The sequence below is a fragment of the Lynx rufus genome, unplaced genomic scaffold (genome assembly GCF_022079265.1).
Source record: "Lynx rufus isolate CCGP_SWC_20201006 ecotype Redwood Valley unplaced genomic scaffold, mLynRuf1.p SCAF_19, whole genome shotgun sequence".
In the NCBI taxonomy this organism is placed as follows: domain Eukaryota; kingdom Metazoa; phylum Chordata; class Mammalia; order Carnivora; family Felidae; genus Lynx; species Lynx rufus.
In genome coordinates, this window is record NW_025814833.1 from 7555476 (window position 1) to 7699654 (window position 144179).

At 42.5% G+C, this 144179-nt stretch overlaps 1 protein-coding gene across 1 annotated transcript; it reads right to left on the minus strand.

Annotated features, from left to right (window-relative positions):
* Positions 1–5342: 5342 nt before the first annotated feature.
* DCX (doublecortin) lies at positions 5343–111735 on the minus strand. The gene is made up of 8 exons (XM_047082158.1): positions 111543–111735; positions 110827–111212; positions 101864–102204; positions 36134–36236; positions 33795–33932; positions 33522–33668; positions 17424–17518; positions 5343–5399 (listed from the first exon to the last, which is right to left on the minus strand). The coding sequence occupies exons 1-8, from the start codon at positions 111644–111646 to the stop codon at positions 5343–5345; spliced, it is 1371 nt and encodes a 456-aa protein (XP_046938114.1). The 5' UTR covers positions 111647–111735.
* Between the last annotated feature and the right edge of the window lie 32444 nt (positions 111736–144179).

The following is a 144179-nucleotide window of genomic DNA, read 5'->3' on the forward strand; positions in this document are numbered from 1 at the left end:
CCAAGTTTTTGCCTTACTTTACGCGGGGTTTGCTCTCACTTCTGCTGTGCCTTCTGACCTCTCCCACGTAGCCTGTCCTTCTAATCAGGAGCAGGAAGACGCCTTAATTCCCAAAGGGAATTCTACACTCCCCCACCCCCAGCCCCGGGGCATGTAAGGTAAAACAAGATTGCATCTCATTCCAGAAGATGTGGAAGCCTATTAAACTAATGGATCCAAAGGCGGGCCGTCAGAAGTGGCATCAAGAGTCTTGTCATGGGATAGCTAGTGTCACACCACCTAGGCCAAAGTGGGAGGTCTGCATGGACCCTTGATGGGAAACAAGCCGGAAGCAACACCAATACCAAGAGGTTGGATGTAAAGGCCACGCTACATCTCTAGGGAAGGAGATAAGCCCCGGGGACGAGGGTGGGGGAGACAGAGGACAAAGCCTCCTTTCCCTGAAGAGACAGGAGGGGCAAAATTCTTTAACCAGGCATACTGAAAGACAGGCTGATGGAGAGTAAGCTTTCTAATCTCTGAAAAGAAAAAGTGGAAGGGGCTAGGAGGAGCTAGATCACTTCTGGCATATCAATGTCTGAGACTTTATTCTCTGTGGATTCCAGGTCCCCAAACATAGGACTCTTAATGCCCACCCCCTGCCCATCTCAGATGACCTTCAAAATACTGACGGTTTACTGATAAAACCAGCCTAGGCCTAGGAGCCAAATCCTTCAATGCAGTGAGGGCAATACATGACTGAGGTCTGGCCTTGGAGATTCAAGTGGCCCTTTGTACAAGTTCCAATGGCCTTCTTCAAAAAATAGAACTCCAGTGCCTTTTATTCCCCATAACAAATTGGGTAGCTAAGGAGGTTGCTCAAACCCCACTGTCCCAGCACATCCGTCTGAAGACATCTCTTGGCATAGATGTTTTGGAGGTAGGCTGGTCTTTGAAATCACTCTCATCAGTGTGCTAGAGCTCATTTGGGGCACCTGGGCATACTTATTCCCTTGTCCAAGGGAGATGTGTGTGTGTGTTGTTTTTTTTTAAAGAAAACCTATTGGGGCACCTGGGTGGCTCAGTCGGTTGAGCGACCGACTTCAGCTCAGGTCATGATCTCACGGTTCGTGAGTTTGAGCCCCACGTCAGGCTCTGTGCTGACAGCTCAGATCCTGGAGCCTGCTTCGGATTCTGTGTCTCCCTCTCTCTCTGCCCCGCCCATGCTCACGTTCTGTCTGTCTCTCTCTCTCTCTCTCTCCCCCAAAAATAAATAAACATTAAAAAAAAGAAAAAAAAAAAGAAAACCTATTTAGAACCACATCTGAACAGAACTGAGGGCATATCCTTCCAGAGTTTTGAAGGCAGTAGAGAAGAAGACACACTTTTGTCCAAGGCAGGCACTGGATTGCTGCTCTAAGACTTCGACTGGGCAATTCCAAGAAGGATCTAGGGGCTCAGACCCCTTCTATTTTCCTTCTTCTTAGAACTCTACGTCCACTTGAAAGTACCTTGGTTACTTCTGATTGGGCAGGAGAAGCAGGAAGAAGAGAGAATTTCCTGAGAAGTGGGGGTAAACCCAGAAGGAGATCTCTTGGAACTGAACGTATGAATACCCCTTAGTCCCCAGAAAGACCACGGAAGCAAGCAGTGTACCCAAGAAGATGAGTATGGCGTGTCGAGCACATAGCTTGCTATTTTAGTGCAAACACAAGGAGCCGATGTTTAACATCAGCCAGGGTACATTTTAGTTACAATGCCCCTTGCTTTTACCTGGAAATTGTCCCCATCAAGGCGGGATGGCTGTGGGAACATGGTGGGTGACAACCAACCACAGCAAGACCGGATCGTTTCCTCTAGCTTGCCTCTCCCCCATATGTTAAAAGAAGCCACTGCCAATTAATGGCAGCCACACTCATTCAAAAAAGACTGAAAAGCCATCAGGGAGTCAGGATGAACAAAGCTGTTGTTCTGCTCTTCCTTCCTTCCTTCCTTTCCCTGCTCTAGGAATAAGAAACATTTCCCTCAGCCTACAAAGACCAACCGGTATGAGAGGAGAGGAGGTGAGCTGACTGGGAAAATTGGGCTTCCTCCAATTCCGACTGGACCGGGAGGAGCTCAGAAGGCTGTTCTCAGGGCTCCTCAAGGTGGGGAAGTGATCCTCTGTCTTGGGTGGACAAGGTCTGGTACCTCATTGTTCCTGCTGGTCCTCAATGCCTCCTTCTCTTTGGGGACATCTGCCGCCCATGTGGATGGGAACCATGTGAACACAGGGAGAAAGAGCCGTATTAGGTTGCTGGGTGGGTTTCCCACTGAGCTCAGGGCAGCAGCATATGGCTCCAAGATCCAACATGACCCTGGCAAAGAACCCCCAGGGGCCTAGCGGAAGGCAATACGGTTCAGTGGGAAAAGGCTCTGGAACAAGAGCCAGGAGGTGTGGGTTCTAATCCCAGCCCTGCCCCTAGCCAGCTGTGTGACCTTGGGGAAATTACTTTACCTCTGCATCTCCGTTCCTGGCGTGAAAATGAGGAATTTGGAGTAGATGATGTGATCCTAAGATTCCTTCCAGCTAGAAAACTCTATGATTCAATCTAGGCTAATACTAAAGTCCGTAAGGACACAAAGCAGTCATGCTAATGGCTATCCTTTCCAAAACAGTGAAGAGAAAAGGAAGTTTTCTCTCAATTCACCCCTAGTTAACACTACTTATGAAGTTGTTCAGCCCAGCCCCCATATATACATTTTCCCCTTCTTTGTCCCTATTTCTATTTCTGTAAGGGAGAAAAATCAGGAGGTAGGAACAAGCAACAGATGGACTGTGTATGTGTGTGTGCGCGTGTGTGTGTGTGTGCATGTGTGTGTGTGCACGCGTAAAACAGGGAGGGAGGATGGGGCGGGGTGGGGGGGGAGTGGTGGCAGATGCTTGCTGAATGACTTCAGTGGTAAAGCCGGATTGGGCAAAATCGGGAATGAATGACAGGGGTGAAGGCGCTCCGTTCCAATGTTTTGGGTTTTTTTTTTCTTTTCTGCCTTGAAAATGGGCCAATTTAAAATACACTTATTAAAGGCTTGGATTTGGAACTATACCAAGCCCCCTGAAGTGGTGGTACAGAAACATTCTCTTCTAACTGATTACAAGGAAGATGGAAACATCTACTTTTATTACAGAAGACGGTTGGATCAAAGGTCACTCCACAGAAAATATGTCCATTGAGTACATACGCCACGATCAAGGAAACGCTCAGAGAGGTGGCTTCGGGCCTGCACAGGAGGAAATCTGAACTCCTCCTCTGGCTTGCTCTTTTTTCCCAATTAACTACAAATTGTTCTGGGAGGTACTAAGAAAACCTGGAGCTTCCACAAGGAAGTAGGGGGTAGGTAAAATGGGCTTCTTAATGGTTTCTAACAGGCCTACACATAAAGGAGAGGGGCAAAAGGAGTTTCTCATGATTTGGGGTTCTTCAATGACCCATGTAACCAGGAATCAGTACTACCATCATCAGGACTTTTCTCGAACCAAAAGTATTTCTTGTAGCTACGGACACCTGAAGCTCGTCCACGGGTATCTGAGATACCCCATCCACCCCTGGGTTCCCTTCTACATAGCGCACATCAGCAACGCCACCAAGTTGCCACCGATCCATGTACGACCCACGATCCTAATCATGAAGGAACGGCTGGTGCACGCACATGCTTATACATGTGCACACACACACACGCACACGCACACACACACCAAGCTCATTCCAGCACAAGTGGAGGAACAACACTAGCCAAACAGCGGCTCGGCTTTGAATGCTGCCCCTTGCAAACTATCCGTACAATTACAAAGAAATAAGGAAATCTTCATATCTGCTAAAAGCAAACACAGAATTGGCATGCATGGCTTTCCCTTAAATTTAGTTGTCTTTGCCGTTATGGGCTATGATTACAGACAAAAAGCAGTGTTATGAACCGGTACCTCAAAGACCGAGAACTATTTCAAATGATCAGTCCTTAGCAAAGAGAAATCCTTTCTAGCGGTAAAGACAAGCGCAAGGTTTCTGTGTCTTCAGTATGAAATATCAGGATTATCGGTAAAAAAGAGTTGCTTAAAATATGCCGTAACATTTCGTTTAAAATATAATTAGAATGTCTGGTCCACATTGAAATTATTAATGCAAGCATAACTGTTAAAAAGTTATCAAAAGACTGATTCTATTGAATTGGCCTCTGCTATTCATTTTGTTTCCTTCTGGAGGTTTCTGTTTGGCAGTGACAGCATGATTTCTAAACTACGTTATTCTTCTGCATTTTTTTTTTTTGGTAAATTTTCTGCATGTGTTTTTTAGACAAAAGAAAAAATCACCAGTTTATAAAAAGGGAGCTTGAAGAGTTTGCTCCTGAAATACAGACACGAGGTTTTATAAAAAGGATATTGGTTTCTTGCTATAAAAAGCGACCGAAAGGTGTCAGACCTGAAAACAAATTCTCACAGTGTTTTCAGTGTTGGCTGTTTACAAGGCATTCAATAGAACAGAGATAGATGGATACCGTACAGTTTTGTGTAATAACTCGCTATGTTAGCGTCTAGAGGAATCGGGTATATGAAGTCCCTCACCACCAATTCTTAATTGCTTATTGATTCCAAAGTGCCCCACTGGAGAGATCGACAAGAAATTCACTGTGCTTTAGAAACTCTACTGAAATGTCTACAGTGTTTCTCACTCAGTTCTGCCTAGTCTCTTTTTAGCTAGCCCTGCACGGGGATCCTAAACATCTGGTGTCAGAATTACAAGTTGCTGGTGTTTCTCCCCCTTGACAGCCAGAATTGTTGTGGGACAACAAACTGGGGGGCTCAATCAGGAGTGAAGAGCGAGCCTGGGGAGCTGCCTTGCCGTCCTCCCGGGAGTCTCCAGCATTCTTCAGATCGGGAGACAAGGGGCACTTGTGTTTGTCACTCTTGGATTTGCCAATGAGTTTCTTTCCCACATACACATTTGAAGTGCTATGTATGTAAACAACCCTCTACAGAAGGAAGACTGTCGCGTGTATGAGCAAAGTGAGGCAGGGGAGAAATAGCACAGGCGCCTACGTGTTCAATAGAAAGGTCATGGACTAGCACGTTTTGCATCCCCGGAAAGTTACCCCAAAGGATGGTTATCAATCTATCTCTTATGGTTGGTTAACTGTGGATCAGTGGCCCAGAGGAGAAATCACAGGAAAATAAACCCAACATATTACAGTGTGTTTTTAAAAATAACAACAACAAAAAAATAAAAACTTGAAAGCACCAGTAGCCGTGTTGGACCCTTGAGCAGAAGTACCCTATTGTAACGGTAAGCTTGGATTTGTACTCTGGACTCTGAACGTTCTCTTCTCCTTCACATGGAATCACCGAGCGAGTCTGAGTCATCCAAGGACAGAGGCAGGTACAGATCCTGTTAAGAAGATAAGACATCAAGTTAACTCTCCTTTTCTTGTCATCTTAGGCTCTGCAATGAGCTGCTTTTTTAATTAGTATTTTCTCTAATTTTTTAAAATTCTTATTTATTTTGAGAGAGAGAGAGAGCATGAGCAGTGAAGGGACAGAGAGAGAGAGGGAGAGAGAGAATCCCAAGCAGGCTCTGTGCTGTCAGCGTGGAGCCCGATTCAGGACTCGAACTCACAAACCGTGAGATCATGACCTGAGCCGAAATCAAGAGCCGGATGCTTAACCAACTGAGCCCCCTAGGCGCCCCTCTGATTTTTATCTGGAACTAATTATAGGTTCATAGGAAGCTGAAGTATAGGGAGGTATACTTGTGCCAATATATCCTTCATTCAATTTCCCCCAATGGTAATATCTGGCCGTTTTCCACGCAGTCATGTGTGTGTGGAGGGGTGTAGTCTTATGAAATTTTACCACATGTGTATATCAGTGTGACTATCACCACAGCTGAGACACAGACCTGTATCCTTGTCAAAGGGCTCCCTCGTGCTACCCCCCACCCTGCTTAGAGTTACATTTTCCCCTCCCCATCTCCCACCTCTAAACCTCCCTGGCAACCAATAATCTGTTTCCCATTTCTACAGTCTTGTCATTCCAAGAACGTTATATAAATGGAATCATACAATATGTAACCTTTTGGGACCAGCCCTTCCCATTCAGCATAATCCCCCGGAGATTCATACAAGCTGGAGCGACAGTTCACTGCTCTATATTGCTTGAGCAGTATTCCACAGTGCGGTTATAGCACAGTTTGGTTAACTCTTCACCCACTGAAGGGCGTAGGGGTTATTACAAACAAAGCTTGCAACAAACTGGGGCACCTGGGTGGCTCAGTCGGTTAAGTGTCTGACTTCAGCTCAGGTCATGATCTCGAGGTTTGTGAGTTCGAGCCCCGTATCGGGCTCTGTGCTGTCAGCTTGGAGCCTGGAGCCCACTTCAGATTCTGTTTGTCTCTCTCTTTCTCTCTCTGCCCCTTCCCTGCTCATTCTCTGTCTTTCTCTATCTCAAAAGTAAATAAACAACAAAAAAATTAAAAAAAAAAACTTGCAATAAACACTCCCATACACGTTTGGGACGTTCATGCATGTATGAACGTAAGTTTTCATTTCTCGGGAATAAATGCTCAAGAGCATTGCTGCTGAGTCGCATCGTAATTGTGTGTTTCATTTGTAAAGACTGCAGTGTCGTTTTCCAGAGTGCGTGTACTACTTACGTTCTCCCCAGGAAAGTATTAGTGATCCGGTTTATCCACACCCTCACCGGTATTTGGTGTTTGTGCTACTTTTTTATTTTAGCGATTCCCGTGGGTTTGTAGCGCTATCTCGTTGTGATTTTGATTTGCATTTTCCTGATGGTTAACGGTGTTAAACATCTTTTCATGTGCTCAGTTGGCAACTGTAATTCCTCCTCAGTGAAACGTTTCTTTGGATCTTTTGTTCATTTTCTAATTGGATCTCTTCCTGTTGAGTTTTAACAGTCGTTTTTATATTCTACATATGTCTCTGGGTAGATATGTGGCTTGCAAGTTTTGTTTTTTCTCCTACTCTGTAGCTTGTCTCTTCATACCTTTAGCGTGGTCTTTGACAGAGCAAAAGTTTTGAATTTTGATGAGGTCCAATTTATTATTTTTATTATTAGTATGGATGGTGCTTTCATTGTCAACACGATCTTCTACATTTCTTTCTACATGTTTTACACTTACATCTATAGTCTGTTTTTGAGTTGTTTTTTGCAGACCATGTGAGGTTTAGGTTAGGGGTCATTGATTGGGATCACGCCTTTTGTCAAAAATCAGTGGTGAATAAACCCTATATCATATATATATATATATATATATATATATACACACACACATATATATATATACACCCTATATCATATATATACATATATATATATATATATATATATATATATATATGTATATATATGTTCATTTCAGGCTCCCAGAGAACTGCCAGGCCCTGAACAAATGCCTGGCCCAGAAAATGTAACCTGTATTCCCACTTCTAACGTATTTCCTAATGCTCTTCTATTTTGCATCAAGAGTTAGGATCCATGGCTCCAATACTGCCCAGCTTTGTCTGTCTTGAGGAAATGGGGAGATGACATGACATTGGTTTTTCCCATTGTCCCCAGAGCTGTATTTGGAGGTACTTGTGATTCCTCTTGGACTTACTTCACCCATAGTCTAAATCAGTGATTTTCAAAACTCTGTCTCTCCCTCTCTTCGCCTTCTAAATCCTCCATTGAAGTGAAATTTTGTTTGGAAACCCAATACATAAGATAAATAAAAGTGTAGTTGTTGTAGTTGAATCAGACGGGGGTGGGGGGGCAGAATCTCACCCATCTCCAAATGAAACAGTTTGAAAACCACTGTTATCATTCACATTATCAGCAAGATACTAAAGGGAACTGAAAAATTTAAGGTCAACTGCCTGGATATTTAAGACACCCTCCTTGGTATAGTACAAACAGAGAACTTCAATAGAGAGCTGTCCAAAAAATTGGAGCATACGGCTTCTCCGTGACTTAGAGGAAAAAGGACAAGAATAGGGAAGAGAAGCATTAAGAATACTTCTTACTGTGGGGCGCCTGGCTAGCTCAGTCGGTAGAGTGCACAACTCTTGATCTTGGGGTTTTAAGTGCGATCCCCATGTTGAGTGTAGAGATTACTTAACAATAAAATCTTAGGAAAAAAAAAGAATGCTTTTTGCTGAGAAGGAAGTGGCAAGAAAACTTTTAGGCAGATTCAATGGAAAGAGGAGCAAAGTATATTCAGAAACCTGAGCTTTTAGCCCTGGATAACTACTACTGTGGCATTGAACAAGTCTTTGAATCTTGGTGTCTTCCTCAAGAAAATTCAGACTTTGGGATGGACAATATGTAAGGTCTCTTCTACCTCTCAGGCTATTATTTGGGACTCTCCAGGGAACACTTAATTATTTCAAAGCACAAGAAAGGCAACTACAGCAAATAGACTTACTTGTCACCAACTGGCCATCCCTTCACTATAAATCAGGAGCCAGCAAACTTTTTTTGTAAAGGGCTAGATAGGAATTATTTTGGGCTCTCTTGGCTGGTCACATTTGATCTCTGTCATGCAGTCCTGTTTGTTTGGGTTTAGTTTCTTTTATAACTCTTTGAAGATGTAAGAAACATTTTTTTTTTTTACATCGGGGCGTGGTGGGGGGCATCCCCAAACCAGCAGGCCATAGGCAGGATTTGGCACCCTTGTTCTAAACTGCTAAACACAATCTCTTATAAAACTGACAAACAGGTAGGAAGTGCAAGGCCAAGGAAACAGTAGGAGTTCAATAAAAACTTGTAAAATTGAACTGAGGCAAACCGGCATACGATTGAGTCACACCTTTGAAGGGATTTTAGTCCTCTCGTACTTGAGTAAAGTGAAAATTGGACATAGTCTAAAGTATCTTTGAGCTCTAGCTGCCCAGAACAGTGAAGAAAGACTCTGAAAGTGTGCTCCCACATAAAGGCAGTGACACTGGAAAAATTGTCAGCATCGACTTTTTCAAAACTCTGGAAATTAACCAAAAGCTTGCAGCAATCCAAGAGGTGTTTATTCAAGAAAAATGGCTGAATGCTAGTAAGAATACGAAAATGTGTAGTGCTTTAGCTTCTTCTATTTCGCTTCTTTATGTCTGCTCCGGGTAGCTTTGAAAGCCCACAGCCTCGGGGCGCCTGGATGGCTCAGTCAGTAAAGCATCTGACTCCTGATTTCGGCTCAGGTCCTGATCTCATGGTCTGTGAGATAGAGCCCCGCACTGGGCTCTGTGCTAGCAGTGCGGGGCCTGCTTGGGATTCTCTTTCTCTCTGCCCCTCCCCTGCTCGCTTGCTGTCTTTCTCTCTCAAAATAAATAAACATTAAAAAGAAAGGAAGAAAGCCAACAGCCTCACAATTATGGTATCTGAAAAACAGAAATGCAGAATGAGTTGGAAGCTCCCCGAAATGCCCCATTCCTAGAGAATTGTCACTATTCTGCCTGTCCGGTAGCTCCTTAGAAATTCCCACTTGTAGGGCTCTCCTTTGTTTGACCTGACGCAGAGCACACTCACTGCGAACAGCCTTTTCAGGGAGGCTTAATCAGCTGCAATTGTTTAAAATCACAGCTGCCGAAAGTAGAGGAACCCATTGGGGCAAATGAAGCTGCTCAAAACCTTAAAAGGAAAAGCTAGAGAATTAATGTCCATAGGAGACTTTGAAAAGCTCCAACATGTTTCCAGGAATCTCTATGACATGGCACATGTTTAGGACTGGGTGTATTCTGGGAAGAACCCTAAGAGGGCCCTAATCTCTCATCTCTGGTTGGCCTTGAGGCCCTGCACAAGCAGCAAATGAAGGCTAAGGCAAAGTTATAAACTGCCTGACAGGGCACTGAAATCACGCCCCAACACACACACACGCGCGCACACACACACGCACACACAGAGTGTCTTGGCCAAGGCAGGGAGCCTTATTGGATCAATGCGTTGAAGAAAATCTAGCAAAATTATCCTTCAAGAATGAAGGAGAAAATAAGACATCCCCGGATAAACAAAGAGGATCCATTGCCAGCAGACATATCCTCCAAGAAATACCGAAGAGAATCCTTCAGGGAGAAAGGAAAGGACAATAGACAGTAATTCAAATCCACATAAGAAGGAAAGAACACGGGTAAAGGTAAATACATAGGTAAATACAAAAGGCAGAACAAATTGATTTTTGGAACTCTTCTGTTATCCAGTGCGAAAGACAACTGCGTGGAAGTGTAATTATATAAGTGTGTTGACGGACTTATTATGTATAAAGATGTAATTTGTATATCAATAAGAGCACAAAAGGAAGGGGGAAGAACAAAGCTATACTATAGTAAATGGTTTTTATATTCAGTTGAAATTAAGTTGATACTATTCCAAAGTAGATTGCATTAAGATATTAATTTGTACCCCCCAGGGCAGCCACCAAGAAAATAACTCAAAATAAAATTAGTAAAAATACAACAAGGAGATTAAAATGGTATGTGTTAGGGGAGCCTGGGCGGCTCAGTTGGTTAAATGTCGACTTCGGCTCAGGTCATGATCTCGTGGTTCCTGAGTTCGAGCCCTGCGTCAGGCCCTGTGCTGACAGCTCAGAGCCTGAAGCCTGCTTCAGATTCTGCGTCTGTCTCTCTCTCTCTCTGCCCCTCCCCCCACTCACACTCTGTCTCTCTCTCTCTCTCAAAAATAAACAAACATTAAAAAATAAATAAAATGGTATTGTTAGATATTAGAAAAATGTCACACAATAAAGAGCAGAAATTAAGGAATCAAGGAACAAAAAAGACATAAGACATATAGAAAACTACAAAATGGCAGATGTAATTCTTACCTTACCAGTAATTACATTAAACATAAATAAATTAAGCACTCAAATGAAAAGGCAGATTGATGGAATGGATTTAAGAAAAAACAACATGATCCAGCTCTATGATGCTTGAAAGAGACACAATTTAAAGACACAAATCCGTTGAAAGCAAAAGGATGGAAAAAGACTTACCATGCAGTTAGTAAATAAAAGAGAGCTGGAGAGGCTATACTAATAACAGAAAAAACAGACTTCCGGGCAAAAATCGTTACTAGAGACAAATAAGGACATTTTGTAATGATAAAAGAAGTCCAAACATCTGAAAACATAATTATAAACATATATGTGCCTTAACAAAACAGCACCAAACTATGTAAAGCAAAAAGCACTTAAGTGAAGGAATAAACAGCTCAACCATTAAAGACTTCAATACTCCACCTTCAATAATGTACAGAATAACTAGGCAGAAGACCAACAAGGAAAGAGAAGACTTCAACAACACTACAAACAATTACACATCTATAGAATACTCCATCCAACAGCAAAATACACATTCTTCTCAAGGGCCCATGGAACATTCTGCAGAATAGATTATATGTTAGGTCATAGAACAAGTCTCAATAAATGTAAAAGGATTGAAACCATACAAAGTATGTTCTTTGACTACAGCAGAATTAAATTAGAAAGGAATAACAGAAAGATATTTGGAGGGGGCAGGGCGCCTGGGTGGCTCAGTCGGTTAAGTTCCACCTCTTGATCTCAGCTCAGATCTTGATCTCAAGGTTTTGAGTGTGAGCCCCACCCAGCGTGGAGCCTGCTTAAAAAGAAAGAAAGAAAGAAAGAAAGATATTTGGGAAATTTACAAATATGTGGAAATTAACAAACTGCTAAATAGCCAATAGGTCAAAGAAGGAATCACAAGGGAATTTAGAAAGGACTTTTGAGATAAAGGAAAATGAAATAACAATACAGGAAAAGTTATGAGATGCAGCCAAAGCAGTGCTCAGAGGGAAGTTTATATGAAATGTTCAGAATATGCTAACTCATCTAAACAGAAGATTAGTGGTTGCCAGGGGTTGGGTAGAGGGCGAAGGGGCTATGACTACTCTCAAGGGTGATGAATATATTCTTGTTCAACTTTGTGATTACCACTAAAGTGCATACTTTAAAAAGGTGAATTTTACAGTATGTGAATTACATCTCAATAAGCTGTTACTAAAAAAAAAAAAAAATAGTACCTTTGAAAATCCCTTACGCTGACAACTGAATACTGACTATGTGATTCCTGACCATGCCACCCTATACAGCAATATGCACACATCTATGAATAATGTATATAGTAATAGCCAGAATGTAATGATGTGTGCAAACATAAGAAACAGTTTGTGGTAGTTTTGTTCTAGGAATATATTGTGACTGTTGATGAATTCCATTAGATACAAGATCTTTCAGGGTTCTTTATGGTTCTAAAATTCTATAAAATAGAAGTCAAATCATTGCATGTTGTGTTGTATTAGTCAGACCAAAGGAAGAGAAATGAGACAGATGCTGCCGTGTTCATGAGGTCCCTGGGCATTTGGGGGACAATATAGAAGGGTCTTTTTCACCCTGGAGGCCACTTTGAGTCTCACCACACTGACCCACTGGGACTTTAGCTCTTGATTATTCATGCAACAAACCCTTCCGTGTAGTTGGTTGGCTGGGGGAAATAATTATAGGAGAAGATTATTTCAGACCTATATTTCAGAGGAAGAGGGGACAGGCCTAGGGATAGCATTGTGAGGAGATTGCACTCGGGACGGGTAAGGTGAGGTGCAGACTATGGAGAGAATCCATAGGACTAGGCTTGGGAATGAACTTCTGTGCTTCTGTCCTCCATCCACTTATTTAGTATTCAAAATATATTTTCTTGCGTGGGTAGAACAATGTTCAGGAAAAGAAATTATCTCAACACTGTTTTTGTTGATCGATATGTAGAAATACAGAAACACACATATTGCTTAACAATACAAATAATTTGCACCTGAAATTCATTTTCTTGGTCCCTTGGAGCCCCACAGAACAAAATGTTTGTAACAAATACAGCTGTGCTGGCGATACTATTGCGTTAGAGAAAACAAAAACTTGGTCTCTGGTCCAAGGAGCTTATAGTCCAAAGGAAGTCAGAGAGGAGTTTTTGAGAAACCTGGCTTCTAGTTTGGGTTTGCTTTTTCCCAAACGTGCCCGGCACTTTGCTGATGCTGTGGTTTTGTTCTTGAAAATGTTGCAATGCCCATTCTCTTCACCAGCCATCAAAAGCCTACCCAGGCTTCAAGGCCCCACTTAAATGTCACCTAGTCTGCAAAACGTTCCCCATCATCCACCCTCCCCCAGTCAGATGCCTTTCTCACCACCCCTCTTTGTGCTCCTATAGTCCTTTTGTTCGCTCTTGATTACACTACCAAAATCCATTTAGAGTGGTGTCTGTGATTTAAGGGTCAGGACCCTGCTTTATTCATCAAACTACCTCTCCAAACACTTATAGGATGACAGAAAAAAGGTCTGGAAACATAGAGGAGAAGGTACATTTAAATCTGAGCCGAAGTCAGTCACTCCACGAACTGAGCCACCCACACGCCCCAGTTATATTTTCAAATAATATGTCAAATATATTTCCCTTCGATCTCTAGACAACTTTGCAAGCAAAGTGCTTCCAAATTTAAAGGCATGGGTGCAAATCACTAATGTGGAAAAAAAATTTTTTTAAATAAACAAAAGAGTTTCACTCTACGTCTAGGCTTTTTGAACACCTTTAATGTGCTACCTTCTCCAATGTGTTGAATCACACTGGGGTTGTCTTTAACCTCGGCACCTGAGTTTTCTCATTTGTAAAGTGGAAACGCCACTTGCCCCATTTCTCCCACAGTGTTATCATCAGGGCAAATGGGAAAATGACTAGCAAAAGGATGAAGCAGTATAGAAGTGCAAAATGTTGTTCTCATTAACTATCCAAGGATTTACTTTGTGTCCATATTGTAGCACTTGAGTATGCGGACTTTGGCTAACCCCATCACAGCTGCATTAAAGAGGATTCTCCATGAGCTGCTTAAGAGGGGAAGCCAAGAGGCTGATTACAGCTTAGGGCCCTGCCACAGCCATCAAAAGTTACCAAAGGGATGCTGGGACTTCAAGTTTGTTTCCAATTGCGCAGGAGGAAAGTCATGGCCTCAGCCACCTGCTTCCTGTCTCCACCATGACTCACACCTTTCAGGTCCACTTGGATGGATGTTCAGATGAGAACTGCTTAGGCCTACTGCCCAAGGACCTTGACGGTGCTGAGGCTCAGGTAGCTGTGTAAAAGGAGGAGCAAGAAGCTGAGGCCTGAGACCCAGGGGTCTTGAGCCAAGGTCACAAGATACTCTGTAGCTTATTCAGAAACACCAGTTCACCCTCCATCATTGGTGGTGTAAGCATGAGGCTATTGCCTCCTTACAGGATGAACCAATAAGAGACACGCAACATCACTTCCGTGTCAATTCTGCTCCCAATGTGTGGTATGGACTTGCTCACAAGGAAACATTGGGCACACCTAAATCATAGGACATGCTACCAAAGAACTGGCCTGTACTCTCCATTTCTACAACACGCTGTCAAAAAGAAAGACTCGATCACTTTTCAAGATTAAAGAAGACTTAGAAGGGACATACCAACTGAAGGCGATGTGGGATCCCGGATTGGATCTTGGACCAGGAAAAGAATGTCCTTGGGGCAACTGATGAAGTTTGAATATGCGCTGCAGGGATATAATAGTGTTTCACCAGTGCAAAGTTCCTGATTTTGATAAGTGTACTGTTGTTATGAATGAAAATGTCCTCATTGTTAGGAAATACACACTGAAGTGTGTAGGGATAAAAGGGTATGATGTCTGCAACTTAATATCAAGCGGTTAAAAAAATGGTAAAGTGTGTGTGTATATGTATGTGTGTGTGTGTGTGTGTGTGTGGAGAGAGAGAACACAAAAAATAAAGGAAATGGGGCAAAACGTAAACAACAGGTGAGTCTGTGGAGAGTATACAGAAGTTTTTCATGTTACTCTTACGACTCTTCCGTAAATTTGAAATGATATCAAAGAAGTTAAAAAATTAGTACGAGGCTCACCAAAATCCAAATGTTTCTGAAAAGTTCACCAAAATCCAAAAGCTGGCTCTAGAAAATTCTATAATTTATTACTTAATGGTTGTCTGCGTCACTGTCAGAAAAAAAACAAAAAGAGTACTTTTAAATTTTTTTTTAACGTTTATTTATTTTTGGGACAGAGAGAGGCAGAGCATGAACGGGGGAGGGTCAGAGAGAGAGGGAGACACAGAATCGGAAGCAGGCTCCAGGCTCTGAGCCATCATCAGCCCAGAGCCCGACGCGGGGCTCGAACTCACGGACCGTGAGATCGTGACCTGAGCTGAAGTCGGACGCTTAACCGACTGAGCCACCCAGGCGCCCCAAAAGAGTACTTTTAAAAATAAGAGGAGGCACTAAAAAATCCCACAGTGAAGAAAACAGCGAGGCTCTGACCGTGCTGCCCTCCTACAGTTTGTTCTAGTCCCTCAGTGGTTAAATTCATTTGGAGAATTGAGTCAAAACAAAACACCCCCACAACCAGCCTGCAGACCCAACCAGGAGAAATTGTTTAACACGGCCAGCACTCCACCTTAGCACAAATGAACTGAGCACGTCAAATAAATGTGCAAGCGGCCCCTTCCCTTTGGGAAGGTACTGATGAAAGGTGCTGGGACAGGTCACACTTCTTGGAAGGACAGTAAGGGCAGAAACGCATAGGGCAAAGCTACAGTAAGAAGCAGGGTAGCATTGGGGCACCTGGGTGGCTTAGTCGGTTAAGCGTCCGACTTCAGCTCAGGTCATGATCTCACGGTCTGTGGGTTCGAGCCCCGTGTCGGGCGCTGTGCTGACAGCTCAGAGCCTGGAGCCTGCTTCAGATTCTGTGTCACCCTCTGTGACCCTCCCCCGTTCATGCTCTGTCTCTCTCTGTCTCAAAAAATAAACATTAAAAAAATTAAAAAAAAAAAAGCAGGGTAGCATAGGAGCTGCTCACAATTACTGAAAGCTGACGGCAAGAGGAGCTTTTATCCAAGCTACAACCTCCCCATAACATTAGCTACACGGACAGTTCAGCAGACCCTCTTTTGGGGAAACAAAACAGCTAAGCAGGACAATTAGAAGGTTCTGGCCGGGGTCAATACCAGAGAGTTAAAGGGGTCATTAAAGGAACGGAACAGGAACTAGGAATGACAGGACAGGTAATGGTCAGATTAACCAGGAAATTAAAGCCCTAGTGGAGAGAGAAGAAAATGAAAATGAATGTCAGGCAGTGGTGTGCTGTTAAATGTTTAACAACTGATTTTCAGGGTGGTGGCGTGGGGCGGGGGGTGGAAACAATGGCCTTGATTGGCAGTGCTTGCTGATTTCCATAGTGCAAATACTCCCACCACCACTGAGTTCTGGTTACAACAGGATGTCGCTGAGCACAGAGCTGGGGAAGCGATGTTCACCATCGCCTCTCGTGAGCTAGCATGAACTGGCTCCAGCATACTGCTGGTAACCTGGGTGCCAGTCTTACGTGTGACACTACGTAGCTGTGTCACCCTAGTAGCTTAACCCTCCTGGCTCTTAATTTCCTCCCCTGCAAAATGCCAACCTCACAAGCTTATTGAGAGAATCAAAGGAAACTCATGTATCTCCATCTAAAATCTCTTTCAGCTCTGACCATCCATGGTTCCATGATGGAGTTGGCCACATCGGTGGCTTTTCGCCTTTTACCATCTCAACCCAAGTCTTCTGAGCAGGAAGAAGTCAAAAGAATCCTAGAGGAAGCTGCTCCACGGTGGGGTCATCAGAGCAGAAACCACGTTCACATCGCCTCAGAGATGAGGTTCAAGGCAGTGACCTCTTCAGATTTTCTATACAGAAGAGACTTCTGGGTGGGAATCTGCTTGGAAAGTGGGGCTAGAGAGTTTACAAAGTTCTATTCTTTTAGTGGCATATTTACTTTGAGTGACTTAGATGTGTGAATGGTGCCCAGGGTCAATGCGGCATGTATGTGCCCTCTCTTCCTACGCTGTACCAGAATCTGCCTGGGAGTGAAGAATACACAGCGAAACTAGGGTCTGTTCATATTTTGACGTCCAGCAAAGGGAGTAACTCAGTGCTAACTTTCTTTGATGCTGTCTTTCACTTCCACGGACCGGTGCCTGGGGACATATGTTGCCCTCAATGCCCTCTTTGCTATGCCTCTGAATTGGAGCGAAAAGAGCCCAGCTCATCCTCTGAGCCATCATTTGGTGATACCATTAAGTGCTAGTGGATGTTTGGGACCTTTGTTACCTCTTTTGGAGTAGATAAACGTGTTTGGCGGGGGCGGGGGGGGGGGGGAGAGGTGGGTATGTGGGAGGAATAAATAAAAGTGACCAGAAGCTTGGCCCCTGCTGGGATTCCCAGGTCTTCAAGCTCGAGGACCAGATGAAGGGAAATTCTGGCCTTGGTGCACTGTTGAAGTTGGATGGCGGAGCAAACCCTCACCCAGCCATTCAAAGAAGTCCGAGTGCAAAGGGGTTTAGTAAGGTATAAGAGACATAATACCTTGTGCTTCCGGAGGCTGCCAGGACTGGTGGGCGTGGAGATGGGTGACTGTTTAGACTTGGGGGTGGAGAGCTGGCTGCTGGAGGTCCCGTTTGCTAGCCCAAGGCAAGAGAAAAGGAAGGGATAAGAATCAACAGCATACAAAAGAACCAGTTATCCTTCCCCTCCGAAGACACGAAGAACATTCAAGCAAGGTACACAGACAACCAAGTGATTTGATGAGCGGAACAAAGGTGAAAAGAAACACATTCCTCAGAAAGGCCAGAACTGCAATCCTCAGTTAATTAGATCCTGGAGCAGTGCAGGGCCATAATCCTCCCACCCTTTCCCCTGAGCGCTTCCAATTACAGGGCTCTGGTTCTTTTCAAACCTTTCTCATATTCATTCCCAAGTTTGACCCTAACACCATCTCTGGGAGGTAGTCTGGGAACATAGGATTTCATTTCAAGGTTACAAGTGAGAAAAAAAGTGAGGCACAAAGCAGATGATGTGGCAGATAGCCAATCTCTCCCCACTGTCTCTTTTTGTTCTCACCTCCCTGCCACCCCACTCTCTCTTCGGCCGGCCGCATCCTGGCTGAAAAGAACAGAAGGAAACAAAGACAAAGGGAGCTTACTCAGGAAGAAGAACGGGAAAGAAAGTGGAAGAAGAAAACAGCGTGAGACGTAAAGAAACACTTGGACAGCAAATGGGCAGAGGAGGGAATCAAAAAAAGAAGGAGAGAAAGAGATCAGGAGTGGAGGAGAGGGGACACGGGGAAGACAGAGTCAGATATTAGAAGAAAATAATGAAGATGTTTGAAATCGGGAGAAAGGCACAGAGACAGAGGAAAACAGACAGTGATGGCCAGAGTCAGGGTGCACCCCCATTTCTCTCTAGGCCGACACAATGCTGAAAATGAGGTGGTTTAGTATGTAACATCTTGATGCTCCGTCGTGTTGGCAAATGTTGTATATCCCCTTTGCTAATGAGCTTTTTAAATATACCATCATGTAAAAAAAATATGGTGCATGGGATGGAACAATTAAACAGCTTTCGAGTGGACTCATGTTTAGACATCTCATGCTAGAGTTAATTGTTTCTTAAATCTAAGGACCCATATTGTTAATCAGAGATATTCTGAAATGTGCTTTAGAAATAAAGGGATATTTAAAAAATATCCCAAAGGTCTGTGGAGGCAGGGAGAGAGAGAAGGAGGAGGAGAGAAACGAGAAGGAAGAGAAGGCGGGAGGGAGGAAGAGAGAGAATTGAACACGTGAAGCAGGAGAATAGCCTGAGGGCGTTGCTGTTCGTCCCACACACATCGGAAAGCTTAAACTGTTGTATCACGAATATTTCCTGAGGATATACTTTCGCTTCTTCACTTATGGTCACGTTTCCCTAGGTTCTGGAACCTGAGTATCAACTGTAGAGATGTAAGAGACATCAGTGGGGTGGTTGCTGAGTTTATCCAAGAGCAAGTAAGCTGAAGAATGGGCGTGTAGGCATCCGCTTGACCTGCATCCTAGTGAATGCATCTCTCACCCACTCACTGAGAGGCCTCTGTCCCTGTTAGGGCTTCCTGGAAGTCATTCATTCATTTAGCCAGTAGCTACGAGGTGCTTTCTCTAAAGCAGGCCAAGCATTAGACATGGGGGTTTCAGAGATGAGAAGTCACGTCCCGTGGTGAAGCAGGCAAGAATACGGTGGGCTAAGTCCTATGGCAGAGCCATGCAGGGGTAATTCTTAGAGGTGAGGAGAGGCTTTGAAATCAGGGGACTGGGAGGCACACAGGAGGAGGCAACACCTGAGAAAAATCTTGAAGGATGACTCTGGAATAACTGGAGACAAATCTATAGAGACCGAAAGTAGTAGAGCAATGGTTGCCAGAGGCTGACCAAGGTCAAGTGGGTAGCTGGGGGGAAATGAAGAGTGTCCACTAACAGGTGCAGAGTTTATTTTAGAGGGGTAAAGATACTCTGGCAATAAATAGTGGAGACCGTCGCACAATTTTGTGGCTGACCTAAAATGCCTCGAGCTGTACATTCTAAATGAGCAAGTTCGTATGTGAATTGTATCTCAAAGCCCTTACAAAAAGATGAATTGGAGCTAGAGGGCAGAATGAGTACTCTAGACTTTAGGATTGTCCCAGGAGGGGCAAGGACATGGAGGTGTACAAGAATACAGTACCTTTGAAGACGGCAAATAGCTCAAAATGGCTCAAGCACAGGGTGCCAGCGGTGAGCTCCAAGAGATGAGACCAGAGATGGCATAAAGGCCAGACCGTGGGGGCCTTTTGTTTGGGGTTGATTTGTGAAAGAAATCTGAGAGTGATACTATCGAATTTGCATTTTAAAACTATTAGTCTAGCTATTGTAGGAAAGCTGGGCTGGGGGGCGGCGGGGGGGGGGGTTGGGGTGGGCTGGGGTAAGGGTAGAAGCAAAGGAATTGGTTAGAAGACAATGCAATAGTCCAGGTGAGAGGTGACCGTGACTTAAGGGGGGGGGAGGGGAGGGAGAGAAGGGACAACGTGGAAGACAGAGACCTAGAAGACAGTCAAGCCACCTTGTAAGCAACCCCAAGAAGAATGTGACTTGTGCTGGCCAGCACAGACTGTGAGAGCTAGGCTTGGCCAAGGTACTAAGCTTTCTAGTGAATAAGGGAGGCACTGTGGAAAAGGCCAGAGTGTGCGGAGCCACAGTGGGGCCAAGTAATCCATTAGAGGAAAAGGAAGGAGTCACAGCACACTTTCAGTGCCTGAAGGACCTAGCAGGTCCTTCCTAGCAGGCATTTTAAATTGCACCCCGTGGTATTCGAGATAGAGAACAATCTGGGACATCAGTCTGAGCTGATGTAATGCGCGTCTTCCCAAGATCCCTGCCCTCAGCCGCGGAGGCTAACAGATGTAGGCATCCCCAGGTAAGTTCTGGCATTTTGTTCCACATGATTGATGCCTCCCTTTGCGACAACAGATGGTAGTTCCCCGGCATGTGTCAGTCATGGGACACAGCGGTGGTTACTACACTCCCAATGTGCAAACTGTCTCTGTCCACCTACACTCTTCTCTAGCTGAGGATGAGCCTGCCAGTCTTGCCAAAATGTAGAACATCGTGAACCACAAGCATGTCTGCTTGTGAGGCAGTTTCTACCCATTCATTGGCCACAGACCTGCACATACAGGTTCTTGTGCAACTTCTAGTACTTTTCTCAATATCCTCTGAAACTCTCTCACTTAAGAAGTTTAGGGGTAGTGCATAAATACATACTTTATCAATACCTCTCTCTCTATTCCCTGTGTGTGTCTGTGTTTATTCTCTGCCACTCCCCAGCTAGTCAATCTTAACCTTTATTGTGTCATTCACATTCAACAGGAGTTTTGAAAATCAGTTTCTTAATACTTTAACTGCCACTCACTGCATCGTTGAAAAAATGCACTTTCCCAGACTTCCTGATGGAAAAAAAAAAAAAAGAAACCAAAGACGGACACAGAGAAATGAAAGAACATAGACACGCACAAGCAAATGTCAATTCCTCACAAGCTGAAGGAGCTCCTGCATTTACAGACTAGATAAAAATACATTCATATGTGCATTTCTTCTATGGGTTCTGGGGGGGGGGAAATCTGGGAGGGTGCCATTTGATATGGATTCGGGTCAGGTAAAAGAAGGAGCAGGGGAAAATGCAAACAGGGCCTGATGAACTGTGCACTGGCTTACTTTGGCGAATCCACACAGAAGGCCATGACAGTTCATTGTGACAGTGAGTGGCTGGAAATAACTTGGTTGACATCCCTCACTGCCCCTTATTTTTCTTTACTAAATGCCTTTAGCTCTTGTCTCTGAGCTTCTAATTCTCGGCTGCAATTTGGGGATGCACTGGGGGAGACTGTGCCCCCTTTTAGTTGTCTCTCTTTCGCACGTCCCTCCTCGGAACCACCGCGTTGTCTCACTGTTGTCACCTTTTATTTCCCCATAGTCCGAATTCTTTCATTCCTTTCTTGTCATTGTATATATCTGTCTTTTCCCTCTACAACAAGGTACATCACAACTTTGTAGTCTCCTAGGCCATCTTATCAACAAACACCAAGATAATAATTAGTGCGTTTTAAGTATCCGATAGGCCAGGCACTCTGCGTGCACTCCCAACCCACCCCCCCCCAGAAAAAACCCACTTTTAGTTGTATTCTCATTTCCAATGGGGAAAGAGAATCTTGCTCCAGTTAGGGATAGCAAATCAGGATTTGAACACAGGTCTCTCTGATCCCAAAGCCTATGTGTGTTTCGGTTTGCTTTCAGTGTTTGCTACGTCACTCTTCCTTTTATAAATGAATTGCTTCTGGAACTCCTCCCCATGACAACTTTCTGACGCAGGAAGGAAGGGGGGAAGAAAAGTTGCTGTAGAGAACAGAGAGATGAGTAGGACAAGGTAGAAGCAGACACCGGAGCTTAGAAAAAGTCTTCTGGACTTTTATTCCACTTATCTAGTTTAGATTAGAAGGTATTTAGCAAGCACTTCCTTTTATTCGCCAAAGAGACTGGGTGTCATAGACAGTGTCAGGAAACAGTAGCTGATAGAGGAGCCAGCATGGCATGTAACTACCTTCAGGCCACAGAGCTCTCTGGGAAGACGGTATCTGTGTCTATTACTCCCCTCAGCTGGTGTCCCTCAGCTACGCAGCACAATGGCGGAGCTTGGCTCGGCATTCAGTCTTATCTCATTAGCTTCTCTGAATCATCGATGCCTGCCCTGGCCCCAGTGCTCATCTTCAAATCCTTGGCTGGGTCAGAATGGAGCAGGACAAATCCAAACAACAGATGGCTGTTCAGGTAACTAGGTTGACTTACCTATTTATAGGAATTTAAACGTATGGGGGGGAAAGGGGTTCCCAGGAGTGAGGAATAAGGTGGGTTGAGTCAGTTTCGAAAGAACAAGGAGAGGGTCCAATTTCTGGCATGGGCAGCCAAGGACAGAGTATGGTCACCAGCCAAGCAGAGGTGATGCTGAGCTCCTAGACTATGGATTTCCTTGTCTGGAGGCTGGACTAGTCCTTGGAAACTGGGATGCAGCTTCGTGGAAGGTGGGTGTAAGTAGCCCCAGGTGTGGCAATTATAGAACTGTTTGGGCAGCGAGTTAGACATGTCATTATACTTTATGGGTTCAAGTTTGGATGGCCAGAAAGGCACAGAAAGAAAAGAGCCAGCTTGGCATCTGCTTTTTACCCAAACTTTGACAGGAGACCAAACTGATAATGCTCATTCACTTAGCTCTGGCTTTTCCTCCCATTCGAATCACAACGCTTGAGCTCAACTCAAAAGCAGCCTATTGGTTTTGGTTGAATGTCTATTTTGAAATATTGCTCACTAAACAAACAAACAAACAAACCCATCTTAAAAAAGCCATGACAGGGGCGCCTGGGTGGCTCAGTCGGTTAAGCGGCCGACTTCGGCTCAGGTCATGATCTTGCGGTCTGTGAGTTCGAGCCCCGTGTCGGGCTCTGTGCTGACAGCTCAGAGCCTGGAGCCTGTTTCAGATTCTGTGTCTCCCTCTCTCTGACCCTCCCCCGTTCATGCTTTGTCTCTCTCTGTCTCAAAAATAAATAAACGTTAAAAAAAAAATAAAAAAAAAAGCCATGACAATAATTTGAGATCCACCTTAATAGTTGCAGTTGTAGGGGGGCCTGGGTGGTGTCGGTTAAGCATCCAATTCTTGATTTAGGCTCAGGTCATGATCTCACAGTTCGTGTGTTCAAGCCCCACGTCAGGCTCTGCGCAGAGCCTGCTTGGGATTCTGTGTTCCTATCTCTCTGCCCCTCCCCTGCTCGCTCTCTCTCTCTCTCTCTCTCTCTCTCAAAAATAAATAAATAAACATTAAAAAAAACTTTAAAAACGAAAAAATTGCAGTTGTATTTCTACAAATGTTTTCAAAGCATTTTACCATATATGAATTCACATGATTCTCCTGATAACCTCAAGCAATGATGGCCAGGAATTAATGGTCTCCTTTTAATCATAAGAATATAGAGGTTCAGAGAGAGTAGGACTTGCTTCAAGAGTATAAATTACTTCTCCTCAATGGATATGGCCTCAGGGATTTACTTACAGATTCCTTTCAAAATTGCCTTAAGGTGAGCACATCATATGCCTAATTCCCTAATGCCTTGCAGAGGGAGATCTCAATACACAATTCAGCCACTCCCTCATTTTTTCTCGTATTGAGATGCTCTAAGCGTTCTTGCGTTCCAGTTCAAATACACCCCCTGTTTGCTCCCTACATATACAGGGAGTTTTTCTGGTAGGCCATCCAAGTAGAACCAAGGTGGTTTCAGCTTACTTCAGAACAAGGCCAAGACATAGAGCCTGTGGTTTTCACACATTCGTTCCGAAGAGCCCTTGGGATGGGTGTCTGGATGGTTTGGCTAATTGTTTCTCGTCAGTGGAAAAGCTTGTGTCCCTCTCCCCAGACCCATCCATTAGGGAAGCAGGAGCAGTTCTTCACTGATTTGATCACAGCGCTGGTTCCCACGCCAAATTCAATCCTAGGTTGTGAGATACCGGAACTTCAGGAGTTGGAACTTGAATTTTAAATCTATTTCCTACAGAGTCTTGGGCAGCATGCAGTTTGGAATGTTCTAAATAAAAAGAGAAATAAGAGTTTTCCCGGTTGCAAAACAAACATGTGTACCCATGCCTGCAATATTTTGACACAGATCAGTTCCCCTCAAGAAGAAGACATCTGTAAGAAGACGGATGTAAGTGCCAGGATTGTTTTCTCAGACTTGATAATGCTGACAACATTTCCTTGCTGTTGAAAGTGGTTCTGCGGAGAACCTATTTCTAGCGGAGCAAGCCTATTGTCAGAGTTCGCTACTGGTTTCATGGGGTAGAAACTAGAAAAAAAAAAACAACAACAACTACAGGGCTCTTAATTTGTGGAAAGAGCACACACTTTGGAACCAGTCAAGGTTCCAAATCCTGGCTTAGCCTGGATGTGTGACCTGGCATGTAACCTAACCTCTGTAGGTCTTAGTTACCCCATCTGCAACATTTGAACGATAATAATGCACATCTCAATTGTTGTTTTGAGGGTTACATGACAGACTATACATAAAACGCTTAGCTAAGTGCTTAGCATGTAGAAAGGGCTTCATAATAACCTCTTCTTCTCTTAATATTACTATTGCCACTACTAGAAATGGAAGGACATGAGTAACTATGCAATATATAGGCACCGAGTTAGGAAATCCCGCTTCTACGAGGGATGACTTATCAATCTCAACGGGCTGAGGACTTTCTTTGGCTAGCAGGTCAGGCGTTAGAGGATTGAAGCTTTCCCGAGTAAAGCCTATTGCTTTTTCGTTTCTTGCTGTACTTCCAAAAACATAGCCCTTGGCTCTCTGCCCCTCTCTCTTTTACCTTCTCAGCCATTACCATGGGGGTGGTCAATGAATGCAATGTGGAACCACTGAAGGTTCTGCAGTAGGGGGTGACACAATGGAAATGTGTTTTAGGATGAGAAATATGGTGGCACCACCCCAGATGCAAAAGGGGACAGAGATTTGAAAGAGGGATGCTACTTAGGAGTCTGTTGAGTAATTCTGGCATCACATGACGACGAAAAGGAAGGGACTTCTGTGTGAGTAATGTGAAGATGTTTCAAAGGTTCAACAACAGCAGCGTATGGCCGACTTGAAGCATTCAAGAGTAGGAAGAATCAAAGATAAAACCAAGGCATTGGACCCAGGGAACAGAATAGAAGATATTCTATTGCCAGACAGGGAGTTGGGGGTGGGAATGTTTTTGGTCATTAGGCACATCATATTTGGTACATTTAAGTAGGATCGCCTGGTAGGCATTCATGGGATTAACATCCAGAAGGAGAGTTGGGGCCGGAGATGTGGATTTAACATCTGCTTCCCTGGACCCTCATATGCTATATTCATCACCATCCGTACTCGTTTGTTCATGCTTCCCCCTTCTGTCAGAAATATTCCATTTCTGGGACACTTGGGTGGCTTATTCAGTGGAGCATCTGACTCTTGATTTCAGCTGAAGTTCATGATCCCAAGGTCATGGGATTAAGCCCCGTGTCTCTGGAGAGTCTGTCTCTCTCCCCCTGCCCCTCTCCCCCACTTGTGCTCTCTATATCTTTCTCTCTTTACAATAAAAAAGAGAGAAATAATCCATGTCCTTATCAATTGAAATATAACCCTCCTTCAAGCCCCAGTTTTTCCCAGAAGGCTTCCCTTAGCACTTACTGCCTGTATCTCCCATTCACTTGGCATTGAAACAAACCATTACTGTTAACTCATATTTAACACCACGGAGCCATGGTTAAATTGTGGACTGCGAAGCCAGACTTCCTGGATTCAAACCTCAGCTCTAACGCCTAGGAGCTGTGCGGTCTTGGGCAGGTCACTTAGCTTTCATACGCTCTAGCTTTCATCAGGGGCAACAGCGCCTACCTCATGAGGTTATTATAAAGATTAAATTGGTTAATATGTGCAGAGTGGTTAGCACAGTTGCTTGGTACATAAGAACTATGTAAGTATTTGCAAATAAATGTTTTGTTAAACACGTATGTATACTGGGTCCCCCAATAAATCATAAGCTTCTTAATGATTAGGAGTTCATCTTCTTCCTTTTCCGCACAGTACCCAACTCTATTAGGTACCCCATCCAAACTCTGGAGAGTCAATTGCATTTAAACGCAAGTCCCAGACTGCAGCAGGTGTGTGTAAGATTCCTATTACAGGGAGGCGGGTCAACACCACCACATCCCAAGCCCTGCCGAGTGCTCAGTGGTCCCCATTTTATGGCCCGTGCCAACAATTTCTCAGGTGGTTCTCCAACGCCAATGCAAATGTTGCCTTAGATATGGGGCAGTTCCTCCAGTGAAACTCAACACAAGCTGTGGTTTTAGAATCAGAACAGGGGAGGGCCAAGGGGTGTTTTTCTCTTCCCAGAGCACCCCTTCCCCTTGGAGTGACAGCAGGGGAGCTAATGGAATGTCTAGGACCAGGCCCTGGAAACAGAGGTGCCCAATTCCTCATAGCTGTGCTCTAGGTAGCACAAAGAGAACGACACACATGTCACTCCATTCCCCTGCCTCCAGGTGAGGGAAGGTGGAAGGAAGCAGACAAGCCAGGACCATACAACAGAGACCTTTCTATTTACCACTCTGGAGCTCCCACACCTTGCCTCAAAGACAGTGCAGGGATTGTCTGCCTGGAAGTCAGGACAGCTGGGCTCTGGCTCGTGGGTAGTAAATAGTTGCATGACATTGAGAAGACCACAAGATACTGAGCCTCTTTATATCTTAGTTTCCCCCATCTAAAAGAAAAAAACAAATTGGATGATTTTCCTTTCCCAACCTAATTCGCGGTGCTATTGTGAGTGACAACTGAGGTGATGAATTTGGAAGTATTTTGCAAAGTGCAGAGCTTTAATTTATGTAGAAGATCGTTATCTTGAACCTCTCTAAGAGAGGAAAGTTATTGTGCTGTCTAGTACAGTAACCACTAGTCACATTTGCCTTTGAGCATTTGAAGTGTGGCGAGCCACAATTAAGATGTGCTGTAAGACACAGCCCGACTTCGAAGAATGGAAAAGATCTCATTGGAATTTTTTTGCATTGATTACATGTTGAAATGATAATATTTTGGATGCATTGAGTAGATTAAAATATATTATCAAAACAGATTTCTTCTGTTTCTTTGACCTTTTTAACTGTGGCTGTCAGAAAATTTAAAATTATGTACAAGGCTCCCATTATATTTCTATTAGACAGAGCTGGTCTAGACGATCACATTCGGGAAGGGCAGAATAGCTAGGTCCCTCCTCAGGCAACTCAAAGCAGCCTGTTCAGTTAGGAAGAGAAATACTTCTGGATACAATTCTCCCATGAACCCACACACCCACTGCACCGCTGTTTTGTGTCCCTTGACCTCCCCTTACAAAGTCTGTATATTTTGGTGAAGAATCCATTCTTTTTAAGGGGGTTGGGAACAGGGAAGATTTGATTTTCAGGAATAGGTACACATAGGTTGGGAGGAAGGAGGGTGGGGAACATTGGGTTGCTACAACAATGACTTACTACTGAAGAACACCAAACTAATTATCACATTACAATTCTCTCAGCCTACCAGGGTGGGTAATTAGCTTCCTTGGAGGCTCCTTAAGGAAAAAAAAAGAAGAAGAAAGAAAAAGAAAAGACTCCTTCCCAGCAACTAGCTACTTTGTCCTTTTAATTCAATTCAATTCAATTGGGGGTAGTTGCAGAAAAGGAAAAATTAACACATTAATGGCTGAAATGGAAACAGCCAGCGACGCACTAGAAAGGTCTTCCTGCAGTTCTGAGGCCAGGCTTCCCTTTGCCCATCAAAATGGCAAGTCCTGGGTTAATCAAAATGGGGGCACTACACAAGATTTCTTCAAACATCTCAGAGGAGACCTCTGGGCTCAGATTCTTCTCTGCTTTACCACAGTTCCTTGTCCTACTTTAAAGACAGACATGGCTAATGGGACTTGGATTCTACGAGTCCATCAGCTCTGCCCAGTAAGAATGAGAGCTCCTTATAGCATTATTATGTAGACGACCGAATCCTTCCTTAACTTACGTTTAGGGTTTAACAACAGACATTCCATTTGGGGTACACTCAACATTGCCAGGAGTGGGGACTGAACTCAAAGGGAATAAAGTATACAGATTTTGATTTACTCATGGGAAGAACAGAAAAGAGACAATTAAGGACTGAGGAATCAAATTATGACACAAATTACAGACCAAATCGCATCAATTTCCTAAACCTCAAGCCAACTGAACCATGAATTGGACCAAATATATATATATATATATATATATATATATATATATATATATACATATATACACATATATATATATACACACACTATATATATATATATGTATATATATTACACATATATATACTATGTATATATGTAATATATGTTACATATGCAATTACATATAATATGTATATGTATATGTATTATATGTATGTGTATAATATGTATATTACATATGTATTGCATATGTAATATATATTATACATATATGTATATATATTATACATATATTCTATATATGTGAAAGAATAAGAGAAATAGGTCAAATAGATGTCCATATATATATATACACTATACTACTATAGACAGTATATTAGTATATATATTATGTACTAATATACTATGATAGTATATTAGTATATATACTATATATACTATATATACTAATATACTATATACTATACTATTATATATAGTATATATATACTACATATATATATAGTATATATATGAATGTCTATTTGACTTATTTCTTTTATTCTTTCACTATTACCCTCCTCTGAAAGATTTGTTTTATTTTATAACTTTAAATAAATATTTGCTTTCTCCCAACTCCATTGCTCTGTTCTTCTTTAAAAAGTATTTGAAAATCTAGCAAACATGTTCAAACCAGAATCAAACCTATATATTTTCTAATGAACTAGAACATCAAAACATTCCTTTAACTGAACCCGAACTGAGCCAATGTTTCATTTGGTTTGAGTCCCTGCTGCAGAGGAACATTTTTGGCTGTCGTTTGCCTTCAAAGGAAGGTAGTTAAAATTCCCTGGAAATGGCCTATCTTCTACAACCTTGAGTTTCTCAGGTTGAATGAAAAAAAATGTGAATCCCTCCCACAAGTCCCAGATCCAAGACAGACGAACACAGGATGGAAACATGGTGGTACTGCCATGTCCTAGAAAAGAACAAAGAATTTCAGCCCCACTCAACACCACTGTTCTTTGGTGAAATGGGTATTAACCTACCTATGTCCCTTGCTAAGAACTTGGAAAAACCTTGACATGTGCTGATGCAAAACTACGCATGGTCTATAGCTCATCCTTTTGGTTACACGATCCTTATTCTGTGGAAGCTACTGTACAACTCTATAAATTGGAAACAACCGATAATATTGGAAAATGATCTTTATCTCCAGATGTGTAAATTGTAACTTAACCAAAACGGAAACCAGGTCTTAGACAAGGTAAGAAACTTGTCCCACATCACAAAACTGGGAAGTGGTGTCACTGGGCCTTCCTACAGAGATGCTTCCCTCTCCTTTTCCATATCCTATCCCCCTCCACTTGCCAGCCTGGCATGGTCCTGAGTGACGTGGAGGTGGGAAGGGGAAAATGGGTATGTCAAATCCAAACCATACCTAAAGTACTGTTTTGCCTGAGATCAGCTTTGTCCCTGTGAAATGTTCACTGAGTGGATGCCCTGGACATGGCTCTAAACTGCCATGGAATAGACAAGGTCATGTTACATGGATCCTTTTACGCTTTGGGGCTGAAATCATGTGAAAGATCTAGACACGTCATCTGTGATGAGCTCAGACGTTCTGGAAATTGCCATTAAGGCTGGCCAGGCCAGCATTTGGCTTCACTGATGTTCATGAATTACCTGAAATAAAGATTTAAATTCTCTCTCCTGAGAACACCACTTTAGGTGTTTTGGTTTTTTGTTTTTGTTTTTGTTTTTGCTAGTAGGGAGCAAGGGCTGTGTGTAATTCTGATATCTGCCAAGCAAAGTCCACTTTCCCTGCCTCGAATTGGTTTCTCTTTTTTATCCTGTGGGTGTGAATGTATCTTCATTCCTTCTCTCTAGCAAAGGTGTTGTGAAAGAGCAAAGGCAGATCTTGCCTGCCTTTGCCTAGGTTGGGATTTATTATATTCCTTTTAATCAGACAAATATTCATTAAATCCTAACGTATTCCTTCTCTGTTTCTAATATCTTAGAGTCAGTGAGATGCATAGTTTCTAGAAGGGAAATTCTGTAGGTAGCATGTTGGCGATCATGTTTAAGCCATGTTTACTCACAGATGGTTCGGTTCACGTGGGGTGGATGACCCAACTGGATAAGCCCACAGAGAATCCATTTACCTCAAGCTACTGCCGCCTCAGCATTTTTAAGTAAGAGGTTAGTGGTGGCTTAAAAATAGGTTCACCAATTCTTGGCTGTCTAAAACTAGGTCCACCCCCCACTCAAGAGGTGAAGATTGACCCTTCTTTCCTTGAAGGTGGGCTGGAGTTAGTGACTGCTGCTAATGAGTTGACTAAAACAGAAGTGACGGTCTGTGGCTTCGGACACTAGATCACAAAAGGCACTGCATCTTCTTCCTTGTTCACTTTCTTGAATCACTGTCTGGGAGAAGATCCTGCCAACGGCCATCTTGGAAGTGGAGCCTACAGTCCCAGGTGAACCTTCAGATGACTTCACCAACACCACACCAACACTTTGACCTCAACTATATGGGGGATCCTGAGCCAGACAAAACCACACAGGCTAAGCTACTCCAAAATTCCTAACCCACAGAAACTATAAAACAATAAATATTTGTTGTTTTGAGTGGCTACGTTTTGGGGTAATTTGTTTTGCAGTACGAAATGAGTAGTACACATTAGAAATCCAAGAGGGGTGCCTGGGTGGCTCAGTCGGTTAAGCGTCCAACTTTGGCTCACGTCATGATCTTGTGGTTCGTGAGTTCGAGCCCCACATCAGGCTCTGTGTTGACAGCTCGAGCCTGGAGCCTGCTTCAAATTCTGTGTCGCCCTCTCTCTCTGCCCCTCCCCGGCTCATGCTCTCTCTCTCTCTCTCTCTCTCTCTCTCTCTCTCTCAAAAATGAATAAACATTAAAAAAAAAACTACAAAAAAAATAAATCCAAGAAAAGGGGGTGCCAGGGTGGCTCACTGGTTAAGCATTTGACTCTTGATTTCAGCTCAGGCCATGATCTAAGGTTGTGGGATTGAGCCCCACATCAGGCTCCGTGCTCTTTCTCTCCCTATGCCCCTCCCCCCCACTCATACACACGCACACATGCATATTCTCTCTAAAAATAAAAAAAAAAAGAAATCCCAGAAATGATCAGTGATATTTCTGAAAAATGATTGGTAGGCAGTTATTGCCAGACTTTATGAGTCTTGATCAAGCATTTAAAGTCCATTTTTTTTGCAAGACCCTGCCTAGAATTTGTACAATTTCATTCTTTTTTTGAAAATTTAAAATTTTTAAGTTAAAAAAAAATTTAAATCCAAGTTATTTAACATATAGTGTAATAATGATTTCAGGAATAAAATTTAGTGATTCATCACTTACATATAACACCTAGTGCTCATCACAACAAGTGCCCTCCTTAATGCCCCTTGCCCATTTAGCCCATCCCCCCACCCAACACCCCTCCAGCAACCCTCAGTTTGTTCTGTGTATTTAAGACTCTCATCTAGTTTGTCTCCCTCTCTGTTTTTATATTATTTTTGCTTCCCTTCCCTTATGTCCATCTGTTTTATATCTTAAATTCCATATGAGTAAAGTCATATGATATTTGTCTTTCTCTGACTGACTTATCCATTCACTTAGCATAATACACTCTAGTTCCATCCACATTGTTGCAAACAGCAAGATTTCATTCTTTTTGATTGCCAAGTATTATTCCTACAATTTCATTCTTTTCAAAAAAAATTTTAATGTTTTATTTTTGAGAGAGAGAGAGAGAGAGAGAGAGAGACAGACAGACAGAATGTGAGTGGGGGAGGGGCAGACAGAGAGGGAGACACAGAATCCGAAGCAGGCTCCAGGCTCTGAGCTGTCAGCACGGAGCCCGACGCAGGGCTCGAACTCACCAGCTGTGAGATTGTGACCTGAGCCCAAGTTGGACGCTCAACCAACTGAGCCATCCGGGCACCTCTCTATAATTTCATTCTTAATCTGAATGTTAAAACATCAGTCTTTGTAGCGTGAGCAATGTGAATTTGCTTAGATAGGGGCATGTGCTGTTTTGCACGCTTCACCAACACATTAGCAAACACTTGCATTTTTACTCCTTTAGCAGATATTACCTAGATATTAACTACGTCTCTAGCACCGTGCTGGGTGAAATAGGCACTTTTACATATCTGATCATTCACAAACATTAGTTGAGCATCTACTAGGACCCAGCGCTGAGGACACAAGATGAACATGACATCGGACCCCTGAGGGGCCCAATATTTAGTTGGAGAAGTAGACAGGTAAATACAGACTTTACAGCACAGCATGGTGAATATTACCCCCAGATACATGAATGACATGCTATGATAGTGCAGGGAATGAAACTATTTCTATTTGAGGTGTTGAGGGATGAATAGAAGTTTCCAAGCAAAGAAGAGTGGTAGGGTAGAGGGACGGCATTCCAGGGGCAGGGAAGTAGGGTGTGCAGAGTCATGAAAGCGTGAAAAGCTTGTGCTGCTTCTTCCAGTTCAGTTCTTTCTGCCTGAGAATAAAAATACGGCCGGTGATGTGCATGCTCCTGGCAGTGTGAGGCCAGAAGGACAGGCTGTTTTTCTAGGCCACAAGCATTTCCACGCCAAGAGGCTGCTTGAGTTGCCCCAATTGGAAGCAAAGATAGTGTTTGTGCTCTCCGCCCCAAAGTTCCCAGGCTGGAAGAATTCTCGTGGTGAACACTGAGCCTTGGGAGAACAAATAGAAGTCTTCTGGGCCATACAATTGCCTTTACCACAAAGAACTCAAATTGTCTGTGCATGACTCCACTCAGCTTCTCAACTTGAACTTCTGGGGCCCTTTGCCTTTTCAGATCAGTGTCACTCAGGCGGCGGGGGCAAGATCTTGCACCAGAACTTCAAAGGACACACTGCTGCCTTTATCAATAAAATTATGCTATGAAAAAAAAGAGTCAGCTGAAGCAAATGTTTGCTTAGTGGCATAATTTGCATTTGGCACGAGCTTCTAAGCTTGTCACAGACTGATAAATAGTTCATGGCTTGGCAGTGATTCATACACATTTTTTAGATCACTCACTATCCACTAATTAAAATCCTGTGTGACAAATCTCTGTGTTTCCTTTCAGACCCTGGCCTACATATTTTTTCTCTTGTGAGAATGATGTGAATTATCTTGTTTCTCTTTATGTGTTGACTTCTAAAAAGCTCAAAGTCAAATTGGAAGCTCAAGTGCCTCAACTATGTTGACACTTCGGGGTGGCAAGTGTTTGACATTTTTGTTTTCGATTTTGCTTTTCTGTTTCAGATTGGCGTGTGACTGGATTATTTCATTGACTGTGCTTTTGCTGGGTGATGTTGAAGATGGTGACTATGAGGACAAACACGACAATAAGCATTACAGGTTTCTGGTCTGCGTCCATCTGAGTAGAACCGGGGTTTAGCTGTGTCTCCATGAGTCCAAACAAGCCTGACGGTTTAGTCTCTGAGCGGATAGAATTGGTATCATGGAGACTCAGCGGTATTCACGAGGAACGCGTTGCCCTGCATGCAGAGGGTATTGGCCTCTGTAAATGAAGTCAGCATGCACAGTTAGGAGAAGAGCACTCACCGTCTTGGTCGTTACCTGAGTCAGCTGGAGACTTGCTCCGGCGCATGGGGCCAGGGCTCTTAGCTGAACTCTTCTGAGGGGTTGGAGAGGCCTTTGGGCCAGCTGTGGCCGATGGGTTTCCCTTCATGACTCGGCATTCTGGTAAAAAAAAAAAAAAAAAAAAAAAAGACACAGCTCAGTAAAGCCAGGGGAGGAACGGGGCTCAGCATATTACCAACTTCTGGAAACTGGAGTAACCACCCCAGGCCAAAGTACCCAATGGCTCAGGACTACGGGGTGGTCCTCACCGTCTGTGGGAATGACGGCTCTGGGGAGGGGGGCATGGGAGAAACTTTCAAAAGTCATCTGGGCTAAGCCAGGTGTTTAAATCCCTGGATTATGGAAACAAGGGAAGGAGTTGAAGAGCAGGTTGGGCGGGTTATTAAATAGTCAACTCGATCATTTGTGGACAACGCAGAAGAGCACCTGTTGACCTAATTAATTAATTTCCTTGGAGAAGAGATTGACAGCCGAGAGGCTGCAGCCACACAGATGAAACATTCGTGAGTAATCTAAAAGAGAAAGGAGGAGCTACCATTTATTGTTCATTGCATGCCATGTATTATAATAGGCATATTAGGGATGTCATGCCATTTTATAAATAAGCACTCCTAACTACCACCGCCACCACCACCATCTTGCATTTATAGAACTCTTTCTTTTTTAAAAAAAAAATATTTATTCATTTTTGAGAGAAGGAGCATGAGCAGGGGAGGGGCAGAGAGAAAGGGAGACAGAGGATCCAAAGCAGGCTCCGCACTGACAAGCAGCGAGCCCGATGCGGGGACTCGAACTCATGAACCGTGAGATCGTGACCTCAGCCGAAGTCAGACGCTCAACCGACTGAGCCACCCAGGCGCCCCTTTTTTATTTTCAATGCACGTTATCATAAAACCCTATGCCGGCTTAATGAATATAAAGGAGCCAGCAGTGACTGTCACTCAGAGCTTACAGAAAGCTCTTGGGTGTATCGGGGAGTCTGCCAAATGTTTCTGCTACTTGCCTCCACCTCAGTCCGACACGTGTGGGGCACTTTTTCCATGCAGATCACTCAGCAGCCCTACTGTGGTAATTCTGGGCACGGATTGTGCTAATGCGTTAAGAGAATTACCATACTCACGTTGCTGACGAGACCGCAAAGAATATAAGCCTCTTGCTTAGGACCACAAAGCAAGAAACGAGCAGAGCGAGGGCTAGCAACCAAGTCTCCTAAGTCCCAGTCTAGTGCTCTTTCCAACCTTGTGCTGTGATGGTCAAAGTGGAACCACACAGCTAGGTAGAGGGCAGTCTTTTCTTTGGACACTCTCTGGTCACTTCCTACTTAAAGATCTATCAATTACCCAGAAAAAATTAGAGGATCTTTTCTGACAAACTGAGTGGTTTTTTGGAAATTGAGTTAAGCAGAAAGCTCATTTTTGTTTGTTCTATGTCTTGTTTTGGTTGATGGACTTTAGTGATCACTGTCCGGAGCTGGAGATGCAGAAGGTATAGGAAGTTGCATGTGGCCTGGGGTTTGTTCAGCTATTTTATGGTCATTTGTCTCTTCTCAAAGTGAACACAGCAGAAATGCCACCTCTTTCAGGGTCCTTGTCACTTGAGCTGTTTGTAAAGTCTACAATACAACCGGGTTTGTTTTTCTCACCCCTCATAATTGGGAAATATGTTTTGAATGTGTCTTCCCATCAGGATCATTTCCTAACCCTGTTGCTGTATGAGCTAATCCGCCATTAACTTACACATGGAGCTTGGACTCAAGCAAAGGGAGGTGGGCAGATGTTCACCTCCTTCCTGAGATTAACAACCTCTGGAATCTTGAGTCACAGAGCAGGGGGAATGAGGCAGCAAGCCAGAAAGAGGGAAGAGGGGAAAGATTTGACACTAAGAACACAGTGGAAAATCTTTCTAAAATGGAACCATCAACATGAGCCAAGTAGCTGGAGGATGTTGACTACAAAAAAAGTATACATATAATATCCAAGTTCTGACTCCAAATTTTCCTTCCCATAGTCTGAGTCTGATTGCACCCGTCATCCCATGTGACACAATATGTGGTTCGAGAAATCTGGTCACTTTTGGGGCAGGTAGTGAGTTTTATTGAGTTTGGAGGCTGAGAATCTGGGACATCTAATCAACCTTTCGCTTAGTGACTCATGTATCCAAATATACAGGAGAAAGACTGACAGTATTTGCCCTCGAAGGTCCATGCATGGATGTTCTCTGGTCCATATGAACCCATGGAAATCCTAAGGGTTAGAAGGAGGGAAGATAAGAGAGCAATCATATCCAGTGGTTGTGCGTACCATTTTCATCCAGAGAAAAGTCATCCTGAGCATAGCGAAATTTTTCAGGACCACAGGCAATAAACACATCGTCATCACCAAAGAAATCATGGAGACAGGTTACCTACGGAGAAAGCAGAGACATTGGATGGACATGTGATTATCTTGTGACAGTAAACATCATATCATGCTGGCAGGGGAAAAAAGCTGCAGGTCTGGGCCATCATCTTTAGCCCTCAGGGATCTCCATTTTTCAAGCCACCAGGCTCATAGTCTGCATCACAGCCCCTGGTGAGTAAAGATATACCAAATGCCATTGCCTTTCCATGTTTCATGTTTCATGTTTCCATTGCATTAAGAATAACTTCAAGACCATGTGGACATGATCCCTTTTAATAAAAGTTCACAAGCAGGGGCAGCTGGGTGGCCCAGTTGGTTAAGCGTCTGACTCTTGGTTCTGACTCAGGTCATGATCTCACAGTTCGTGTGTTCAAGTCCCATGCTTGGGATTCTTTCTCTCTGCCCCTTCCCTGCTTGGGTGCTCTCTCTCTCAAAATAAATAACGAAACTTAAAAAAAAATAGGTTCACAAGCAGATGGCCCTGCAAATGTTACCTTTTCTCAGAGGCTCAAAGACAGAGTGCTCCTAGCCCGACTCTGGGGCCAAAGGTGTAAGCCAAGGCAGATGAGAAAGGTCGCCTGCAGCCTGAAGTAGATAGACTCTACGGCTGACCAAGATGTGGAAGCTCTTCTCGTCAACATCATGAGTTTTGAAAGAAGGGCACCAGTTCTCAACTGATTTCCACCCGTGAAAATTGGACTTTTGCTAAAAATGGACCAAGAACATGGAAGTGACCCAGAATACCATTCCTCCCTCAAGAACAAGAAGGGGAAAACTGTCCTGACCACTTAAAATTTAATCAAGAGCAATGAGTCCCCATAGGCTTGAGGCTCTGCTGGTAAAGCCATGTTCCCAGGATCCTTCCCACCCTCTAGTGCCCTATGCATTGCTATTTCTCCACAACAGAGAGATAGTCTCCCCAACCCTTTTCTGCGCAAAGAAATGAGGGTCTCTGGGAAAGTATGTTGCTCGCTATAGTCTCCTCACTTCTCAGCTTCCTAATTACATCTGATAATTAGTCCAGCACACGAGGGAAATCCCAGGAGAAACCATAGAGTCAAAACATTCTTGTCCCAATCCTTAGCTTGAAAGTGTTCAAAGCTTCTAATTGTTCTAAGCTACCCATTCAAGCTGCCAGCGATGGCTTTCCAAAAGCACAGTGCTCACAAAGTAATAACAGCTTGCTGGGTGCGGAGAGCAATATTTCACATTTGAAAAAAATGTGCACATTAATACCATCACCCACCCCAACCCAGGTTCTATTCAGTCCTCATCTGCCTAGCCAAGATGATTGCAAGATTTACACAAAGTGAGAGATGCTTCAAGATTATCCCCATTGCGTCAGCCTCCCAATCATCCAGGAGATGCCAAGATAAGGGAAGACTTGGAAGACTGCCAGGTTTGCTCCTATAAGCCTTTTCCCAGCCGTGGGTCCTGACCTCATCAAATAGGCCAACATCCTACAGCCCACTTGTCCCTCACCCATTCATTCCACACTCATGTAATGACAACTAGAGCTACCCCTAAATTGAATGTTTATTCTGTGACAGGCACCCTGCTAAGTACTTCCGAATCTTTCCTCTCATTTTACCCACACAACAGATCCTAGAGGTCAATATTATTGTCATTGCTGTCTCACAGATGAGAAAACTGAGGCCCAGAGACAATAAGTAAATTACTTAGGTGGAAAGTGATGAAGCCAAACGAACACAGATCTATCGGACTCCAAAGCCTGTCCTTTTGGCCACTCACCAATACAAAACTCATGCACAGTTCAGGCACTGGGGAAACAAGGATGTTTAAGACACGGTTCATGACTCCATGGAGCTCACAACCTGACGTCCCGGACCTTGGCTCGATAAAACCTGGAGCCCCTAACTTTGATACATTGTGTGTCTCTGAATTGTTTATCCCCTGGCACCTCCTTGACCCTGAAGATCTCTGCCATGCCCTCATGTTCAATGCTGGCCCTGACCCTGACTTTAGTTTTGCTTATGAGTTAAGGAAGCCTCATCCTTGGGTGCCCCTCCACTAGTGGCCTCTAGGGTGTAGCACTTTGTTTCAAGACCTGCCTGTATTCTCATGAGTGCTCACCTGCTCCTTCCCTTTCAAGCACTAATTTCCCGAATGTAACAGCCAAGTTTATCCCTCTCTCTGCATGTCCCCATGGTTTGTGGTAGAGTGCTTGCCGTAGAGTGAGAATTCAGCAGGGCTCTTTTTGTCTCAACCAAACGCAAAGAAAATAAGAAGGAGGCTTTGTAAGTTTATACAAATGCAGAAAAGTAGGAACAAAAAGGAAATCAATCTTGGCAAACAACAAGAACTAGCATTCAAAGGTTTTGAAAGGTAACACAAATACACAAATTTAGGAACAAGAAAGGAGTGATGATTGTGCATTCAGAAGTTCTTCTTTGCATAAATATGCTAATTAGTTGGAAAACTTAGATGAAATGAATGATTTTAAAGGAAAATGTAAATAATGAGGTTGGCTCAAAAAGAAATCGAAAACCCCAACCAACTACTGGCCATGAAAATAATTTAGTAAACACTTCAAACATCAACCCTTCCCCAAAAGGCAGCAGAGCATTCATTTTGGAGGTGCTGGTGGAAATTGCTTCCCAAGAAGAAAAACCAAAAGCTCGAAAGCAGTCATTGCAGTGACACGCCATGATACCCTATTGTAGGACAACAAAGCCTTCACAGATTGCTCTGGGGGTTGCTGTTACAATGACCCACCCTCCTCCAACCCCAAGCCTTTTTGCCCCCACCCAGGCTTTGGGAAAAGCCTTTGGATAACCCCTCCTTCGGGGAGCTTCTGAGAAAGGCAAAGCCCCCCTATGCTTCTGACAAACTCACAATGGTGTGGCTGGCTTCAAAAACATTCATTTTGCAATCCAGCTGTTCAGCATCAGGTTTCTTGTGTGATCCCTCCCCACATTTTACTGGCTCCCAAATGTAGACAAGTTCACATTGTGCATGTGAATACCCAGCTTTCCCAAATGCCTTGGATACTGAGACACAACAGCCCTCCCTGCCTTTGTTACAGAGTTGGGAAAAGAGAAAGCTCTCCGTCTTAAATATGAGGAACCCAAAGCACAGAGAGTCAAAGTGGCCCAAAGATACACAGATGGCTCATGGCAGAGTTGAGGCCAACACTCAGGTGTCCTGATTCAATTCCGGACAGAGCAATTCAGTTGCCTGAGAGAACATGCTTTCGTAAAGCCCCGACATCAAAGGCTCGTATACAACCTGAACAGGAGAGTCCGCATGTGTCCTAATCAATGCCCGATATCCATTAGAACACTTTACTAGACTGAGAAAAGAAAACATCTATATGGGTCATACTTTGAATCTACAGACAAGAAAATTCCTATTCACTACTGTAACTGGCAATGGAGAATGTCGTGGGAATGGAGGACAAGGAGAAGGAGGGGAGGAGGAGAAAAAGAAGAAAAAGGGAGAAGGAAAAGAAGAAGGAGCAGGAGAAGAATGGAGCTCTCTTCCCAAATGAAGCTCAGCTCACACCTGCTTTTGCAAATTCCATGGAGGTAACGTGACAGAAAGTCCACCTTAGCCTACGTTGCAAATGTACAATTTTGCAACTTGGATTTTTTAGGTAACATTTCAGTCATGAGGTGGCATCAGAAGTGGTAAAAATAATAATCATTATGATACCACTTACAGCATCCCCAGAGATCAAGGGTCCAGCTGACATCAGCTTTTGTGTGAGTCACACTCGGGCCTTTAAGTCAGGGACGAGAGCACAAGATCATAATGCCTGTCTTTGTAATTAATGAACTGCCCGCACAAAATCAATAAAATCAACTCATATTAACATTGAACCATTAACTCAATGTTCTTCCTTTAAAAAAAAAAAAAACCAGCAGATATATTAGCTGCGAATGGCAAATTCACTCCGTGGCTTGATTTAAGCTTAATTAGATTCTCCACATGTTACAGATGCTGGCGGTTAGTTCTTGTAGAGTAGACTCTACATTTCATGATCTAATTGTGCAGAGAGAAATGTTATCTCAGAAGCAAGGTCTTGTATATGTATGAGACTCGCTTTCAACATGCAAAATATTTTCACTGAAAGTTCAACTCCACTAATATTCATTCATGAAGCACTTAACTATGGCAAAGGGACTCTGTGAGAGATATAGTCGGTCACAATGAAAGGCTCCTGCTTTCAGAATTGCCAGCATAATAAGCGAGTCAGAACTACACACATAATTGGAATACGAGGCAGACTGTTGTTAGCACTGTTACAGAGACACAAAGAGCCGGGGGAACACAGAAGACAAAGAGAACAATTCTAATCACGAGAAGTGGGAAGACTTCATAGAGAAGGTGACAAAGGCGAAGCCCACAGAGAATCTGGGTCTTGAGGGATGTGTGGGATAGAGGTTGATGGAGATAGACGTAAAGGGGATTCCAGGTAACTGCACAAATAAAGGCAGGAACGTGTGTTTTCCTCTTTTTTTTATATTTATTTATTTTGAGAGGGAGAGAAAGTAAGCACAAGCAGGGGAGGGGCAGAGAGAGAGGGGGGTGAGAGAATCCCAAGCAGGCTCCATGCTGTCAGCGCGGAGCCTGACACAGGGCTCCATGCCACGAACTGCAAGATCATGACCTGAGCCAAAATCAAGAGTCAGACGCCCAACTGACTGAGCCACCCAGGCGCCCCGGAACACGTCTTTTCTTAATAGTCCTAGAAAGAAAGAACTGCATCTCATCAACTACAGTCACAGAGATTCTAAGCACAATTGCCTGGATCCATCCACCAGCCTTGCAGTTGCCTCCTAGTGAGATGCAGGGTGAAGAGAAGGGCAGAGAGTGTCTATGGGAAGAGGAGTGGCCCCAGTGGTGAAGAAGGGGGAATCTTGTGGCAACGAAGACAACCCACACTGATTTCCCAGTCTTGCCAACACTGTATCCAGCCCATCGAGAGTGGCTGGCAAGCTTTGCAAAATGAGTTAATGAAAGATTCAGTAAGCCTTACGGATGCGGCTTCTTCTAAAAGTTACCGCCATTCTTATTCTGGAACATTTCCTGCCGGCAGCCCTGGTTGGGCTCCAGAGGCTGGCACAGGGTTGGCTTGGTGAGCTGAGACAATGCTTCTGAGACAACCCTGGCTTGCTTGCTTATCAACTTTGTTTTCCCGTACTTATCCTGAAGTCTTACTTGTGGCTTCTCATGACAACACTCTTGCCTGGGCAAACAGCTCCTTGGTTCTACAGTACCTCTCTCGGCACATGCATCACATGTTCAAGGTCTTGAACTTCCCTAAAATCTCTGGTGACAAAATAGCAATGCCACTTGCGTTTGTAAAATATTTTCACTGTTTTCAAAGCACCTCCACATCTATAGGGTCTTATGTTCTCTTCCACACCTCCAGTTCTCCAACCAGGTTTCCATCCCCCTCACTCGACCAAGGCTGCGCTTGTCAAGGTCAACAATGACTTTCATCTTGTCAAATCCCCCTGTCATTTCTCCGGATTCATCTTACTCAACCGCCTAGCCAACACCGGACATAAGCTGAGCAAGTCCTCCTCCTTAAACACTTGTCCCTCTTCACTTCTGGAATCCCATAGCCTGCTGGATTTTCTCCTCCCTCAACCTCCTTTGCTAGATTCTCTTTTTCTTCCAGACCACTCCGTTTTTGAAAGCCCCAGTGCTCAGTTCTCAGATCTCCTCTCTTCTTCATTTCCATTTTATGTACTAGGTGATCATAGGCAGCCCCGAGGCTTTATATACTTTCTATATACTGATAACTCACACAGAAACAAACATCCCTAAGCCCTTCTTATCACTGAACTCTAGACTCATATATTCAACTGCCTGCTTGATAGCTCCATGTGGTTATCTGATGGGCATCCCAAATTTAAATGTCTAAGATTAAACTCTTATTTCTCCCTCCCCTCCAAATGGTTCCACAATTCCCCTAGTTGCCCAAACCAGAAACTTATGACTCATTTGTTACTAGAAGTCACATTTTCCCTTCTCTGTTGTCACTGTTCTACATCAAGAACTAGGAGAGTAGCCTCATAACCAGTCTGTTGGTCGCACACCCCCACCGCCCCCTACACATAACACTCGTACTGCTCTCCATACCGTGGTCACGGCTGTACTTTACCATTTTGTTTTAAATTAACTTGTTTATTTTGAGAGAGAGAGAGAACGTGTGCACACGTTTGAGCAGGGGAGGAGCAGAGAGAGAGGGAGAGAGAGAATCCCAAGCAGGCTCTGCACTGTCAGCGTAGAGCCCGAGGTGGGGCTCAAACTCCCAAACCCTGAGATCATGACCTGAGCCAAAATCAAGAGTCGGGCGTTTAACCGACTGAGCCACCCAGGTGCCCCAGTACTTTGCAATTCTAATAAGGCAGTTCACTCCTCTGCTTAAAACCCTTCAGCCTGCCCACCATAGATAGAATAAACTCCAATTTTTTTTTTATCTTAGCTCCACAGTATCCAATCTTTTATGCTACACATGCTAGCTGGCTCCAGTCAGACTCTGCCTTCTTTCTGCCACTCAAACACATCAAGACCTTTCCTGCTTCAGGGCCTTCAAGCTTGCAGTTCCCTCTACCTAGAGGATAGAATACCTTCCCAGATATTCACGGGGCTAGCTGCCCCTTCACAATCAAATCTAAACCATCACATAAATTTAAGTCTGTGCGGCCCTCAAATTACATGCCATTGTTGCTTAGAATCGTAGTTCTTTTAAGGGGTGCCTGGGTGGCTCAGTCGGTTGAGCATCCGCATCTTGACTTTGGCTCAGGTCATGATCTCATGCTTGGTGAGTTCGAGCACCTCATTGGGCTCTCTGCTGTCGGCATAGAGCCAGCTTCATATCCTCTGTCTCACTCTCTCTCTGCCCCTCTCCCATGGGCTCTCTCTCTCAAAAATAAATGAATAAAACCAGGCACCGTTAGACCTTCCCACTCTCTTTTGTGTCTCAACCTCACCTTTATATTTTATATCTTCTTATCTCTCGGTGCCCCATTCTGGAAAAAAAAATTTTTTTTCTATCTTCTTATCTCTCAGTGCTCCATTCTGGAAAAAAAAAAAATCTCCAGATCTGCTGATCACTCTTTATTCAGATGTGTTTCATTTGCTGTTTAGTCCACTCATTGAATTCTATTTCATTTCCCCCCACATTTGCCTGGTCATAACTGATAATTGCTTTTGCTTATCCCATTTTGATTACATGTTTTGTTTCTTTAGACAAGCCATCTGGAGTTGTTTTATGTCCTGTATCTGATTAATTCTAGTGTCTGAAATCCTTGGAAATCCAAATCTGTTGTTTGTGCTAACTCTCCCTTGTGGCGGCTTATTTTCTTGTATGTTTGATATATATAAATATTGTGAGCTCCTATTCGACTGAGCTAATTCTTGGGGAATCCTGCGTGGTCTAGGTTGGGGATCCTTTCCTCCCCAAAAGGTGTGGATTTGCTTCTGCCTTGTGCCGGGAGGCATTAACAACGTGGGGCTACCTTTACTCAGCTGTGCTTTCCCTTGTGACAGGAGTATAAATTTGAACTCCAGACCTGTGTTAGAACACGCTTTGCCCTGCAAATTCTCAAGGGAATGTTTGCAGTAGCAGCAGCCGGGGCAGCGGTAAGACTATGTTCCTGTTTATTCTGTTTCCCCCCCTGGGAGTCATGACAGAAACAAACAAGTTTCCAGGTAAGTTTTCTGGTGTGTCTGCTTTTTAGGGTCTTGGCCTAATGTGGAGACTGCAGCTTCCGGTGTCTCGCTTTTCCAGGACCTTGTGTGCCCTTGCATTTCTGTTAATATCCCAAGTGCTGGGCTCCAGTTATGGGGCTTTGCCTCCAGGGAAGCCCATGCTTTTCCTTACTGCCTGCTGGTTCTTTGTCTCTTTCCTGCTTTTCCTTTCTGCAAACTTACAAAAGCATTTAAAAATGTTTGTCTGGGGCGCCTGGGTGGCTCATTCAGTAAAGCTTCCGACTTCGGCTCGGGTCATGATCTCGGGGTTCAAGGGTTCAAGCCCTGCGTCGGGCTCTGTGCTGACAGCTGGGAGCCTGCAGCCTGCTTCCGATTCTGTGTGTGTGTGTCTCTCTCTTTGCCTCTCCCCTGCTTGCTCTGTCTCTCTCTCTCTCTCTCTCAAAAATAAACATTAAAAATACATACATACATACATACATAAAATGTCTGCTGCAGTTTCCTCAAAAAGCTAAACATAGATTTGCCATATAATTGGGTTCCTGGACCCACTTTCGATGTGTGGTGGTGGGGGTAAACATGGGGTTCCTCCACCTCCCCAATAAGCAGTGCTCTGACATTTGCAGAATGTCTTACAATTCAACTCAATTCTGAAACTATTAGGAGATAAGGTCAGATTCCACAGTTAAGGGTTCAGTCCTAAAATATCCTCGCTCCTCACACCAGATGCCAGTCACAAACCCAGGGTGCTGTGTTACCTGTGCTTCTTATGCTATAAATCACAGGTTACACTTTTCCAAATTTGGGTAAATAGGGCAGACTTGCTTCAGGTCCTTTAATGCTGGAGGATAAGCCAGGGGACGCTTTGGCCCTCCTAACCTTTGGTAGTGCTGTATTAAAACCTTTGTTTTAACCCTATAAATGTCGTTTTACTCGTCCTACTTTTTAAAAAATGTTTTATTTTTGAGAGAGAGAAAGAGAAAGAGAAAGCATGAACGGGGGAAGGGCAGGGAGAAAGAGAGAGAGACAGAGGATCCAAAGGGAGCTTTGCTCTGCTCTGACAGCAGACAGCCGGATGGGGGGGCTTGAACTCACAAACCACAAGATCATGACCTGAGCTGAGGTTGGACGCTTAATCGACTGAGCCACCCAGGCTCCCCTCATCCCACTTTTAAATAGCCATCTAAAGATTTCCACTCTGCAGGATGAACCCTATGACTCTTTCTTTTCTGTTTTTTCTCCCATTGATATTTGCTTTATTTCCCTTATATCTCAGGACAGCACTCCCCTCCTTATTCACAAGGGATACATTCAAAGACCTTCCCAGTGGATGCCTGAAGCCGTGGGTGGTGTGAAGCCCTATATATATATGTATATATATATATATATATAGGGCTATATATATATATATACATATATATATACTATATTCTTCCTATGCATACCTGTATATAGTTTAATTTATAAATTAGGCACAGTAAGAAATTAACCACCATAGCTAATAATAAAATAAAACAATTATAATAAGATACTGTAATAAAAGCTATATAAATGTGGTCTCCCTCAAAATATCTTATGGTACCCCACTCACCCTTCCTCTGTTTGCAGTGATGTGAGATGATAACATGCCTACAGGACAAGATGAAGTGAGGTCATAGGCATCGTGATGTAGCATTAGGTAACTACTGACCTTCTCATGATTCATCAGAAGGAGATGATCTGCTTCCAGGCTGTGGATAACTGAAACCACGGCTGAGGGGGGACTACTGTAACCGTTTCAGAATTTTCACCTTGTTGAGAAGAGTCCCTTGACTCTCCCCTCGGCCTCTCCCCATTCCCTTGTTAATTGATCTAAAAGTTTCAATTGGCATCTGTTAAGATCCCCAAAGGGGGGCTGAGATAACCTCTCTGTTAAGATCCCCAAAGGGGGGCTGAGATAAGCTATCTGTTGAGACTTCCCAGATTGTTTTTTGGTTTTGCAGCAATATGGGGTGCCCAAGTGAAAGGGGTCCCCTTATCTACAGACTTTGCCGTGACCTGGGTAATGGGCATATTCAGTGGGTGAATATCCTGATCATCATAAACCAGACCTACATGGGCATATACACAAAGCATATCAGCTGTTTCATCTGGGGTATTCTACTTGGCACTCATAGAGGGAGACAGCCCCCATTCTCAGAGTAAACAGGCCTTACAGTGGCTTTTATCCAGTCCACCAGGCTTAGGAATAACCTCTTGTGTGTCTGGATCACACATAGCCACTCTCGTTCTCATAATCCATTTCAGTAAAAGTTCCTCAGGAAGCTGATGGTACTGATCCACAAAGCAAAACATCTCCTTTACACTACACTCCCTGGGTTTCAGTAGTTTCCTGGTTTTGCCCTTCCCCCTGTTGACTACCTTCTTGGTGACCAGAGGTCTTAAAGGGACTTTCTGTTGCCCTTGCACAGTTTTTACCTTGCGTGGGCTGGGGCAGCTTTGAAGCTGGTGGCCTGAGCTCAGACGCACTGAAATGTGTGTTTGGTCTAACATCAAGGTCTGACACACTATTCTCTTTTACTTTTATCTATTACAGATAACAATAACCAAGGGACTGAATATCTTTGCCTCTCTCTTATTAGCTTGCACTTCCTTATGCATGCGGTGAACCAACGCCCAAGAGTTGGAAACACCGCTAAATTCTACTAGCAACTTTTTACCTCCAGGAAAAGCTCTAGTAAAAGCTGTGCTGCAGTCCCATACCATGGATGACCATGTGGCCACCCAGGAATTAAAATTCCATCGTCCCCCACCTTTTCAACCTCTCTCTTCCCAAACCATATGTTTCGATGAGTCACGGCCCCTTCCAGCAAATCCCACTTCGCTGACACCAACTACAAAGTTCCGGTTACCAACTCCAATGTGTGGGTATGTGTAGATGCTGGCGGTTGTGTTGACACTATCTACTCAGAGTAGCATTGATTCTCACGGGTTAAGGGCTCAGTCCCACAAGACTGCCCCACTCTTGCCCTTCAGATGCTACTTCTGACTGACTGGCTACAGATTACAGGTTCTCACGACCCCCTCCTTGGGTTTGATCAATTTCCTTAGCGTGGCTCACGGAACTTAGGAAACCAGTTTGCTCACTATAAACTGTGATTATCAACTACACACTGTGGTTTGTGATAAAGGATATAATCCAGGAACAGCCAGATGGAAGAAATGCATGGGGCAGGGTATGGGGAATGGACACGGAGCTTCCGTGCTTCCTGAATGTGTGGCTTTTCCTGCAGCTCCACGTGTTCGGCAACACGTTTGGGTTCTTATGGAGGCTTCTTTACATAGGCATGATTGATTATATCATTAGCCTTTGGTGATCCATCCGTTCAAAATCCAGCCCCTCTCCCCTCTCCAGAGGTCTGGAGGGCAGGACTGAAAGTTCCAACACTAATCACCTAGTTGATTCTCCTGGCAACCAGCCCGCATCCTGAGGAGCTTTCCAAGAATCTCCTTATTACTATAACAAAAGATACCTTTGTCATTCTCACATTCTCATCACTTAGGATAGTCCAAGGCTCTTGGAGCTCTTGGACAGAAATAAGACAAAGACTATAAATATATATATATATATATATATATATATATGTATATATATATTTCTTATAAATCATTGTATCACACCCTAAGACCCAGCACCTCTACTATATGCAAAAAAAAGAACTGAATGCAGTGACTCAAATAGATACCTGTAGGCAATGTTCATTAGAGCACTATTTACAATAACCCCAAAGTAGAAACGATACAAGTGTCCATCAACAGATGTATGGGTAAACAAAATGTGTTTTACACATACAGAGGGATCATACTGTACTCCCACAGTTCAACCACAAAAGGAATGTGGCTCTAACACATGCAGCCTGGGCCTTGCAAACGTGATGCCAAAAGAAATCAACCAGACACAAAAGGACAAATATTGTATGATTCCACTTATATGAAATATCTAGAATAGACAAAATCACTGAGATACAAAATAGATTAGAGGTTCCCAGAGGCTAAGGGCCAGAGGGATTGGGCAGTTACTGCTTAATAGTTACATAATTTCTGATTAGGGTGGTGAAAAAGTTCTTGAGCTAGATAGTAGTGATTGTTGAACAACACTGTGAGTGAAATTACTGCCACCGAACTGTGCACATAAAATGGTTAAAATGGCACACTTTTGTTATGTATATTTTACCACAATTAAAACCATTAAATAACGTAATATGCCCGAAAAACCATTGAATTATACATTTAAAATTTTTTTAATGTTTTATTTATTTTTGAGAGAGAAAGAGAGACAGACAGACAGAGTGTGAGCGAGGGAGGGGCAGAGAGAGAGGGAGACACAGAGTCTGAAGCAGGCTCCAGGCCCTGAGCTGTCAGCACAGAGCCCAATGCGGGGCTTGAACTCATGAACCACAAGATCATGACCTGTGCTGAAGTCGGACGTTTAACTGCCTGAGCCACCCAGGTGCCCCAAATTATACATTTTAAATGGGCAAGTTGTATGGTATGTGAAATATATACCAACAGAGCTGTTTTTAAAAAAAAGAAGAATATAAAATAGTTTGTTGTAATTTATCCATGATTTGGTTGTATTGTATAGCAGGAAGGCTTTTTAGAATACTTAGACTGTCATATTGCAGAAGCAAAAGTGAACTTTCATCTATTCAGAGAGGTCTTCTTTATCTCTTGATCTCAACTAGAATCACCACCATAGAATCTCCAAAACAACAGAGCCAGCATCCGTCTTGTTCTCCATGGTATCTCCACTAAATTCAAGTGTAAAAAGTCAAACATTTTTAAAATATTACCGTCAGTAATAGCAAGAGTCCAAGGACCATGGTAATTAAAATTTAGCTGGTAAAATTTCGCATGGTAATTAAAGATATTACAGTATGATAAGGTTATTCTAGACCACTAGTCATCACTGTCCTCTATACCAGATGTTGGACAAAGTCATAAGAGATACTGACTTGTTTACTAAGCTCTGGATCTATTTGCTTTCTAGTTATTTGCATAAAACAATGCAGTGCCAAGCTGCTCTCCCACGAAAGATCATTTCTTAAGGGCCTTAGTTGCCCTAAGGGTTTTGCCCCATCTCCCTCTTTCATCCATCAAAGCATCCACTTCTGGAAGGCACTGACCTTGTCTCTGATTTCCTTTGTCTCGCCTCAAGGTGCTTAGCTTTAGTGTGTGAGCCATGCCAAGGGCCTTAGGAAACAGTGTTGACTTGCCACTTGTGGAGGGAGGGATTGATACTCTGTTCCCACTATCTTGTGCCACCCTCTGGGAATTCTATGCCCCTCTGCAAGCCAGTCTACCTATTTCTATGGCAAGTCGTACTGAGGCTGATTCCCTCTGATCCTCCAGCACTAGACCTGATTGGGCTTTTCTTTTGCTTTGCCTGGTAAAAAATAACTGGTCCTTAGAAGCTCTTCTCATAGGTCTCCAGGATGTAAAGTATCATGTGAAACATCAAGAGTAGATTGAGTTTCTATCAACTGATTTCTCACAGCCAACGGTGACTTTCCTTCCACCTCCATTGTGGAATTTTCCCCCACAAAACCCAGTTAGACTGAAACCCAGGATCTCCCATCTCAGCAGGGCTATCATCCCTCCGGGTTATTCTTTTCACCTTTAATACAATTTATCTTTGAATGGCCAAAGGTCACTGATGACCCCTTGTTGTTCTGCATTTGTCAAGTGGTCTCACTTCCATTACCTCATTTGGTTCATTGGCCCCATTTTGTTTATATATAAATGACGCGTGGAAGCCCATCAAGGTTAAGCGACTTGCACAAGATCACATTGCTAATCAGTTACAGAGCCGACACTAGAACTCAAGGCTTCTTTCCCTGTGACGTACTGGATACCTAAGTTATACAGCAAAGGCACTTATCTCCAACATGGGGAGACTTGGGTAAGGAGATACAGTAGGGCACTCTGGGTAGCGTGAAAATACCTGAGACCTGGGAAAGAAGAGCAAAGAAGAGGAGATGGGAGGGAGTAAGACTTTCTACCCTATTTTACCAGAAGCTGGCTGTGATTTAATAACCTGAGCTAGGCACTGCCAGCTCCCCTGGAAGCCTGGCAACCTCTCACTGCTCAAGGGTGTTTTTTCCTTAGCTTTTCTTTGCCATTTTCCAAGAGTCTCTGTGTCAGCTCCCACTGGGGGCCTCGCAGGGATGAGAACAGCTGCAGAGGCGCTGGAGTTGGGCTGCTGAGTCCATGCCCAGGACCGACACCTGCCCTTCCACAGGGCCCTGGGGACAAGTTGGCTCAGAGAAACAGGGACGAGACAGAACTCCATTCATCAGAGAGAACTGGGGTGGAAAAACCCTGCTTGATCCCTTGGCACCACTAAGCTCTAAGGTTGGCCCTGAGCCCCACACAACTCCAGATTCTGTTCAGCAGGGTCAATTAAAATAAGAGAGTGTACTTGTAGGCCCACTGCAGTTATCAGTTTGCATTTAACAAGTTATCCGGTGTCCGCTATGCACAAAGTATAGTAGGAATATGGCCTTGGAATTCAGTAGAGAAAAGAAAGATTTGTTTTAAAAAAAGGAAGTTAATGTCTTCCTAGATTCTGGATTAAACCCTGCCATTGACTCACTGTGGAATCAGATAAGCTGCTTTCTCTCTGGGCCTCAGTTTCCTCTGCTATGAGGTGAGGGTGCTGGTCCAGAGCCTATAAGGTGGGGGGGGGGGGGTGCTGGTCTGTGTCCTTTTTGTGTCACAAGCCCTTTTGAGAAGCTATGGATCTTCTTCCCAGAAAAATGCATATGTGCAGATAGATAGCAAATGTTTCATAGAATTTAGGGGCTTAAAGATTTCTCCGAAGCCCATCTATTGATCCTAAGTTATGAACCTCTGGACTAGTTGATTTCTGAGGTCTCTTCTAGCTCTGACAGTCCATGAAACATTCCAAGTTGGACACAGTTAATGAGCAGAGACACCAGGGCCAGAATGCTGGCAGCTGTGGTGGAATCCCAGAGGCTTAACTGTACCCCCCTTCCCAGGCTTCCTGAGACTCCAGTCCAAGGGAAGCAAAAGGATGTAAGCTCATTCTCTGCAAACTGAGTCCAAGGGAAGCAAAGGGGTGCAAACTGATTTACAGCAAACCAGAGACTAGAGTGTGCATCAGACGGTTGCCTCCCAGGTTGCTGGAATTTAGCAAGGATATGACCTTTGTGGGAGATAGTAGGCACAAGAGTCATGGCTTGTAGATGTTCTTCAATGATTGGTTGGGGATAAGACAAAAAGCATGGACTACCCAATTGGTAAGGAACATACAGCTCAATTACGGATGTTCTGAGCTGGTGACTTAGGAGCTAATTCTCAACATGGCTGCCCAGAATACTAATGGCCATAAACCTACTGCATTCCTTAATGTCCCTTCCTTTCTAAGAATATATTTTAATACTAAAAAAAGGTCAGGGGAGAAGAAAAGAAAGAAACTTGGTGGGTGTACCCATCAGGGTCCCAGTAAGAAACCCATGACACACTCAGAGTGGATAAACTGAGTAGTTTAATAAAGGGAACTGATTACAAAAATAAAGGGGATTGATTTAATGAAGGGGATTGATTATGGGCAGGGTAAAAAGAAGCCACAGGGGATACTGAAGTATCCCAGGACTAGCAATAGTGGGGGCTATTATTACTCTTATTCCTAAAAGAGAGAGGGGAGGCAGTGGTTACTAGAACCCAGAGGAAAGAAAGAACATGAAAATTACATGAAAAGAGCTCACTGATTGGAGCTGTGACCTTCAGTCAAAAGATGCCCAGCAACTTCTCAGGCAGGGAGCCTAACCTTACTTTTCTACTCTCTGCCAGTATTCCCCATTGGCTAAATACAACTGGTATCCAGAAGACAAGGGAGCCTATTAACATGGGTCAGCCTCCCAGGGTGGAATAGGGTAGAAAGTAGTGAGTAAATCTGAAGAGGAAGACCTAGAAAGTAGGTCTGTCACTGCAGGCAAGAGAAAAGAACTGTTATTACAGCCTTGAATGTGACATCGATCGAGCGGGCCCTGTGACATCTAGGCAAGAATAATTGAAGAGGTGTGAAGAGCAATTAAGCAGTAATAATACCATTTTACATTTATAAAAGCCTTTACATGTTTCATGGTCCTTTCACCTCATGGTCTCATCTGAGCCATAGAGTTACCATGTAGGCAAACAAGTAGTTCTATTCTACACATGAGGAAACTGAAGTTCAGCTAAGGTAAGGTGATTTGTAAGCTCAAATGTCTACAGAGAGGAAAAGAAAGACTCGAACATGGGCTTGGACTCCTAGTATAGGGCCATTTGCACTATATCCTGTAGTCTTTTCTATATCATGTTTCTGTCCACAATGCTGTTCTGACAGGCCTTTATAAGATTCCTACTTATGACAGACACGAACATCCACCACAAGGGCAACATTGAAGAACAAAGCTGCATGGACTTCTTCTTCATATTTTGATGAAATTTTCAGTATGATGGGTGGTAAAAAAAAAAGGCTGAGTTGGAAGATAAATAAGTAGGTACAATATTCTTTGCAACTATTTTCCAGAGCAAAGATCCTTAGACTCAGTTCTTCCCCCGACCTCTTTCATTCTTTGTTTCTGGTCTCTGGGTGTCCTACCTCATCAGCTATAGACTTCCATTGTAAAGCATGTAGTAGAATGAAAGTAGGAAAGACATGGAAATAAAGAAATAAAAGCCCAAGGCAAATAATGAGAAAAGAGAAACTTAACATGCCTTTTGGAACTCAACTGCAAAAAAGTAAAAATGCCTTTTCACATTTGTCCCAACTTGCATGTAAACCAAGAATGAAAACCATGAGCAGATCTATCCTTGAGTTCGCAATTAAGTAGGATTTGGGGAAATTCTGAGGGTTCGGCATTCTTAGGAGCTGCATAGTGCCTAATGGAAGGGATGAGGCAGGCACTGGATGTGAAAGAACATTTGGGAAGGATGGGATTACAGTTGCCTATGCCTGCTACCTTAAATTCCTTCTTTGAAAGATAAGTAGTAGCCAGTGAATCCTAGAAGGTCCTAGCCAATAAGCTTTCACAATCCATAGATTCTAGAGCAGTTCTCAACCTCGGGCCATTTTGCCTCCCTGTAACCCCCAAAAGACATTGGACAATATCTGGAGACATTTTGGGTTATCACAACCTGGCAGGGGTGGGGGGTAGGTGCTACTGACATCTAGTGGGTAGAGGCCAAAGATGCTGCTAAATACCCTAACATGCACAAAAAGCCACACAACGAAAGAACCAAAGAACTATCTGGACCAAAACACCAATAGTGCCAGGCTTGAGAAACCATGCTCTAGGGCACTTCTCAATTGTGAAGATGTTACCTTTGCTATGACCACACACTCTCCACTCCCCACCTGTAAAGATGGCCTCCTTGCTTTCACCTGTGGATGTTAGGCCTGTCCGCTCCCTAGAAGCAGCTCAATATCAGCAGGCTCTTGGGCTAAGGCAGAATTTGTCTCATTTTCCAGGGTGGTTTGTTGTTGTTACCATTGTCCATTGCTATTGAGTTTTTGACCCTTGGCCTTGCTTTAACCCCAATAAGAAGCTTATTTCCTAGTTCCTAACTGCTTGTCTGGTTAATGACTCACAGCCTGCCTAGACCTCTGGTTTTTGCAAAGCCCTTGGCTCTTCTAATCCTGGCATCCTTCCCAGGCTCTGAGGTCCAACTTCATCCATGGTTTCAGTACAACACTGCTTTACTCATTCCATTCTGGGACACCAAATAGGGTTTGGGCTGGTAATTACACTAGACCTGTTGCCTCTTGAATCTGTGTGAGAAAGTTGCCAGCCCCAGGAAGGAAAAGACTCAATGAAATATCAACTAGTGCAGGAGGCATTCCTGCTGTGACTGTCAACGAAAGCTGTAAGAGAAAGAAAGAGAAGATGCCTCCTGATGTAGCACATTTCAGAAGACTTCTGTGTCAGCTGGCTTTAGTAGAGACAGGTAGATTCCCTACAAAATATTGCTTTAAATCTAGTTAAGCATGTACTTCATGTTTGAAGAAGAAAAAAAGCTGAGGATAAACTGAGACCCCACAGTTGAGATAATGTCTGATTGGGCAATTTCTCAAGTTGCAGCCTCATATGCCTAGAAAGGAGTACAAAAAAAGGAATTTGAAATAACAAAAAGGATGAGGATTATAACCATGAAGGCAAGTAGGACTGCTGTCTTCCTAACAAACCTTTATTTCTGAATTTTGAGACTCAAGGTGATATTTGTGCAGAGGGACTGGCTTCTACTCCCGGGTCAGTCACACATTGCTATGTGATCATGGGCAAGTCACCTAAACACTTTTTTCCTCATCTAAAAACATGGAACTAATATTACTTTGACTGCTTCATAGGTTTTTTTCAATTTGGAACAAAAAGATGGTACATTCAAAAGTGCCTTGAAAAGCACTAATGCTCTATGAATGCAAATTATTATAATTATATTGCAAAAGTTGTGGCACCTAAAGGGCAATGAAGGTGGATAAGGTGGGACCAAGCCAAGCTGGTAAAGTAAATCAGGTTTCGACAAAGAAGGAGAGACAGAGACAAAAAGATAGAGACACACAGGGGCAGGGGAGAGACAGAGAGAGAGAGAGACAGAGACAGAGACAGAGAATTTTATGTGAACTATCTTCATCCTGTTTCATAGCATCCAAGGACTAGAAGGAAAACCCACTGTCTTTCTCTGCTCCCACAGAGAACTTTACTTCCATATCCTGGGCATAGCTGTACCTATCTTCTTTTACAAACCTTCTACAGTAAAGGACTCCCTAAAATTACTTGGTAATACATTCCAGAATCGATCTTTTAGTCAAAATACTTCTGAATTCATTCACTGACTGAATGGCATTCACTGAGCGCTTATGAGAATTTAGCCACCATGGTAACCGTTAGGTAACAAAGAATAAGACACAGCTCTTGTCCTCGAGGAGTTGTTAGTCTGGTGGAAACTCCTTGGTTGAGTCCCTTCTGTAACAATGTAATTCTCTTCTTGCCTCTGACCTACATTTAATGGTCTGAAAAGTTGACTTTGGGACCTTGTTTATACACTCATCTAAAGTGCCTCACGGTTCCAAGTTTTGACTCATAACAATTGTTTTTTTTTTTTGAGCCTGTTAAGATTGAAAACTTACACAATTAAATTAGTTTCCCTTAAGAATGGGGGAAATAATCCAAGTCCAATATATTGGCAACCAGTCCAACTGGTTGCTGGGAAAGGATGAGCTGATTGCACATTTCTGAAAACTAATTTATGCTAGAGTGCTCACAGCTTAATCTGTATCCCACCCAGGGTTGTGGGATACAGGTAGTGCCTGTATCTAGGTAATGCCTAGAGAGGACCCTAACTGAACCCTAAGGAATAAAGCTCTAATAGTAGACTTCTCATATCCTTTAAAATTTTGTCAAGGATATCTGAGAGCCTTTGATGGGCCCTTCCAATCACTCTCTTCATGTAAACCATCTTTAAAGCTCTATTTCCACTTTCGTTTAGTTCATCTTCCCATTATGCCAATCACCATTTTCAATGAGTCAAATTGGTTCAAACTCAGCTAAAAGTCAAATACACAAAGAAGTAAGGACGATTTCTGTGCTAAAAGAGAGCTTCTGTGACAACCCTCAAGGAGGCCAGGAGACAAAATGCTTCTCTAAAGGCATCCAGGAGGAACAGCTAGTGAAAGTCCTGTATTCTCCCCCTCCTCACAAAAAGGCCTTTCTTTTTTCCCTCTTCAAATCCATTCCGCCTCCCACACAGAGAGGCAGGACTAGTGGCAAGTTTAAGCAGGAATGCAAATTGAGGGATGTGTACAGGAAGACAGAAATAGACTGTATAAAATGGCAGCCAGTGTGATCGCCTGGAAGGAGCTCAACTCAAACCTTTCCACTGAGAGCAAAGCAGCCCCTGTTTACATTTGTCCCTTGCATGGGCTGCTGGGATCAGGAGTCAGCATTTCAATGGTTTATAGCAACAGGACAACCCCTTGGAGGGCTGAAGGCCCACTTCTCACTGTACCTCTTGCCCAAACAAGTGGTAAGATCCACATCGAAGGGACAAGGACCTTAGCTGGACTGAACCTGCACGGTGAGATTTCCAAGTCCCAACGAACACCAGGCTTGCTGCAACTTGTACAAAGCCACCCCCAGCACAGGGTGCAGGAGACAAGCTGCAGACATTTTGATCTCATTTTCTTCACATTTACAGTAGATCAAGGGTCATTTAACCAACACATGCTTGGAACAGAGAGTTTGGATGAATTTCATTTTCCGGTCACTGAAGGTTAGCCTTTTAAAAAATTCACTTACATTTTGGTTCCAAATTTTGTTAAAGAAAGAGTTTGAAAAGTAGGAAACAATTGTTGAATTATTGCAACATCTTTAGGATCATGTCTTTGCACCCTCCCAATCTAGCACAGGACTGGGCATACAGTGGGTTCACAGAAAAGTTATTTCTTTTAGTTTTCCAATGAATCGCCATTTTACTGTATTTTGTTCATGTGTGTGTGTCTACATAGCTGGACTCCTCTTTTTTTTCACATATATACAGCCTGAAGTACATCTGTTATTAACGTAGTATCTTCAATTTCTTTAAATCGTTTCCTGTTTTGCTTATTATCTCTGTCATTAACAGTTACTGACCTAGGCCCTCATCCGGAACTCAAGGGCAGATGTGCATTCTTCTGGTCATTTTTGTGCTGAGGTTATGCTTTAGCCATCCAAATTCAGCTCAAAGTAGACAAACTACAGCAAGAGGAGAACACGGAGCCAAGAGAAAGGGAAGGGAAGAGAGACAGGGAGAGCCATCTGAAATGCTTGCTGGGCCATGGTTCAGAGAAAACTGCCTCCCTAGACTTGGCTGTCTTTCTAGGCCAGGCCTCTGTCAATAACACATTTATTGGCCATCCTGACTTCAGCCTCTGATTTGCCCAATTCAAATATACTTTTTCCAAGAAACAGCTCTCCTAGTCATGGCCCCTGACCATGACAAACAATGCTGTTGAAAGGTCCGAGTGAATGGGGCCATTTTCTCCAAATGAGTCACCACCACCTGGAAAGTTCTTGGAAAATGGAAGAGGCGCCAGAAGGCTAAAGACAAGGAAATGTTGTCCTACTTTTTGAAAAGAGAAAGAAGCATATCTCGGAAAATATAAACCAATAATTAACTTGATGTTGATATCCAGAAAAATACTGCAGAACGGCTATTAGAATATTGTTTGTGAGCACTCAAGAGAAATTATGATTGCTAGACACAAACAAGGGTTGACACAAGCCATTCCCAGCTACCTTTTCTTTTGATAAAATTACTAGGCATCTGTGGGGGGGGTATAAAAATATAGTCTAAAAACCATATTTTGGGTACCGACTATGTGTCGGGCCAGGGTTGGCAAAATACTTCCTTCCTGAGCCCGTGGCAGAAATCTTTAATCCCTCACAACACTCTTTACAGCAGAGTTCCTACCCGATGCACACTGCCTTCTCAGTAGGCAGTCACCATAGTTCACCTGCCATCCCAGACTCGTGGTCTGGAGAGGCAGATAATACATAAGACCCTTAAGGAATTCATAAAATGGTAAAGTATGTTAGTTATTAAAATTATATTATATTATACACATGGCACCTGTCAACTCTGCTTCAAAGAGCATGAATGAGGGCTTAGTTACACTTCACAGAGGAGGTGACTTTAGAAATGGGTCTCAATAAATGAGCAAGAGTTCTCCAAGTAAAGGAGGAGAAATGCCATAATATATAAGCCTAAAGTTTTGGAAGTTAGGTCATGATTATACATTTGTTGGCAAATTGAAGAACGGGGCGGGGTTTAATGTCAGTATAATAAGCTGTAGCTTTACTTGAATAGCCCTCCCAAAAGAAGTGGATTGATGTTAAATGACAGAACCAAGATTGTAGGAAAGTTTTTTGGGGGCACCCGGCTGGCTCAGTCGGTGGAGGCAAGCAACTCTTGATCTCAAGGTTGTGACTTCAAGCCCCACGTTGGTTGTAGAGATTACTTAAAAATAAAATCTTAAAAAAAGATTTTAGAAAATTTTTTAAAAGGCACGACTTATGGGCCTAAAGCAAAGATTTCTAATGTTCTCTTGAGCTCCAGGAGAGATGATAAATAATGCACTTAATAAATGTAAAGTTCCACATTTAGATTTCTAAAAAATCAACTGTATACAATGGAGCAAGAAAGATATTAACAGGACCCCTAGGATTTTAGTTGATCCCAAGGTTAATAGGAGTCATTAAGGTGTGAGAGAAATAGTGAGGAATAGAGTGACATAGTGAAAAGATCTCTGGAATGGAAGTTAGGAGACCCAAGTTTAGTTCTTTGTTTTCATTTTTTTATTTCATTTTTTTTTTTAATTTTAGAGAGAGTGAGAACAGGGGAAGGGCAGAGGGAAAGGAAGAGAGAATCTTAAGCAGGCTCCATGCTCAGTACAGAGCCCAATGTGGGGCTCAATCCCAAGACCCTGTGATCATGACCTGAGCTAAAATCAACCAACTGAGCCACCCAGGTGCCCTGACCCAGGTTTAGTTCTATCTATTTCGCTAAGTCACTGTGTAACCTCAGTAAGTCACTTTTCCTCTCTGGGCTTCATTATCCTCTGAAGAAATTGGACTCAGTTCATGGTTTTCAAACTATGCTCTTCAGATCCTTGGGATGCTTCTTGGGCTACCTTGGGGAGCGAGAAGGAAGTTGAAATGAAGGTTCTGTAACCTCCCACCCTCCTTTCATTTCAACAAGAGAAATTCTACTCTTAAGTGTTTTAACAATTAGGATTTTGCCTAAGATTTCATTTTAGAAGAATTCCATTGCAAAAAAATCATACTTTAAAACCATATAGCCTTCACACTGCAACCTTACAGGACTTTGACAGAAGTGTTATGTGCAAATTAATAAAATTAGTTTCTCTATAGGTACTCTGCAATGGTCAGACAATATCTGAACTCTCTTCCAATCTGGGCACCATGTTTAGAGAGGGACATCGACAGAACAGAGTGCATTTAAAGGAAGATGACTCATGTGGCTCAGTTGGCTAAATACCCAACTCTTGATTTTGGCTCAGGTCATGATCTCATGGTTCATGGGATTGAGCCCTGCATCGGGCTCCACACTGATAGCACAGAGCCTGCTTGGTATTCTCTCTCTCTCCCTCTCTCTCCCTCTCTCTCTGCCCCTTCCCTACTTGCTCTCTCTCTCTATCTCAAAATAAATTTAAAAAAACTTAAAAAAAAAGAAATATGACTCAGGATGAGAAAGGTATGTATATTGAAGATAATAGAAGTCAAATCCTAGAAAACAGAAGATGTAGGGGGGTCCCAATCAACATATTTAAGTATTTGAAGGGCTATCCTGCAGAACAATGATTTGCCTTATTCTGTTTGGCTCTAGAAAACTAAACTGGAACAACTGGCCAAAAAAAAAAAATTCAGAACAGATTTTGACTCAACATAAGAAGGAACTTTCAAGCACATAGCCTCACAAAGTAATGAGCTTGCAATAAGAACAAAATAGGAGGTATACATTTTGCAAAATACAAGAAAAAATTATCACGATTTTTTTAAATAGTGAGAGAGACAGTGAAACGTGAGTGGGGGAGGGGCAGAGAGAGAGGGAGACAAAGAGTCTCCAGCAGGCTCCACTCTGGCAGCAGAGAGCCTGATACTGGGCTCGAACCCACGAAACCGTTGAGATCATGGTGTGAGCCAAAACCAAGAGTCAGATGCTCAGCCGACTGAGCTACCCAGGCACCCCATCACTATTTTCAATTAGCAATAACTGGGCATCAGATAAACCTCACTGGCTATAATACTGTCACTGTGCAGAGCTAAACCATCGCTATTCTCACACTGGATGATTGTTTACTCAGAAAACGGCAGAAAATGAACAAAAAATCCATGCACTCCAATAAGACAGTTCTGCAAGGTGGCCACATACAAGATCAACATACAAAATAATAGTGTTTTTATACTCCAGCAATAGTCAATTATTAAACAATTTTTAGGAAAAATATTCTATTCGCAAGTGCAAGAAAAATGATAAGATATCTAGAAATAAATCTCTAAGAAATGTATTGGACCTAGTTGGTGAAAACTACATGAGTCTTTATTGAGGAAAATCAAAGATATTTTCATTTCCAGTCTATTTTAAAGATGTCAGTTCTCCTTAAACTTAGATATACAATTCAAAGCAGTCCAAAAAAAAACCTCAGTAGCACTTTCATGAAAATTGACAATCTGTTTCTAAAGTTCATATGGAAGAGAAAATGTACAAGAATAATGCATGATATCTTGGGGGGGAAATTTTCCAAGTAGGGATTTACAACATCAGACATCAAAATAAACTATAGGATTTAAAACAGGGTAGTGTTATGCCAGGAACAGGTAGAAATAGAAATAAGTCCTTGAAACAGAGATCATAGATGAAGAGAGGGTCAAAATGACACTTCTAATTGGTGGAGAATTAATTATTTTATAAATTGGGTTGCGATCTTGCCAATCTCTTTGGGGAAAAAAAAAAGTAGACCTTCCCCATAGCTCACAGCAAACACAAAAAAATAGAGATGAACATAAAAGGAAAAAACAGTAAGAATGTTTGAAGAAATAGAGAAAAATGTTTTTATCATCCTTGGGTAAGGAAAACCTTCTTCAAAAAGATCCAAAACACAGAAGCCATAAAGTAAAAGAGTAATAAATTTCATTATGCCAAACTAAAGGCTTTTAATTTAACGCTTTACAAAAAAATAAGTGGTAAATAAATCTAAAATACAAGCTAGGGGAGCCTGGCTGGCTCAGTCGGTAGAGCATGAGACCCTTGAACATGGGGTTGTGAGTTCGAGCCCCATGTCGGGCTCTGTGCTGACAGTTCAGAGCCTGGAGCCTGCTTCTGATTCTATGTCTCCCTCTCTCTCTCTGCCCCTCCCTTGCTCGCACTCTGTCTCTCAAAACAAAATAAAACGTTAAAAAAAATTTTTTTTAAAGAAGTAAAATGGCCAAAATCTCGCTCACTCAATCTTTATCATATGAAGGCAATACAAATTAAAGCAGCAATTACATATTATTTTTCCCTATCAGACTGGTAAAAATCTAAAAGATTCAAACAAGTGCTGCTGAAGGGTAAGAAAACAGCACTCTTTACCATTGTGGATAGGAGTAAACATTTATAAAGCTTTTTGGGAAAGAAAATTTGGCAGAATTTACCAAAAGAGAAAATACATCTGTGACCCAATAATTATCCTTCAAGGAATCTAATAGACAATGAATGTACAAAATACTTATTGCAGTATTGTATGTAATTACAAAAACTGGAGCCAACCTACATATCCACCAACATGGAACAACATAATGAACTACAATATATTCATATTAGAGAATACCATGCAGCTGTTAAAAAGAATGCAGTGGAAATGTATGTACTCACATAGAAAGAGCTCCAAATGGTACAAAAGCAGATTGTGGAAAAATGGAGATTGTGTGATCTTATTTAACAAAAACATACATATTTGGGGTGCCTGGGTGGCTCAGTCAGTTAAGCCTCCGACTTCGGCTCAGGTCATGATCTTGCGGTTGGTGGGTTCGAGCCCTGAGTCAAGCTCTGTGCTGAAGGCACAGGGCCTGGAGTCTGCTTCAGATTCTATGTCTCCCTCTCTCTCTGCCCTTTCCCTGCTCCCACTCTGTCTCTCCCTGTCTCAAAATAAAAAAAAAAATGTTAAGAAAAAAAAATTTTAATGTGTTTTAAGAAGGCTAGAAGGGGGTCCCCTGGGTGGCTCAGTTGGTTGAGCATCCCACTCTTGATTTTGGCTCACGTCATGATCTCACAGTTCCTGAGATCAGGCCCCGCTTTGGGCTTTGCACTGAGAACGTGGAGGCTGCTTGGGATCCTCTCTCTCTGGCCCTCCCCTGTGCATGTGTGCATGCATGCTTTCTCTCTCTCTCTCTCTCTCTCTCTCTCTCAAAACAAATAGCTTTAAAAAATAATAAATAAATAAATAAATAAATAAATAAATAAATAAATAAAGAAGGATATACACTGAACAGTTAACAATGGTCACCCCTGGAGGGAGAAAAGAGTGGAGAAGAGGAGAGAGGAGCACTTTCACATATCACTTAAAAATGATAACGGACTAATACATCATGTGTGTGCTTTTTCAAAAGACACCAAAAAGCAATAAGCTTCCTGTCTCTGAGATGTTCAAAGCTGAAAGGATCGCTTGTAAAAGGGAAATTGTCAGTACCTTTAAAATGGCTAGATGTCAAACTGTTACTTTCATTTCAACACACTTTTAAGTTTGGTTTTATTAATTTCACCTGAACTCCTACACTGTCATTATAAATCCAATCTTCGGGCCAATTGGGAACTATCTCCCTATAAAATGTGAAAAATAAAACTAATCCCAAATACCCAACTAAGCAAATAACAAAGTTAGTTTCCATCAAAGGCTCACCTGTCCCTTCTTGCTTCTTCTATAACTGGTTTTAAATCATCTGTACATTTCATTTACAGTAAAATTTACAGCTACAATCTGCAATGCTAACCCACAGTTTATCCTTATCATAGCTGACTTGTTCTTGTCCCTGAATGAATGATGGCAAACATAAGCATGAAAATGAAATTAGCGATACTCAAGCCAACGGCTTTATCTATGTCTTGAGTTTATGGGATTAGCAATGGTCTCTCTGGAAATCTCTCGGTTTGATGAATAAGACCTATTCCAGTTGGTAGCAACTGAGGAGCTGATGTGGGAAAAGCATTCATGCTTTCAGCTTACCCCTCATGTCTGCATCAAGATCCCGGGTCCTATAGAAGAGGCTGGGGATTCAGTTAAAGCCTTATTTTTGCTGTTGATGAACAGACGTATTAAGATATTGCAAGAATTCTGGGCAATAGGTAAGAGGTCAGGAGAAGGATTGTGGGAAAAGAGGAGGGTTGAAAAGAGATTAAACGGGATGGTTGAGAAGAGATGGAGAAGGAATCACTAGTTCTGCTCATAAGAATTCTCTTGAATCAAAGCTTGAGTCAAAGTTTGTTCAAAACACTACCTTTGCTCCGTTTCTGGCATCTTTGCCACACCCTTCGTCGTCTCCTTCCATGCCAATCTTCCTTGAGAGGCAAGGGGATACATTGGCAGAATCCTGGAGCAGTTATGGTTCAAGAAATGCACCAGGATGTCCTTGTTTCAAATTCAATGGAAATACAGGTCCTGAGCTAGTCAGTTGACCATCACCATCCCACAAATTGCTGGCACCGTTTGATCCCCAAGGCCCCAGGGAGCAAGATGGGCCTGTGCCTGCTAAGGAGCATCTCTCCTGGGAGGACAGCGACTTTGAGAGCACAGGAAACAGTTAACTATCAAAGGCAAGCTTCATTCCCAGTCATTCCCAACCCTCCTCGATGAAAGTACTGTGGGCAGATTCAGAGGATGGCTGTGGCTGGGGACAGCCTTACGTAGACTCACGGGGCAAGATGTCTCCCAGGCGGGAGAGTGGAGAGGTGGTGAGATGTCCTACCCCTCACAAAGGCCTCTCCCCACCCTCCTGCCTGAACACCTGCCTTTCCTCCATTCTAAGAACATCAGAGCCACAGCTGTTTGTGCTTTTAGTCAACGAATTCTATTTTGCACGCATGCAGCAGACACCGAGTTAGGTGCTGGGGACACAGTGACGAACAAAAATAGACATGGTTCCTACTCCCATGTTACTTAAGGACCTGGCAGGAGAGACTGAAATTGACAAAGTAATCACCCAAACGTAAAATTACAACTGTCATAAGCCTACCAAGGTAAGAAATGTAGCATACGTAGAAAGGAATATAATTTAGACTACTGGTCTACCTTATCCACCTCCCGGCCTGACCCCCCACTCACTTAGAAAAGAAGACCATCCATCACTATGGTTGTTGATGGTCAGGAAGAGTTTAACCTATTTAAATTCAGACAAAGGTGCAAAAGTCCCTGCCCTTCCCCTAACACCTCTTCTGGAACTAGTGAGAATGGTCCACACCACACCACAGACACAAGCCAACTGGGAGAGTAAGAAGGTGGAAGACGGCTTCCACTTGTGGGGCAGAAGGATGGCAATCCAGCAACATGTTGGTATCAGGGATTTGAAGCGCTTAATATCCACAGTCCCCCAACAGACAGCAGGACCCCAAACGGACGGAGTGAGAGGATGTGTGGGATGGGGCAACCAAAATAGAGGGGACCAGAAAGGCCAGACTGCATAAGGCCCAACTTGACCACAGCCATTCTGGCTAAGGGCCGGTTCTGGTTGGGTCTTTGGGGCCCCTGTCTTCTGATGCTGAAATTCACCAGGACTAAATCAATCATCTTCGTCACCACAAAGAGACATGGCTTACAGGTACCCCAGTTTCTTGAAGAAGGCTTCTATCTAGTTTTACTTATCTACTTTCATTCCTTAGCCAATACCTATCAGACATTATTATATATTTTCCTTGCCGCCTCTCTTTCAGTGTATGCCTGCGGGGTGGGAAACTAGTGGATTCAACGACTTATTTGCAGTGGTCACAATTACCCAACCTCATCTTTAGTGTTCTCATGTGGGCTAGACAACAGATGTTCTTAATGACGATTAACCGAAATTTAATGGTCCTAATTGCCATTTGCACGGACAGCAGATACCATTCAGTTCACACGCTGCCTTTCATGGCCCTTTATGCCTCATCACATATCAGATTTGCATTTGACTGGAGTGAATCTGACTGGCAGTACCTGCTGGCTGTTTAGTGTTAAGATGCGGGCAAAGCAAAGGCTCCCAGTGCAGGGAAACGTGGAGCAGTGGTCGTTTCCTAATAGAGCTGCTTTCTTGGGTTCTCAGTAGTTTCTTGGGTTAGTTATTCTGTTCTGGGTGGGATTCAGAGTCTATCTTAAGTAGAAAGGAGAGGCAAGATGCCGGCTTCTGTGTTTTTACACCACCTAATCCTGCTCCCTTTTGTTCTTTTTTTTTAAACTTTTTTTTTTTTAATGTTTGTTTATTTCTGAGACAGAGAGAGAGACAGAGCATGAGTGGGGGAGGGGCAGTGAGAGAGGGAGACACAGAATCCGCAGCAGGCTCCAGGCTCTGAGTTGTCAGCACAGAGCCCGACGCGGGGCTCGAACTCACGAGCTGTGAGATCATGACCTGAGCCGAAGTCGGACACTCAACCGACTGAGCCACCCAGGTGCCCCATTGTTCTTAAGAACTATTGGAAAGGCCTTATCATACAAAAGTCAGCAAGGGATGAGAACACCACGGTTCACAGAAGAGAGTATGTGACAGGTTCAACAAATACATGCACAGGTACTCAACCTCATCAGTAACAAGGGGAATGCAGATTCAAAGCAAAGCAAGATGCTGTTTCACAACCACTTGATTGGCAAATGTGAAAAACAAAGTAAGCATTAGGTGTTGGTGAGGGTGTCAGAAAATTAAATATGTGAGCTCTTTGGAAGGCAATTGGTAGTACTTGATAAAATTTTACTTGTTTAATGTTTATTTATTTTTGAAAGAGAGAGACAGAGCACGAGTTGGGGAGGGGCAGAGAGTGAGGGAGACACAGAATCCGAAGCAGGCTCCAGGCTCCGAGCTGTCAGCACAGAGCCCGATGCAGGGCTCGAACTCATGAACCGCGAGATCATGACCTGAGCCGAAGTCAGCCGCTTAACTGGCTGAGCCACCCAGGTGCCCCAGTAGTTGATAAAATTTTAAATGTGTGTTTTCCATAACCCCCAAATTTTCATTCCCATATCTACAAGTACGTGCAAGCATTCGTTGTGAGGTCGTGAAAGCAACCTCAGGTCCATCAGCAGGGAATAGATAAACTGCAAAATACTATGAAGCCAAAAAAAAGTAATGAGATAGTATATGTGTTCTATAGCTGTACATAATACGTGGATAAATGTGTAGACACAGTTCTGAAAGGTCATATCCACAAACTGATTACTTCTGGGAAGGGGACAGAGGTGGGAGAAGCCAGACCGGTCAAAGAATTTCTTCAGTCTCGTCTGTAATTCTGTACTATTTTGCCAGCAGCATGTGTTCCCATATTATTTAGGTGAAAATTAATTGAAACTAAAGGCAACACAGTTATATTAGAAAGTGTGCAAAGCAGCACAAGGGGACAAAAGATGCCACCGAGACACTCTCCATTATAGCTACAATGTGTACCCTTCCAGTCTGTTTTCATCTGCCTCTTTTATGTGGTTGTGATCTAGAACTTATATCTCTCTTTAACACGGGGTTATTCAACATTGGCACCACTGACATTTTGAGTTGGATAATTCTTCATTGTGGGGAGCTGGCCTGTGCATTGTAGGATACTTGGCAGCATCCCGGGCCACTACCCACTGGACGACAGGAGCATCCCCACAGTTATGACAATTAAAAATGTCTCTGGACGTTGTTAAGTGTCCTCTGGAAAGCCTGCCGCTGGTTGAGAACCACTGGTTGAATACATCATTGGCATAATGTCATGATATGAATCTTCATGACCTATCTGTGCTTCCAAATTTAATGCTAGTGTTGTCTTCTGTTTTAGTTTCAGATCCTGGTCTGTGGATCTCAGTGACGGCCTTGATAACCTGACCTTGCTTTCTCATTGTTCCTCTTCTAGGTTAGTTGGTTTGGAATTCCTCAGCCCAGAACTGTAGTCTGACTTATCACCAGTAAGGCAAGTATACAATAAGAGCCAGGCCTCTTTCCCCTGACATCTATGGGCTAATGTTCACATCATGAGTCAGGGAAGAAGGATAGTAATCAGGAAACCTAATAAGGCTACAGAAAGTTATCAGTCCAGAGACACAGCTGTGGATCAAAGCCACAAAGCTAAAGGCCAAGGCCAAGAAGAGGAAGCCAATTAGATCTTACCCCAGATCAGCTCTCAGAATAATCAAAAGCATGGTTGCTTGGCTAACAATGCTTCCCTCTTCCCTGACTGCTTTATGTAGACATTGTCTAGGCTCCGGGGGGCACAGTCAATCCAGAGGGCAGTCATAGGCCACAGAAGGGATGGCATTTGCCTGCTGAGGTCAAAAGACAGAGATGCTCAAATTCCAAAGTGACAAGGAGAGGTTAGCGCCAGATGTCAGTCTCATTCTTTAAGGAAACATTTACTGGCCACCACATGCCGAACGATGTGCTAGGTGCTGAGGATGCCAAGATGATTCTAGAATGATTTAGTCTAAAATCTCCTTACCACATAGTCACCAGAGAAGAGCATTTCTCAGGAATCAAAATGTAAAGGCGATGAGAATGCTCCTCATTTTGAGCACTTCATTAGGCCACGTATCCCTATCCATGTCTGTGCCCTCAGGATTTCACTTTGCGTCTCACAGCATATGGAGAATGAAAAGTGCATTGCCATGTTCTGTGGCTCTGAGACCCCAGTTCGAGGAGAGGACTGAGTTCATTTCCAGAGCATGGGAGGGGGTGGTATCAAATTTCACCATGTGAACTTGCAACATGGAAATTCGAATTTCCTGCTCCCTAATCTCCAAAAATGTTCATCTGGCCCAGGTTTCTGCAGCTCTAAGCTAAGTTGGAGGTACCCTCTCATGCGTCACTGTCTGGCCCCTCACTCCCCAGTGCCCTGAGGGAGCGGAGAGAGGTCGAGCACTTTATTTCCCCAGGGTGGGGGGGGGGGCTGGATCACTTCCCTGCCTGCCCATCTGGCCTTTTCCTGACGAGATGTTCTGTGACAATTGGAGATCTGCAGACACAAGGAAAATGGAGCCAAGTGAGACCAGCCCTGGTGTGAAATCTGGAGGGATGAAAAAATCTCTTCTTAGAAGGAAAGGGAGCATTGCAGGATAGCATTATGCCTTATAAATATCCCACTGTTCTCTGAAGAAAGAGATGAGTTCAACCAGAGTAGTTTCCACAATGCTTTCTTGAAAATTGGGGTTTTTATGGCAACCAGGGTCAGTCAGTGGCCAAATGCCAGACGACCTCCAATTGGCATCCAATAGAGATAATTCCTCACTCTGAAATACATGTGTAATAACTCTACTGAATACCTATCCCCTTTGTCTTCCTGTAGAATGTCCTTTGTCCTCAGTTTCTCTGGCACTAATAACACCCAAGGGAGTGACAAATTACAAATGATGTGCTGAGTAGTAGGACAGTCAGTGGCCCTTTGGGGCAGATCCACCCTCCTGGGTTCCAGTGATAGCCTCGTCTTGATTTATATTTGCAAGTCCAGGACTTGCGGCTCATAGTCACAGGCAGGGGAAGCCTAGAGCAAAACTTTAAAAAAAAAGGACCAGTTTGTTTTGCCAGCCCCCAACCTTCTAGCTGGCGTGCCCTTCCCCCATTGGTGGGCCATTTTCTCCCCCAAGCTGGCCAAACCATCATGCCCCACTCCTTAGAGCCTTCCTTTGTAGCAAGATATAAACACTGATACTAGCCAAATATGCTATTTTTCCTCCCATGGCATTTCAAGCCATACGCTAGAGGGTGGGAGAAGATGTCTTTACTATGTTTGAAACTGTACCACTTGGATGTTCGGCTAGCATGAGCTAAGCCCTAGGAACAGGGGCCCCAGGTCCTAGGCCCTGCCATTTCTGTTTTTTAAAGAGATTTATTGAAGTAGCCCTGCTATTTATGCTCCAGTTGTGCCATACCGACCTACCGAAATTACAGTGGGTTCGTGGAAAGCCACATGTGGAGAGACAAGGGTTCTCCTTCTGTGGCTTTGGAGCCTTTGGCCACAGGGCTATATGAGATAATTGTGGTTTTAAAATCACCTCTTCCAAAACCAGAGTCTCCATTTCAATGGAAAAAAATCCATTTTTCTCAGGCCTCAGGTCTTACAGCTCTTTGTAGAAAGCAACAATGGTCCCAGTGGCTTGATCTAATTTAAAAAGCTTCCAGAACCATGGGGACAGTGCCAAATCCTATGCTTTATTAATGATGCCATGGTTATTTCATCTTAGGGGACCTGGCTCTCTTTCTTCACTGCATCCAAATATTTCCTGGCTGTTTTTCCAAGCAATGAATCTAACGTTGAACAACTTGATAACAGTTGGGATCGCTGGCAGTTGGATTCCAAAAAAGTAGAAATGGGTTTATGGAGTTGAAAAATTACAGAAAATTCTCCATTCCTGCCCTGTATTTCCTGTTTCAATGATTCCTTTCCTGTTGGTGGGACCATCTCTTTCCCGCTCCCATGTGGTACTCCAGGGCCTCCCCAAATATCTGTTAAACTAACCTGTGTCTCCTCATTTGATCCACATATTTAGACATTTTGATAATAGCTCTATGGAGATATAACTCACATGCTATACAATTCACTCATTTAAACTGTACAGTTTAGTGGGTTTTAGTGTATTCACAGAGTTGTGCAACCATCACGACCATCAATTTCAGGACACTTTTATCACTCCAAAAAGGAACCTCATACCCATCAGCAGTCACTCCCCATTTCCCTCCAATCTCTCCAGCCCGAGGCAACCAACCTGTCTACTCTCTCTTTACACAGTAATCCACACGTTTTAACAGGAACCTTTAGAAAACCTGCACTATCCAAGGTGATAGTCCTCAAAAAGGTGCTTTCAGGTTCTGTGGCAGGCCCCCGAAAGGGAACATGGAGAACAGTGGCAATACGGGCACACCTTAAATCCCATAATCTAGTAGCACACATTTTCGAGAGTCAAAGGTAGTGTGGGAAGGCATACACTGCCCGCCTATTAACCCAATACTACTGGACGATTCCCCTCTTCGGCCCAGTTCCTTCTCCTAGGGCTTAAATCTTCAGTTCTTACCACAAAGCTTCCTTTCTGACCAAGGAACAGGTAACGTGTCACCCCCTGCCCCCATACATACCACACTCATCCTGCCCTGTAGATTTCTAACTTTGAACAAAGAAGAGTGAAAACACGCAACTATTAAGTGACCTTGCTGTCATCCAGGGGATCGGCAGAACACTCTGGGAGTAGGCATCCCTTTTAGCGGTACCCGTTCAAACGGGAAGCTGATGAAGGGCAGTATTTTTTTCTAGCCTTGAAACCGTCCAAAACAGTGTTCTTCCCTAGCAGGTACCTTGCCTTGCTGCTCTAGCAGTTATCTAAAGAGCTATAGATAACTTGTCAATTGGTTCAGCAAACATGTTTCAGGCATCTGCTTTGAGCCAGGCACTGTGCTGGGTACCAAGCATACGAAAATATTCAAGACAGCTTCTACAAACCCAGCCTCGGTGCACCTGGCTTCTACTAAAAACTCTGCTTATTCTCCAAAAGGAATCCCGGAGTAAATGCACCTCTCTATCTGGCTATGCTTAGCTCCTGACGTTCTCATCCAAGTTAATCTTTGTTTAAAGGCTTCAATGACCCTGATAATTGCAAGAAACACATTAATCTGTTTTCAGCGATTACTGTTTAGTAGTTTCTCAGAATAACCAAACCTTGAGCAGAGCCTTGAGAAAATAGAACTCCAGATAGGCAGGATCTGGTGGAGGGATAAAGAGGGAAGTTATAGATCCTAGTTACTCAGTGTGTGGTCCACGGACCAGTAGCATGGGGATCACCTAAAGGCTTGTCAGAGACACAGAATCTCAGGGGCATCTGGGTGGCTCAGTAGGTTAAGCGTCCAATTCTTTTTAACATTTTTTAAAGCTTATTTATTTATTTTGAGAGACAGAGACAGAGAGAGAGAGAGAAGTGGAGGGGCAGAGAGTGAGAGGGAAAGAGAAAATCCCAAGAAGCCTCCACACTCTCAACTCAGAGCCCGAGATGGGCCCAATCCCGTGAACCGCGAGATCATGACTTGAGCCAAAATCAAGAGTCAGACACGCAACTGACTGAGCCACCCAGGTGCCCCAAGTGTCTGACTCTTGATCTCAGCTCAGGTCTTGATCTCACAATTGTGAGTTCAAGCCCCGTGTTGGGCTCTATGCTGGGCGTGAAGCCTACTTTGAAAAAAAAACAAAAATGTAGGCGCGCCTGGGTGGCTCAGTTGGTTAAGGGTCTGATTCTTGGTTTCAGCTCAGGTCAGGATCTCCCAGTGTGTGAGTTCAAGCCCCACGTTGGGCTCTGTGCTGACAGCACAGAGCCTGCTTGGAATTTTCTCTCTCTCCCTCTCTCTGTGTTCTTCCCCGCTTATCCTCTCTCTCTCTCAAAACTAAATAAATAAACATTTTTTAAAATGCAGAATCCCAGACTTCCGGAGTCAAAAACTGTGTTTTAACAAAATCCCTAGGTGACTCAAAGGCACTTCACAGAAGCACTGGTCTGTAGCAAGGCTTCTCCACTTTGGCACTACTGACGTTGGGGGATGGATAATTCTTTCTTAGCAAGGGCTGGGGGAACTAGCCTGTGCATCGTAGTATGTTTAGTCAGATTCTGGCCTCTACCTACTGGATGCCAGGAGCACCCCTCTCCACAAGTTGTGGCAACCAAAATGTCTTCAGACGCAGACCAGTCTTTACTAATTTTTAGCCACTGGAGTATCACCTTCATAATTTTTGCCATCTCCACATAAACTTGTTTAAAAATGACCTTTGGGGTGCCTGGGTGGCTCAGTCAGTTAGGTGTCCGACCTCGGCTTAGGTCATGATCTCGCGGTTTGTGGGTCCAAGCTCCAAGTCGGGCTCTGTGCTGACAGCTCGGAGCCTGGGTCCTGCTTCGGATTCTGTGTCTCCCTCTCTCTCTCTGCCCCTCCCCTGCTCTCTCTCTCTCTCTCTCAAAAATAAATAAAACGTAAAAAAAAATTTTAATGACCTTTTTTTTGGCCTACAGAAATCAGCCTCATCCTAGGCAAAGCAAACATAACTATTGGCACTTGAAATGCTTATCGAGGAAGCTCATTAAAAAAATCACGTGCCACAGGTAGAATGGCTACCATATTTTGGAGAACCCTGGCCCAGAGTATAGTCCTGGAGTAGGGCAGGCCCAAGCCATGGGAAGAATCTGGGTTGCCAAGAATGTTAACAGAATATGTGATGCTTGGAGGTAGAGCAGAGCCATTAAAAGCAAATTTATTTTTCTGCCCAACTTTATTTCTGGCCAGGCCACGTTACCAGGTTTGGGTATTGGGACATTACAGCTACCTGCACTTTGGAGACTCCGGGAGTAGCCATTTTGACTTAATCTAGCATATGGCTCTAATTTCATGCCCCTCACTCTGAACTACTGGTGACGGCACCGATTCCCAAAATGATTCCACTCTAGTCTGACACAGATTTCACATAACCCTTCTTTTGGCCATATGTCAGTCTAATTAAAGAGTCCCTGCTTCTCCTGGCAGAGAGGCCTTCCAAATGCAGGGGAGAAACAATCCCTTGGATGAGTTACATCAATGATAAAAAGATGATGAAGCAGCTGAATCAGTAGGCTGTGACCCCTGGCACACTGATTGCAGAAGGAACTATTTCTATGTGACTTTACTTATGGGTCATTTACAGCATGAGTTCTTTCCTACATATGAGCCATTACAGATCTATGGCACCTTGGTAGGGATGAGAGAGAGAGACAGAGAGAAAGAGATCTCTCTAAGATCTCTCTCTCCTAAGGAGGGTTGGCAGAAAATATATGGTAAGTGCTCCTAGGGGATCCCACAAGCTGAAACTGAGATATCCTGGGGGCTTCTGCTCCCCTTGCGGAAACCGAAATAATGCTTGTTTGATAACACAATCCCAGACCAGCTCCTTATAAGCAAGAGGTAACAAGACAGAAACTAAAATCCAGGCAAGCTTGAGCTCTCTCTTCCATTATTCCATACCGTGTATTTAGCTCTAGCTGTCTGGCCAACCAATCAGCCAAAAGACGAGTGTCTGCCTTTCCAGGAGCTGCAAAGTGGAGGTCTAGGTCGGGCAGAACCTGGGGCAATAATCTGTTGGCTGGGCGTGGGTGGAAGAGGGATGTGGCTTCCACTTATGATTTAGCTGACACTGTTTATTGCAATTCTTCCCAGTGCTGCTATCAGCTAGAGGAAATATTTGAGGCTAGGGGAAGAGGGTAGGAAGTAGAGATGTATGCATGAGAAGGATGGTTGGCCTACCATTGACTGGCATGTCATCAGGACACTTTCATTCTGGGACCCAGGGGCACTTATTGTGAACTGGCTTTGAGAGCCCAGAGTACACTATGTTGTTTTAAAGACCCTTAGGATCACCCGGAAAGCTTTTTTAAAAACTCATACCTGGGTTGGGGGACACCTGGGCGGCTCAGTTAGCAAAGCCTTCGACTCTTGATTTTGGCCCAGGTCATGATCTCATGGTTCGTGAGATAGACCCTGCCCGCCCCCCTGTCGGGCTCAGTGCTGACAGCATGGGGCCTGCTTGGGATTCTCTCTCTCCCTCTCTCTCTCTGCCCCTTCCTCGCTCTCACTCTCACTCTCAAATAAATAGGCTTAAAAAGAAAAAAACACCTCATGCCTGAGTCCTATTCCAGACTAATTTGTTTCTGAAACTCTGAGGGGATCGCAGGAATCAGTATTTTTAAAAAGCTCCCCCAGCGATTCTCATTTCTTTTCCCAACATTTTATTATGAGCATTTTCAAACATAGAGTAAAAGTCTGCATCACCCTTACTCTACAATTAGCATTTGCTATACTGCTTTATCACCTATCCCTCTATCCACCCATGTCAGTTTTTGATACATTTCAATAAAGGTTGTAGACGTCTGCACATTTCACCCTTAAACACTTCTGCAGGCATATAATTAATTCGAGTTCAACATTTGTTTAAGGTTTCTTTTTTTAGATAACACTTACATATAGTGAAATGCATAAATTGTAAGTGTACCATTGGATGAGTTTTGACAAGTGCATACACCTGTATGATACAACCCCTTATCAAGACAATTAAAAAAATCCCCTCATGCATCCTCACAGTAAACACCCACCCACCCCCACCCCTGAGAGGCCGTCGCAATCCGTAGTCTGTTCTGATTTCTTCCAGATGATTCCAACTTGCAGCCAGGGTGAAGAGCCCCTTAAAGAGAGGTAGCAGAGCTTGTTGGTTAGCAGCTCCGGAGTCAGCTACACTGAGGCCAAGTCCAGCTCAACCAACTGTTATTTGTGTGATTTTAGGCAAGTTAACTTCTGTGAACCCAAGTTTCCTCTCCTATAAAAGAGGGATCATAATAGCACCTGATACACCAGGTTGATTGGGAGACTTAAATGAGAGGACATAAATAACTTAGTAATAAAGTTAACGTTTATTAAGTGCTTACCATTTGCTAGGCACTAAGCTAATCACATGGGTTATCTCGTCTAATCCTCCCTACTGTTACGATCCCCAAGACAGATAGGGAAAGAGGCTTAAAAAGGGTAAGTACCTTGCCCCAAATCACACAGCTAATAATTGGAAGAGCTAGAATATAATCCCAAAGTGGTTTGATTCTAAGATCACACTTCCACACTGCTAACTACCACACTTCTTTTTCTATGCCTAACACACACAGTAAGAGCTCAAAAATGCCATATATTGACTACATGCATATTGTATTTTATATATAGTATTATATATGTAACGTGTACAATCATATATTTTCGCATACCTATTATTTATATAACGTGTTCAGTTATAAAGTCCAAATGAAGGTGTGGGACCTCCGACACGAAGCTTTAAAGTCACAACAGACCACGGTTACTGCTCTACACCTTGGCGGTGAGCATATATATATCTATGGTGTTCTTAACAATGCCCATTCCGTCGTGACTTTGAAAAACGCCAGCACTAAGACCAGCCACCGTGCTGACCAACACACAAAGCTCCCAGTGACAACAGCCCTTTGGAAGAAACAACTATGGGAAGCGCGTTTTTCCCATTAACACATTCAGCTCCCTGGCGCTCCCTTCTGCAGCTGCACTGCAGTCACTCAGACAAAGGACTTGCCGGAAAATCAGTTACATCATCGGCTTCAGCTCTGACAGACTTGCCAGGAGCAGCATGATTAACATCTCCACAGAACCAGGGAATGGGCAGGGCTCACTCAAGCTACATTATGTTACTCTTCCCCCTAACGAAAATCCCATTAAATCGGACAATTATCCACACCCCATTCGAGGTGGCTGTTTATGCACATCAGCATTCATTTTCTTCCTAAGTAAGGCAGCATCACACAGAGCCATCTTAGCCTTCAGTCTCCCTTTATTGGGCCGCTCATTTCTAACAGCCTGCCCTCAAAGGATAGATGACACTGGTTTGGCTGGCAAAGGAAAGAGTGGCAAGCTCTAGGCAGGGCAGCAGATGGGTGTCTAGTAGTAAACTCTGTAGCTGAGCCTTAAGAGGAAGTGTTGGTGACAGCTGAAAACAGAACAGTACTTCTTTTATCACCATCAGGAAACCTACAAATGACTGTTAAATCAATTTCAAAGCTTTGGAAGCTCAGTTCAGCAGGCAGCCAGCAAAGAGAGTGGGAAGAAGGGTGGCTGAGCCTTCAAGCTCAGTGACTCCTTTGGAATCTCAGACGGCTAGGCTTTTTAAAAATCGTGTGAAAGCTATTAGGGACCCTTCCACCAGGGAAGGGAACTAGCTGGCAGTTCAGCTAAACAAGAGCCTGGGGTTATGATGGAGTCAGTAATCAAGGGATTCTTTCCAATAGAGGAAAGCTGGTAACACAATGCAATGAAATGAGTTTCTCTGTTAGGAAGGTCAGTGTTCCATTATCACAACACCCGTGGAGTTAATGTCCCCAGAGTAATCACTACTACTATTTGATGCTATCAGCTACTGGACTTGTGGGCAAAACAAAGCAAGGCTGGCCTTTCTATCATTATCCTTCTAGCCCCGGAGGGTCTGAGCATCCCATTTAGGCATAGAGCTGTAGGAACAGAGGGAACAAGTTCAAACCACAAGAAATCGCATCCCTGGTCCCTGATTCCACAGAAAACATAAGACATTTGTGTGAATATTAACCGGCAATGACTTGCCCAGTGCTATAGGAGATTCTGCCTTGTGGATACTTAGGAGTCAACCTAAGGAGTCAAATATCTTACAGATTGCCCTGGTCCTCGTTTAGGGTTCTTGGTACACACAAAAATGTGTTTGCTGAGCCAGGAAATGGGAAGAATTGATTGTATTTATTCTTGTTTCTAGGAATAATTGCAGTTCCAGCCACACATCTGTCATATATGCTAAGACCTAACATTAAAGGGGCACCTGGGTGGCTCAGTCATTTAAGCGTCTGACTCTTGGATTTGGCTCCGGTCATGATCTCATGGTTTCATGAGTTTGAGTCCTGCATTGGGCTCTGTGCTGATGGCTCAGAGCCTGCTTGGGATTCTCTCTCTCTCTCTTTCTCTGCCCCTCCCTGCTCACATTGTCTTTGTCTCTCTCAAAAATAAACTTAAAAAAAATAAGACCTAACATTATGTAGCATCTACTCCTGGCCAAAAAGGTCTGATCCACCACGCATGGCCCAAGTGAATCCAAGTCCCCTCAGAAGCGGAGTAAAACATTTTAAAAAATCAATAATTTTAATAGATGCCATTTTTGAGTGCCTAGTCTGCACCAGGCACTTTATAAGAGCTATATCTAATTATCACAAGAACTTTGTGAAGTAGGGAGTGTCTGGCAAATAGTAACTACTCAGTAAATAGTGCCTATTAACTATCATTGTATCTATCCATTTTACAGATGATAAAACTGAGGCCCAATGAGGCTTATTAACCTACTCAGGTCACAATCTATAATTAAATATGACAGTTCAAAGAGATCTGGAGTTGGATACATTCCTGCCTTGTTCTCTCCTAGACAAATCCAGTCTCCTCAGAGTAATAGCTGTGGGCTCCCCACATCTGTTCTTTTCCTACTTTAATCCCCTAAGTGATTGTGGACTCCATAAAATTACAGACCTTCCTTGCTTTACAGTGAGGTTATGCCTTGATAAGCCTATTGTAAGTTGAAAACATCTACTGTAAGTACAAAACACATTTAATACACCTACCCTACTGAGCATCATAGCTTGGCCTAACCTACCTTAAATGTGCTCAGAACCCTTCAATGAGCCTACAGTTGGGCAAAATCATCTAACATAAGGCTTATTTTATAATAAAGTGTTGAATATTTCACGTAATTTATCAAATTCTGTACTGAAAGTGAAAAACAGAATGGTTGTAAACGTAGTGGTAGTTTACCCTCATGTTCACATGGCTGACTAGGAGTCACAAGAGAGTATTGTACCACATATCGCTAGCCTGGGAAAATATCAAACTTTAAAACAAGAAGTACAGTTCCTACTGAATTCATCTGACTTTTGGACAGTTGTAAAGCTGAAAAATCATAAGTCAAACCATTGTAATTTGAGGCCATCTGTACACCTAAATTTGAGAGTAGGTGTCTATGCAGATGAACACATAAAAGTTTGCTCCAGAAGTTATGAAAGTAGAGCTCATTCCATGACAAGAACCCCAAAGGAGGTAAAGAAAGCCAAGGCTCAATATGCAAGGCTGGAAGGAATGTCAGAGTTAAGCTAATCCCTTCTAATTATCTGGGTCCCACTATCCACCCACTTGAGCATAGCCCAGAGTAGATTTAAAAAGCTTTCTGCGAGTAACCTAGGCAGTGCTCTTGGGTTTTCTTACCATTATGGTTGCTTGGTGGTTAAGATGATTTGTTAGTCCTATTGTAGGCCCTTGATAGCTAACTTTATACCTTAGTGTTCTCCCCATTCATTCATAATTACAGGATAGCATCAGGGGAATGATCCATTGCTTTTAAGTGAACACACAGTTTACATAGAGCCCTCTGTGTCAGAATAAAATATAGTTACCCAAGGTAGGAGTACCAGGAAAGCACTAGAGAAAGGCACTGACCTATAAAATAATATAATTGTCCTGGTTCACCTTAACTAACTTGCATAATGTGATTGCCAAATTCCGTAAGTTGTCTCCAGTGGGAGGTGAAACAGGTCAGGCTGCTACAACCATCCAACTTCCTCTCCTTTTGCGTACATTTCTCACAAAGATTTCCAAGGTTAGGTTGGACAACCACATTCAGCACCATGGACAACACCATCGGATGCCAGTTACTGTGAGAAACCAGCACATTAGCTCCCTGAGCTTCTCTTGATTCTGCGTCCCCTCCCTTAGTAATCAGATATTTATGAGGACAGTGGGGTGGGGTTCTCTACTGTTCTACAGGAAGATCAGAAATGGGACAGGGGAGGGGCTTTTGGAAACAGAGTTTAGGGGAAAAAATCACGTGGAGGGCTTGTTAAAACTGATTGCAAGGCCCTAACCCCAGAGTTTCTGATTCAGAAGAGGGGCCTCGTAATCTGCATTTCTAAGAAGTTCCCAGGTGATGCTGATGCTGCTGATGGGGGAGGGGACACACTTTGAAAACCATGCTCTAATAAAACCCCTTTAGGGCATAGAAAAAGGCAACAAGGGCACAAAATAGCAGTGACTTGTCCAAGATCACACAGCTGGTTAATACTCCATCCATCCATCGAGTCCTCCAACCCAGGCCTCCTGATTTCCAATCATTAACACAGAGCACCACGCTAGTCACTAGACTAGCATCCGATGGATAACTATAAGGAAAGGTGACAGCAATAGAAATGAATTCAGCCTTTTCTTTGTGTGACTCTATACACAACTCCCTCCAACTTTAGCTTCTAGCATACCAAGCCAGGGCTGAGGCTTAATCCTCCATAACAGCACCGAACCGGGTCCGCCCATATTTCTACTTCTCTGTTGGCATCAATCCCACGCAAAATTCACACCAAATTGACTGCAAACTAGGTAAGGTTGCCAGATTTAGCAAATACACATTCCAGATGCCCCATTCAATTTCAATTTCTCATCATTTATCTGCAACTCAAATTTAACTTGGTGTTGTGTAATCGGGCGACTCTAATCCTAGGAAACTGCTGGTCAATTTGAAGAAAGGGAGTTAACTTCTTAGCTCATGTTTCAGCTATGCCCTCCCCCACCCAGATGCTAAAGAGACTAAAGAACACCTGACCCCTCTACCACCCTCCTCCACCTGCAGCCTGCCAGGCTTGCTGTGGCTCTATTGAGCCAGAGTAGAAAGGCTGTGATTTGAAGAGCAGCAAAAAAGCAGCAGCAGCTGAACTAGTATCCTCCAGCATTTCTCATTTCTATGAAAAGTTTGATTCGGGTTCCATGCCCTGTGATTAACCAAAACAAGAGGAAGACAAATAAAAATTCTGTACAGCTGTTTCACACTGACAGACCTGACCTACCCAGCTGAGGGTTCTTTGTGCTGGGAAATTGTTACCTAGCAACCAAGCCTTGCAGCTGCCAGACTCCAAACACTGAAAGCATGACTTACAGAAAAGAAGCCAGGAGAAGAAGGGTGGGGTGGGGACTGCATCAATCTGAGCTTTGTCTTGGGGTCTAATACCATATTCCAGTAAGAGACGATAAGCAGGAATTGAAGTCCCCTTCCTGTTTCGATTCAATTGCCAAGTCAGGCTGGTTGGGCTCAGCTTCCTGTCACCTCCACCTGCTCTAGCAGTCACCCTGGGGTGTGAAAATGGTAGGGTTGAGGGAAGAGTGGGAATAAAGATGCTTCCCAGAGATGTCAAATATTCTGTTTGATGCACATGGCTTTTATCCTTTGACAATGGAGCACATCTCTAATCTTCAATACACATCTTTAATAATTGGGCATTTCTTTTCTCCTCTCCCTCCTCCTCCACCTCTTCTTCCTCTTCCTCATCTTTTTCCTCCTCCTCCTCCTCCTCCCCCTCCTCCTCCTCCTCCTCCCCTTCTTCCTCCTCCTCCTCCTTCTTCTTCTTCCTCCCCCTCCCCTTCTTCTTCCTCTTCCTCATCTTTCTCCTCCTCCCCCTCCCTTTCCCCCTTCCCCTTCCCCCCTTTCTCCTTCTTCTTTTCTTCTTCCTCTGCTGCTGCAGCTTTTCTCTCTCTCTCGCTCTCTCTCTACATCTGTCTCTATCTCTCCCTTTTTCTTTCTCTCACTTAAAAGAAATACAGAGAGAGGGACCTACTATCTGTATTTTTTAAATGCCCCACACGTTAAGCACTTAGCAGTGCTGCAAAAGGTGAAAAATCAGCTCAGTGGATTTCAAACATTAGCACTCATGTGAACATCTCACAGGGTCCTGAGACCCACCCCACTAGCAAATCTGATTTAGTAGGCTGGGAGTGGGGTCCAGGAAATCGGCATTTCTAACAACCTCCCCACAAGAATGGGGTCTAGGTGCAACACTGCAAAAGGCTGGTGTATGGTACCTTTTGTCCTAAAGTGGTTTTTAAAAAAAACTTTTGTCCAATCAAATAATACTCTTCATACCACACCACCAATTTCTCCTAACAGGTAGCTTCACCTTCCACCTTCATCTAATCAGGTAGTGGCCCAGTTTCTGACTCTGGGCATGGAGAGCATCCTCAGGAGGCATCACTAGTTTCCTCTACTACTATATCCACCGCCATCTGTCTACTAAGCCTCCATTTTTTCTCGGTCTCCAAGTGCAGTGACTTGAAACAAGGTTGCAATGGACCGCACTGCCCATTTAGACACTTCATGTTGGTTACGTTGTTCTTGGGTTATTCAGCCCACAGCCCTTTAAGCTACGGCAAACGCACAAATTCAGATGCAAAACAAAGAGGCCGCCTCCTACCTCCATCTCAGCTGCCCCATGCCTTTCTCGCGGCAAGTTTGCGTGGTAGCTTGCTGTTGTGGTATGACAATTTTAGCAGCTTAACATAACTTCCATTCATTAGCTCACAGTTTCCTGGGATGTGGAGTCCCCATGCAACTTCACTGGGTCCTCTGCTCAGAGTTACACACGGCCCGCCGTCGAGCTATCAGCCGTATTGCAGTTCTCACGTGGGCTTAGGGTTCCCTTCCAAGCTCATTCAGGTTGTCATCAGAATTCAGTTCCTTACAAGAATGAGGTCCTTGTTTTCTTGCTGACCGTCAGCCAAGGGCCACTCCCAGTTCCTAGAAGCTACCCACTCACGGGTACATTCACATGGCAAGTTTACTTCTTCTTCACAAGCAGGAGAAAATCTTCTGATGTCTCCTATCTCTGATATCTGGTCCCTGTTTAATATGTTTACTTCAGTCCTATTATTCCATGTGACCACTTGCAGGTTTTGGGTTTAACAGTTAAAACAAGGGCGTACCTGGGTGGCTCAGTCGGTTAAGCGCCCGACTTTGGCTCAGGTCATGATGTCACAGTTTGTGAGTTCAAATCCTGCGTCAAGCTCTCTGCTGTCAGCGCAGAACCCACCTCTGATTTTCTGCCCCCCTCTTTCTCTCCCCCTCCCCCGCACTCTCTCTCTCTCTCCGTCTCAAAAATAAAGAAACATTTTTTAAAAATGGAAAAAAAATAAAATTTAAAACAAGGAAGCATTGCAAACTGTGATACATAATTTCTTAGTAGATAGGCACACACTGTAATTCATACATGAACTATATTACTGAATCCGAATATCTTAAAATAGAAACTTTAAAAAAATCACAGCTTTATGTAGGTATAACTCAGGTATCCTATAATTCATCTATTTAAAGTGTTCCAACCCATGCATTGGGTTTTTAGAATATTCAGAGTTGCACAACTATCACCACATCAATTTTAAACCATTCTTGTCACGCCAAAAAAGAAACCCCATCCGTTTAGTAAGGTTTTCATGGGAGTGTTCAGGAAGGTAGCACGGAAGAATGAGGTACAGCCCTCAAGACACCAGCAGGCAGCCATTTGTTCTGCCTATTGTATAAAGAAGACGACTCTATCCAGAACATATTTTGCAAACATCTTCTTTGGAAAACAAGCGTATTTTATCCTTTCGTTTTGTCTGTTCAAGCAAAATATTTCATGCTCGAGTATTTACTTGCAAATAGCAAGTGTCTATGTTTAGATGTAAGTCCTAGTAACTGTGGTTGTCCAAAGCTGAAACTTCCCCAGCATCCACTTAACCCTGAAAATTAGGCCAAGTGTCCAAAACCCAAAATCCAACAAGAGGGGAGGAGGCCTCCAGTTTCAGCTTGCATTCAAAGATAGGAGTTCTTATGTATAATCCATTCTAAGGGGCTTTTGAGGGTGCAAGAGTATTATTCTGGTTTCCTAATGTAGCCCTCTAATACGGGCCTTTGATATCTGAAATGTACATGTAATCCAACTGCCTGCCAGCAGTTGATAAGGCTCCTGATATATAAAAATTCCAAACAGAGGAGTTCAGCTATGTTTCTCTGACAGTGGCCATATGTTTTAACTCAGATGAGTGAAAGCCGGACAGATTTAAGATTTTCTTTTTTTTTTTTAAGTCTTATTTTATTTTATTTTATTTTATTTTATTTATGAAATTTATTGTCATATTGGTTTCCATACAACACCCAGTGCTCTGTTTAAGATTTTCAAAGACGGCTTCAGTTTGTTTCACATCTGTGCTTGCAGTAACCTCATCAGCATGGAGTGAATGAATATCTGAAAGGACTTTTACTTCATCAGTCAGCATGGAATGGGAGAAAGAGCATTGACCTGGGAGTGAAGAGATCTGGATTCTAATCACGCCTCTGCCCTTGATGAGCTCTACGACCTTGGGTGAGTCCCTTCACTTCACTGAGTACCAGACTCTACATCCGTCAAGCAGAGACAGTCACATCCACCTGGGCTATCTCACAGGGCTGGTGTGACAATTAACATGAATAATAGAGGGGCGCCTGGGTGGATCAATCAGTGAGGCATCCGACTCCATATTTTGGCTCAGGTCATGATCTCAGGGTTCATGAGTTCGAGCCCTGCATCAGGCCCCCAACCCCACCACACTCTCTCTCTCTCAAAATAAATAAACTTTGAGAAAAAAGACTTAAAAAAAAAAAACCCAGATAATAGAAGCACAAAAAATACTTCTAACAGCATGAAGTGCACATGTAAAAGTTCCCAGGTGATGCTGATATTGCTGGCCCAGGGACCACTTGCTGAGAACCACTACCTTACAGCTTTGTTCAGTCTTCTGACCAGTCAGCATGAGAACCACTTGGGAACTTGTTAGAAACGCAAAATGCAAAATCTTGCAGAAATTAAAGTTTGAGGAGCACCAGAGAACAACGAGCCCCAGTGGCTTCCTGACCTGGGTGCTCATCAGAATCATTTGGAGGAGCTTCAAAATACATAGTCTAGGGCACCTCCTCTGGAAATTCCAGTTCCCAGATGATTCTGATGCATAGCCAATTTTGAGAAACATTGCTCTGGACTAGTGATATCTGAACATATTTTTTTACAAAAAAAAATTAATGTTTATTTGAGGGGGGGTGAGGAGTAGAGAGAGAGGAAGACACAGAATTCGAAGCAGGCTCCAGGTTCCTAGTTGTCAGCACGGAGCCTGACGCAGGGCTCGAACCCATAAACCACGAGATCATGACCTGAGCTGAAGTTGGACACTTAACCGACTGAGCTACCCAGGCGTCCCTATACTGACATATTTTTATCACAACTCTCCCCCCTTCCCTACCCACATGCCCACATCTTACCCACCCCCCACCCCACACATACACACACAGCGATTTCCCTGAGTGGTAAATGACCCCAGCAGAGAAGCATTCTACCGAGATTCTGAAGGGCCTTCAGCAACGGGTAGTTGCTCAGATATGTGGCTCAAGCATTGATTTTGGGAAGAATAATATTCTAAATACTGGGGTAGGCTGAAAGATAAAGGGAGTGCAAGCCAGGATCTACTGGGGAGATAGACCTCACACATATTAAAATAATTACAAAACAATGAACGATAAGGTCTCTGGCATTCTCAGTATAATAAATATTGAAACAAGGCATGTGAATTGGAGTAGTCCAGAAAGCCTCACAAAAGCAGTAGGCAGTGGGCCTGAGTAAAAAAAAAATAACAAAAAAAAAAATCTTACATTTTTATCACTTTTTTCTCAGGAAATAATTCAACAAATAGTCTCTCAGACAAAAAAATAAATATATCTCAAAAACAGGGGCTAGGGGCATCTGGGTAGCTCATTCAGTTAAGCATCTGACTCTTGATTTTGGCTCAGGTCATGATCTCATGGTTCCTGAGATCGAGCCCCACATCAGGCTCGGTGCTGACAGTGAAGAGCCTGCTTAGGATTCTATCTCTCTCTCTCTCTCTCTCTCTCTCTGCCCCTCCCCAGCTTGTGTCCACTTTCTCTCTCTCTCTCTCTCAAAATAAATAAATAAACTTAAAAAAAAACGGGGGCTAAATGGGGGAACTAGAAAATGCCCTTTACACCCAACCTCCCAGTCTTGTTTGGAAGGACCAATTCCAAAGAGTGAATCTGATTAAATAAGGAAAGGGTAGAAATGGGGAAATGTATCCTGAATGAGAATTACCTTGGCTTTTCATCCGCTGCAAAGTGAAGCATCTTCAAGCTCAATGCAAGCCAAAGTCTCTCGAGCCAGGAGCAAGTGAAGGCCCTTCTGAGCAAAAATGCCTGACACCACACTAACATTTCCAGACCTCACCCCTCTGCCTCCAGGCATGACCATGCCCCAAACAGATAATGGAGGCTAGAAATATGCTAGAACTATGCTAAACAATGCTTCCTGCTATGGTTTCATGTCCTCCTACATTTCCAAAATGCTTATGTTTCTTCTTAAAAAAATGTGAATTTTTAGGGCAATGTAAGCCATCTTTATTTACTAAGAATTCAATCCAATAATCCATATCCTAACTTTTGGAAGGGAACATTTACTCATCGGCTGACTCAGGAAGACCTGGAACATAAAAAAGAATGCAAGTTTCATCAGTTCTCCATCTAGTGTAGTTTAATGATGAGGAGGATATTTTGCCTGGTTGCCAATGAATACTTTCTGGTTCTGTTGGTATGATAATCTCTTACAAGTGAAGCATGTTTTACATTATACAGAACACTTTCACACATATTTTGATACCTAAGGTCCCTTCAGCTGTATAATTTTATGATCTAATATTACCCTTCTAACGGTCTTATGAGGTAGGTTGAACAAAGTTCCTTAACCCGCTCTGGGCCTCAGTTTATCTGTCTATAAAATGAAAGGGTCTGACTAGAACAATGGTTTTCAACCTTGGCTGAATATTGACTTGCCTGGGGAGATTTAAAAAATACTGATATGGATGCCTGGGCCCACTTCTAGAGCTTTTCATGTAGTTGGTGTGGGACCAGGCCTGAGAACTGGGCCCTGTGAAAGTTTCCCAAGTGTGTCTAATGGGGAGCCAGGACTGAAACTCATCAGACCAAATGAGGTCTCCGGTCTCTTCCATGTCTGCCATTCTGGGTCTAGATGACATCTTCACTTTACAGATGAGGGAACTGAGGCACAGAAATGTTGAATCACTGGTAGGTAGAGCCTATGTCTTTCTACTTCAACGCTCAGACCTCTGCTTTAGGCTGCTTTTAGTTTGCTTAATGTCCCAAACCCATATGATCCTTAACCCTGGCTCTGCCCTGTGTATCTTTATGTATAGAAATCCAGCATTTCAGAAATATCACCTCTTGAGCCATTAGGCTTCCTCTGTTGAATTCACTCTATCCTCTCCCCCATTAGAAGACCTTTCCTAATTAGCATCCACATGGCCCTGATCTAAGTAAGCATGTCTTCCTTTAGTACCTACTACTCACTAAGCCATCCTCCATTCATTCATTCATTCATTCAACATATGTATTGGGCACATACCATGTTCTAGGCACCGTTCTAGGTCCTGAGGATACATCCATGAAAAAGACGATGCCTCTACCCCCAACAGTTGTTTGTATGTTGCCATACAAGATCTAAGACTTTATTCTAAGTATAACGAGGCACCTGGGTGGCTCAGATGGTGAAGCATCTGACCCTTGATTTGGGCTCAGGTCATGATCTCACAGTTCGTGAACTTGAGCGCTGCGTCAGGCTCCCCATGGAGACTGTGGGGATTCTTTCTCTCTCCCTCTCTCTCTGCCCCTCCCCTGCAAACACTCTCTCTCCCTCTCCCCCTCAAAATAAATAAACTTTTAAAAAAGGCTTTATTCTAGGTATGGAATATGTCTTCCTAACTAGATTACAAGCACCTCAAGACTAGATACTGTTTTTCTGGTACTTATTTAGAGTATCCAAGGTGCCTTGTACGATACCAGTAACAGATGTGTCTCCAGTGATTATAGAGAACTGTCACAGTCAGTCATCCTTAAGAGAAACTACTATTAAGAGAACTACTGATAAATTGTAAGGATTTGGCATTTTGTTTATTCTGTATGTTATAATTAAAAGGTACTGATATCCGGGATTCTTGCCAGCGTGGAGTCATTTCTAGACATCAACAGGAACCAGTTGAAGCTAGCTTATTTAGGATCTTCCAGATTTGAGTTATGGAATCACAGAACTTTACAAATAGAAAGAACTAAAGCACAAACAATGTTTGCTTTGTGGGAGAAACTCTTGGAGTAATCTACTCTACAAAAGTAGAAACCATGATCCAGTGATTTACTGGCATGTAAAAAACCATGGCAGTGGGTTACTCTAGATTACTTAGATATTTAGTGGCAGAGCAAGAGTCTCCAGGTCCCTTTCCCAAAGGTCTTTTCAATTATTCCTTCCTCTAGTCTTTCCATTATTCCAAGGAGTTGGCAAACATTTTCTATAAAGGGTCATGAGTTCATACTCCAGACTGAAAGATTAACTGTTCACTAGGTCTTTTGCCTACCAGTCTGCCTGCATATTTCAGATTTTCCAGCCCCCACAATAGCCTGGACCAATTCCTTAAAACAAATCTCTTTATAGATGATAGATAGATAGATAGATGATAGATAGATAATCTTTTGGCTTCTGTTTCTCTGAAGAACATTGGCTAACACAGGCCATATGATAAATATATTGGGCTTTGTGATCCCAAGTGGTCTCTGTTGCACATTTTTCTTCTTGTTTTTTAGACCTCTACATAATTTGTTGACCCTTGATCTATTGTATTATGAGTAATGGAAAATCAAGTTCTCCTTTGTATTCCAAAGCGAAATTTCTTAGACACTGCAAAATCTGATCAGCCTTGATTCTTTCCAATTATATTTCACTCTTGCTTTGTATCCCCACTGGTTCTGCCTTTGTGTGAAGATTTCCAGGGCCTGTATCCTTGCATTTATGCCATATGTGTTACATACACAAACCCACCCACCCCACACCATTCTGTTCTACTTCATGCTAGGACTTGACAAGGGCAAGGGCAGTATGGAGCAGATGCTGTCATCCTTGAAAGCCACATTCAGCTGGGGGGATGGAAACATATTGATTTAAACAGATTTTTTGCTTGACAAGAAGGGAGGGAGAGAGATTGCTCAATTTGACCTCAAGGTCTCGGCAAGGTCCCTGTGGAGGACCCAAACGCCATACCACTCAGTGAACTGAACCAGAGCCAGGACGGCTAAGCCAAGTGGTTGGGTGGGGGGAGGGTTGCTGGGAATGTTTAAGCCTGCCCAGTAAATAGCTCTTTCCCCTGGAGTCTGAGTCCTAGCTCTAGCCCCAGTTGGAGGAAAATCTGAAGGCAGGGGTGGGACCCCTCTAAATTCTTACCTTCTGCCTCAGTTCATCTCCAATTCAAGCTACCACCAACTTCCAGGTGAGGCTTATTGGTAGACCTTTAGCCAACAGACTCTTTAGCGGTCAACATAACAGCAGTAGTAGCATTCAGAACCCCATTCCAGGGTTGAATGGCTGCTGCTAAAGAAGATTATGGTTGGGATTGAGATAGAGGTGTCTATATTAACTGCCACTAAAAATAGACCTGGATTAAAACCAGCCCCAACCCTGATTCCTCTGGATGAGCCTGCAGTAATCTATCTCGTTGCTAATCAGCTTCCACACCCCTTTCACTCAGCTGCCTTCGGCAGGGCTGCGGGCTAAATGACAGCCTGGAAATGAATGACACCATTCATCAATCCCAGAAGTATCTCCTTGAAGATGCTGAGGAAGCAGGCCCCTGTTCCCAACTCTGAGTCCACCAAGCCAGAGGAAATGCTGACTACCGATGGCATTTTATCGTGATTTGTACAGTGAGTAAAATATGTTAAAGCCTAACTAAGACAAGGGTCCTACTTGCTACTTCTCAACTGTTGTTTGGGTGGTCTAAGTAACTACTGCTCTCTTGATCTGAATCCTCAGTCACAGCATTCTCTCAGAGAGAGAGAGAGAGAGACAGAGTGCAAGCAGAGGAGGGGCAGAGAGAGAGGGAGACCCAGAATCCGAAACAGGCTCCAGGCTGAGCTGTCAGCACAGAGCCCCAACGCGGGGCTCAAACTCACGAACCGTGAGATCATGACCTGAACCGAAGTCGGACGCTTAACCGATTGAGCCACCCAGGTGCCCCATCAGTCACAGCATTCTTATTCACTGCTTAACTCACATGAACTCACAACCAGTCCAGGAAACAGCTCAGTATATCCACAGCAGATTATCCATTTGATATGGAGATATGGTGCCTAGCGCCCACCATACTTTTACGAGCCCATGAAAATGATTTCATTTCTTTTGAAATCAGAAAAAAAAAAAAAAACCAGACATGTAGGTTGAAGAAAATGTCTAAATATATAATGCTAACGTATTCCTCTTTGTACCAACACAGTGGAAATTATTATTATTATTATTATTAATATTTAGTGGACGAAGGGGTCCACAAAGGCAAAAGTGCCTAGGGCCCACAAAAGTCATAATACATCTGTAAGTATATCGACTCTTCCTGAAGACCCCAAATCTGAAGGGTAGAATGGCCCATTAGAGAACCCATACTTGTTTTAATCAGGGGAGTCCCTGAGAAAGCACAAACATCAATTCCCAGCAGACGACAAGCCAAACACTTGGAACTCCAAGCAAGGCAAGGCCCCATCCTCTTTGCAAACAGCAAGAGGAAGTTCACCCATCAACTGCCATATTACATAAACCGTGAAGGCAAAGACTGCCAGAGGGAAGCTTTTTATCAAGGCTATAATGTCTCTGGTGAGTAAGACCAGAAATGTCCCGACATATAAATATTTATATACGACTTCATCAGATGAGACAGTCAATACTTAAAAGAAACAGGGGCACAGGCATGCATATGCACACTTCAGTAGGTACTGGTCTCTGGCCCAAAACCTCTTTCAAGGGATATTACCATGCTGGGCGAGCCATTCAGACCCCTAGGGTCTGCCAAATTGTTGCCAGCTGGAGAAGCATGAACTTGGTGCAAATGAAAGTGTGCAGCCCACATACATGGAAAGCACTACTTATGGCAGTGAAGTCTAATTAGTAAACCTGTCTCTGATTCCTCCAGTGAGACTCTGCAGCGTGGGGTAGTGGGGGGAGTGCTGGCTTATATAGGATTAAATCTATCGTGAACGTTCTAAACCTGGCAATGGAACTGAGGTTGCTGTCTCTTTACCACTGTGGTTAGAGAAGCTCAACTTCAATGCCTGTAATCAAAAGGAGTCTCTTAATCTCTTACAACTTTGGGGGACTCTTGAAACATCTGCTAGAGAAATCTCCTTTTTTGATCAGTTTCCCCTTTTCCCTCTAGAGTCTGTAGCAGGATAAAGGCTCTCAAGCCCTACCTTGACCGTGGATGAATAGGTGTTACCTTGGTGGTGACTGTCAATACTCTAGCTACAAAGACCCTCTTGCCCCAGGTTATCACCCCTGTCAAAATGCAATGGTGCCTGTTTTCTTTCCATTTAATTATTCCTTTGGGCCTTAAGGGTTTTTTTTTTTCTTTTCAAAATTCTCTAATTAGAATGCAAATAAATACCTGAGGCAGAGGCCAATGATTCCCAAAGTGCATTCTACCATATGGTCATTGTTTTTGATTTTTTAATTTTTTTTTTAAAAAGGTTTGGTGTTCAGGGGCGCCTGGGTGGCGCAGTCGGTTAGGCGTCCGACTTCAGCCAGGTCACGATCTCACGGTCCGTGAGTTCGAGCCCCGCGTCAGGCTCTGGGCTGATGGCTCGGAGCCTGGAGCCTGTTTCCGATTCTGTGTCTCCCTCTCTCTCTGCCCCTCCCCTGTTCATGCTCTGTCTCTCTCTGTCCCAAAAATAAATAAAAACGTTGAAAAAAAAATTAAAATAAATAAATAAATAAATAAAAAGGTTTGGTGTTCAAACAAGTTTGGGGAACACTGGACTAAACAAAATCAATCAGGTTCCTTTACGGAGAACTTATTGGAGTTTTTTTTTTTTTTTTCTTCTAAGAGGGGAATATATTATGCAATGTTGTGAAACTTATTTGAGCAAAGAACATTTGATCAGACTAGTATTACATACAACACAGTTTGGGAAATGTGCTCTAAACTGATAGGAGCTAACATTATAATGAGGATTGATTTGTTAGAGCCTTACCAACAGCCTTACCTGTCTCCTGAGTTCTAGACCCATATATACCACGACTTTCTGGAGACTCCCCTTAGATGTAGCAAGGCATTCCAACTTCAATATATCTAAACTCTGCTTCTTACCCTGGATTTCCCCACCTCAATGAATGGCCCTATCATTCACCCATCCACCTCAGCCGTAAACTTCAGAGTCGCCTAAATCCTTCCTCTCCATTGCTCATGGTAGGCAGAATTCTTTTTTTTTTTCAATGTTCATTTATTTTTGAGAGACAGAGCATGAGCAGTGGAGGGGCAGAGAGAGAGGGAGACACAGAATCCAAAAAAGGCTACAGGCTATGAGCTGTCAGCACAGAGCCTGACGTGGGGCTTGAACTCACAAACTGTGAGATCATGACCTGAGCCAAAGTCAGACGCTTAACTGAGCCACCCAGGCGCCCCTAGGCAGAATTCTAAGAATGACCCTTGCTTTTGTATAATTTCCTCCCCTCGAGTGTGGTATGAACCTATGAATATGGCATTCCTATAATTATGTTACATGGCAAAAAAGAACTTTCAGATGTAATTAAGGTTAGTAATCAGTCGACTTTGGGTGAATCAAAGGGAAAATCATCCAGGTGGGAGAAGTTTAATCACATGAGCCTCTTTAAAAGCAGAGAGTTTGATCTGGAGGCAGAAGGGGAAATTAGAGAGATTCTAAGCATGAGAAGGATTTGATGTACTCTTGTTGGCTTGAAGATGGAGAGACTCATGTGAGAAGGATGTAAGTAGCCTCTAGAAGCTGCAAATGGCTCCCAGCTGACAATCAGCAAGGAAATGGGGACTGCAGACCTATAGATCCAAGGACATTAATTCTGCCAAAACCTTGAATGATCCTGGAACTGGATTTACCCCCAGAACCTTCAGATAAAAGCTTAGCCTGTCTGACATCTTGACTTCAGCTTTGTGGGACCCTAAACAGAGAACCCAGTCAAGCCTGCTTTAACTCTGACCTACAGAACCACAAGATAATAAATGGATGTTGTCCTAAGCTACTACATTTCTGGTAATTTATTACATAGCAGTAAAAAAATGAATATATACCTAAATTCAATTAATCATGAAGCTCTCTAGTTTCTACCTCCCAAATATTTCCAGAACCTGTTTTCTCTTTTCCTATGTCCATTACTACTTCCTGGGTTTAGATCCTTCTATTCTCCTTCATGTTCTACCACACAGCCTCCTACTTGGCCTACCTACTGGTCTTGTCTTCCTCAAATCCAAAGCACCAGAGTGACCTACCCAAACTGCACATCTGAGTACATTATTCTCCTGCTTAAATTCCTTCAGTGGCTTCTAGCCCTACAGGATAACATCCAAGCTCTGTAACACACTTTGCGAGGTTGTTCCTGGATCTTGCCCTTGACTTCCTCTCAGCTTCATCTTCTGCCACATTTGCCTTGGTCTTTATTGTGTAACATAGGGTTTCTCAACCATAGCACTACTGACGTTTGGGGTCAGATAGTACTTTGTTGTGGAGAGCTGTTCTGTACATTGTAAGATGCTTAGCAGCATCCCTGGCCCCTACCAACTAGTTGTCAGTAGCACACCACCCCCATTCATGACAACCAAAAATGTCTCTAGACATTGCCAAATGCCCCCTGGGGAGAAAACTGCCCAGAAGGGAACTTCTGCGGTTCCCTACACCCAAGCTGGCTTTTGTCAGGAGCTGATACCACAATACCTGGAAAGGGTAGAGTTTGTCGTATTGAGAATAAAAATATTCTAAATCTAGGAAAAATAGATGGACTGGGATTCTGGAAATCCCCTTTGATATACCTTTTTAATGTTTGTTTTTGAGAGAGAGAGACAGAGTGAAAGTGGGGGAGGGGCAGAGAGAGAGAGGGAGACACAGAATCCGAAGCAGGCTCCAGGCTCTGAGCTGTCAGCATAGAGCCCAACTGGGGGCTCAAACTCATAGACCGCGAGATCATGACCTGAGCCTAAGTCAGATGCTTAACCAACTGAGCCACCCAGGTGCCCTGCCTTTGATATACCTTTTTAAAGTTAAGTAACTTTGGTGGTTTGGGAATAGTCTGTGACTCTTTGTACTAGGAGTCCCTTCTGTTTAGACAGCATCTTTAATTCTGGAGAATTAGAAGGGCCAGGATGGGACTAAGATAAAAAGAAAAAGGAAATGGATTCTTTGTATTTACTCTAGCTTTAAGAAAACTTGTGAAAGGAATTTCATTTTTCCTTCTATATTGTTTTGACAAGAACTATGGGCCAAATCTCTACACAGAAAGAAAAATGAATTTGTCTGAAGCATGCCTTGGGGCACATATTTTAAGAACATGAGCTTAGTAGTTAGGGGACAGGAGAAACTCCAACACCCAACAATTCTATTACTAGGTATATATTTGAGCAAAATGAAAATATATATCCACACAAACAGTTATACACAAATGTTCATAGCAGCATTATTAATAGTAGCCCAAAGATGGAAACAACTCAAATATTCACCAACAAATGAATGGGTAAATAAAATGTGGTATCTTCATACAATGGAATATTATTCATTCATAACAAGGAACGAAGTCCAAAATACATGCTACAACATGGCTGAGCCTTCAAAAGACATGTTGTATGAAAGAAGTCAGTCACAAAAAAACTACGTATTGTATGACTTGTTTATATTAAATGTCCAGAAAAGGAAAATCTATGATATAGAAAACAGCTTCGTGGTCACATAGGGCTGGGGGGGGCAGGGAGGGGTGGAATGGGGTAGGGGGTGGTAGCTAAAAGGGACAAGATTTTTTTAGGTGATAAAAATGCTTTAAAATTAACTGTGGTTGTGGTTTCACATATCTATAGACATATATAAAAATCATTGATTGTACACTTCGAATGGGTGAAGAATATGGTATGTAAATTATATCTCAATTAAGCTATTACTGAAAAAAACTAACCCAAGCAATTCAGGGCCTTCCCCTACATTCTCTGCCCCAATCCTGCTTAGGACCACTCTAAAGAAATAGGACATGGGACAAGCACATTTGGATGGGTCTTGGATGAGAACGTCAGTAGTCTAGAGCATGGCGGTGAACACTACCAAGGAACAATGGTTCCTTTTAACTTCTTTTATCAAGTCCTCTTGGTTTTTTTCTACTTAATGAGCCTTAGCCTGTCCCATTGCTATGGCAGTGGCCTTGGAGTATTTCAGAACATCTATACAGGAGAAACTTCCATGCTGTTAGTTTATACCCACGGTTCTTGGAAGTTCTAGAAAACTTCAGAGTATTTCACTGATAACTTTTGATGCCAGGGTACCCCCAAATATGAGGATATGGGCCACTGCTATTTCTAGGTGTCATATTAAATTCAAATTTAAGGGTGCCTGGGTGGCTCAGTCTGTTAAGTGTAAATTCAGCTCAGGTCACGATCTTACATTTCGTGGGTTTGAGCCCCGCATCAGGCTCTGTGCTAACAGCTTAGAGCCTGTAGCCTGCTTTGGATTCTGTGTCTCCCTCTCTCTCTGCCCCCTCACCACCCTCAAAAATAAACAAACTTTAAAAAAATTTTTTTAAATAAAAACATAAAATCAAAGTTAAAAAACTGTCTTATCTTTTCAACAAATGCTGCTGGGAAAATTAGGTATATATGTCCCCCAACACACACAACGAAAAAGAACCTTGATCCTTACCTTACATCATATACAAAACTGAACGTAAAATGGATCAGATACTTAAATATAAGAGATAAAACTATAAAATTTTTAGAAGAAAACATGGGAGAAAATTTCGAGGCCCTTATGTTACACAAAGTGTTATTAGATAGGATACCAGTGCATACTGCATTAAAGAAAAATTAATAGGGACGCCTGGGTGGCTCAGTCAGTTAAGCATCCAACTTCGACTCAGGTCATGATCTCAGGGTCCGTGAGTTCAAGGCCCACATCAGGCTCTGTGCTGACAGCTCAGAGCCTGGAGCCTGCTTCAGATTCTGTCTCCCTCTCTCTCTGCCCCTCCCCTGCTTGTGCTCTGTCTGTCTCTCTCTCTCAAAAAAATAAACAAACATTTAAAAAAAGAAAAATTCATAAATTAGACTTCATCAGAATGAAAACAATGTCCTTGAAAAGTTAAGATAGTCATTAAAATATTAAAAGACATGTTATAGACTGGGAGAAAATATTTGCAAATGACATATGTATAAAGGACTTGTATCCAGAATATATAAAGAACTCTTATAACTCAATAATATGAAAACAGAACTCCACTTAAAAATGGGCAAAGGATCTAGACAAACATTTTTCCAAAGAAGATATACAAATGTTCAATAAGCATGTGAAAAAATATTTGATATTATTAGTTCTTAGGGAAATTCAAATGAAAACCACAATGAGATACTACTTCACACCCACTAGGATGACCCTAATAAAAAGGTAGTTGATAACCAGTGTTAACAGGATGAGGAGGAACTGGAATTCTCATCCTACATTGCTGATAGGCATGAAAAATGGTGATGCTACTTTAGAAAACATTTTGGCAGTTTCTTAAAAATTTGAACACGTAACCCAGCAGTAACACTCCCAGGTATTTCCCCAAGATAAATGAGGGCCACATAAAAATCTGAACATGAATGTTCATAGCGGCATTATTCATAATAGCCAAAAGGTGGAAACAACCAAATAGCCATCAACTAAGAATTAGTAAATAAAATGGGATATATTTCCTTTTTAAAAAAAAATGTTTTTAGTGTTTTTATTTATTTTTTTTTGAAAGAGAGAGAGAGACAGCATGAGTCGGGGAGGAGCAGAGAGAGAGGGAGACACAGAATTCGAAGCAGGCTCCAGGCTCTGAGCTGTCAGCACAGAGCCTGATGTGGGGCTCGAACCCACAAACTGTGAGATCATGACCTGAGCCGAAGCCGGACGCTCAACTGACTGAGCCACCCAGGTGCCCCGAGATATATTTCTACAATGGATTATTATTCAGCCATAACAAGGAATGAAGTATTGCTATGCTACAAAATGATCATCCTTGAAACCATGTGAAGAAATAAGCCACAATAAATCACATAATTGTATGATTGCATTTACATTAAATGTCCTGAATGGGCAAATCTGTAGAGATAGAAAGTAGATAAGAGATTGTCTAGGGATGAGATGACTGGGGATTGGAGCATGATGTCTACAGGGTGTAGTACGTGTGTGTGTGTGTGTGTGTGTGTGTGTGGTGATGAAACTGTTCTAAAATTGATTGTGGTGATGGATGCAGAACTCTGTGAATATGCTAAAAGCCATTGGATTGTACACTTAAAATAGGTGAACTGTATGATATGGGAATTATATCTCAGTAAGGGTATTTTAAAATCTGTATTTGGGGGCAATGCTTTTCTTGCCCTTTTGAGGGACTGACAATGAGAAAGATGAAAATAAAGAGTGAAGGTCAAGAGGCCAGTTACTTCAATGGCCGGTAATGGAATAGTCTGCATCCCCAGATCAAACCCCATGTTGGCAATGATCCTTCCCAGCATTGAAAATAGCACCACTGTGGTGGAGACACCTTAATAATGACACTGTCAAACACCTGTCACAATTTTAGCAAGCTGGCTTTTATCTTGTTTTGTTTTATGATTCCTCCACCCTCTACTCCTCATATCATCCGTTGGAGAGAAAAAGAGGTCAAATCAAAATTATAAGCTCAAAAATATTCTTTAGTAATGCCATCACAGAAATTGTAAGATCTTTTATATTCAGATCTTCTGAATAGAAGAACTGTGCAAATACCATAGGGACCATCCTAGAAAACAACATCTCCACCAAGGTGAGTACATTACATTGGAGATTGTGGGAGCACAGAGAGTGGAAGGACATTGAGAAGAGTAGTGGCTTGGTGAAAAATATCTAGGCAGAAACCACACTGTGAGATGAATACTCTGTTATCAGAGAGCTAGAAGTACTCTTGAAGGTCATGTACTTATCTCAAAACCTAAGGCCCGGAGAAGACATATGATTGGCCCCATGTCACACAGTGGAGAATAGAGTGGATACTAGAACTCAGGTCTCTGAATCCCAGTTTAGGGCTCCTTCTATATGCTGAATGTTGGATATTGACAGACTAGTTGGTGTGGGAGACTGGAATACTATGCCAAAGCTTTTGATTGAAATGGCCAAGCCCCACCTCCATCATTGCTCAGAGCCAAGAGCATCTCTTCAACAATACAACTCTAAGAGAATAAATTACTGAAGAAATAACCAATTGCCAACCTATGCTTTGTCCTTTCTTTCCAGATGGACAGTATATTTGATGTTTGGCTACCTCCATCATATGCCTTCTTTTAAAGTACAAAATCTACCTCAGTGTGAGGCATCTTGAAGGCCATTACAAATGGCAGGGTAGTTTGCAAACTGTCTCCTTTCACAGAGCCTGGCTTCCTATCTTTGATCTTTTCCACTTCATGCCCAAGCCAATCCTCTCAAAGCCTGTCTCCAGGAATTGAATCTGTGGAAGATTGGGGAGGGGGATCTTTTGGTAATACAAACATCACCTTTCCAGCCTTGATTTGCTCAAGAGAAGGTCACTGATAAATGACCTCCCTCTTGGGGCATAACTTACGGCCACGTGGCTTTTTCTATTGAGCCAAATGTTGACTGAAAGGGTCATAACACTAGGAGGAAAGAGAGGTTGGCTCTGGGAGAACTGGAGGCCAGGGAATATAAGTAAGACCAGATGTGGCTGGAGGGGGCAGAGATGATGGGGGCGGGGGAGAGAAAACCTGGCTACACAGGCAAAGTAAGAACACATTCACCTTGGGAAATGCACTCAACATTTTCAAGGTTAAATCCACCTTGTCTTCCTGTGTTTCCCGTGATTCCCTTTGTGCCTATAGCACCCAGTTACTTAGTATAGCAAGACGGAACAAGTTTTTTCTGGAATACTTAACAGTCATTCAAACATCCTCTGTGCTCTCATTTTCCTATTTCATCATCTTATGGTTCAAAACATGTCTTAAAACTCCTGTTCTAGCTTCCAAGACTATGGGTCACCTTGGAATCAGCCTAAAACCCTTTCATGTTATTTTTCTGAGACCTAAAATTCTGGTCCAAGTAGTTGGTACTAGAAAGATATAGAGACATAAAATAAATTCACCCAATTGAAAATGGGCCTAACAAAGGTAACACAAATACTAAAGGGCATACTTAGCCCTTAGGCACGTGTCTTGAGGCAGTGATAAATCTTTGACTGCACAGACCCTGCATGTGGACAAAACTGAGACCAGAGAGGCCAATAAGTGCAGCATGAATATGGATGGTGTGAGAACCAGCTGCACCCCTGTTTAAGATGCCAAAAAGCTAGAAGTCTATTATTAAAGCTCTGCATCTCCAATGGAAGCACCATGCTCTATCCTTTACAGAAATGAATGTAAGGCTGGGGGGTGCTGGGTGGCTCAATCGGTTAAGCATTCAACTCTTGATTTCAGCTCAAGTCATGACTCAACGGTTGTGAGATATAGTCCTGCTTTGGGCCCGGTGCTGGACACGGAACCTGCTTAAGATTCTCTCTCTCGCTCTTCCTCTGCCCCTCGTTCCCTCTCTCAGTAAATAAATAAATACATAAATAAATACAATGTTTAAAACAAACGAATTTAAGACTAGGTTACTGAGCTAGTACTACCACCAAGTGAACCAGAAATTTGGGTTCTAGTTTTTACACATCCATGATCTTTAAGCATAAGTGTGTGGCTTGATCATGAAAATTAATATTTGGATAATTTTGTCAACACACTGCAAAAACCACTCCAGCTGCCAAAGAATCAAAAAAAAAAAAAAAAAAACAATCTCATCTGGGAGTTAACTAATATGCATCATCATCTAACCCTTCATATTTTCCCTGACCTCCTAGAAATCCATTATAGCCCATGAGATTAGCAAGGGCCCTGCCGACTCCTCATTTCATTAGCAACTTCTTATTGAGGTGAGGAATAAGTTGGGACCCCTTTGTACTGATGATGGTTAGTTCCTCTGTCTACACAGACCACAAATATGTCAGGGGCAATGAGTCAGGAAATTTGTCTTCTATACTGGAAAAACATAAGCCCTAAAAAGACCAAGGGCTCCAAAAGCCATCCAAAATAAAAACAGAGAGAAAGAGATGACCGCCATGTCCGTAGATTTCTTGTCAATCAGCGTAAGCCAATCAATCAAACTGTACACAGAAGAGCAGAAGCAACAATAAATCTGGAATAATCAACTGGGCTGTTTTAACTGATCATTATTCAAACAAAGGGGGAGAAAACCACGTGATTTTTTTGTCAGTCTGAGATCCAGTTGAAGCAAGACCAAATCCAAGTGATGGCCTTGATTTCATGATTAAAATGTTCCATAACAAATAGCCTTGACCATACGTTGTCCTTTCTGCCTAGTGCCACATTTAGGCAAAGACAGACATGGAATATCCAAGCGCATCCAAACCATTGCAACACATGTGCCTTCAGCCTGCATTGAGGAAGATCATATTCCCAAGCAGTAAGAATACCCACCAGTAATCAAAGTGACTGACAGGTGTTAACATTAGAGCTGTCATCACCAGAATTGGGGAATGGGCTGGGCTCCAAGATTTTGAGTTTGGCTAACTTTCAGTATACTCAGCACCTATTTTGTAATTAGTAGGTTTGTCCCTGCACCCCCAAATTTTGTTATTTAATGTCCTTTCTGTAACCGCACAACAATGTTTGATTTGTGGGTTACCCCATGCATACCAATCTAACCAGTGAGGTTAGGGTAGTTAGTTCCTAATCATTCAGCATCTTCTGTAAACAGCATTTCCTAGTGTGCTCTTCAGAATATATACATGTATATCCCATAAAAAAAAAGTGTTTGTGGTTAAATAAAATTGGGGAAATCGTGGGTCTTAATTAAATTGGTTTCCTTTCTGCAGGACTTCTCAGAACATTTAATGTGCCAATGAGCACCATGAATCTCTAAGAAGGGCTTATAATTTGCAACATTTCACAACATTATTTGACCACAGAACCCTTTTATGAAAAGCTGCTGGGGAGCAGGAGATGGGGACGGTGTTTAGAATATACTTTGGGAAATGTTGCCTTAACTTGCCATGACTTGCCATGACTTCCACGTAAGTAACAAATAGGAGCTCCCCAGGGGGAATACACACTCCTTTGGAAGCCTCCTATCTTTTCTGATAGACCTAAAGACGGTGTTTGGGGCACTGAACGCAGAGGGCTTCTCAGAACATCTCAGAACATCTACCTAGGCCAAGTTAGAATAGCTTTATGTCAGTCTGTTCAATCAACAAACATTTATAGAGATTCCACAATGTATCAGAACTGAGAATTAAAAAAAAAAAAAAGGTTAAGATTGCTTTAACCTTGCACAGAGGTGCAAGAACCTGAAGACAGAGAAGTTTTCAGGGATAATATGATATTTGAAACAGGCCTTAAAAGACAACCCTCAGGGGTCCAAGCAGGCAGAAAGAGACATTTTAAGGAGAAGGAACTGTATTCAGAGGTACTGATGCCTGACAAAGGTTTGTCCTATTCCCTTGAGCACTGCTACTGATGTTTCGGGACACACACTATATCATACACTAACATTTTATCCTGTGTTCCCCAAAGAAATGGGAGCCAATGCTTGAAGGAGTTGGAGAAAGCTTGCTGTTCTGTGTGGCCTGCTGTAAGATGAAAATCCACCCATCACAGGTTTGGAGCCTGCTCGCGTAGGAGGTGGAGGTGTGGCTTTATTTACCACTAAGAGCAACCACAGAATGCCAAGGTGTGGTATAGCTCCATAAAATGCTGAGAATTTGTGCTAAGAATGATGGAGGGAAAGTAGAGGGAAAGGAACTAACATTTGTAGATATATATCTAAATTGTCTAGCAATTGACATACCTGGTTTAATGGCGAATCGTATGCATACATATTTACATCTTGTGTTTTAATTTACAAAGTGCTTTCGTATCCATTATTTCTTTTGATCTTCAGGTGAATTCTGTGAGCATGGGTAGGGCAGGTGTCATCAGCCCCCTTGTATAGAGAAGTGGGAGGCTTCGGAAAGTTAAGTGATTAGCCCAAGGGTCACATAGTGAGTTGCAATATTACAATAAAAACCAGGTCTTCTGAATCTCAGTCTTAAGTCCTTGATTTGTATTTGTCACACGTTACTCCAAGAGGCTGAAGGTATAGAGATGTGGACTTATGCCCGATATAAGGAAAATCTTTCTAAAAATCACAGGTTTTCAACAGTGGGATAGGCTGTCTTATGAAATTGAAATGGTTGCAGAGTATATCCTTGCCATAGGTGGGAGATTAAATGTCATGGCTTCTAAGGTCACTGTCAACGCTAAGATCCAATGATCCTAAAACCCCTGGCTTCTATTTCCCCAAGATGAGGTGTCCAATGATTCCGCCTGCTCCTGGGAAGCTCCTGTTTATTATGTACTTGGTCCTCAGGAAAGAGATCCTCTTTAAGAGATGCTTGGAGTTGGGATTTTTCCCATGGCAGGTAAATTCGTTGCTTTGGTACAACAAACCCAAATCACATTCAACCAATGCGTCCAGGCATCACTCAGATCACAGAATGAGGAACATGTAAAAGTCACAAATTTAGAAACATTCCCAAATATGTGAGTTTGAGTTTTACCAGAGATTTAAACTCTTGCAGCATTCAGTATATGTCAGAAATCATGGGAGGAGACACAGTTCTGCATTTGAACACTCATCAGTCATTCTGATGGAGAGTGAATCTGCTTCTTCAGAATCTATATAATTGCGTACACACCAAAGGTATTTTAAGAAGGTAGAGAGTACGGACCAATAATAATCCGCAGTTGTCTTCTCTCGTGGGGGACCAGGATTCTCTTTAGAGCTAACAGAACCAGCCACTGTTCCAATTCTCTTGGAACATATTTTGTCATACATTTACAGCTCCCTATGCTCAAGAGAATGGTGCATCTGTCTGATGGAGACGCCTGGCTGCATTCTTTCCCAGATATTAATATAGGTGGCACTTTAGTAGCATAACCAATGACATGAAGAACCTGATTTGGAGAGGAACAGATGGCAGCATCTTTCTTGGGCTAATTTTAGGATCCTGAAATAGTCCCTTTCTCACACAAAACCATCAGTGGAACCAAATTAAGACAGCCATGTCACACGGAAAAGGGAGAAAGGAAAAATGTGGTCTAGTGTGAGGCAAAGACAAGGAACCAGAGACTTCAGTGCTTCCCCTGTAACCGAGTCCTTTCACAGAACATGAGGGCTACTTCAACCTCTTTTCACCACAATGGATGCTGAATACCAACCTAAGGCCATCTAAGAAGAAATGAGCCGGCAAATCTCATTTCTAGGCATACGCGTTGAGTGATCAAGGTTGCATCACGTGATAGCCACATTCAGATTTATAAGAACGTGTAGGATCTAGGTTCTAGGCCCTTTACTCAGCAGATAAGAAAGCTGAGGCTAAGTGACCATCCTACTTGATGAGACAGAAGCAGATTGAATTTCAAAGCCTCAGATTTCTAGTCCAATGTTTTGTCTCCTGAAAAGACCTTTCTTCCAAATGATACCCGAAATATCAGGTAGGGCTGATGGGAGGCGGAGGAAGAGACCCCAACCAGAAATGATGCCTGAGGTGCAGGATGGTCATCCAGGCATTTAGAACAACTGAGAAGAAGAGTACTTTAAAAAAAAAAAAAAAGTACCTACCTGTTTTCCATCCAGAGTGTAGAGTTTTTTGACAACCCCGGTCTCCAGCTTGATGGCTTCGGTGATGTCAGTGAGGACTTGCTCAAAAGAGTGGGCTGTCTTCTTGTTCAGAAGCACACGCACAGCCTTCCGAGGCTTCACCCCGCTGCGAATGATGGTCACCAGTTTGGGGCGCACAAAGTCCTTGTTCTCTCTGGCCTGGGCACTGTTGCTGCTAGCCAGGGATTGGGGGGCTTTCATATTGGCGGATGTCTTCACATTGACAGACCAGTTGGGATTGACATTCTTGGTGTACTCCACCTTTTTAAAGAAGTTGTCTGAGGAGCAAACATAGCTTTCCCCTAAGGGAAGAAATAAGTGGTGATTAGTTCAACAGCCGATATGTGGACCATTCTAACCAAACTAATGCACATTGACCTTGGAGTAGGGCTTTTGGAGATACGGTGATAATAGCCAACTGTAGGCACAATTTCTTACTGGGCTGTCTCTCTAAAACTTGGATCATTCAAATTCAAGAGCTGAAAAATCCTGTAAAGCTAAGGGTTTTAAGGACAATGAACCCATACATCTAAGTATAATCTAACAAGCAGGGTTCTCTCGCTTGATACGGTTCTATTGCAATTGAAATGTTTATGTTCATTTCTAGTATGTTTGTTTCCATCCAGAGTGTAGAGTTTGATGCGATTTTATTGCAATTGAAATGTTTATATTAATTTCTAGGATGTTTGTTGATATTCAGGGGCATTACTGGAGTGTTTTTAACATGTTTTTATTTCTTAATGTTCCTGTCCTATTTCTGGACTCATAGCCACATTCCATGGTTATATTGTAAACCAGGGAGAACTTTCAAAATTAATAGTTTATCCCAAGTTAAAGTGACCCAAGTATCCTTGTACATTGGGCATATAGTACATACCTGCCAAGAAGCCAGATTGTCCTTTGCACAGAGTATGTGGCTAAGCAGTGGAATATTGAAATGTGAAATGTATGTGTGTGGTGAATATATATATATATATATATACATATATATATATATATATATACATATACAATTGTGTCCTCTACTGCTCACCTCCACATCAAAGTGGAGAAACTGCCTGAATAACAACATGCGCGTGCTCGCGCGTGCACACACACACACACACCCCGTTGCTTATGTTTGCAAATCTAGCTGTTGCTTGAGAAATACTTTCCCCTGTTTCTACCACCCACCCCTCATCTTTGCATCTTCCCCAATGCTACACACTAGATCTGTGTGTTCAAGGCTCTCTTCACCAGGACTCACCCTTGGCTGCCACAAGTAAGGAGGTGGAGATGTAAGAATATGTTATACAGCTAGATTTATGGATTGGAGGAATCTAGTGTACTTTTCACATTTATCTTGGGCTACAGGAAATGACTAATACAGCGGAAGGAACACCGGGGCCAGAGGCAAGGCAGTGGCGGGGAGTAGACACCTGGGACTAGAAGCTGGAGAAAAGAGGAAGAGAGGTAGGCTCAGCCTGGAGGAGAGAGTATTGGAAAAGGTTGAAATTGTTGAGTAAAACACATTAGCCTGAAGGTATATAGAAGTTCATCCAGAGGTCAAGCTGCAGAAAACTAGTGTGAGTTAATCAGGCTCAACTCATCAGTAACAATTCTAAATAAATAAGTTGGTCAACCCTAGCCAGTGCAAAGAAAGCATTACACACAATTACGGACTGATGGCTCTTCTTCCTTTGGTCTCAGCGGGAGAACCATGCAGGGACATTCAGAAACACCGGGCTGATAATTCCCTCCTTTTGCAAATATTGATTGCTTTGCTGCAGCGCCAAATCCTTTAAGTCATGTTAATTAATAAATTTTTCAGTTAGTGCTGAGAGAAGATTCAGTCAGATTCTCTAGGGCACCTTTGAGGACATTTATGTGTGTTTGTGAAGGGGAAGGGTGAGTGGCTTCCAACACTGCTCTGAGTCCAAGAGGCCATTGGTGTTCTGTCTTGTCAGGGGGCCAGGGGGAGGTTTGTAGGTGAACATAGGCGTCCTCTCCCACGTGGTGCACATACGCACACCCAGGATGGCGTAGTCAAAGAACTCAGTCGAAAGAAACCCTAAACTCTCTCGCTCCCTTGCTGGCAAATCCAACCTAACCCAAGGGATTAGAGGCTAGGGTCTTTAATTTGTGACTTTAAGGGGTGAAAGAGCCCACTCAATTCCCCCATCTACTCACAGCCAATATCCCCCCACACCCTTCGAGATGGCCCGTTGCCTTAGCACTCCACCAGATTCACGGGTACCTTCCAAGAGGTTAGTGCCTTTAAGTCAGATGTTTTCCATAACTTGTCAAGTACTTTAAAACTCTGACAACTGGTGGTGTAGAAATGTGTGAGGCTATATATTTATGATTTCACTCATCTACAGTCTCCTCTGGAGAGTCAGCTGTGTAGCCCTATTAGGACTCTGGACTTATTTTGCTCCCATGTCTTAAACCTCTTAAGCCTCTGAACTATGAGTATGATTAACCACCCCCAGATGAAAATGAACATGATGGCAGACAGCTACAGTATCATATGGCACCAAGAACTTTCCAGAGGGCCCAGCTCTCAGCCAAATCTATGTTGAGCACCTTCCAACAGTACATTTTAGTCTCTCCACTCTCTCCTTTTGGCCTCAACATGGAGTAATGGAAAAAGAGCAGCTGATGTGATGTCAGTCAGAATAGGGTCTCCAACACTTCCTAGCTGTGTGCCCTTGAGCAAGTTACCTAACCTCCCCCAGCTTCAGTAAGTTGTCTGCAAAGTGGGAATGATAATAACAATACCTACCTCGTAAGGTTGTGGTGAGGCACAAATGAGATGATGGATAGAAACTGCTGAGCCCAGAGCCTAGTGCATGGGAAACACTTGAGAAACTCTAGCTATGGTTATCATCTAAGGCCCTCATCTGAAAGAATAGAGAGAGAACAAGAAAGAAAGAGGAAAGAAGCAAGGAGGAAGAAAGAGCTGAGGGGAAGGAGATGAAAAGAGGAGGAGTAAAAGCCCAAGGAAAGAAAAAAGAAAGAAGCAGCAGCAGCCATCTTGGAACTGAGCTATAATAATGTATATAACATGACCACTACCCAGGTCTCATGCCTCGAACATAACAATTTCCTACTGGATAAGAGGAGGTATCCAGTTGCTGAAAAAGTCACATGTAGGACTCCATGGTTAACACCCAGCGAAGCCACGTGGTGCTTCAGCATGATGATGCATGCTGAGGGCAGGATCCTTTTAAGACTTTATACTTTTTAGTGCAGTTCTAGGTTCACAGCAAAATTGAGGTACTGAGATTTCTCCCACAACTCTTGTCCCCACACATGCATAGCCTCGCCTGTAATCAAACATCCCTGACCAGAGGGCAGGATATTTACAGTGGTCAAGGGCAGCAACTTGGGAAGTCAGACCCTGAATCCCAGTCCCAATCAGGCCTTTGGGAGCTGTGTGACCTCAGCAAATCATTTAATCTCAAAGTCTCAGCTTTTCCATCCATAAATTGAAGGTATTACACTAGGTGACATCTCAGTTCCTTCCAGACCTAAAGATCCACGAGAAGGAATTTTCTTCTCTTTTCCATCCCCAAAAGGCTGGAGGAGGTAACGTTATGAGGGTCATTAAACTTTAAAGAAATAGGCACCCACTACCGAGGACTCTCCACTTGTACCACTGGAAAGACATCAAACGTGCTGCTGCATCTCTAGACCAAGGCTTCCTTGTTCTCATTTTGCAAACATCGGCAACGTCTGCTGCCAGAGCTGGGTGCTTCCTGCCCGTCCAGCTGCCTGGCACTTGGAGCTGGATGAGGTGTATTGCACCTTTACACAGCTGGGTTCCAATCCTGCCACAGCTTGCAGGGGCCATTTCCCACCCATTGGGAGCCTAGAAAGAAAACCAGAGCCAGGCAAGGTGACAATTTGCTGGAACTGACGATCTGCTTCAGGGGGAAAGAGGGTAAGGAAATGAAGTCATGGAAGCACAGCTGAAAGGGCAGGAAGGGAACAGGATATGGGCTCAAGATGATCTAATGTCGGGGCGCCCGGGTGGCTCAGCCGGTTAAGCGTCCGACTTCCGCTCAGGTCATGATCTTGTGGTTTCTGAGTTCAAGCTCCGCATCGGGTTCTGTGCTAACAGCACAGAGCCTGGAGCCTGCTTCGGATTCTGTGTCTTCCTCTCTCTCTGCCCCTCCCCTTCTCTCTCTCTCTCTCTCTCAAAAATAATAAACATTAAAAAACATTTTTTTAAAGATGATCTATGTCCACCTCCCTTCATTTTCAGGGTGGCTCCATTTTCAAAAACATGAAATACACTCATATTTTCTCAGTGTGAAAACACTTCTGCCTGGGCTTTCTCCTCTTTTCCAGAACTTCCTCATTCAAGAAGGAAAATATTAAATGATACTGCATTGTATTATCCTATCTATTAATGATGTACCTGTCTCCTAGGTGTCTTTAAATCCTTCTCTTTGGCAATGTGCTTGCTTTAGGAGCTAGAGGATAAGTTAGTGAGAAGGTGGTTCCATCTCATCTCTTCTCATCTCATCTCAAATGAGTTATGGCAAAGGGTCTGGATCATAACTGATGTCACTATTCAACTCAGATTTTCCAGCAAGACGGTCCCAATTGTCAATATTCTGTCCCATGCTCCACGTAATAACGCTCAAAATAATACCCCGAAGATTGATCTGGGTACTCACAAAGAAGTGAGGAAGGAACTGGGCAGGAAGGGAAGGGGAATGATTTTGCAATGAAAGACTAAGCAACACAAAAGGAAGAGTCACATTCATTGACCCACTGGGAATATGACTAACACATAATACGATCACAGCCTACATGGCTTCACTAAGACTCCTTGTGTACCCAAAGAGCTGTGGAAAAGCTGAGATAAATAACCTGATTTGGGTCCAAAATGTCACCCTTGCGACTTTCAGCATCTAGCAGCAAACAGTAGACTAGAGGCATTAGACAAGGAGTGTAACAGGCCAGAGTGATTATTAACCAATACCAATTGTTTTTTATTTCATTTTATTTTTTTCTAAATATTTAACAAAGTGGCCATTTGGAAACCATATGTTCCATGCTCCATTATTCCTTTAAGGTCTACAAAGGAAAAAAACAAAACAAAATAAAACCAAGGACTTCTTCACTCCTAGGAACTCCCATCACTGTAGTTAGCTGAAAGGGACCATCAGGATCACCTAATCCAGTATTTCTCAAGTTTAAAAGATCACCTGGGGAGATTTGTTAAAAACATAGATTCTGCAGCCCTAGCCCTGGGGATTCTGATTCAACAGATCTGGGGTATGACCCAGGAATTGATATTTTCCTGAATCTCTGAAAGAATCTGAAAGGCAGCCAGGTTTGGGAGCCACTGGCCATCCCACGGGCTCTGGAATCCCACTGACCCCCTCAGTAGTGTCATCATTATTGCTTTATTTTTTTACATCATTAACAATAATACCTTGTAGCTATAGCTTTACCTTGTTGATGCGTTTCCATAGCTATTATCTAATTACATCCTCACAACCACCCTGATAGGTAAAGAAGGCAGGTGTTACTAGTCTCACACAAATGTTACAATAGATACACAAGATGTGGTTCATACATACAATGGAGTATTATTCCTCAATAAGAGGGACCAAAGTGTTGATACATGGTATAACATGAATAAACCTTAAAAACACTTTTCTAAGGGAAATAAGCCAGTCACAAAAGACCACATGGTATATGATTCAGTTTATATAATAAGCAAATCTGTGGAGACATAGAGTAGGTAAGTTGTTGCCTAGGACTGGAGACAGTGAGGGAAATGGACAATGACAGCTAATTGGTACAGGGTTTCCGTTCGGGGTGACAAGAGTTATCTAAAATTAGATTATGATGATGGCTGCCTCACTTGGTAAATTTTCTAAAAATCATTGAATTGTAGGGGCGCCTGGGTGGCTCAGTTGGTTGAGCGTCTGACTCTTGATTGATCTCACGGGTCGTGGGTTCAAGCCCTGCATTGGGCTCTGGAATGACAGTGTGGAGCCTGCTTGGGATTCTCTCTCTCCCTCTCTCTCTATCTCTCTTTCTGTCTCTCAAAAATAAATAAATAAACTTAAAAAATATTTTTTAAAAATCTTAAAATTAAAAAGAAAATCATTGAATTGTACACCTAAATGGGTGATTTTTACATTGTGTAAATTATACCTTAAAATGGCAGTTTTCTTCAAAAATGCTGTTTTACAAAGGAGAACATTATTTACCGTGACGATAAGTTATGTAGCTAACCAGCTATAAACTAGGACAACCCAACAGTCATAGCTACCCTTTATTCCTGTATACCAGGAGTAATAGTAAACACTTCATACCCATTTTCTTATTTAATCCTCAAAGCAGCTATTCCCACTTTACAGATGAAAAACTGAGGCTCAGGGAGTCTACATGGTTTCCCCAAGGTCACACCAGCTAGCAGGTGGCAGATCTTGGATTGGAAACAAATCTGATTCCAAAGACTCCTTTTCCTGCAATAACCTTCTGCCTCTAAGACTAGAACCTGCTGCCTCTGATTCTTCATCAGGGATCTTTCCAAACTTTTTCAGCGTGAGGTCTCTTGGGGAACAGTGTGCATGAATATTCTTAATCTTTCATTCAACCTCTTCCAATGGTGAACAAAGTGAGGGGCTTCTGCCCTCCATTCCCAGAAGAGTAGTTCCAAAGGGCAAAACAGGAGAGAAAAAAACCTTCTTCTTCTTTATCTTCCTCATCCCCAGTGCCCTTTCCCATCTGGCTCTGCAGCAGTGGGAAAGCTGGCCACATTTCTCAATATTATCTTAGAGATACCCCAGAATTTTCTTGACTGAATGAGCAGTACTAAGGACTGGGAGGTCACTGCAGCTTGTGGATGCAGATGATACATGAATAAATGCGAGTGAGCCTTCTTTACATTCTATATAGCCCAGGAAGCACTACCAATGCACCCAGGGGAAGAGTCCAATCTAGCAGGACTCAAAAGGGTCAGGAGAAAGGGTGCAGTCTTCAAAATTACATTTATTATCTATATTGAGCTGAGATTATCACAAAACATACACATACACACACACACACACACACACACACACATCTAGGGAAAAAAATCAATATCAAGGGCTTGTTCTTGAGCAAGATATGTTAAAAAAATGGATCTGGGGAGGGGGGAAATCTGTGCATGACACTTCTCTTAGATCAGACACAAGAACATTCTAATTCTTACTCGAAACACAATGTCCCTTGGTTCAGAATTCTGCCTTAGCATCTGTCATGGCCTTTAACAAATCACAACTAGTGGCAATGAGGACATACTGGGTGATTCAAGGTGCTTTGTTTGTGAAAATTATGACAGAGGCACCCCTCAGATTCGACTGACACATGGGTTTTACAGTGACAAAAGATGAACACCCTATCAATTACTCTGTTGGACAGCTCCCTCAACCTCGGGCCAAGTCCTTCTAGTTTGCCCTGTCTCTCCTTTAAGATACGTGCTAGGATAGTCAATCCTTGCGTGTTCAGAAAAAGTCTCAGATTAACCTCTGCCTGGTCATCTGGCACACGATCAAATAATCTGAGCCTTCTTAGCATTGTTTTTCAAGGTCAGTTATGTGGAAAAACCTCAGACTTGAACCATGAGACCCAGAGCCAGTAGCCGTATGGACACTGTCTCTTATCAGCAACTGGCCCCAAATCACTTGACCTGGCCTGAGAAACAGCAGCGACTTGTGAGAACATGGTCTTGTGCAAGGGAAGCCCTCATGCTCCTTTGTCTAAGAACACAAGAAAGCTAGAAGCAGTGAAGCAGAGGCGGGGCACTCCCACACCAAGTCATTTAATGCGCTGTTTCTCATTCCCTGTTGGCTGCTTCATAATCTGGCTTCCCTAGAGATCTGCCTGCTCTAAACTCACCTTTCCTCAGGGAATGGAAGGGGTGAGGAGGTGGGGCTAGAGGGGTGGAGGAAAGGGTTTGGGGAGGGCCATTTGCATGATCACCGTCCCTCGAAGCTGTCCTTTAAAGCACCGTGTCAAGTTAAACGGATTCCATGTTATAGCGATTTAAAAGTGGGGATAGGGAGGCATCCACCATATAATTGACTTGATAACGTACAGTATTAAGCACGTGTCCCAAGATCAATCTTCTACATAACCACAGAGAAAGGCGTCGTGGATGAGCAAGGTTTTGGCAAGAGCTGAGATGTCCCTGCTTTTTGAGAGGGTACCAGGTTTTTTGGGTTTTCAGCAACATAGTCATAAAATCCGACTGTAGAACGAAACTCTAGAGAGGATTTAAAGGGACTTAGGTACAGTGAGTCAGTTCCTATTCTAATAGGAATAGTCTTTATTAAAATACCAGACATACCTACAGCTTTCTTTGGTATTTCTCTCAATGACCTCAGCTTTAGGGACACACCCTGAAGTGGGCTTTTTAGAAGCAACAGCTGAGCAGTGACCACTTACCTAAAAGGATAATCCTTTATGAATATGTCCAGGAAGTCCTGCTTTTAGGACGCCTACTTCCATGCGCAGCAATTCACAGTCTCTCAGCAGCTCAAAGGATATTTGGATACCTTTCTGTTAACCCAACCAAAGTTCCTTCTTCATTTTACAGCCCTAAGGAGTTCGTGGTCTGCCTCAATAATGGTACTTAGAATTGACTATGAACAAGATCCAGAGTAAATGACACAATTCAGATTTTCCTTTGTACCCTGACAGATGAGCACAATGCATTATCACCGCCATCCACGCTCCAACGCCAGCAGAGACTAAAGGCCATGAAGAGCAATGGCTAATGGTCTGTCGATGCCTATGGGATCAGAGAGTCTCGGCATCGACCTGGTGCTCTGACAAACATAATTCCTAATTTTTTTTCCCATGAACTCCAAGAAATGTAACCATAGCCAACGATGCCACCTCCCACCAAGAGCCACCACCCTTGAAATTACCTTCCTCCAGTTCATCCATGCTTCCGATTTTCCTGGATCCATCAATGGTGTAAATGTAACGCACTCCCTGAGGCAGGTTGATGTTGTCAGACAGAGATCGAGTCAGGTCAGCCAGCAAGGCGTCAAAGCTGCGAAAACGGTCAGAGGACACAGCGTACACAATCCCCTTGAAGTAGCGGTCCCCATTGCGGTAGAAACGTACCTTCTTGGCTTTCTTCTCGTTGCTCAGTGCCTGCAAGGTTCTGGTTCGGTAGAAGCTACAATGGGCGCTGTGAGTGGGGCTGGGCAGCCCATTCATCCGTGAGCCTCGCATGTTCCTGGATGTCTTGTCTCTTTCGTCAAAATGTCCAAAATCAAGTTCCATATTTTGGTGGAACCTCAGAGACCTGAGTGTTGGACAAAGGGGGTGAGGGGAGGCAAAGAAAGAGGGGCAGGGAGGGGGAAAAAAGAAAAGAAAAGAATTCAAATATTAGCCAGATCCAGTTCTGCAATCTGCTGCTTGTGAAAAGAACTGCTCGAAAAAAGCCTGTGACCCATCTGCTGCTTGCCCCTGACCTGCAGGAATATTGATCTTAATAGAGAAGAAGGAGGGGCTGAGGGGGTGCTGGCGACGGTGGGGGGTTGGGGTGGGAGATGGGGAAGGAGGCACTTTGGGCACTGTTCCAAAACAGAGGAGAGGGAGGGATTTGGAAATCGCTTAAAATCCTGGGACTTATTGACAGTGGCTCCTATCAAATTGTAACTTCGGGCTAAATACATTAAAACTGGCATCTGTTTCCTCACACATGCCCACATGACTAACAGTTGTAAATGAATCCATAGCCTGACAAGATCCCCTTAAAGAGAATAGAAGGCGCTAGCTGAGGTTAGCATCTCCAGTTTGGGAAGCAATCTTTGTGCCTCCGTCAAATGACTACAACGGGGAATGTTTTAATTTTATTCCCAACCCTCTTTCCTACCCTAATGTGTGCATCCCCTCCCCCCAGAATAAACCAGGATTCTCCTTTAAAGGGACAGCCTCCAGGGAGTAGCTACTGTCTTTGTGCTATTCATCAAACCCTTTCCCCACCAAGCTGGTGCAGCTATCCGACATTCATAAGAAATAAGCTGAAAAAAAAGGATTAGAAAAATCAGTTATTTAACAAGTTATCAGCTCTGCTTCCCCCCGCCCCCTCTGGCACCATTTGGTCACAAAATCCTTTTCTTTCTTTCGTTTTTTTTGTTTTGTTTTGTTTCTTAATATGTGCACGATCCCTCCCCAACGATGCAGCCCCACCTCTTAATGGAATAATTTAATTGTTGAAAGATTCCCAAATGAGTCCCTGAAAAGCATATGGGACCTTCAGAAACCAGCACACCTTTCATTGTTCTGTATTTCTACCCTGACTGAAGGGGCATTTTGCCCTCACAGCGGGCATTTCACCCCAAACTTGTCTATTGCCCAGGTGCATTAGCTGAGGCAAAAGATGGTCATCTGTCATATTTATTTTTTCCCTTTCTGCTGAACCAGAGAGAGAGAGAAAGAAAGAAAGAAAGAGAAAGAAATGAGGAAAGGAAAGGAAAAGGAAGAAAGAAAGAAAGAAAGAAAGAAAGAAAGAAAGAAAGAAAAAAGAAAGAAAGAGAAAGAAAGAAATGAGGAAAGGAAAAGGAAGAAAGAAAGAAAGAAAGAAGAAAAGGAAAGGAAGGGAAAAGAAACGAAAGAGAAAAAAGAAGAAAGAAAAAAGAGAGAAAGAAAGAAAGAAAGAAAGAAAAAGAAAGAAAGAAAGAAAGAAATGAAATCATGAAACCAAACACAACAGAAGCCTCAAGCGCTAGCAAAGGTAGTGACCATAGCCTATGAACCAAACTATTAACATGCATCTCACAGATGGGGATAAAAGGACTCACAAAGCAAGCAGGGCTCAGCTGCTACACACTGCCACATCGAAAAATTTGCAAGGGACCAGGAGGACAGGAGATAAAGGAGGACGGGTGTCTAGTAGGTTTGCCAGGCTCGGTCCCCCTTTTCTTCCAATGTCACCATGACCTGTGCTGAGCTCAGCATTGTCTCTGTCAGACAACCTGCAGTGGTAAGAGACCCCACCTCCTCAATACAAGTAGCAAGCATTTCCCCAGGCATGCGAGTAACACTTGGCTTTGCTTTAGGATCAGGGGTGGTATTACTCTAAACTATTATTCATCACAGTGAAAACAAAGGAACATCAAACTCACTTTTCCAAAGGAAAATCCCAGGTAGAGGCTTAGGAAAAAATCCGATAGGATAAGGCAAAATAAAAAAAAAAAAAATTCAGAGAAGGAGAAGGAGAGAAAGAGAGCTAGAGCAAGCGCTTTGCCTTGTGCTTTTCCCGTTTGACATCTGTTACATTCTGCCTGAAAATCACTGGAAAGCCCCACTCACCGGTTTTCTGCTGGTTGGGTGGAGATGCTGAGAGAAAGAAAACCAATCTCTCTATGCCTTTGTTGTCTGAGCTCCAAGCAAGAAATTCCTGCCAGGGTGGATAGATGCCTTCTAGGTCCTAGTGCCTTGTCCAGCTTCTCCCCTATAACTCAGGCTTAGTGAATCCCCCCCAACTCCTATGATTAATTACATGCTTTTTTTTTTTTCAATTCACAGGCTGCATTAACAGCTCGAAAGGTTTCATTTATAACCAACAGGAAATTGCAGGGTAGCAAAAAGATCGCACAGGCAAATGCAGAATGTTCTAATGAGCAATGTGCTAGCCCTCCCCACCCCCCCACCCCCTGCTTTTTTTTTAAAAAAGGAACTGGCGATTTCACTTGGCCAAAACCTTAGCCTATTCTGCCTGGGGACCAGGCTCAGAGAGTCAAACCAGGCTTCTTAGAAATTGTAGCTCTCTCCCTTTCACCGTCTTGAGACAAAACATTCTTGAAGGCACCTTAGTTCACGCACCCAACACCTGGTTGTTTTTGAAATAAGGTCAGTGGAATACACTATGAGGGAGTATGAAAAGCATAAGACAAAGGCCAGTACTTCCAGAACTTCATGGGGGGATGGAGGAAAAGGATCCCAAAGACCTTATAGCTTGCTGTAGTAATCTAGCTAATGGAATCTGTGGCATTTGCCTTTGAGAGTTTGAGAGTTCAAGTCCAACCCAGAGACCTTGCCATGTGAAGTGTGAGATGCATATTAGTCTCTCCTCCAACTTCCTATGTGTTGCTAATTGTCTTCTTCAGATCAAATACCTTATAAAAGGGAAGGAACCCACCAAATTCAATTTATTAAATCAGGCCAGACTATAAGACAAAAGAAGAGAAAGATGAGAGACTAAAGTAGGGGCAGGCTACCATCTTCACAACCAAGGCTGCATGCATTCATGGGTAGCACCTTGAACCATCATGACTCCATTTTCTCTTGGCATCCAGGAAGGTCAGAGCTAATAGCCTGCTCAGTAATGATCTTCTATATGATTCCTAATACAATTAACCCTCCTTTTTAATATATAGCTGTTGGTGATTACTAGGTAAGCATTTTGTGTGCGTGCATGTGTTTTACTGCAAGATGCCTCAAAGTGGGATAAAAAATGATATTCCTTCCCTGATGGAAGGTGTTGGCTTAGCAAGCCTCCAGTCTCTATTATCGGGGCAGACGGCCACAGTGTGCAATCTGCCTAGTCAAGGCTGCCCATCTTGCTGCTGCTCTTCTGGTTGCTAAAGAAGTAGCCTCAGGGGACCGCCCGTGTGTGGTGTGTTCTTTTCCATTTCTTTCTGCCTCACACTGTGGCCACCTCCTGAAAACGCAGGGTTATTCAGGTCAGGGGCAGAGAAGTATCAAGGAATAGGAAGAGGGAAATAGGGCAACTCAAAACAAAGGTTGCAGCTTCCTTGTCCAGCAAGGCCAGTGTCTTCATTTTTTATTGCACATCAGAAGTGTTCCATAAATGGATAGCAATTGATTTTGTATAAGGACTCAAAGAAAAAAAAATTTTTTTTTTTAATTTCTGGTGAGGATATAAGAATGTATGGCATGATAAAACTTAAACATACAGGAGTTAGGGGCGCCTGGGTGGCTCAGTCGGCTGAGCGTCTGACTTCGGCTCAGGTCATGATCTCGCGGTCCGTGAATTTGAGCCCCGCGTCGGGCTCTGTGCTGACAGCTCGGATCCTGGAACTTGCTTCGGATTCTGTGCCTCCCCCTCTCTCTGCCCCTCCCCTGCTCACTCTCTGTGTCTCTCTGTCTCTCAATAATAAATAAAACGTTAAAAAATTTTTTTTGAAGTAGTGGGATAGGCAAAATTTGTTTTCTTTACCATAAAACTTCTCCTTTAATATACTTTAAATGTGGCATGTGTCTCCAAAAAGGCAATTTTGCCTAAAGGCCTTCCTGCTTTTTTTTTTTTTAAGCTCAAAACCTTTTTTTCCAGAGCAACTCATCGACTAACGTTTTATGGATAAACCTTTTGCAAAAACTGGACTAGATCATCTCACTAACGTATTTCCTTTCAAAGAACTCTCAGCTACCCATCAAGAGTTTTCTCCCACTTCCTCAAAGGAGAAGGATTACTGGCAGAAAGGAGGTCACAGGCAAGAGCCCAGCAAGAAAGTGCATCTGTATGTATGGAAGTCAATTTTGACGATCAAGGGAGAGCCATGTTGAGGGCTCAGTGGAGTGAAGACACTGAAGAAAACGTACAACAACCCCATTGTGGGGAAAGTGACACTAAGATGTTTTGAGTAATTACCATGTGCTCCAGGCAAGATGCAGAGTCTAAGACATCGGTCACTGCCCTCTGAGGAGCTTGAAGACTCATTGAGGAGACAGGACACGAGTATGTATCTTGTAAAAATCATGAAGGGAAAAGGGGAAAGATTCAGATCTTTCTTGATATGTTGTTATGTGGGTTAATCAAACTCAGCTTAGAGATCAGGATCAGGTAGCAAGACCATTCATCATACGCGTGCACACGTGCGGGCACACACACACACACACACACACACACAATTAATCATTAGAGCACCTTACCTATCAAAAACGCAGACAGTAGGATCTGGGGTTGGGGAGGTTAAGCAACAGGAAGTGAAGTTGAAAATATATGCAAACTGTTTATGGGCACCACAAAACTATAAAGTACATAGGAATAAAGCCCACAAACATGTCTAAGAATTTATTGAGAAAATTGTAAAATTATTGAAGAACATAACAGAAAGTGTGAATAAATGTAGAACCGGACCGTGCTTATGGATGGCCAGATGCAATGCTGTAAGGCTATCAGTCCTCTCCAGGATAATCTATATATATGAAGAAATTCCAACGAAAATCCCAACAGAAAGTTTTGCGCAATTCATAAATATCAGTTGAAATATCTGTTATTGTAAGGATTAAGTGAGTAAATAAATACATGTAAAGTGCTTGGAACAAAGCATGGCACGTAGTATGTACGATACAGGGTTAGTTTTTATTATCCCTCAAGTATTCACATGGCAACTCCTTCACTTCTTTAAATCTTTTCCCAAATAGCGACTTCTCAATAAGACAAACCCCGGCCACCCTGTTTAAAGTTACAACTTACCCTCTCGACCAAGCACTCCCAGTTTCCTTTATCCTGCTTTATTTTTTCCATAACATTTAGCATCTCCCAACATACGACGTAATATGCCTATTTATTATGTTTATTATATATCTCCCAAGTACAATGTAAGCTCCACAGGGGCAGGAATATTCTAACAGCTTTAATGAAACATAATTCACAATGCCAACAGTAATGTTGTTGTTTTTAACACTGTATTCAAAGTGCCTACAACAATGTCTAGCACATGGTAGGTACAGGTATTTTATTTTATTTTATTTTATTTTATTTTATTTTTTTAGGTACAGGTATTTTATTTTATTTTATTTTATTTTATTTTATTTTTTTAGGTACAGGTATTTTAAAACTGGATTCAGTAAAAATTAGATTAGGTCCCCACCTCATACCATACATAAAAATAAACTCCAGATGTCTTAGACCTGAATATAAAGAACAGAACTTTGAAATTATTAGACTAAAATAGAGGAGATTCTCTTTAAACCTTTGTGGCTAAAAAAAAGACTTTTTTAACCAAGATGAAAAAGCAGAAACCTTATAAGAAAATATTTATAAGTCTCATTACATGAACGTTTAAAGCTTCTGAAGGTGAAAGAGAACATTAAAATGTTGAAAGATATACAACAGATTGAGAAAAGATATTTGAATCTTATATAACTAACCAGTATTAATGTCCTAAGATACAAAATATAAAATTATACCAGTAAGACAAAGGCAAAACTCCAGTAGAAAAAAAATGAGCAGGGGCCCCTGGAAGGCTCAACAGTTAAGCGTCCAACTTCGGCTCAACTCATGATCTCACAGTTCCTTGGTTCAAGCCCCATGTCAGGCTCTGCACTGACAGAGTGGAGCCTGCTTGGGATTCTCAATCTCTCTCCCTCTCTCTTTGTCCCTCCCCCACTCACGCTTATTCTCTCTCTTAAAATAAATACACTTAAAGAAAAAAGGAGCAAAGAATATGTCCAAATTGTTCATAGGAGAGGAAACCCTGATGGCCAATAAACATGTGAAAATATGCTCGACTTCATACATAACTATGAAAATCCAAGTTAAAACAGAAATTACATATTTTGCATTAAAAATAGAACTACCCTCAGACCCACAAATTGCACCACTAGGCATTTATCCAAGGGATACAGGTGTGCTGTTTCGAAGGGGCACATGCACCCTCATGTTTATAGCAGCGCTATCAACAATAGCCAAAGTATGGAAAGAGCCCAAATGTCCATCGATGGGTGAATGGATAAAGAAGATATGGTATACATATACAATGGGGTATTACTGGGTAATCAAAAAGAATGAAATCTTGCCATTTACAACAACGTGGATGAGACTAGAGTGTATTATGCTAAGTGAAATTAGTCAGAAAAAGACAAATATCATATGACTTCACTCCTATGTGGAATTTAAGATACAAAACAGATGAACATAAGGGAAAGGAAGCAAAAATAATATAAAAACAGGGAGGGGACAAAATATAAACGATTCTTAAATACAGAGAACAAACTGAGGGTTGCTGGAAGGATTGTGGGAGGGGACATAGGCTAAATGGGCAAGGGGCATTAAGGAGGACACTTGTTGGGATGAGCACTGAGTGTTCTATGTAGGGGATGAATCACAGGATTCTACTCCTGAAATCATTATTGCACTATATGCTAACTCACTTGGATGTAAATTTAAAAAAAATAATACAAATAAAAAATAAAAATAGAACAATTTAAGGGGCGCCTGGGTGGCTCAGTTAGTTAGGCGTCGGACTTCGGCTCAGGTCATGATCTCACACTTTGTGAGTTTGAGCCCCACATCGGGCTCTGTGTTGACAGCTCAGAGCCTGGAGCCTGCTTCAGATTCTGTGTCTCCCCCTCTCTCTGCCCCTCCCCTGCTCATGGTCTGTCTCTCTCTCTCTATCTCTCTCTCTGTGTCTCTCTCTCTCTCTCAAAAATAAATAAACATTTAAAAATTTTTTAAATAAAAAAATAGAACAATTTACATAAAAAAAGAAACATAATTTTGGAGAGTGGTTTTTGGTGGTAGCTAGTAAAGCTGAAAATGTGTATCCATCTGTGACCCAGAAATTCCATTTCTAGATATCCATCCTAGGGAAACACTCACCCATGATTTCAAATGACCGCTACAAGGAAAGTCCTAAAAAGCATTACTTGACATGCTGAAAAATGAAAACACCCAAACACCCATCATTGGCATGCTAATTTATTAGCGGTTATTCATACATGGAATGTTATATGCAGTGAAACAGAATAAACGAGTGCTAAGTGTCAGGGGTGGCTCACAGATTTCTGTGCAGCTGTAAGTTTTCATTTCTCTGGTAATGAAATGCCCCGGAGTGCAATTGCAGAGTCCTATGATACCTGTATGTTTAATTTTATAAGAAACTGCTGAACTTTTTTCCAGAGTGGCTTAATATTTTACTCTCCTGCCAGCAACGTCTGTACATCCTCACCAGCATTTGGTATTTTTATTTCAGCCATTCTAGAAGGTGTGTCCTGATATCCCTTTATGGCTTTAATTTGTGTTTCCCTAATGTGTAATAGTGTTGAACATCTTTTCATGTGCTTATTTTGTGTGTACGTTCTTCGGCGAGAAGACTTTGTGCCTTTTGCTCATTTTCTAATTGAATTGTCGGGGTTTGTGGTTGCTGCTGTTCTTTGTGTTAAGATTTTATTTTTGTTAAAAATTTTTTTAATGTTTATTTATTTCTGAGACAGAGAGACAGAGCATGAGCGGGGGTAGGGGCAGAGAGAGGGAGACACAGAATCCGAAGCAGGCTCCAGGCTCTGAGCTGTCAGCACAGAGCCCGACGCGGGGCTCGAACTCACAAACCATGAGATCATGACCTGAGCCGAAGTCGGTCACTCAACCGACTGAGCCACCCGGGCGCCCCTTAAGATTTTATTTTTAAATAATCTCTACACCCAACGCAGGCTCAAACTTACAACCCTCAAGACCAAGAGTCTCATGTTCCACCGACTGAGCCAGCCAGGAGCCCCTGCTTTTTCTTAATGTTGAGTTTTAAGAGTTTATTGTATATTCTAGGTATAAGTCCCTTGTCAGATACATAGTTTGCAAATATATCCTCAGAGGGCTACTTGTTTTTTCATTCTTTTAACATGCTCTTTCATAGAACAAAAGTTTTAACTTATTTTTTAGTTTGTGGATTGTGCTTTTTAAAAAGATTTTTTAGGGGCACCTGGCTGGCTCAGTCGGTTGAGTGTCTGACTTCAGCCCAGGTCATGATCTTGTGGTTCACAAGTTCGAGCCCAGTGTTGGGCTCTGTGCTGACAGCTCACAGCCTGGAGCCTGCTTCGGATTCTGTGTCTCCCTCTCTCTGTGCCCCTCCCCTGCTCACACTATATCTCTCTCTCTCTCTCAAAAATAAATTTAAAAAAAACACTAAAAAATTTAAAATAAATAAATAAAACGATTTTTTTATTTGAGTATAGTTGACACACAATGTTACATTAGTTTCAGGTGTACAACATAGTGATGGGACCACTCTGTATGTCATGCTATGCTCACGACATGTGTAGCTACCATCTGTCACCATACACGCTATTACAGTGTCATTCACTATATTTCCTATGCTGTGCCTTTTATTCCCATGACTAATAAACTCCATAACTGGAAGCCTGTATTTCCCACTCCCCTTAACCCACTTTGCCCATCTCCCTACCTGCCTCCCGTCTGGCAACCATCAGTTTGCTGTCTGTATTTATAGGTCTGATTCTGCTTTTTCTTTGTTCATTTGTTTTGTTTTTTAGATTCCATATACAAGTGAAATCACATGGTATTTGTCTTTCTCAGTTTGACTTATTTCACTTAGCATAATATCCTCTACGTCCGTCTGTGTTGTTGCAAAAGGCAAGATCTCATACTTTTTTATAGATAAGTAATATTCCAGTATGTGTGTGTGTGTGTGTATGTGTGTGTGTGTCTGTGTGTGTTAAGTTGCACGAGTTCTTTATATATTTTGGATATTAACCCCTTACTGGATATATCATTTGCAAGTATCTTCTTCCATTCGATAGATCGCCTTTTGTTTTGTTGATGGTTTCCTTTGCTGTGCAGAAACTTTTTTTGATGTAGTCCCATGTGTTTATTTTTGCTTTTGTTTCCTTTGTCTTAAGATACCTATCTAGAAAAATGTTGCTAAGGCCAATGTCAGAGAAACTACTACCTATGTTCTTTTCTAGGATTTCTATGGTTCACATCTCACATTTAGGTCTTTAATCCAATTTGAGTTTACTTTTGTGTGTGGTGTTTGAAAGTGGTCCAGTTTAAATCTTTTTGCATGTAGCTGTCGATTTTCTCAGCCCATTGTATATTCTTGCCTGGTTTGTCATAGATTAATTGAGCATCTAAGCATGGGTTTATTTCTGAGCTGTCTGTTTTGTTCCATTAATCTATGCGTCTGTTTTTGTACCAGTAACATACTATTTTGATTACTATAAGTATGTAGTGTGGCTGGAAATCCAGTAGCATGGTATCTCCAGCTTTGTTCTTCTTTCTCAAGATTGCTTTGGCTGTTTGGGATCTTTTGTTGTTTATGCATTGTGCTTTTGGTACCATGTCTAAGAACTCTTCATGAAGCCTAGGTGTTGAAGTTTCTCTAAAAGTTTTATAGATTTAGGTTTTACCTTTAAATCTATGTGCCATTTTGAGTTCATTTTTGTATAGGCTGTGAAGTTTAGATTGTAGTTCATATTTTTTATCTATGGATATGTCGTGGCTCCAGCACCATTTGTTAAAAAGATTATCCTTCCTCCACTGAGTTGCTTTTTCACCTTTGTCAAAAGTCAATTGAATATATTTATGTGAGTCTGTTTCTGTGTTCTTTATTCTAGTACATGGATTTATGTGTCTACCCTCCTCCAGTACAAAACCATCCTGATTACTGTAGTTATTTAAAAAAAAACAAAACTTTCTCCCATTTTGTTCTTTTTTAGCATTTATTTATTTATTTTGAAAGAGGGAAAAAGAGGGGGAGAGAGAGAGGGAGGGAGAGAATCCCAAGCAGGCTCCACACTATCAGTGCAGAGCCCAATGCAGGGCTCATTCCCATGAACCATGAGATCATGACCCAAGCCAAAACCAAGAGTCAGATGCTCAACCGACTGAGCCACCCAGGTGCCCCTTGTTCTTCTTTTTCAAAATTGTTTTGGCTATTCTAGGTCCTTTGCCTTTCCACAGAAATTCTATAATAGTCCTGTCTGTATCAGCAGGATTTTGATAGGACCTGTGTTAAACCTATATACCAATTGGAAGAGAATTGACATCTTGACTAAACTGAGTCTTCCAATCTGTGTACACGACATGTCTCTCTATTTATATCTTCTTTGGTTTCTTTCCTCAGTGTTTTGTAGTTTTAAGGATACACATCCTATACATGTCTTATTCGATATTCACCTAAGTCATTTTTTAAAGGACTGTGAATGATATTGTACTTAAAATTTTGGTTTCTGCATGTTCATTGTTAGTGTATAGAAACGCAACCGATTTTTGTATGTCGATCATATGTTTTGCAACTGTGCTGAATTCACTTATTAGTTCCATAAGTGTTTTTGTAATTATCTTGGGATTTTCTATGTAGATAAGGTCACCTGCAAATAGAGTTTGCTTTATTCCTTTGCAATCAGAATTATTTTTTTTTTCTTGCTTTATTGCGCAGGCCAAATCTTCTATAGTTCTACATTGAATAGCAGTTGTGAGAATGAACTTCCTTAACTTGTTTCCAATCTTTAGAAAACATTTAGCTTCTCATCATTAAGTGTGATATTAACTGTAAGGTTCTTTTTTTTGTAGATGTTCTGTATGAAGTAGGGCAAATTCTCCTCTATTCCTTGAGTTTGCTGAGGGTTTTCAAAAAAGTCATGAATGGCTGTTGAATTTTGTCAAATGATTTTTCTGCATGTATTGATTTGATCGTGTGATTTTTCTTCTGTAATCTGTTGATATGATTGAATGCATAGATTGATTTTCAAAATGTGCATGATTTTGCATGTCTGATACAGTTCTCAATGACTTTTTCAGTTTGAATCTAATATGAGCTGTCTATATTTCTTCAAAACAACAAAAATATTACACAGACAAGTAAAAACCTAAGCAGAGTCAGCAATCGGGCAATCAAAATATTTGACAGAGGGACATACAGCATACATAAGCAAAAAAGAAAAAGAAAAGAAAAGAAACTAGTTAGAAAGTGCAGTAGTTCTCAACTCTGGCTTCACAAAAGAATCAAATGGGAAGCTTTTACAAACTATCCTTGACTATGATTTAATCGATCTGGTGTAGTTCCCAAGCATTAGTACTTACTTGTATTTAAAATATATATATATATATATATATATATATATATATATATATATATTTCAAGTGTATTTATTTATTTTGAGAGAGACAGAGACAACACAAGTGGGAGAGGGGCAGAAGGAGAGGGAGAGAGGGAGAATCCCAAGCAGGCTCCCCGCTGCCAGCACAGAGCCCGACATGGGACGTGAACCCATAGAACCACAAGATCACGACCTGAGCCGAAATCAAGAGTTGGATGCTTAACCGACGGAGCCACCCAGGCGCCCCACCAAACATTAGTACTTTTAAGAGCTGCCCTGGTGCTTCTAACGTACAGCCAAAGTTGAGAACCACTGACTCCGGAGTCAGATCTGGCCTTACATCCCAGTTATTAGTTGCGTGACCTTGAGCAAATTAGTGGAGCTTATCTATAATAGAGGGATAAGGATTGTTGTAAAAAGTAAATGAAGCATCATATGTAAAGTTCCTTGCAATATGCATGGTATGTATAAAAATACATTTACCAGACTCCAGAATTTAGAAGTATCGTGTATAACTTATAAGAGTACCCATAGATGGAGGGATGACACTCTTCTTTGCTTTTCTTCCTCTCTATGGGCTGAACTGTGAATGATATGATTTGTGTGCAAGCAGTCATGTTGCTCCAGGGAGCAGATGCTAGGTATTGAGAACGGCAGAGCAACAAGATAGACTGGAGCCCAGTGATAACTCTATCAGCCTGGAGAAACTTCTTTATAAACGTTGTTTACTGTAATAGAGAAATAAGCTTTTATCTTCCTTGAGCCACTGTTATTTACAGTTTCTTCATTTTCTGCATTATACCTGATACACGAAGAAATGATTCAGTACATAGGCATGTTTGAAATCACTCTTAACGGGCCTAAAACTGAGAGGAATCCTTGAAAGATGGGACATAGCTGGGTTCTGATTAAAGAAGGAAATCACAGCCCAGGACTTGCATGAGAGAGCACAGCAGAGTACTCTCATACAGGAGGAAAGCACCATAGGAGTTCTCCGTGCCAAAAGGTAAAAAACTAGGACAAAGGAATTGCCTTAGTGGCAACTGCTCAGTATCACAGGAAGAAAAGCCAGAAGGTTCCAATTTTGCCCATACCTTTTGCCACCATATGGGCCAGCATGCAGTAAGAGAGAGATCTATCTTCAAGTGAAAGCCAAGAGTAGCAGAGCTTAAGGCAGTGAGATAGTCTAGTATCTTGGGCAATGATCAATGGCCAAGTAGTTGAGGGCATTTATGAGAAATAGAGAGGAGCACAAATTTATCAAGGTGCCCTTGTCATGACTTGATCTCCATCTCACCCACTCTAATTGAAGAGAGCAGCTCTATCCATCCCCTCTATTCTCTGAAACAGGCTGCACAAACAGAGGTAACAGACAGTCTAAAAAGAAATCTCAACTACATAGAGAAGCACATAATAAGAGAATCATCAAACATTTAAACAAAGAAAATACCATGAAATACAGACAATAAAATCAACAATTAAAAGGTTTTCATAAAAGAAATGGTCTTCAGAGAAAAATTTCTCAGAACATCAGTACAAACTGATAATAATCATTTTAGAATGATGAGAAAGGATATCGCATCTGTAAGAGAGCAAGTAGTTTTGAAACAATAACAGGTAAATATGAAAAAATAAGAAAATAAATCTTTAGGGGTGCCTGGGTGGCTCAGTCAGTTAAGCCTCTGACTCTTGATTTGAGCTCAGGTCATGATCTCACGGTTCATGGGATCAAGCCCTGCATCGGGCTCTGCACTGACAGCATGGAGCCTGCTTGGGATTCTCTCTCTCCCTCTTTCTCTGCCCCTCCCCTGGTTTCACAAACACACACTCTCTCTCAAAATAAATTAATGAACTTCAAAAAATAAAAAATAAGAAATTAAAAAAAATAAATACCGTAAGTAAAATTAAAATGTCAGTAAGCAGACTAAACAAATATTTTTAATGAATACAAACAGCGATCAAATGAACGAGCTGGAAAATTGGGCTGAGTCATTCTCCCATGACATAGGATAAAGGATAAAGTGATGGAAAGTAGAAAAGAAAAGGTCGGATGCATGAGGGATAGACCAATCAAGAAATTTCCACATCTGTCTAATAGGAGTTCCATTGAACAAAAATTAAGAGAATAGACGGGAATCAATACATGAAGAATAAATAGCAAACAAAACCAAACAGAAACAAAAGAACTTCCCAGAAATGAAGTCATGAATATTCAAATTGAAAGGGCCCTCTAAATGACAACGAAGAAGACTTACAAATACAAGAATGGTAATTTAAAAAAGACTTTAAACCTAGACACATCGCAGTGTAATTTTAGAGCATCAAGGATAAGAGGAAAATACTAAAAACTTTGAAAGACAAAATGGAGATCACCTACAACGGAAGAAGAATAAGTCTGACTTCAGACTTCCTTTTAGCAACATTAGACACAGGAAAACAATGGCGCATATCTTCAAACTGTTGAGTAAAAATAATGACCCTCAGATTTCATACCGAGTCAAACTATCCTGTAAGTGGGAGAGAGACATGAAGCCACTTTGGACATATGCGAACCCAGAACATTTACTAACCACAGAAACTTTCGGAAGTAATTATTAGAGAATACACTTTAGCAAAAAGAAAAATAATCTGTGGGAAGGAAACAATGCTGAATCATTTATGTACTATTTATATAATTTTAAAAATAATTTTAAAAATATGAGGTGTAACCTACCTCAAATCTGGGAGAAAATTTGTCAAGTGTAAGGTCAGACAAAGGGATTACCCATAAGTTTTGCACAAGCCAAGCAAAACACTGTGTTCTCATTCCTACATCAACAAAGGGAATGTGAATGCTAATGTAGTCTCTCCAGAAGTTTAGAAGAGCATGAGGGATGTCTGTGGTCACTGGCCTAGTCTAAGTCCCAGGAGATAAATTCTAGAGAGAGATCATTCCTGATCTAAAATATCCTTGTATTGGGGTGCCTGGGTGGCTCAGTCAGTTGAGCGTCCAACTTCGGCTCAGGTCATGATCTCACAATTTGTGAGTTCGAGTCCCGTGTCAGGCTCTGTGCTGACAACTCAGAGCCTAGAGCCTGCCTCGGATTCTGTGTCTCCCTCTCTCACTGCCCCTTCCCTGCTCATGCTCTGTCCCTCTCTCTCTCTCTCTCGGAAATAAATAAATATTAAATAAATAAATAAATAAATAAATAAATAAATAAAATATCCTTGTATGGAGCAAAATGAAAGAAGGCAGAAAACTGATCTATACAATAGTGTTCTCAAAAGATTTTATTACACAAAATATTTCCTGAGCTTCTGCTATATACCAGGCTCTGTGTAGGTGCTGAAGGGACAATGATGAAAAAGCAAAAGGGAAGTGGAAGATCCTTGCCTTTGAAGAGTTGGCATTCCTGATGGAGTCTTCCAGAAAAGAAGAAACTATTAAGCCACAGACATGGGTGAGAAACAGATCCAGGTTGGCATTTTAATTTCTTTTTTAGGTTTATTTATTTATTTTGACAAAGAGAGAGAACAAGCATGGGAACGGCAGAGAGAGAGAGAGAGGAAAAAAGAATCTCAAGCAGACTCTGCACGGTCAGCATAGAGCCCGAGGCAGGGCTCGAACCCGCAAACCGTGAGATCATGACCTGAGCTGAAATCAAGAGTCAGATGCTCAACTGACTGAGCCACCCAGGTGCCCCCAGATTGGCATTTTAGGAAGCTCAATGTGGTGGAAAGTACAGAAGGACTTTACACTCTGAAAATCTGAAAGCAGAGAAGCCAACTAGAAGCTAATACAATAATTACAGGCATTTAGTGAAAGTGGCTTTGTAGAAGTTGGGAGGAATAAGAATGGGAAATTTGAGTAAGGTTTCCGTAATCAAACCCTAGAGATTCTATCTTTTGTTGCATATTTAAACTATAGCTCTTTTGGGGTGCCTGGGTGGCTCAGTCGGTTGAGCGCCCGACTTCGGCTCAGGTCATGATCTTGCGGTCCGTGAGCTCGAGGTGACATACACACAAAAATTCAATAACATATCTGTAGGGTAACTTAAAAAAAACGTTAAAAAAATAAAATAAAATATATTTCTTTTTAAGAAGCCATATGACAGTGGGGCACCTGGGTGGCTCAGTTGGTTAAGCATCCGGACTTCAGCTCAGGTCATGACCTCATGGTCCGTGAGTTTGAGTCCCACTTCAGGCTCTGTGCTGACAGCTCGGAGTCTGGAACCTGCTTCGGATTCTGTGTCTCCCTCTGTCTCTACCCTTCCCCCGTTCGTGCTCCGTCTCTATCTCTCAAAAATAAATAAAAATGTTAAAAAAAAATTTAAGAAGCCACATGACAGAGTGGAAAGAGTATAGACTGTAACTGCATCACCCCAAGCAAGTTATTTAATCTCACTGAGCTTCAGTTTACTCAGCTATAACATGTAAATACTAACAGAGCCAACCCTGTAGGAATTTTGCAAGAATTAAATAAAATAATGCATACAAAGCTCTGGGCCCGTAGGTGGTGATATTAAATAACAACTATGATTTATAGACCTGCGCTTAAAAGTTACCCTACAGATATGTTATTGAATTTTTGTGTGTATGTCACCTATTACAGTTCCTATGACTGCCTAACTAATTACCTCAAAACTTAGACGTGCAAAGGAACCATTTCTTATGCTCACAGATTCTGTGGGTCAGGAATTTGGACAGGGCACAGCAGGGCTGGTTTGTCTCCTCTCCATAATGTCTGGAGACAAAGAAGCCGTATCTTCATTATGAACTAGCTTCACGAATAATGTAACGTCGCTGTATGTAATTGATCACGGCAGTAGTCAACTCCTACCCAGGTTTGAGGAAAAGCAACATAAAGCCCACCCTTCAGTGGGAGGAATACTGAGAACACAGTCTAAGAACCCATGAGATGAGGGATACTGCGGCAATTATATAGGCAAATACAATCTTTCATATAATCCAAATTTGTAACTTCAAAGACCAAATGGCGGATGGGATCCCAAAGCTTCCTCCACCTATAGAATGGTACCATTGTGACTCTTAGTATCGGCTAGCACCCTTCAAAATTCTTGAGCCCTCACGAATAAAGATTGTGTTTTCCTCTTCCCAAGTGCTTGGATAGGAGTTCAGCTCATTTACATTATAAATGGCTGGATGCCCAATAGCAGAATGACTTCCTGATGAGATAATGACCTCTCTACAATCTGTCCTGTGTCCGAAATTGTATATTCATTATTGTGCTGTCATCACAACCTTGAGTGACTATTTTTGTGCCCATTTTGCAAATGTAGACTCAAAAAGGCCGAGGTAGTAGTAGGCAGGATTCAGGTACAGGTGAGTTTCCAAAGTCTAACTTTTCTCCATTGTAAGATTCTAAGTTCCTCTTCTAAATGTATACATATACTCTTTACCAACACAAAATGATTTCTATCCGGGGTGCCTGGGTGACATCCGTTGAGCGTCTGGCTTCTGCTCAGGTCATGATCTCGTGGTTCGTGAGATCGAGGCCTGCATCAGGCTCTGTGCTGACAGCCAAGCCTGCTTTGGATCCTATGTCTCCCTCCTTCTGCCTCCCTCTCTCTCTGCCTTGCCCTTCCCCCTCAAAAATAAATAAGTATTAGTAAAAAAAAACAAAATGATTTCTATCCTACAGAATCTTATATGATATAACATCACAGGCTGTTAGCCATGCACTGAAAATTCACCTATGTGAGCAGAGACATGTTATATAGCGATTAAGCTCATGGGCTTTGGAGTCAGACAGACCTTGGTTTGATTCTTGGCTCTATTATTTACTACCTATGTATTTGGATAACACAGGATGAATTTAGCTACCAGTAAAAGAACAACTGATGAAAAGTGGCTTAAACAACAAATCTGGGAACAATTATAGGGTTCTTAATTCAGTGGCTCACCAGGAATCCAGTGCTTTCCATTTATTCCCTCTGCGCTCCCTAGTTTGTCATCAATGTCTGCTTGTATGAGCCACGAGGTTACAGATGTTCTAGGCATCGTGTGCAGAACAATCCACATTAACAGGAAAGACCCTTCTTACCATGGGTGTCTTTTTATTCTTAGTGAAAATCTTTCCTAGAGGCCCCTCAGCAGACCTCCCTTCAAGTCCCATTGGCTAGGATTAGTTCCATTTCCATACAGAAACCAATTACTGGCAAGGGGAATGAGATCACTGATGGGCTAAAATCAATCATGATTCACCTCCTCAGGATTGGAAAGAGTTCAGCTCACCTCTCCCCCAAAAAATCATGGCTACCCAAAGGAAGGTGAAAAAAACAGGGTTCTATTAGCAAAGAAGAAGTGGAAGGGGCTAGTAAGGTTTGTTCTAGTACTTAACATCTCTGAGCCTCACAGTGGGGTCATCGTAGCACATTTTTCCTCAAAGTACTGCTGTGGCTATTAAATGACATAACTCTTGTTAATTGCTCAATAAATGTCAGCTATTAACATTGTGTAACCACCCAATAACAATGTTATTATTTGGCTTTTAATTTTGTATCTCATCAATAGCTGGTCCTTTCCATATTTTGCTTCTGTCCCTCACAGCTTGACATTGATGTCTCGTTTCATGGCCAGAAGATGGCTACAGCAATTCTAGGCATCATATGCACATAATGTACATGATCCTCAGTTTCTCTATCTGTAAAACAGAGATATTTCTATTTACCTCAATGATTTGTTGTTAGGATTAAATGAGACCAAATATTCATATAAGAGCTCAATAAGGGAGGCACCTGGGTCGCTCAGGCAGTTGAGTGTCCAACTGTTGATCTGATCTCAGATCTCAGCTCAGGTCTTGATCTCAGGGTCATAGGTTCATGCCCAGTATGGAGCCAAATTAAAAAAAAAAAAAAAGAAAGAGCTCAAAAAAGTTAGCTATTATTGTTGCTGTTACTGACATCAATACCTTCTGGACCGTGCCTGGAAAAATGTCAAGCTCAAAGCAAGCACTCACCAAAGGTAGCTGTTGCTGTACCTGTCTGTGCAAGAAAGGGCTGGATAGTTGGTGAATTTAGGTTAAGCAAAACCTTCTTACGTATGACATCTGAAGCAGAAATGACAAAAGAAAAGAGATACCTTGGACTTCATCAAAATTAAAAACATTTGAGTCTCAAATGATACCATCAAGAAAGTAAAAAGACAACCTGAAGAACAGAAGGAAATACTGGAAAATCATATAGCTGTCAAGGGACTTGTATATAGGATATATAAAGACTCCTGCAACCCAAAGTAAATAACCCAATTAAATATGAGCAAAGGATATAACAGGCATTTCTGTAAATAAGATATGGTGATGGCCAATGAGCACATGAAAAGATGCCTAACATCATTAGTCTTTAGGGAAAAGCAAATCAGAACCAAAATGAGATACTATGTCATACCCACTCAGATGGAAGAATCAAACACAGATAATAAAAAATATTGGCAAGAATGTGGAGAAATTGGAGCCCTCATGTACTGGCGATAGGAATGTAAAACGGCGGGGCCACCGTGGAAACCTGTCTGGCAATTCCTCAAATAATTAAACAGAGTTGCTATATGATCCAGCAATTCCACTGCTACGTATACACCCAAGAAAAATGAAAACATACATGCACAGAAATACTTGTACATAAATGTGCATAGCAGCATTATTAGTAATGGCCAAAAGGTAAAAATAACCTAAATTCCTATCAACAGATGAATGGATAAACAACATGTGTTATATCCATACAACAGAAAATTATGTAGCCATAAAAAGAAATCTAGTACTGATATGTGTCACACCATGGATGAGCCATGAAAATACTACGCTAAGTGAAGGAAAACACAAAAGGCCATATGTTGTATGTGTCCATTTATATGAAATGTCCAGAATAGGCATATTCATAGAGACAGAAAACAAATTAATGGTGGGAAGGGGTTAAGAGAAGGGGGAGATACAGAGCGACTGCTAATGGGTATCGGGTTTCTTTGTGGGGTGATGAAAATGTTCCATAATAGATTGTGATGATGATTGCACAGCTCTGTGAATATACTAAAATCCATTGAATTTGACACTGAAATGGGTGAATTTTATAATACATGAATTATATCTCAATAAAGCTGCTTAAAAAAATGTACCAGGCCTTGTTAGAAATACAAAGATGAATAAAACAGTACTTTCCTTATGGCACTCACTATTTCAAAGGAAGGTTAAGAAATGTGCAAAAACTGGGGTGCCTGGATAGCTCAGTCAGTCAAGCATCTGACTCTTGATTTGGGCTCAAGTCATGATCTCATGGTCCGTGGGTTCAAGTCCAGTGCCTGCTTGGGATTCTCTCCCTCTCTCTGCCCTTCCCCAACTCGTGCTTGCTTGCTCTGTCTTTCAAAATAAATAAATAAAAATTTTTAAAAAATTAAAAAAGAGAGAAATGTATACAAATAGCTTTCCTGGTTCCATTTATGTTCCCACCCTCACTTTTCTCCCATTCCACTTCCGACTGATGGTATCTATTTGTATTTGATTTACTCTTAACGAAAGCTGTTCGAATTCTTTCTGGCACAAAGTGGGGTATTACGTAAGCAAATGAATTCGAATACTGATGACACGGGGTAGAAAGTGGTCAGTGACATAAAGGAGACACTACTGAAGTGTTACGAGAGGAAGCAAAAAGAATTTCCCGAAGGGGAAACACAAAGCATCTTGGTGCCCCGGCTCTCCTAATCAGCCATGGGAGAATGATGTCAAAGGACATATAAATGGATCCCAGAGGGACATGAACAGAGAGCCAGCCAAGAGAGGTACGTCCAAATGTGATGAACACTGAGAACCTAAGTTGTGGCGAGCTGGATCCCGCATGGAGTGTGCCTGCAACCCACACCTGACCGGCACCGAGCATGCGGAAAGGCGAAATTCTTGGACCATTAAGCAGACCTACTGAAGAAGAGCCAGAAACGGGGAGGTGAGTTTTCAGCACGGCGGCTTCAGGCTGAGCTCAGCTGTTGGTGCAGCAGGCACTGGGCTTTCTGCTCAGAAACTGTCAGAAGCATTATAATTAAGCCTCCCCGCCTCCTCCTGACCAGGGCTGACAGCTGTGAGAGCAGAGCCGCTTGGAGAGGCGCGTGTATCCTTGAATCAATTCTGTTCCAGGAAGGGGGTGGGAATCATTCCACCTCCACAATTTCCACAACAAAGGGCACTTCTATTCCTGGGAAACCCGTGAGTCAGAGATGCCTAAGGCATCTTGGAGGAAAGTGGTCCTTTACATTTGGAAAAAGGACACGGCAATTTCTTATAAAGTTACATATGTATCTATCTCATGGTGTAGCAACTGAACCACCACCAGGTATTTATCCCAGATAAATGAAAACACATACCCAGAAAAAGACTTGTATATGATTGTTCCCCGCAGCTTTATTCATAATACCCCAAACTGGAAATAGCCCAGGTGTTCATCAACAGAGGAATGGAATAACCAAGTGTGGCCTATTCATACAACGAAATACTACTCAGCGGTGAGAAGGAACCAACTACTGATACCTGTAAAATGGATGAGTCTCAAAACCATGTTAAATAATGAAGTGTGACACAAAATAATACATTCTGTGTGATTCCGTTTATATCACGCAAAATCAATAGCGGGGGAAAAAATCAGAACACTGACTACTTTGGGGGAAGGAAGGGGCAGGGAATAACTGAAAGGGGCCTGAGGGAAGTTTCAGGAGCGATGATTATATTGTATCACTTCATACGGGTTTAGTTTCCACAGGTGTAGGCATTTGCCAAAACTCAGTGAAGGCACACCAAAAAGAAAAACTGATTCGAAAATAAAATGAGAAATGAGGGTCATGTTGGGGGAAGGAGAGACAGGGGATAGTATCAGATTTGATTTTTTTTTTATGTTTATTTATTTTTGAGACGGGGGAAGGGGCAGAGAGAGAGGAAGACACAGAATCTGAAGCAGGCTCCAGGCTCTGGGCTGTCGGTACAGAAGTGGACGCGGGGCTCGAACTCACAGACCTGGAGACCATGACCTCAGCCAAAGTCAGACGCTTAACCTGACTGAGCTACCCAGGCGTTCCTAGATTTGATTAGTTTTTAGTGTTTGTTTTTGAGAGAGAGAGACAGAGACAGAGTGTGAGTAGGGGAGGGGCAGACACACGCACACACACACACACACACACACACAGAATCCAAAGCAGGCTCCAGGCTCTGAGCTGTCAGCCCAGAGCCTAACGCAGAGCTCAAACTCACAAGTGCAATATCATGACCTGAGCCGAGGTTGTACGCCAAGTGATTGAGCCACCCAGGCGCTCCCAGATTTGATTTTTTTTTTAATGTCAGTATGAAGCAACGGATTAAAACAACAGCAAAGAATCTTGAGCATTTTACTAAAAGGGATATGCACATGGCAAATAAGAACATGAAAAAAAAACGTTCGACATCATTTTCCATTAGGGAAATGCAAATTAAAGCCACAATGAGATATCACTGTGCACTTATTAGAATGGCTAAATTAAAAAATAATTTCAAGCCCAAGGGCTGGGAAAGACTGCAAGCAACAGGAAATCTCATATATTATGAGTGGGAATGCACTGTGTCCAGCCACTCTAGAAAACAGTTGGGTGGTTTTGTACAAAGTTAAACATATACTACTTACTAAACAGATATTTACCCTGGAGAAATGGAAACTTGGGTCTACACGAAAACCTGTGAATGCAGCGAGAATGGCTTCTCTCTGTTTAATGACGCCTGAGGCCTCAGCTGGCACGTCTTGAACGTCAGCATGTGACTCAGATGCCTGAGGCCTGGAAGCGTCTAGCAGTTTCTTCACCCATATATCTGGCATGTGAACTGGGATAAGTCAAAGACTGTTTAGTGGAGACTATAGTTAGCTATCGCGCCTACAAATGGCCACTCCATTTGAGTGTCCAGAGAATGAGCATTCCAAGAGAACCAGGTGACAGCTGTGTGGCCTTCTCTGTCCTAATCTCAGAAGCCACACAGTGTCACTCCTACCACTGTCGAGTAATTAATACAAGTCACTAAGTCCATGTCAGATTCAAGATGAGAAGAATTAGGCGCTACCTCTTGAAGGGGGTGTGGTAAGTTAGCACTCCAGAAGATCGTGTGGGATTGGAGATACGGTCACCTTTGCCTTTGGAAAGTAGAATCTGCCACAGTGAACAAAGGAATTGACCTATATATAAAGCTAAATAGCCATTGATTCGAAAATCCAACAAAACCAGCTGTAAACAATTTGGAAACAGCACAAACGTCCTTCGATAAGTGAGGGATATATTAACTGTGGTACATCTGTACAATGGAAGGCTGCTCAGCAGTATAAAATAATGAAATATGGATACACACAACATTGATAGGTCTCAGTGGTATGTTGAAACAGAAATGTCGACTTTTTGGAATTAGGAATGACTGCTGCACTGTGTGAACATACGAAAACATATAAAATCCACTGGACTATACACTTTGAGAGGATGAATTTTATGGTATGTAGTTTAAGCATGAGAAAATCACAATTTTCAGAAAAAAAGTAAAATCGTGGTTCTCATACAGATATAAAAATGAACAGATGTTAAAGATTTCTTTTACTCAATGTTCACACGCTATCCAAAGCAACCTACAGATTCAATGCAATCCTCTCAAAATGCCAATGGCATTTTTCACAGAGCTAGAACAAATAATTCTAAAATTTGTATGGAACCACAAAAGACTCTGAAGAGCCAAAGCAATCTCGAGAAAGAAGAACAAAGCTGGAAGTACCATGCTCCTGGATTTCAAACTATACTACGTAGCTCTAGCAATCAAAACAGTGTGGTACTGGCCCGAGAAACAGACACAGATCAATAGAACAGAAGAGAGAGCCCCAAAATAAACCCATGATTGTATGGTCAATTCACCTACAACAAAGGAGGCAAGAGTATACAATGGTGGAAAAGACAGACTCTTCAATACATGGTGTTGGGAAAATTGACAGCAACATGAGAAAGAATGAACCTGGACCACTCTCTTACACCATACACAAAAATAAACTCAAAACAGATTAAAGACGTACATGTAAGACCTAAAACCATAAAACTCCTAAAAGAAAACATAGTAAGCTCTTTGACATTAGTCTTAGCTATATTTTTTTGGGATCAGTTTCCTCCAGGCAAGAACAAAAGCAAAAATAAACAAATGGGACTACATCAGACTAAAAAGCTTTTGCACAGCAAAGGAAGCCATCAGCAAAAGGAAAAGGCAAACTACTGAATGGGAAAGAGGTGTGTACAAATGATATATCTGATAAGGAATTAACATCCAAAATCTATAAAGAACCCATACAACTCCATGTCACAAAAATAAAAAATCTGATTTAAAAATGGGCATCGGACCTGAATAGGCATTTTTCCAAAGAAGACCTACAGATGGTCAACAGACACATGAAAAGATGCTCAACATCACTAACCATCAGGGAAATGCAAAGCAAAACCACAATGAGATGTTACCTCCCATCTGTCACGATGGCTTTTATCAAAAAGACAAGAAATAATGAGTATTGGTGAAGATGTGAAGAAGAGGGAACCCCTCAGGTACTGTTGGTGGTATTGTCGACTGGTGCAGCCACTGTGGAAAACAATATGGAGTTTCCTCAAAAAGTTAAAAAATAGAACTGCTGTATGGTCCAGCAACCCCACTTCTAGGAATTTCTCTGAAGAAAAGGAAAATGTTAATTTGAAAAGACACATGCACTCCTATGGTCATCACAGCATTATTGACACTAGCCAAGATACAGAAGCCACCTAAAGGTCCATTGGTATGTGAGCAAGATAAAGAAAATGCAATGTATATATACGATGGACTGTTATTCAGCCATAATACAGAATGAATTTGAGCCATTTGTGACGACATGGATGAACCAAGAGGGCATCATACGAAGTGACATAAGTCAGCCATAGAAAGACAAATATCATACGATTTCACTTACATATACAATCTAAAAAACGAAACAAATGAACGGATAAAATAAAGCCAAAAGAGTTTCAATAATACAGAGAAAAAACTGGTCATTGCTGGGAGCAGGCGAATGGATGAAATAGGCAAAGGGGATTAAGAGGTATAATCTTCCAGTTATGAAATAAACAAAACACAAGGACACAACTTACAGCATAAGGAATATAGTCAAAAATACTATAACCTCTTTGTGTGGTGACAGATGGTAACTACACTTATTGTAGGGACCATTTTGTGATGTATATAAATGTCCAATCACTATGGCGTACACATGAAACTAATACAATATTGTATCTCAATGACTCTCCAATAAAAAAAGATTTATTTTATTCAAAGGAGGGACACAGGCAGATGTGATAACTGCTGTAAAGGAAAAGTAGAAAAGGCACAAATTTATATGAAAGAATCCAATTGCAAATACAGGCAAAATTGGCTTTCCCACAGAAAGGAGAGAAGCCGATCAAAATTCAATTAGATAAGACAGAGCTTGAATATTTATCAATTACCTACAATTCACAAAGTAATTTTGCTCTTTGCAAAATTGCTCAAACACCATGCATGCCTGAATCAGATAGCCTGGAAGAGTGTGCTATAGACAATGCATCGCTTTCCAAGTACAAATTTTTTTCAACAATATGTTAAAATTCACAGAACTGGACACTTCCCAAATCAATCTTACTTTATGTTAATCCTTATTTTTTTAAAAAACAAAATTAGAATCATTACATGGTGAGTTTGTGATAATAGGTGACCAGAATGAATATGGAACACCCAAAAGAGCCTGTTGAGGTTGTCCACGCTAAAAACAGTGGAAGTTAGTGTTAGGGTAGAGCTTGTGGACAATGAGAAAAATCGACTGATTTAAGTTTCTAACAGGTCACACACGTGGAAAGCAATTTTTTACACTTATTTATTTTGAGAGAGAGATTTTGAGAGAGACAGAGACAGCATGAATGAGGGAGGGGCAGAAAGAGAGGAAGAGAGAGAATCCCAAGCAGGCTCCGTGCTGCCAGCACAGAGCCTAACTTGGGGCTTGAACTCACGAAACCACGAGATCATGACCTGAGCAGAAACCAAGAGTTGGATGATTAACCGACTAAGCCACCCAGGTGTCCCAAAAGAAATTTTTGAATCTAACAGCATTTTAGGAGTTAAGAAGAAATCCAGCCAGACACATAGGTATCCCTTTGTTCTGGGTTGAGTGGAGGCTAGAGCCCAATGCCATCTCAGGGAATCAACCACTAAGCTATGGTACAGTTCACCAGGACACCAAATAGGAGGCATTCCCTGCACCAACTCCTACAATTGAAATACCCTAGGGTACTTCCTCCAATGAAACACATTTATTAACGCAAAAAAAGCAATGGCATCAGGATTATTGGTAACAGAAAAAACAAAAAACAAAAAACAAAACAAAACAAAAAAACCAGGGCAGGTAAAAGAATGGATAGATTGTGATGTACCCGCACAATGAAATACTACTCAGCAGTAAAAAGGGGGTGAACTACTGATCCATAACAACATGGGTGACTCAAATGCATTATGCTGAGTGAAAGATGATTCCAGGGTACTAGTTACCTATAAAGGGTTTTGTGGGTGAATAATGACTGTAAACAAGCATGAGGGAAATTTCTGGTGATCACATTCTGTATCTTGACAGAGGCTTGGATTATTCATTTGTATGTATATGTCAAAACTCAGCCAACGTACCACTTAAGATGCATGCATTTTTGCCATATGTAAATATCACGTCGAAAGATAAAAGAACGTTAGACAATTATTGAACGGTAGCTAATGACATGTATACTGAAGTGCTTAGCAGGGGGAGTGTAACAAAGTCTGCAACTTACTTTGATGAATGTATAGATAAGATGACTAGATGGAAAAGTATGTTATAAAGCAAGTTCAATAAAATGTAAATTGTAGAATATAGGTGGTGAGTATGCAAGTTTTCACTGAGATGTTCTTTCAAGTTCTCTGTATCTTTGAAAGGTTCATAATAAAATGCTGGAAAATTTTTAACCGGAATCTTCCACCAGAGAGAGAGAGAAACAAAGAAGATCCTTCATGAATCCAAGCCAGCAGCTTTCATTTAAAACTGAAATGCACCACATGCTTTCACCATTGGGTAAGAACAAGGTGAAATAAGAAATTAATCAAGGGTAAACCTTGGTGCCTTTCAAATGAGTTCCAGGGCTTTGATTTATTGTTTAGGAGGGGGAGGGAGCTCATTCCTCAGAAGACAAGAATCAGCATTTCTAGAAAAGAAAAGGGAGCCAGGTGCCTATTTCCTGATTCATTTGTAAAGCTTTGTGGGCGAGCACAAAGAAAAAAGAACAGAAAAACAAGCACAACAATATCCCACAAGTCCTTGTCTCATTTCCTAGGTTATATACTGTGTGTTTTATCAGGGATGTCGCAAAGGCTCTCCTGCTCCCTTTCTGAAACCTCCAAATCCTATTCCTCGCCTTTTCCCTAGATTGAAATCCAAAATCCACTTACAGATCCTAGCCTTAAGGTAAGGCTTTGATCCCAGCTAGGTGCAGAAAAGGCTATAGGGAAAATGTAAGATATCAATGCAGATAGGGATGTGCTGGAGTGGGAAGGGATGGGTTCCTGACAGGGAGGGGGAGAAGAAGGAGGAAGGGAGAACCATTCTGATGATTCCCCACACATCAACAAAACAACACAAATACACAAACATTGCAGTTCACATTAGACAAACTCAAAAATCTTTTCAAATTTTTTTTCAACGTTTTTTATTTATTTTTGGGACAGAGAGAGACAGAGCATGAACGGGGGAGGGGCAGAGAGAGAGGGAGACACAGCATCGGAAACAGGCTCCAGGCTCCGAGCCATCAGCCCAGAGCCTGACGCGGGGCTCGAACTCACGGACCGTGAGATCGTGACCTGGCTGAAGTCGGACGCTTAACCGACTGCGCCACCCAGGCGCCCCTCAAAAATCTTTTCAAGCCCCAAAGGGGGGGAGCCAGCAATAATCTGATCACGCAGAGACAGTATATTTCCATCCATAACTTTTTTCTTCGTGTGCATTCCGATTTTTTACATTCTATTTTTATTTTGAGATAATTGTGGATTCACAGGCAATTGTTTCAGTTAGAAACAACACCGAAAAGTTCCACGAAACCATTACTCAGATTTTCCCAATGGTAACATGTTGCAAAACTAAAATTCAATTATCACTACTGGGATACTGACACTGATACAGTCAAGATACAGAACAATTTCATCACTATAAGAATGAAGGAAGTGGATGCGGCTATACATGAGCAATCATTAATCTGTTCTCCATTTCTATAATTTTTAGTTTAATTATGCTGCATCCTGGCATAGACTACTTTCCGTTTATCCTGTTTGAGGTACACTTCTTGAATCAATAGGTTAATGTTTCCTGATTCTCAGGGCGTCTGGGTGGCTCAGTCGATTAGGCATCTGACTTTGGCTCAAGTCATGATCTCATGGATCGTGAGTTCCAGCCCCACGTCGGGCTCTGCACTGGCAGCAGGGAGCCTGCCTTGGATCCTCTGTCTCCCTCTCTCTGCTCAGCCATTGTTTTTTAAATCGCTTCTCCAGCCTTGCCTTCTTTCTTCTTTCCTTCTGGAACTCTGATGACATGAATGTAAGATCATTTGTTACAGTCCCACATGTTCCTGAGGCTCTTTTTTTTCAGTCTATTTTCTGTCCCTTGTTCAGACAGCAATGGCTATTGTGTTACTTCCCAATTCACTGAATCTTTCTTCTTTCCACGGGAGCTGTTTATTTCAGTCACTATATTTTTCAATTCCAAAATAGCCATTTGCCTTTTCTTTGTATCTTCCATTCATTTGCTGAGATTTTCTGTTTCGTTGCTGAGGTGTTCCTTTTTTTATTATTATTATTTCACTCAAGAGTGTTCACAATTACGCGTTGGAGGGTTGAATAATGACTGCTTTAAGATATTTGTCAAATAATACTGACATCTCTGTCAGCTCCGTATTAGAATCTCTTGATTGTCTTTTTTCACTCACTTTGACATCTTCTTGGTTCTTGTGATGATGGATGATTTTTTTTTTTTATTGAAACCTGGACATTTTCACATTATGTTCTGGGTCTCTGGATGTTATTTAAACCTCCTGTTTTAGTCGACTTTATGTGACACGATTCCAGCCAGGGAAGGAGGGAGCGCCACCTTATTAGTGGAGACAGAAGTCCAAGTTCTCCACTTGGCCTCTGGTGATATCCTAATTACGGAGGAGCTCCTCGTGTTTGCTGCGTGGGGGTGGATGGCAGTTCTAGCTCTCCATGCAGCCTCAAGTGACATGTCATTACTCTACATTATGTCATTTGAAGCTGCATGAGTGTAGAAGCCCAGGTCCCCCAAATGGTCTCCCTGATGTCATAGTGGAAGGAGGGCTCATTACTGCCTGGTAGGGGTGAAATTCTCAGCTCCCAACATTGACACTTTCTGGAGGGGATGTTCATTACAGCTTCACAGGGTGGCAGTCTACACTCCCCACTTAACCTTTGCTGGAGTGGGTGCAGATGAGGTCATGGTTTTCTCAGTGGTGTTCGACCGGAGCGGAACAATTATTTTATGAATGTTTTCTATCATGCTCACCTGTCCCCTTCCTGGTTCTTTGCCTAGAGAACAGGCTTTGGCTGGCCTTCCCCCTCCCTTATCCTCTGCTGTTTCCAGGTTGCTGGCTTCTTCAGCTTCAGGTCTGAGAAATATGAGATAAAAAGAAAAAGGGAACTCGCGCCAGTGTCATTCTCTGGGTCCTGAGGTCCCTAACCAGTTGGCCATCTTTCCCCTATCTTTTAGAATTTGCGTAGGTTTGTTTTACATAGAATGTTCAGGGGTTTTACTACCACTGGACCCGATTTATGTTTACATTGCCTTAGTCTCTCTCAGTCCTCCAGTGTGACAGCCAGTGTTATTTCTGTTAACCTTAAAGGTAAAAACGCTAGCTATTTTACCAGGGAAAAAAATGAGTTTATTCAGGAAAAGTGAATTGAAGTCTGGATCAAAAAGCTGCAGCAAAACTGTAGGTAAGTCCTGGAAACAAAAGAGAGGTATGCTTTCTTTCTTTCTTTTTTTTTTTTTTTTAAGAGAAAAGGGGTAAGTTGGGAAGGCTGTTCTAACTAAGAGTCCATTGGAATAAACTGGGAGTTTGAGATATGGTGGCTTTTCATTAACTGAGCTGTTGCCCTGGGTGGGGAATGAGCAAAGTGTCTCTTCCTCTGGCTGGAGTAGTAGGGTAGTATCTGCATGTAAGGTCAAGTCCACGCAGGGCCAAGGACATCTCTTCCTGTTGGATATTTACATGACTAAGAGTGGTAGAGTGTGAGAGCTCCCTCTGCCCAAACCTCCTGACTCCATTCTGGTGAGGTTTCTCATTACTGATTTTCACATTTCACAGAAGAACCACAGGGTTGAAGAAACGACATCGTAAGTCAAGAGTATCTTTGATTGTCAACCAAAAAGGGAAAGGAACACAACTTGGTCTATCTACATCTGTGTGTTTTTGTAGGCAGAACCAATCCAAGGGCCACTGCCCCCACCGTGATCAAGCTTTGTGGGGATAGGACACCGAATGAATGTTTTTGAATTTATTCACTTTTGAGAGAGAGACAGTGCATGAGCAGGGGAAGGGGCAGAGAGAGGGAGCGAGAGAGAATCCCAAACTGTGAGATCATGACCTGACCTGAAATCAAGAGTTGGACGCTTAACTGACTGAGCCACCCAGGTGCCCCCAGAATGATTTTTTTTTTTTAGAAAGGACAGAGAAGATCAAGATGGATCCAAAGTTGGGAAAGAGCAGTAAAGCCAAAGGTAACCGCCTTTGATAAGGAGAATGGACTTCTCTCGATCTTTTTACCAAATGCAGTGTTCAACCAACCCAGAAATCCTCTGAACCCTGCCCTGTTGGGTTTTTATGGAGGCTTCATTACATAGGCATGATAGATTAAACCACCGGCCATTGGGGAATGAATTCAACCTCTAGCCCTTCTCCCTTCCCCAGAGGTCAGGCAGGTAGAACTAAAAGTTGCAACTCTCTAATCACATGGTTGGCTCTGCTGGCAGCCAGCCCGATCCTTAGGTGGGGTGCAAAAGCTGTCTCGTTAATATAACAAAAGACACCCTTATCATTTTACTTAGGAAATTCCATGGGATTCAGGAGCTCTGTGCCAGAAGCAGGGACAAAAATCAAACACCTATTTCTCTTTATAAATCACATTATCACAACAATATAGTTGAGAAGTCAAAGCTGGTACATGAAATAACGGGTGCCTGTTACAAGAATGCCATCAAGTGTTAGCTTGGCTGGTACCAGCACCAGAAGTAGTAGTAGGAAAGGAGAATTGAGCGAACAAAACACAAGGAAGTAGGAATGATCACAGTGTAATTCCTGGGGAAAGGGGTCTGTTGGCCTGACAGAAGATCTTTACATAATAGCAGGGAGAGAGGGAGTCGGTAGATTAGGGTGGGGCCAGATATAGATCTAGAAAGCTTGGAAAATCAGAGAGAAGTGTTGGTACTTGATGGCTGATGTGGAAGGTCTGCTCTGGCCATCTTGGGTTTCTGCCCTCCCTACTCTCCCGAGCTGGTTGGCAGTTTTAACTCCCCAGGCATGGTGGGTGGAATATGGTGAGACAGAGAGCCATCTCCATGTAAGGGACTATATACCGAGAGAAGTGGTGAGGGACAAGACTCACTGATGACATCCTAAGAGCTCCAGAGTTAAGGGATCGCATACAGAAAAGTAATCTTTCTGGACAAAAACAGTAGTGATGCCAACATACAACAAGTAATAAGATGAGGTCTATTTTCTATATAGTGATCTACCCAGAACCAGGAACTTTTGGAAAGCTATTGACATCTGATTTCATATCCTGTTTTTCCCCAAATGCTTAGCACACAGCCGCATGCGCTGATGTTTAAGAAACTTGAACAGAAAGGAAATGATTTGTCTTTATGTGGCTTGCTGGTTTATACAATCTTTTTTTTTTAATTTTTAAATGCTTATTTATTTGTGAGACAGAGAGAGACAGAGTGTGAGTAGGGGAGGGGCAGAGACAGAGGGAGACACAGAACGTGAAGCAGGCTCCAGGCTCTGAGCTGTCAGCACAGAGCCCGATACGGGGCTCAGACCCATGAACCGTGAGATCATGACCCGAGCTGAAGTCAGATGCTTAACCAACGGAGACACTCAGGCACGCCACTCGTTTATACAATCTTAAAGCTCCTAGAACAGAATTGACTGACTAAAATAAGACTATCACAAAAATAGTTATGGAGCATCTACTATGTGCAAACAAACCATGGCTATTGAGCTAGTGTAAAAAACAAAAACAAAAAACAACCCTTTTCTTCAGGGGTGATGTAAGACCTTAACCAAAATAGCTCTTAGATGTTTAATACTCTGTACCTCTAGGGTAGACTACATACCTTCACCTTCCTAAAAGATGAATATCTATACTTTCAACTTTCAAGGACAGGTACAATCAAGCAAGGCACTATTCAATAAGGTTAAGAGCATGAACTCTGGAGTCAGACAGCCTGTGTTTATATCTTTGCTGTGTCAATCACTTACAGTTTGACTTTGGGCAAGTTACTTTCCTCCTCTGCACCTCATTTTACTCAATTATAAAATGTGATAATAATAGGACCTATCAGGGGTGCCTGGGTGGCTTAACCAGTTAAGTATCTGACTCTTGGTTTCGACTCAGGTCATGATCTCAAGGTTCGTGGGTTTGAGCCCCATGTCAGGCTCTGTGCTGACAGTGCAGAGCCTGCTTGGGATTCTCTCTCTCCTCTCTCTCTGCCCCTCTTTCTCTCTCTCTCTTTCTCAATAAATAAAAAATAATAATAATAGTACCTACCATCCAGAATGCTGTAATTCACAAAATAGTGTAGGTAAAATGTTTCATTAATTCCTGGACATTGTAAGCTTGGGGTTTGATGCCATTATTATCATTACTCAGCCTCTCTGAAACATCTTCTCTTATTGATATTGGTGATTTATGCCAGTTGGTTGTACATAGCTCCTAAGCAGCAATCTTATTGACAATAAAGCTATTAGTTTTCTGATAACTACTACTGCCTCTTGCTCAGCTGAGAGAAACACAGAGAGGTAGCCACTTGTTGGCTTTGGAGTCAGAGTGCCTCGGTTCCCATCTAAGTTCAGCGACATCCCAGCAGCCAGAGCTGGAATGAGTTATTGCGACCCACCAAGCCTTGGGTTTTCTCACCTGTGACTCAGAGATAACTATTATATGCCTTAGAGGGTTGTTGTGGGGCCTAAACAGAATCATGGTTGATTTACCTGGCAAAGAGTACGTGGCCAACAATAGCTGAGTGGCACACGCTGTGACTCTTGGGGAGAGAACTGGGGGATTGAAATTCCCTCCTCGCCCTCAGAGTAAAAGCTCTGGCACAGATCAAGAAGAAAATGGAGTTCTGGAGTCCCCAGAGCCACACAATTA

Excerpts from the sequence above, each read along its gene's own strand:
- DCX (XM_047082158.1), bottom strand. The coding sequence starts at position 111,646 with ATGGATTCATTTACAACTGTTAGTCATGTGGGCATGTGTGAGGAAACA. Across the intron at positions 102,205-110,826 it reads CATGGATGAACTGGAGGAAG|GGGAAAGCTATGTTTGCTCC; the intron begins GTAATTTCAAGG and ends TTCTTCCCTTAG. Across the intron at positions 17,519-33,521 it reads CATCACCCAGCAAAAGCACA|CAAACGGGACCTCCAGCAGC; the intron begins GTCAATGAAATA and ends GCCTTGGGCTAG.